At 45.5% G+C, this 144,179-nt stretch overlaps 1 protein-coding gene across 1 annotated transcript; it reads right to left on the bottom strand.

The window, feature by feature from the left end:
- Positions 1-68,966: 68,966 nt before the first annotated feature.
- Nceh1 (neutral cholesterol ester hydrolase 1) lies at positions 68,967-138,323 on the bottom strand. Its single transcript, XM_052730206.1, has 5 exons — positions 137,988-138,323; positions 91,192-91,420; positions 87,921-87,990; positions 74,008-74,179; positions 68,967-72,700 (listed from the first exon to the last, which is right to left on the bottom strand). Exons 1-5 carry the CDS (start codon positions 138,123-138,125, stop codon positions 72,083-72,085), a joined length of 1,227 nt encoding a protein of 408 aa, XP_052586166.1. The 5' UTR covers positions 138,126-138,323; the 3' UTR covers positions 68,967-72,082.
- Positions 138,324-144,179: the final 5,856 nt, after the last annotated feature.

The following is a 144,179-nucleotide window of genomic DNA, read 5'->3' as shown; positions in this document are numbered from 1 at the left end:
GAAGAAGAGCTGGGGATGATTTGTGACCCATGGAATTCATAGTGACTCAGGCACCAGGTGTGGACTGTCCCAGGCTTCTGCCCCACTCTGGTGATCTAGAAGCAGATGCAGAAATGGAGGCTCCAGGACCTCCTACCCCCATTCAGTGTAAGCCAGATAAGCCAGGAAGTCCACATGACTAGAAGGGATCCATTGCCTAATAGAACTCTTCTTCAGACTATAGACACTGTTCAGTCACAGGAGCACAAAGTTATAATTGTCAGGTTAAGTAACTCAGGGAACACTACTGCCTTTCTGTGCCAATTTTCCACAAATGTGCTTGTACACACTTCCAGAAAGTAATGTGGAAGAGGCACTAAGGCATAAGATATGCTTCCCGACTTGGAAGCATTGGTGGCCGAGCATCTCTTCTTTCTCCCTGAAATGCTTCCTATCCTAACACAGAGTTTGCAATTGTTGCAGACAGTACAGAGAAGACAATCCAGAATTTGAGCCCACGAGGACCCAAGGAAAGCTGGTCTGCCGGCTTAGCGAATACACAAGATGCTGAAGAATGTGCGAGAGCAGGACAAACATCCCAGCTTTTGAAAATAACTTCTAGTAAAGATCCCCAGAGGCACAGCCAAGCATGCTGTGTTCTTACTAGTGAGAGTGATCAAGGACTGGCATGGATGGCGTCGTCACTGATGATAAGGTGACCTCTGCTGACCTCTTCTCACAGATTTATACCAATGAAGTACTGGACTTGACTTGAAAGGCACAAACATTAGTAATTCAGTTTTGTTTGTTTGTTTTTGAAATAAACTAAAACACATGTTCTGTTAGAAGGAAAAGTAAGACCATTCATTTGAGAACACGAATCAAGTCTCACCGTGCAATTCGCTCTCTCACTGGATCCTCCCAGAGTCCACTAAACTTGTGGTTGGCATTTTTTTCCCTAAGGAATCCTCTCGAGACATTGCACTGTCTGTGAAAAGTACAAGGGGTAAGGAGACCTTTGAACTTTAGTGCTTGGCCATCTGTGTGCCCCTCAAACTGGATGTTATGTCCTTGATCCTTCAAGTTAAAGTAGAAATCAGCACAGACACTGTTTCCAATATTTAAAGATGTACTGCTATGAAAATTATTTTGCTTAAAGTTATGCATGTATTATGTGTCTACCTCAAATTCATGCTAACAGCTTTCGTTCGTGGTCTAAAGAAAAGCAAAGAACACGAAAATTAGAGACAACCTCCCCTATCATCCTGGTGTCACTGTGGACATGCACTGGTGTTAAGTGACCCTGTGTACCCCGTATCCTGTGTTGTCCTAGCCAGCCAACCCCTTCCAAAATCACTGAGCTGCTCTTAGGAAAAGGTGTGAGACTGTATATGTATTTCTGCTGCACAATTAACACATGGAAACACACAATGCATTATGGGATATCTGCCAGATGTTTTGGCTTCGGATCACTATTGGCAAAAGTACACAGTGGGTATCAGGCTATTGTTTTTTTTAGTCCTTACTCCATTTAGATCACAGAATAAATTTTTAGTCAATCACAAGAAAGTAGCGAGGAAAGTGATTTGCTCACATATGGGTCAAGGCATAAGGCAAGTGCTAGCCTGGGAATCCCATGCCATCTAGATACAGAGTCCAGTGTCCTTACACTCTTCTTCAGGCTGCTTACCTTAAAGTTATGCAACAGAAACTAGAAGTTGGGGCTGGTAGGGGGCGGGTCTGGGGCTGGCAGGGGGTGGGGCTGTGGCTGGCAGGGGGTGGGGCTGTGGTTGGCAGGGGATGGGGCTGTGGCTGGCAGGGGGTGGATCTGTGGCTGGCAGGGGGTGGGACTGGGGCTGGCAGGGGGTGGGGCTGGTAGGGGTGGGGCTGGCAGGGGGTAGGGCTCGGGTTGGCAAGGGGTGGGGCTGGGGCTGGCAGGGGGTGGATCTGGGGCTGGCAGGGGGTGGGGCTGAGGCTGGCAGGGGGTGGGGCTGGAGCTGGCAGGGGGTGGGGTGCTATGCGCTGGGAACCAAGCTCTTAACACATGGGCCTCTGGGGAGGGGTGTAGTCTCAATCCAAGCACAGGCAGGCAGCACCAAGCAGAGGAATGCATTTCTGAACTTGAGTCCTGGCCTTTATTTTACCTACTGAGGGGAAATGGGGTGGAATGAAAATGAGTGAAGAGAGCCTACACGACGCACAGGGCATTGATGGTGATGTCACTCTGCATGCTGTGAATGTGTGTTGCTCTCATTGGTTGATAAATAAAACGCTGATTGGCCAGTAGCCAGGCAGGAAGTATAGGCAGGATAAGCAGACAAGGAGAAATCTGGGAAGAGAAAGGCTGAGTTAGGGGTCGCTAGTCAGAAACAGAGGAAGTCAGATGTGAAGGCAGAACTGAGAAAAGGTACCAAGCCACGTGGCTAAACATAGATAAGAATTATGGGTTAATTTAAGTGTAAGAGCCTGAGCTAATGGCCATACAGTTTGTAAATAATATAAGCCTCTGGTTTACTTGGGTCCGAGAGGCTGCAGGACTGGTGGGTTGGACAGATTTGTCCTGACTGTGGGCCAAGTAGGACACAGGAAAACTTTAGCCACAGGGCATCAAGCAAATAGTACCTTTATATTAGTTCCAAGGGGAGAAGAAAAGGAGAGAGACATAGAAAGTATATTTAGCAAAATAGTATTTGAAAACTTCCCAAGTATCAGTACCAAGTATTGATAACCAGATCCATGAAAGTCTAAGGATCCCATTAAACTCAAGCCAAGACCCTTTCCAAAGCATGCTATAATCAAAGTGTCAAAGAGAAAATTCCAAATGTAGAAAGAAAAATGCCCAATCACATGTGACAGAATCTTCATTACAGTACCAACAGATTTCTCTGCAGGAAACTTAAAGGCCAAGAGATAATGGGGTGATCTAGTCAGGAGTGCAACAATAACAAAATCCCAGCCAAGGACACTGTGGCCCAGCAAGCTGTCCTTTAGGAATGAAGAGAAAATGAAGTAATTTTTAGAAAAGCAAAAACTGGGGCTGGAGAGATTGCTCCAAGCATCGGTACTGTACTGAAGACCCTCAGAATCCACGTGAATGCCAGCTTGGCACCTTGGCCCCCTGGAATTCCAGTCCCAGGAGATAAAGACAAGGGGGGTCCTCAGAGCAAGCTGGCTAGAAAGATCAGCCATATCAATGCACTCTGGTTTGATTGCAAGACCCTGCTTCAATGATCAACGTGGGAGAGTGATCAAGAATGATTCCTGACACCAGCCTAGAGCCTTCAGACACACACATGTGCACGTGCACACACACACACACACACACACACACACACACACACACACACACACACGCCCTCAATGCAAACATACACATATACACAGACATATCACACATGCTGGGAATGGGGAAAGCCAAGCAGAAAGCAGAGGGAGCCTGTCAACACTAGCCCTGCTGCTCTTGGCTGATTGCTTCACTAAGATTAGCTGTGGATGGGCACGGAGAGACAGATGTCTATGTGCGAGTCTGAGTACGTGGGTGGGACTGTCCCTGGTGAATACTGGGCAGGATCTGAATATGTGCCTAAATGCCTTAGGACAGCAAGAATGATGAAAAGAGGGCTCTCTGGGGGAATAAGTCAATGTCTGGCCAGCTGTCAGCCAGGTGCAGGTGCACAAATGTCCCTGGCTATGTGTCACCCTCAGTTCCGAGCAAGGCCACATGTGTTCTGGAGGATGAAGCCAGGGTTCTGAGCTCTCTGTTGAGTCATGGCGCTGCCACCAACACCATGAACATGGTGGAACTGGCAGTTATGCTGGCTAGCTCTGGGGAAGGATGCATTCTTACAGAATTCCAGTTTCAAGAGGGCATCACGCCATGGTAGCTTGGGTCTGCAGTAATGCAGATGTAAGAAATCCAGACCACTCTCCAAACTGTGCTCACGGCCTGTGAGGACTGAGTGAGTCTTCTCTGTAGTCATCTGCAGGAGTGACGTTAGAAATCGTTACCTTACTTGTTCCTAATAGGGAGTGTTGAAACCAGGCTGTGCTTGCTCGAAGCTACTCCAGATTGTATAAAACAGTGGTGAATTCATCTTATAAGCAGCATTTGGCTCCAGTTTGGGAAGAGGGCAGGATGACTCTGCTCCTTGTCATAAACATAACAGTGTCTTCTCTGCATCACCACAGACTGACAACTTATTTCTAAAATGGAAAAGGTGTTGCCTCTGAACTTCTCAAGATAGATTGGGACCAAGTGAGCACATGGGTACATTAAAACCATATCAGAAAGAAAATAACCTTGAGAACTTACCAAACATTGCAGTCCAAGGAACTAGGCAATACCCTCACTTGGACCCCAACACTGTGATGCCGAAAATCCCCTGCAACCTGTTACCTGGCCACCTGACATGTGGCACCCAACAGAGAACCCTGACTGTCTCTGAAGCATCAGCTCCTCTTGGTCCAGACTACTGACTCATCCTGATCAAGTGCAACCCATCTGTCATCTGTGGGCTTGTCTGGACCAGGTACTACAACCCTCCTCCATAGTTGCTGCTGGAAAGAGGAAATCCAGCTGAAAGTACCATCCAGCAGTTCAATTTTCTCTCTTGCTGAAGGGGAGCTAAGCAACCCTGCCTCTACTACGGAGCAGCCCTCACCTGTGGGATATTTTCCCCACAAGGAATGTGGGAACAAAATTATTCTGAAGGGCTGTTGTTCCACACACCTTGCTGACTGGTGCCTTTTTTAAAAGCTTTTAGCTCATTCCTAGTCCTGTCAGGGGGAAGTGGACCTGATTAATTGGCCAGGAAATAAAGGCACACAACCTGTTTGTGCCCCCATTATCTGGCTAATGGAGGTCACTGTGTCTGATTGGAATCAGGTTAATCATTCTGAGAGCTGTGTGAGGGAAACTCCAGATCAGTTGTTGTGTTCATCCTGTAATTACGCTTCTGTCACTGCAGGTAGGGTCACCATACTGTTATTATTGCACTATATGTGTCTTGCACTTTCTTTTCCCTCTTCTGGACTCTCTCTGGCTTTTCCTGTATTAAAGCTCTGCTGTAGAGAGAGCAACGCCAATGTCATGTGGCCAGGCTCTGTGACTGCTCATTATCCGCAGAGAATTTAGCTCAACAGAATCTCTAAGGAGGGCTGAGGATGGAGCTCAGCAGGTGGAATGCTTATCCACCGAGCCCAAAGCCCAGGCTTGATCTCCAGTGCTGCATAAGCCAGGAGCAGCGCTGCTCAACTGCAACCCCATCACTCAGGAGGCGAAGACAGAGGATCAAAACTTCAGAATCATCCTCAGGTCACAGTGGGTCTGAGGCCAGCCTGAGTTACACAAGATCCAGGCTCAATCAATCAATCAATAAATAGATTCTCTAAGACTTTATAAGATAAAAACAATTCTAGGGCTTAACAAAATCCATCCTGAGGGTGTGGTGATAGAGTACTTGCCTAGCATGGCTAAGTCCCTGAACTCAATTCCCAGCATGGAAAAAAATAAATGTATCAACTTTGCTTTTTCTCTCAAAGAAGACGTGTCCTTTGAGATAGTCTGGCTGTGCTGCAGTCACCTGCCGGACTGGCATTCCTGGTTGTCACTTCTGTTTTGTTGTCGTTCGCATTTTTAGCTGGGGAAGATGTTGGCATCATGTCTCTGGCCTGTCTGACTCGGGCTTCCTTTAGAACACATTGAACCATATGATAATGACTTTCTTAGGCTGCAGAGCTACCCTCCACTGAATGTGATTCTAGGCTCTGTTTAACATCCTCCATGACTTCATTAGTTTTCTCATCTTTGAACTAATATTGATATCGATGTCATACATTGTAGGAATGTTAATTATGACACTGAAGGAAACTGACTAAACATGATGCCTGACAGGGCTTAGGGTTTGCTCACTGTCCACTACTTTGTCAGGGCCAACCTACCCAGTTAGGCACAGTGAGCCAAGTATCTACGGCTCAGAAAACTTTCCGGGGTCCGTAGATATATTTTCCTTTTAATTTCTCTTAAATTTAGAGGAAAGTGGATGTGAAATGATATGCACACAACAATTATTTCAGCCCAAATTATACTTGTCATTTGGGCACTGCAAACATAAAATATAATTGTTCATTTTTATTTGAAATAAGGGGTCTCCATAGCAAAAGTGCTGGAAGCCTCAGAATGCTCCCACATGGCTCTGACTTTTAGCAGATGTAATTGAGGAAGCAGCAGGACCTTCAACAATATGAGGGAGGTGAAAACGAAATGTGAACTCTGTGACCCAGTCAATGCCTGACCCAGCTGTAGTCAATGTCTCCACGAAAGCAGTGGGAACAGGCTTCTGTAACAGATGAGTGCTGCTTCTCTTCCCAACCAGCCCCATCAAAAATAGAACACATGCCACCAGGCAGTGGCGGCACACACCTTCAATCCCAGCATTCAGGAGGCAGAGGCAGGTGGATCTCTGAGTTCAAGGCCAGACTGGTCTTCAGAGCAAGTTCCAGGACAGCCAGGGCTATACAGAGAAACCCTGTTTCAAAAACAGCAACAAAGAATGCATCCCTTTGAAAAGAATGTTTCTTTCTATCCTATTTATTATTTATTATTTTGTTTTTTTATTTCTATGTTTGTGTGTGTATGCTATACGTGTGTGGCTGGCCTTGGAGCCCTGAAGAGGGTATTGGATCCTCTGGAGGTGGAGTAACAGGTGATTGTGAACCACTCAACCTGGGTGCTGGGAGCCGACCTCCAATCCTCTAAAGAAGCAGTGAGTAACTGCTGAGCCATCTCTCCATCCCCTGCTATTTTAATACCACTGGAGTATAATGAACACATCACCCAAATAGATAGCACAATAGTTGAAAAAGCTAACTGTTTTTAGTGTGCAGTGGTGAGATAGACCTAGATATAGTAAAAGCCTTTCACAATGGAAAGACTACACCACACTGAAGAATGTTTTCTCTGGAGACAAAATGATCCATTTACCCCCCAAATTCAGTGGAAGAAAATCATGCTGCTTATAAAAGAGTACAGCATGCCAAGTTTTGGCTATGTGCTTTTTTAACTAAAGAATAGCTGGGACTGAGGGTGAAGATCAATGATAGAGTGCTTGTTTAGCATGATCAAGGCCCTAGACTCAACCCTTAGTACTATAAAAGAAGAGTGAGTGAATAAAGAGTATATTAATACTAATTTATTTTAGAATGACATGTGATATGGAGTAACTGTATTTTATGCATATTGCTTTTGGAATTGAATCCATTTGGGCAAATTTCTATGTAATTTAAAACCATGTATGTTATAAAACAAAACCAGTTCCTGCTAACCCAGCAGTAGGGTACAGATTTGTTTACAAAGCATGTTTCCGACTGTCCAGGGGATGGTGCTGCTCACAGTGGACAGGTCTTCCCACATCAACTGACATAATTTAGATAATCCCTCACAGACCTTCTCAAGGCCCTTCTCTCAGAAGATAGATCAAGGCAAGTTGGCAACTAAAGCTAACTGCCACACTCAGCCACACACAGGCTCTGAGGCCAACCTGGGCTACATATGTCCCTGCCTGAAGAAACAAAAAAGGGGGAGGAAGAGAGAGATAGGAAAAGGAGAAAGGAGAGGCGAGGGGGGGAAGGAGGGAGAGGCAGAAGCAGTGTCTACCTCCGCCACCATTCCACCAACGTTGGGTCAGGGATGGTGGTGGGTGCAGCATGTAATAATGTGATAGGTCCATAGGTTCCATCACCTTTTCATCTGCTCATTTCTTGTTGGGTGTCAGAGTCCCTTGGTCTGAGATAATGATCTGTGGAACCCCTTTTTGGTAGACTAGCTGTTGGCCAGTCATGGTGATTGACACAACAGGCTAAAAAGGCAAATCCTTACCCAGCAAGAACAGAACATTGCCTTTGCAGGCTGAAGGGATTTATTTCATCCATTCAGCTTGCCTGTGCAGTCACTGGTATACTCCTTCGAGGAATGGTGCCCTATCATTACCATCCTCATGGATATTTGTTTTGTTTTTTGTTGTTTTTTTTTTTGGCTCCCTACCATACAAATATTTTCCTTATTTGAGAAGATTCCAGCAACAGTGAGAGTTCCTGTTACAGAAGCCAGAGGAGGAGGGTGTTAGTCATTGGGGCTACAGCTATGGAGTCAAGATCCCAGAATCCAGTGTGGGAGAGTCCTGCAGCTTAGCAACAGCGAGAACACAGTTGGTTAGCTGTGGGTAACCACGGTGACAGCACCCCTGTTTGAAGCCTTGGCTTGCTGGTGCTTCCCTTGCTTCCTGCGGGGATTGCTGGTGATGTTTTTTTTTCGGGAGGGTGGTTTGCTTTTGTATTTGTTTGTTGTGTTTGAAGACAGGATCTTACTGTATAGCCCACACTCACAGCCCTGCTGCCTTAGCCTCCTAAATTCTGGGATTCCGGTTGTGCCCCATTCTTCTGATCTGGAGTTTAGATCCCTCGCCTTTTTTATTCTAACACTTCCATTGACTCTTTTTATCTTTCTAAGTTGTCCAGGGTCAGTGTTTGGTCACAACATTGGAGAATCTGGACAAATATGTACCATTTTCTCAACACTACTCAAGCAGTTAGCATGGTAGATAGTACCAGGCAATAGACAGAAAGCTATTATCATTGCCCTAGAAAGACAAATACCCAGGCAAAGCCGGAGTAGGCACTATGGAGAATATACTCACAGGGCAACATACACATAGTTTGACCAGTTGGGGAAGCTATTGGCTGAAGAGAGGCCCTTAAGGCCCACACAATCAACTAACCTGGGCTCTTAGGGGCTCACAGAGACTGAACTGACAACCAGGCAGCCTGCAGGACTGACCTAGTCACTCCGCATATATGTTACAGTTGTACAGCTTGGTCTTCTTGTGGGACTCCTAACAGCAGGAGCAGGGGCTGTGTCCAACTCTTATTGACTTTTGGGACTACTCCTCATACTGGGTTGCCTTGCCCATCCTTAATACATGGGGAGGTGCTTTAGTCTTACGGCAACTTGATATGCCATGTGTTCTTATTCCCAACACCCTCCTAGCTGCTTCTGGAGTCACATGACCATGCATGGGCTGTCAGCAGGCAAGCAAAATGCTTAGTCACTCCAGGGCCTTCCGTCCTACTAATCCCTGCGCAGCAGGGTCACGTAATCTATAGATACATAAACCCATATACACGTTCGCAAGGTGACCCATAAAAGCAGACTCACCTGTTCCCTCTCTCTCTGCTCATGTTCTCTTTGATAGGCCTACTCACGTCCATCTTTCTCCTTTCCCTAATAAAACTCTCAAGTGGGTTTGTTGTGCCTCATGGTTCGTTTCTCATGCCTGGTAAATAATGTCAGTAAATAAATAATGCCATGATACTCATGGGAGACCTGCCCTTTTCTGGATGGAGATGGAAGTGGGGGGAACTGAGGAGCAGGAGGGAGGAATAGAGGAGAGGGACTGGGAGGGGAGGGGGAAGCTGCAGCTGGGATGTAAAATAAATAGATGACTAAAAAGAGGAAAGAGGCCTTTGAACTGTGTCAGAGGCAGCTGGTGCGGTTATTGTGGTGAGCAAGCATCATGTTTGCCCTACTTACATTTGTTGGCCAACCCCAGTGAGCGAAGTCTACCTAGTGTGAGCGATTTCTGCTCATTCAGTCATATATATATAGATATATAGATATATAGATATCTTAGGGGAATTAATGAGACAGAGAAATGTAAAAGCCAGAAGCAATGATTATCAAGAACCATATTACATGAGATATTTTTAGTTTTGGGTATATTTCCCTCAAGAATTATTTTATACTCATTGAAGTCTATACTAACAAATGGACAGGGGGCTATACTTGTGTATTTGCATGCACATGTACAGCCTTTGTGCTATATACCCTGCTTACCCATTTAACATTTTATTTCCATTTTAGTTATTAAATTTCCTGAACATAACATCTTATGACAATCATATTCTATCAGCTAGCATCTTACCGTTCTTCTGACATTTACATTGTCCAAATGAAGCCACAATCAAAACAAAATTATGACAAATCTTTTCTCACATACCTAATTGCTCTTTTAGTTTAGTAGAATGACTAGGTTAAAAGACTAAAAAAAATTATTAGTCTATTAAAAGCACATTTGGGGACTGGCTGGTTTGCTCAGTGGTTATCAGCACTTGCTGCTCTTCCAAAGGACCAGTGTTGGGTGACTCACAACAACCAGTCATTAGCTCAGGGGATTGGACACCCTCTTCTGGCCTCAATGGGCACCTGCATACAAACACATACACATAAAAAAATTCATTTACAATTTTAAAATCTTTAAAAGCATGTTTGGAAGTTACTCTCAGAAAGGTTTTACTAACTCACACTTTCAATTTGAATTGAGCAGCTGTGCTAGCTTACACTCTCAGCAGTATTTGCACGGCCAACCTCACTATTACACTTGTAAGACATTGACCTAATGGTTATTATTTCCGTGTTGTTTAACATATTTAAGTCTAACTCCAGGCTGGAGAGATGGGTTGGTTGGTAACGTGCATACTGCGCAAGCATGAAGACCTGGCTTCAGTATCCTAGAACCCACATGTACTGGCTGGTGTTGTGTCAACTTAACACAAGCTTAGAGTTATCAGAGAGGAAGGAGCCTCAGCTGAGGAAATGCCGCCATGAGAGTCACCTGTAAAGCATTTTCTTAATTAGTGATCAGTGAGGAAGGGTCCAGCCCATTGTGGGTGGCGCCATCCCTGGGCTGGTGGTCCTGGGTTCTATAAGGAAGCATACTGAGCAAGCCATGAGAAGCAAGTCAGTAAGCATCACTCCTCCACGGCCTCTGCATCAGCTCCTGCCTCCAGGTTCCTGCCCTGTTTGAGTTCCTGTCCTGACTTCCTTTGATGATGAACAGCAATGTGGAAGTGTGAGCCAAACACTCTTTCCTCCCTAGCTTGCTTTTTAGTCATGGTGTTTTGTCAAAGCAAGGGAAACCCTAACAAAGACACCATGTGAAAAAACAGACAAAATGGTGTCTGCGATAGGAGTGCTGGGGAGGCAGAGACAAGCACTCTAGCCAATCAATGAGCTCTGATTTCAGTGAAAGGACCTGTCTCACAAATAAACTGAGAGCAGCTGAGGAAGCCACCCAATGCAGACCTCTGGCATCCACACACATGCCCACAAACATGAACACATCCGTACACACAAAACGATACCCTGTTCCTGCTCTGAGGATCATGCTGTCACTTACCTGTTGTTTTGCATTTACAAATGTACAACTTAGTAGAAGAAAGATACAGGGGCAACTTCATCAGAAAAGTAACTAGTATGAGCTAGACAGCTTATTCAAGGAAGGAGAAAGCCTGCCTTGATTGAAGTTTCTTAATATGGCCTACTCAAACAAAGAGCAATATCTGAATAATTCAATAAGGAGCATGTCTGCCATTGACTGTGCAGGCAAATTCTTTGTGTATATTTTCTACCCTGTGGTAAACCTATTTCTGCAGGAGTCTCGAAGTTCAGTGGTTTAATATCAGTCTAAAGATCATAGCAGCCTTGTCTTGTCACCACAAAGTAATTTCTTAAAAGCAATTGCAAGCTGTAAAACTAGCAATTCCTCGATAAGGTCTACTGGAAAAACAAGATGCTGGGGCTGACAAGTCACACAATTTATGGAGAAGGACTTCAGAAAGTGGTTATTTAAGTACCATTGACCCAGACAGTAGGGGGAGAGATTGCTGTTGGGTTTTCTTTCTTCTCAAGGATGTTGCTTCTACACTGTCTGGACAACCTCATAGTAAAAAAAATTTTGAATAACATTTTTCAAGTCAAGTACCACCATGGCACTTGCTTTAATTTCCAGTACAATGAGATTTAAAAGCAATCCTTACACCAGGTTTTTGTTGTTGTTTGTCTGTTTGTTTTTAATGAATTTATTTTTTATTATCTATTTATTTTACATCCAAGCCACAGCCTCCCCTCCCCTCCTCCCCTCCCAGTCCCTCTCTCCCATTCCCCCACCACCCTAATCTCTTCCATCTTCATCGAAGAAAGGGCAGGCCTCCTATGAGTATCAACAAAACATGGTATATCAAGTTGCAGTAAGACTGATCACCTCCCTATGTATTAAGGCTGGGAAAGGAAACCCAGTATGAGAAATAAGATTCCAAAAGCCAGGGAAAGAGTCAGAGACAGCCGTCAGCCCCTGTTCCTGCTGTTAGGGTCCCATAAGACCAAGGTACACAACTGTAACATACATGCAGAGTGCCTCGGTCGGTCTCCCTGGTTGTGGGCTCAGTCTCTGCCAGCCCCTATGAATCCAGGTTAGTTGATTGTCCTCCCCATAGACTTCTGGGAGATTTCCCTGTGTCAGGCTTCTGACTGCCCTGAAATGCTGCGCCCCCCAGCAGTTCCCCTCAGCGCTCCCCACCTCTGTGCACCCCCAACCTGATCGCTCATGTTTCCATCCCCACCTGCCCTCAGTCCACTCATGAAACCTCTTCTCTTTCCCCTTCCCAGGGAGATCTGGGTGTCCCTCCATGAACTCTCCTTGTTACCTAGTCTCTCTGTACACCCAGGTTTTTCCAACCAAGTTTATGACCCATTGTGGCTGATTCGTGTTATTTTTTAAAAATGCTTTTAGAACTTGGTGCTTTGGGAAGAATGCTATCTTTTTTGACATTCAGTCATTGCCTCTAGAAGAGTGGATTTCAGAACTCCCTCATGGCACACGCAGAGTCAGGCACACGTGCACCCACACTGTGTCTCCTCATGTTTCCTTTGCTGTGTCTCCCTCTCCGTGGTAACTCGATCACACTTTATCCTTGCACCTACATTAATTAAGGACTTAGTAAGGCTGTTCACATACAAAAACAATGCTTTAAGAAATATAAACTGAACACTTCACTAAGAAGGTAATAAAAGTCACATGATTTTTATGGCGTTAAAACTGATGTTAACTGAACAGAATAACTGAGCTAAGGTTAAAAGCTCACAAGTCAGTGTTATCCAGAGAGGAAATTGGCATCATGCATCAAAGCCATGAAAATGTCCATTCTTGTTGGACCAGCAGTTCTAACTACTAGGAATTCATCTCAAGAAAACAATTACTTTTGCAGAAAGATTTATGTGCAAAATATTCATTGTGTCTTTGTCTACAAAATTGAAAAATAGAAATAACTCAAGAACCCAGGAATAAAAAAATACCAGACTGAAGCACATAAAACTGATTACATTCAACTACTTCAGTGCCCATGAAGCCAATACATTACATAGATTGGACATAATTTATAAATCAGATTCATGGATAAAAGAATCATGGGGTGAAAGAATATTTAATGGAATGAAAAATCACAATGTATTGGTTAGAGAGAAAAAGAGGATATAACAGAACAGTGAATAAAATGTCCTTGCAGTGCTAATTGGATACATAATTGTGTGATAACTTGATTCACATTTATCACCTATGATGTGGAACTATGAATTTATATATATATGCATAGTTGTGTGTATATTGCTTTTAATTGCCTATGCTAATTTTTCACTGTTTCGCAATCATAAGACACAGACACACAAACACACACACACACACACACACACACACACACACACACACACACACACAAACGCTCTGCAAAAAAGTCACTTTGCTTCTGTCTGAGCCTTTCACAAACTTGTCATTGATCCTTCTTCATTGCAGCTAAAGATAGCTGGTTATGGAGGTCACACACCGTGTTGTCCACCCTGAGGTTGGCTCTGTGCCTGAACAGCTGAGTGAGAAGCTGGACCTGTAGGGAGGAGCATTCCTTGTGCTTCCTAGATGGCCAAAATATCTTCAGTGGAGGAAAAGTTTTCAAAGGGATGCTCTTCCGGGAGAGACATGATTCCCATCAGGCCTATCGGAATCTGGGAGGTAGCAAGCACAGGCCGACCAGTGAATGGGGCAAGGCAGCGAAGCCTCAGGAAAGGTTGTTGGCCTTCCTGCAAACCTGCTCAAGCTCATGACAGAGACATAAAAGAAAAACAAAGGCCACACGGTCTCTAAAGTTGCACTCACTGTGTTGTGGGGTGATGGGTTCTGATACCGTTTCCCAACAGGACTGTAGGGTGAACCAGAGGAAACTCTTGGTTTTACCCTGAGCATCAACATCCAGATCCAAACGCCCAGAAATGCAACTGGACTGACTCTACGCTCCACTCCAGAGGACAAGAACATGTCACAGAAATGGAGCAAATGGGATGAGAAAATCCAGACTTACTTCAACACACTGGACTTCTTCAAAATGCAAGTCCAGTTACCTCAGCACTTGTCATGTTTTCCTGACGAGCAGGAGGATTATAATTTTGAGACCGGCAAGGCTAGTTAAACAGCAAGATTGTGTTCCCAAAGAAAGAGGAGGGGTGCTGGGGTGCAGCTCACTGGCAGAATGCCCAGCATGCACGGTGCCTTGGGTTCAACTGCTACAGAGAGCGTGGACACTTCTGAGTTCTCAAGTCTTTCCGTCTCTTGAGCACATTTGTTCCTTTCTTCTGTAAACAAGTGTGCCAGTGTTATTTCAAAGGTTATGCTGAATTGTTGGGTCGTTTATCTCAGACGTTTAGCTCATTTAAGTTTTTATTTTGGGGCTGGAGAAATGGTGCAGCAGTTAAAGCGCATACTGAACCAGGGTCTTATAGCCCAGGCTGTTTGCGAAGTCTGACCCTGAGCTGACCCCCTTAGTTCCAATCTGCCAAGGGCTGGGACTGCAGGTGTGCCCCACTACACTTGGCCTGGGGAGGTGATTTTAAAAAATATTTAGTGTGTGTATATGTGTGTGTGTTTATGTATGTGTATATATGTGTATGTGTGTATATATATGTGTACATGTGTATATATGTGTATATGTGTGTATGTGTGAGTGTGTGTAGATGTGTGTGTTTATGTATGTGTGTGTGTGTGGTGTGAATGTCATGATGCATGTGTGGAAGTCAGAAGAAAATTTGGGGTGTTGGTTTTCTCTTTCTACCATGTGGGTGTTAAGAACTGAACTCAGGCTGTTAGACTTGGCAGCAAGCTCCTTTATCTGCTAAGCCATCTTGCCTGCCTAACATTAGAGTTTAAGAAGTCTTAAATCTGTGTGTCTAGGTTACCCATGAGCTAGTGGATGACCCTACATCATATGGGTAACACGGTATATATCCCCCAAATCTACTTAGTTTCATGGAACATGGTATTTTACAAATGAAAGACAGGTAATTCACTATAAAAACATGTTGATATTTCTAAATTACTTTCAAATAATGTCAACATAGACTCAGCCTTTGGCCCTAAAGGTAAAGGTAAGCTTAGATGGCCAGCAAGCAGCGTAAACTCCAGAAGTAGTAGATTTAAACACTTGTGTTATGAGTATCTCAAAAACCCCTACAATTTGAAGTACTTTTAATAAATATATGGAAGCCTTGAAAAAAATCCTACAGTTTTCTAATTGGCTTGGTATAAAATTAAGCATATTTTTTATTGGTGAAAATGCTGACTGACTAAGGAACAGGTGTACCATGGAGACAAGCTCTCTCTGGTAAAACTAAAAGCAGGACACCACCATTCTTTTATGAAGAAGGCCCATGTTCCAAGCATGTCCTGCCGCGCTGTACCTGCAGGAATGATGGCAAAGTCTTAGTCCGTTTCTTTCTGTGCATTCAGCTATTGGGTGTTTGTGTTAATCTTACTCTTAAGGGTAGGATTCCTGGTTGCCTGGTACCTGCTGTAGAAGAAATGGACCTTTCACCTAAGACAGAGGTTTGGGCTGGATGTGGTGACACACACCTGTAATCTCAGTCCTCAGGAGGGTTAAATCAGGATTGTCTCGAGTTCAAAACCAGCCTAGGCTACACAGTTAGTCCAAAAGCAGACCACTGAAATAGAGAAAATTCTGTCTCACTAAATAACAACAAAATATCTTTTAATGGAAAGCGTGGGCACTACCAGTCTTTCTAGAACAAAGCTATGCAAGCCATACTACATTCCCTACTTTCTATTGCTGTGACAGAATACTCCGACAACCAGAAACTTTGTGGAGAAAGAATTTATTTTAGCATACAATTCCAGAGGATACAAAGTCCATTAGTGGTGGGGAGGCCTGTCAGTGAAGCCCAAGGCCAGCCTGGCCATCAAGAAGTGGACAAGTCACCCGCACACAGGAAACACAGAGAGAAAAGAAATCCTCAAACCCACCCCCAGCGATGTGCTGCCTCCTGTGAGGCCCTGCCTCCTACAGGTCTGTACCCTTCCCAGCACTTCCTCCTGTGAGGCCCTGCCTCCTACAGGTCTATACCCTTCCCTGCTGGGTACGAAAAATTCAAGCACCGAGCCTGTGTGCCCTTCTCCTGTTCAAAGTGCAGCACATGTGTATATACACGCAGATGACCGAATGTATTAGATGTCGGCATGGGTACAGCTTGGACTGACATTTACGTCCATTATACCTTAAGAGCATGATGAGTAGGTGAACTTCACTCACATCAAACCTTTTAAGAGACTATTGCCTTAAAAACAGAGAGGCTGGGGTTGAGGATAAAGGTCAGGTGGAGATGCCAGCCTGGTTTACATGGAGCCCAGGATTTAATCTCCAGAACTACAAAATAACAAGAGAATAAAAACATTCCTCTACAAGAGCCAAGTGTTCTCAGGAGTTAGTTTGTGATAAAAATCACCTTTAAATATAGTAGACAGGTATGGTGATGCATGCCTTTAATCCCAACACCAGAGAGGCAGTGATGGGAATCTCTGTGAGTTCAAGACCAGCCTGGTCTTCAAAGCTAGTTATAGGTCAGTTAGGGCCACGCAGTGAGACTCTGTCTCAAAAAACAAAAAGCAAAACCAAAACCAAAACCAAATGCTTAGATAAGAAGGCTGGAGTTTATAGCTCATTGGTTGTGTTTGCCTAGCACTCAGGAGGTCCTGGGTTCAATCCTATTAGTGAAAAAAAAAAAGGAAAAGAAAAACATTAGGCAGTGTGCATTGGAGAACATAAGATCTATAAAAGGGGAAATAGCTGAAAAACAATTCCAGAAATTTAAGGGAGAGAATGGCTTCTCTTGAATGTATAGTCAATTGTGTATTTATTTCTCTGACTGTGGTACTTCCGGCAAGGGAGAATGATCAGAGGAACTGAACAAAGCTATTGAGAATGTGTCCAGTGTACCTGCCTGGGAATTAGTCACAGGTCTGTAAGTCCTGCGGTCTCTCAGTTCTGCCTAGAGCAAAATGATGAAAGAAAAAAATACCATCTCATTGTTATGTCAACGTAACTGTCTTTCACAGAGCCCACAAATCAAAACAAAAGGCGAAAAACGCTCAACCACTGAGTGTTTTAATGGGCATTCTGAGCTGAGAAACATAGCTGGAATAGTCTAGAAACTGAGCTCTTTTGGGTGGCCCCTGCCATTGAGACTGAATTGAGATAACACATTTCCTCTTCCTTCCTGTTCCCACAAACTGACTTCCTCCTGGCAATAAAGTTAAGGGTCAGGAAGAATTCTGCTACCAGAACAAACATTCACAGGTAAAGGTCACCTGTCATGTCAGCTTGACAAAGTCCAAGTTCTGTGGCTTCGTGTGCCCAACCTATCTTTCACAGAAATGTCCCTGAGGTAAACATAAAAATTTTAGCAGGAACAGTCAGTCAAACTCCCAGAATCAGTTAGTAAAATCCTTGTCAACAACCTGTCAACAAGAAGCATTTCTTAACCCTAATCTAAGGGGCCAAAACAAAAGTGTGGGCTAGTGGCTTCCTCTGGACTTCCACCATGCAGGACTAGTATAACATTCCCTCTGAGGGCTCAGCAGATAAGGATGCTCCCTGCCAAGGCTGACAACCTGAGTTGGATCCCAAGAGCCCACATGGTAGAGGGAGACAACTGACTCCCAGTTTACCTCTGACCTCCACATGCCCCCCCAACATGAACACACACATGTGAACACACACACACACACACACACACACAGAGAGAGAGAGAGAGAGAGAGAGAGAGAGAGAGAGAGAGAGAGAGAGAGAGAGAGAGAGAGAGAGAGAGAGAGAGAAGCACTTGTTCTGCAAATCACTACCCGGTCCAGCAGGCTTTGATTGACAGAGCTATGGATAAGGCAGATATGATACACGTGTACAGTGGACTATTATCCAGTCTTTAGAGGAGGGGCAGGCTTTGATTGACAGAGCTATGGATAAGGCAGATATGATACATGTGTACAGTGGACTATTATCCAGTCTTTAGAGGAGGGGCAGGCTTTGATTGACAGAGCTATGGATAAGGCAGATATGATACACGTGTACAGTGGACTATTATCCAGTCTTTAGAGGAGGGGCTTCAGAGACAGTTTAGGACTTAAGGGCACCTGCTGTCCTCCAGAGGACTGGAGTTTGGCTCTTGCACTGTCAGCTCACAGCTCCAGCTCCAGAGAACTGGACACCCTCTTCTAGCCCCCACAGACAAACACAGATAAAAATGATAAATCTTAAAAAGCAAACGAAGACAGGGAGGCAGCCCTGTCACACGTCCTGCATGGATGAAGGTTTGGGATGGGGCGGAATTAAGTGAAGGACAAAGGCCATGATCCTACTTAAAGGAAGGATTTAAAGCAGTTCGGCATACAGAGGAGGTTGCTGTGAGGAAGCAGGAGGAGAGGGCTGTCGGAGGAGTGTGTCCACCATCTTTCAGGATGGAAGACTCGGAAGGCTGGCTGCAGCCAGAGCCATGTGTGAGTTTACTGAACTCCACAAAGACACACAAGAGAGGGATGATGTCACCGCTGGCTTTTATGCCGCGGTTGTTTTGTGAAGATGGAACCTGGGGCAGACGTGGAGAGTGCCAGCAGAGATGGTTAGGAGGCTGTGATAATGCGGGTGGTCTAGGCTAGGGTGAGAGAGAGTAAGTCACAGGCTTTGACACAGTCAGCCCTCCCCTGCAACTGCCCTCTCTGGTCCCACTGAGATTTCCCACCCGTCCCAGTAATCCCGCTTCTGGTTTCATGCCGTGTGTGTGTGTGTGTGTGTGTGTGTGTGTGTGTGTGTGTGTGTGTGTGTGTGCATGTGTGTGTGTGTGTGCGTGTGTGTGTGCGTGCGCCCACGCGCGTGATTCCTATAAGACAGAAAATGCAATATTTATCTTCTAAAGTGCTTATTTTCCAAAACATGATAATCTCCAGATCCATCCATTTTCTACAGACAATATAATCTCATTTTTCTTCATGGCTGAAGAAAACCCCATTGTACCACAACTGTTTAAGAAAGGATTAGCTTTAGAAAGCAAACTAAGAACTTGAACAGTTGTTTTTTGTTGTTGTTTTGTTTTGTTTTAAATTTAGATTTCAGTTGCCGTTAAGCAGGCCTGCCAGTGTGAGTTATTGTGTGTGGGAAGTGCTGGAGGGTCTGCTGAGGAAGAGCCAAGCTTCCTGTTTTGCAGGCTTTCCCAGGACAGTCCTTGTACCTGACTTCCTCTTGGCAGTGAGTAAGTCACCTTTGGCCTTGACAAATCAACTGTAGCACACAGTGCAGGAAAAAACAGTTTGAGAAGAAACCAACACAGACTAAGAAATGTTAGGGCTGGAGGAGGTCTCACAGCCGAGTGAAGATGGGAAAAAGGAGCAGACTTCTAGCATCCAAAGCCTTAGTTCCACAGATATTCCCCACCGTTTCTCTAGAGACTTCCCTCTTATCTACCATTATTTTATCTTTCAGGATGCAAATAGTAAAATGTCTTGCTGCCCACATGTGCACATACACAAAGACACACACACACACACACACACACACACACACACTTACACACATAAGTAAAAATAAAAATAAAATCTTTTGAAAATGGGAACATGAGAGATGGCTTGTTAATTAAGCACATGTACTGCCTGTTGTTATTTGTTTTTTCTCTTTGGGGCCCACCACCGAGCTCCGAAATAAATCCCACACAGAGGCTTATTCTTAATTATGAATGCCCGGCCTTAGCTTGGCTTGTTTCTTGCCAGCTTTTCTTGACTTTAACTTAATCCATCTGTCTTTTGCCTCCGGGCTTTTTCCTTTCTCTGTTTTTGTACACCTTTCTTCCTTACTCTGTTGCTGGTTGTGTAGCTGGGTGGCTGGCCCCTGGAGTCCTCCTTCTTCTCTCCCTCTTAGATCTCTCCTCCCCAGATTTCTCCTTCTATTTATTCTCTCTGCCTCTCAGCCACACCTATCCTTTCTTCTGCCTCACTATTGGCTGTTCAGGTCTTTATTAGACCATCAGGTGTTTTACACAGGCACAGTAACATAGCTTCACAGAGTTAAACAAATGCAACATAAACAAAAGTAACACACCTTAAAATAATATTCCACAACAACTGCCCTTGGAAAGGACCTATATTCAGTTGCCAGAATGCATGTTGGGTGGTCCACAACTACCTATAATGTCAATTCCAGGGGATCTGACATCCTCTTCTGGTCTCCAAGGGCACTGCACTCATGTGTACATAACCACACATAGGCACACATATACGCGACATTGAAAATAATTTTTTTTTGAAAATAATTTTTAAAATTGATTATTTACTCTAAGCTATGCAAATATTCTGTTGAAAATAAGCAATTTATCTCATTAGCCTTTACTGTTGTTAATGTAAAGCAAGTACTTCCTAATTCCCTTTAATCTGTGAAGGTACAAGAACTGAAAAGTCAAGCCAATAACCACACATCAGAAGATTTACACATCCTATTTTAAATCATTCTGTTTACAAGTCATGGTGGTGCATGCCTTTGATCCCAGCACTTGTGAGGCAGAAGCAGGCAGATCTCTGTGAGTTTTAGGCCAGCCTGGTCTACAGAGTGAGTTCTAGGCCAGCCAGAGCTACATAGTGAGACTCTGTCTCAAAAATAAAGACAAACAATCACAACAACACAATTCTGCTTGTTGAACCCTTAAAATAACTTTATAGATCAATATATTGCTTCACATATTTATATTGGCATCTAAAAATATTTCCTAAGACATTTAAGTAAGTGCAAACTTGAAAATATATTAACATTTTAAGATAAAGTTGCTGGGCTGGAGAGATGGCTTGGTAGTTAATAGCAAGTGCTGTTCCTGCAAAGGGTGTGAGTTCAGTTCCCAGCACCTGCATCAGGTGGCCCACAGCAGCCTGACACTCCAGCTCCAGAGATCCAACGCCCTCTTCTGGCCTTCAGGTGGATCTGCACTCACAGGTACACATACTCACACACAGAAACACACATATAAACATAATTTACTTTTTAATTAAAATATAAAAAAGAAAATACATGGGCCCCCATACAGGATTTTAGTAACTTAAATGATTAAAATATAAAAAAGAAAAATGTATGGACCCCATACAGGTTTTTAGTAACTTAAATGACAGAAAAAATTCTCATCCAGCCACTGCAGTACCGTGTTTTCATCTGTTCAGCTCTGCTCTTGCCTCAGCAAGGTTCAGCCCTCTAACCTTTAGCTGCTCTTCTGCAATGTACATAATGCAGGTTTTACTCTGTATATGTGGTGCATTTGCTGAGACTTATTGTTAGTAATTGAGGTACCTAGGGGTGGCAATATGGTCCAGTGGGTAGAGGCATTTGCTGACACAGCTATTTAGAATCCACAGGGTAGAACTAAAGTTGTTCTATGACCTCCATGTGTGCCCTGGCATACATGTACACTCACACATGAATAAATAAACACAGTAATTAAGACTGTAATAAATAAAGCTATATTTGCTTCAGCCTGCTATCCAGGGAAATAAGGGCTACTTGGTAAATTGCTGCCAGAAAACTAACATAGCTTGTGAATGTACTGTTATTTAATAAATACTGCTATTGCCAAAAGACACGAACTTCTCGGTCATTTTTCTGGTATGCAATGCTGTGTTGGTTAGTTCACTGTCAGCTTAACACCAGCTGTGGTCATGTGTGGAAAGAGAACCTCAACTGGAAAAAAAAAAACCCACTTCTATCAGATTGGCCTGGAGGTAAGTCTTGGGGGGGGGGTGTCATTTCCCAATTCATGACTGATGTCAGATTGGCCTGGAGGTAAGTCTGGGGGGGGTGTCGTTTCTCGACAAATGGCTGGCATGGGAAGATCCAAACAACTGTAGCAATTCCATCCCTGGTCACATGGTTCCTGGGTTGTAAAGAAAGCAGCAGGCCATGAGGAGCAAGCAGGGAAGCAGCGCTCCTCAACACCAAAGAAAATTAATAAATTATTCTGCATATTGTGTGTGGTGTAGTGCGCGGGTGCGCCCGTGTGTGTGGGGGGGGTGTGTGTACAGGTGCTTTGTGTGTGGAGGCCACAGGTTGATATCACGTGTCTTCTTCTATTGACCCCCTTATTTTTTGATACAGGTTTTTGAGATAAGGACTCTCACTGACCATGGAGCTCAATGATTTGACTAGACTGACTGGCCAGCAAATCCCCAGAATTCACTCATCTCCTCATCCCCTACCCCTACCTGTTTTGAAAAATGTATTCAAAAGTTGAAGATATAGGAGCAGTCTGGGAAGGGTAAAGCTACAATTAGAAAACTGAGTGCCAGGGACTGGAGAGATGGCTCGGCGGGTAAGAACACTGGCTGCTCTTCCAGAGGTCCTGAGCTCAATTCCCAGCAACCACATGGTGGCTCACAGTGAGATCTGGTGCTCTCTTCTGGCATGTAGCCAGAACACTGTATCTATAATAAATAAATCCAAGAAAGAAAGGAAGGAAGGAAGGAAGGAAGGAAGGAAGAAAGGAAGGAAGGAAATGGAGTGCCCCAGAAGTGGCCCTTCTGGTCTCTCCAGGGGAGATTTCAGGGTCACACATTGTCAGTGGAATGAATCATGTACATGTTCATGGTTACCAATCAGAGTAAAGGTTGCTCTAGGTAAAAGAAATCTTTTGTATTCTCAGTGTGGCTGGCAGAAATGGCCCTGAATTAAGATGGGGGATGTTTATCAGCAGTGCCTCCAATAATGACTTATGACTTCGTTTTGTATTTCCGCTGGGGTCACCTTTTGTGCTGTTGAGAGATAAGAGAGCAGAGGAGTTGAGCTGATGTGAAGCCAGGCTATTATTGCCTTTCTCGCAGTCATCTGTGGATCTGAATGAGTCTCTGAGAAATGTAAACAACACTGTCGATACATTGAAATGGGAAGCACATCCTCCAAGCAGAATTCACAAACCTGGCGCTGTCATGAACTGCTAATCCAGTAACTGAGGGCAGCCTCACAGCAGCCTGACGTGTGAGATCTTGGAGGCAATTCCATCTGAAATGGAAACTATAAATACTCACCTTCCCTATATTTCCCCAGGACCCACAGACAGCAGCGATAAGAGGCGCTTCCACGGTCATTTGCTTTCCTGTCACAGGAGCCTTGATAAGCCTTATGCATAGCACATTTTATTTTAAATCTAATCTCAAGTAGTCTGCTACTGGGGACTCTGTGTCTCTCTGACAAATTAAAACTCGGGGATTCTAAGGAATTTACCCAAGGGGCAGAGCTGCAATTAATGCTCTGAGACCATCAGTCTGAGAAAAATGGTGGTTCTCTTCGTGATGCACTCTGGGAATTTTGGATCTGGACTTAAAGTACCTTAGGTGATTAACACACACACAATCCAGATGAAAAAAGAGTCTTCCTTTTTCACAGGAGGTGCTCATTTTTCCACTTTGGAGAACATTAAAGTTGTAGCCATTCTTGGAATGAGAATGGCAAGCCCTTCATTTCAATGTTTCCCCGGTGTACAGGAAACTTTCTCATCCTTAATCACTGCTGGAAAGGAATAGAGCGTAAAGAGAGGGCCAAAGGGGTGCTGGTGGAACTCAGGTGGTGTGCCTGCCTAGCGTGCACAGAGCATAAGTATGACCCCATCACTACATAAACCAGGCATGGGAGTACATGCCTGTCACCTAGCACTTAGAGGTAGAGGCAGGAGGATCAAAACTTCAGGTCATTCTTAGCTACATAACAAGTTCAAGGCCAGCACAGTATACAGTTGACCTTGTCTCATTTTTTAAAAAGTGTGTGTGTGTGTGTGTGTGTGTGTGTGTGTGTGTGTTTGTGTGTGTATGTGTGTGTGTGTGTTGGGAACTGGAGACATGGATCAGCAGTTAAGAGCACTGGCTGCTCTTCCAGAGGACCCAGGTTCAGTTCCCAACATGGTGGCTCACAACTCGAGTTCCCTATGATCCGTGTTTTCTTCTGGCCTCTGCTGATACTGAGAATGCACATGGTACATAGACATGCATACACATGTAAAATGAAACTAAATATTATTTTTTATAAAGAAGGGGAAGGATATCTAGAGATATAGCTCAATTGATAAAGTGATGAGGACCTGAGTTTAAATTCCCAGAACACACATGAAGTGGGTAACACTATTGGTAATACCAGTGCTTCTTTGGTGAAATAGTTTTTGGGGACAACTATCATAGCATATGCAATAAATCATAGGAGACCCTGTCTCAAACAAGGAAGATGAGAGCTGACACCAGAGGTTGTCCTCTGACCTCCACACATGTGCCATGGCATGCACTACACATCATAAGAACAATCATGCAAACCAAAGGTCCCAGGCTAGTTCCTGGATTCATGGGAGGGCTGTCTGTCTATGGTGATTACACAGGGCTCCACAATAGTAAGATTTTCCCACAACAGAGCTGAGTGAAGTTGAAATGCTCAGTCAGGTGCACTCAAGTAGCAGGAAGTTCCTTTGACTGGGATGATCTTGATGACAAGTCTCTGACCTCCACATCCCCACCAACATCCTAGGGGATACAAAGGTAAAGATGCATGCTACAATCAGAGAAAGGTCACCAGCGGAAAAACCAATTCCATCATTTTAGCCCCGCCCATCCTTTTTTAAGAAGACAGCCTAGGGGTAGACTGTTGTTTAGACCCCCACTGGAAACCAATGGCCTACACCTCAGTATAAATGGATAGCAATGAAACCTTCTCTAAAATTGACCGCATACTCAGTCACAAAGCAAATCTCAATAGATACAAAAAAAAAAAAGGAAAGAAAGAAAAGAAAAGAAAAAAGAAAAAGGAAAAAAAGAAATAACCCCCTGTATCTTATTGGATCACCATAGCTTAAAGTTAGATTTCAACAACAACACAAATTACAGAAAACCTACAAACTCATGGAAACTGAACAACACTCCACTGAATCACCACAGGGTCAAGGAAGAAATAAAGAAAGAAATTAAAGGCTTCCTAGAACTCAATGAAAATTAATGCACAACATACCCAAACTTATGGAACACTATGAAAGCAGTGCTAAGAGGAAAGTTTATAGCACTAAATGCCCACATAAAGAAGTTGGAGAAATCTCACACTAGTGACTTAACAGCACACATAAAGGTGCTAGAACAAGAAGAAGCAAACTCACCCAGGAGGAGTAGATGACAGGAAATAATCAAACTGAGAGCTGAAACCATTTAAATAGAAACAAAGAGAACAATTCAAAGAATCAAGGAAACAAAGAGTTGGTTCTTTGAGAAAATCACCAAGATAGACAAACTCTTATCCAAACTAACCAAAAGGGATAGAGAGAGAGCATCCAAATTAACAAAATCAAAAATGAAAAGGGAGACATAACAACAGATACTGAGGAAAACTAGAGAATCATCAGGTCAAACTTCAAAAACCTGTACTTCACAAAATTGGAAAATATAAAAGAAATGGACAATATTCTGGATAGGTACCATATACCAAAATTAAGTCAGACCAGATAAACAATTTAAATAGACCTATACCCCTAAGAAAACAGAAGCAGCCATTAAAAGCCTCCCAACCAGAAAAGGCCCAAGGCCAGATAGTTTCAACATGGAATTCTACCAGAATTTCAAAGAAGAGCTAATATCAATGCTCCTCAAATTGTTCCACACAATAGAAACAGAAGGAATATTGTCAAACTCTTTTTATGAGGCTACAGTTATCCTGATACCCAAACCAAACAAAGACACAACAAAGAGAATCATAGACTTTCATGGGCATTGATGCAAAAATACTCAATAAAATACTGGCAAGAACAAATAAAAAAAGTTATCTCCCATGATCAAGTAGGCTTCATTCCGTAGATGCAGGGGTAATTCAACATATGAAAATTAGTCAATGTAATCCACTATATAAACAAACTGAAAGAAAAAAACATATGATCATCTCATTAGATGCTGAAAAAGCCTTTGACAAAATCAAACACCCCTTCATAATAAAGGTCTTGGAGAGATTAGGGATACAAGAAGCATACCTAAACATGATAAAGGCAATTTACAAGCCGAAAGTCAACATCAAATTAAATGGAGAGAAACCCAAAGCGATTCCACTAAAATCAGGAACAAGACAAGGCTGTCCATTCTCCCCATATCTATTCAATGTAATACACAAAGTTCTAGTTAGAGCACTAAGACAACAAAAGGAGATCAAAGGAATAGAAATTGGAAAGAACTCAAACTTTCACTATTTGCAGATGCTATGATAGTACACATAAATGACTCCAAAAATTCTACCAGGGAACTCCTACAGCTGATAAACACCTTCAGTAATGTGGTGGGATCCAAGATTAACTCAAAAAAATCAGTAGCCATCATATATACAAACAGGCTGAGAAAGAAATCAGAGAAATATCACCCTTTACAATTGCCACAAATAATATAAAATATCTTGGGGTAACTCTAACTAAGCAAGTGAAGGACCTGTATGACAAGAACTTTAAGTCTCTGGAGAAAGAAATTGAAGGAGATATCAGAAAATGGAGAGATCTCCCATGCTCATGGATAGGTAGAACCAACATAATAAAAATAGTAGTCTTACCAAAAGCAATCTACAGATTCAGTGCAATCCCCATCAAAATCCCAACACAATTCTTCACAGACCTAGAAAGAACAATACTCAACTTTATATGGAAAAACAAAAAACTCAGAATAGCTAAAACAGTCCTGTACAATAAAGGAACCTCTGGAGGAATCACCATCCCTGACTTCAAGCTCTGCTATAGAGCTGCAGTAATAAAAACAGCTTGGTATTGGCATAAAAACCAACATGTGGATCAATGGAATCAAATTAAAGACCCTGAATAAATCCACACATCTATAAACACCTGATTTTTGAAAAAGAAGCCAAAATTGTACAATGGAAAAAAGAAATCATCTTCAACAAATGGTGTTGGCATAACTGGATGTCAACATGTAGAAGAATTAAAATAGATCCATATCTATTGCCATGCACAAAACTCAAGTCCAAATGGATCAAAGACCTCAACATAAATGCAGCTACACTGAACCTGATAGAAAAGAGAATTGGAAGTAGCCTTGAACACATTGGCACAGGAGACCACTTCCTAAATATAACACCAGTAGCACAGACACTGAGATCAACCATTAATAAATGGGACCTCCTCAAACTGAGAGGCTTCTGTAAAGCAAAGGACATGACCAATAAGACAAAATGACAACCTACAGAATGGGAAAAGTCTTTATCAACCCCACATGTGACAGAAAGCTGATCCACAAAATATATAAAGAATTCAAGAAACTAGGCATCAAAATACCAAATAATCCAATTAAAAAGTGGGATACAGAGCTAAACAGAATTCACAATGGAAGAACCTCAAATGGCCAAAAGGCATTTAAAGAATTGCTCAACATCCTTAGTCATCAGGGAAATGCAAATCAAAATGAATCTGAGATACTTACCATCTTACACCTGTCAGAATGGCTAAGATCAAGAACACTGATGACAGCTTATGTTGGAGAGGATGTGGAGTAAGGAGAATACTCCCCTGCTGGTGGGAGTGCAAATTTGTACAGCCACTTTGGAAATCAGTATGGTAGTTTCTCAGAAAATTGGGAATCAATCTACCTCAAGACTTAGCAATACCACTCTTCGGCATATACTCAAGGAATGTTCAATCTTACCACAAGGACACATGCTCAACTATGTTCATAGCAGCATTATTCGTAATAGCCAGAAACTGGAAACAATCTAGATGTCCCTCAACCAAAGAATGGATAAATAAAATGTGGTACATTTACACAATGAAGTATTACTCAGTGGTTAAAAAAAATGACATCAAATTTGCAGGCAAATGGGTAGAACTACACAAAAATCATCCTGAGTGAGGTAACCTAGACCTAGAAAGACAAACATGGTATGTACTCACCCATAAGTGGATATTAGCTGTAAAGTAAAGGATAACCAGGCTACAGTCTACAGCTCTACAGAGACTAGGTAACAAGGAGGACCCAAGAGGGACACATGGATCTCCCTGGGAAGGGGAAATAGATGAGATCTCCTGGGTAAACTGAGGTGGGGCGAAGGGATGGCAATGGGAATATGAAGGATCAGGATGGTCGAGTTGGGGAAGGGATGGAGAGGGAGAGCAACAAAAGAGATATCTTAAAAGAGGGGCCATTATGTGGTTAGGGAAAAACCTGGTGCCAGGGATGACCTGCTGTGGATGTTCTGTATGGCAAATGTGTTGCTGATTAGTCAATAAATAAAACACTGATTGGCCATTGGCTAGGCAGGAAGTGTAGGCGGGACAAGGAGGAGAATAAAGTTGGGAAGTGGAAGGCTGAGTCAGAGAGACACTGCCAGCCACCATGATGACAAACAGCATGGGAAGATGCCGGTAAGCCACGAGCCATGTGGAAAGGTATAGATTAATGGAAATGGATTAATTTAAGCTGTAAGAACAGTTAGCAAGAAGCCTGCCACGGCCATACAGTTTGTAACCAATATAAGTCTCTGTGTTTACTTGGTCGGGTTTGAGCTGCTGTGGGACTGGCGGGTGACAGAGATTTGTCCTGACTGTGGGCCAGGCAGGAAAACTCAAGCTACAATGACCCAAGCTAAGACTCCTAGTGTAGTGGAGAGAGTGCCTGAACTGGCCTTCTCCTGCAATCAGACTAGTAACTAATTGTCATTATACAACCTTGTAGTAGAATATTTTAAGGTGTGTTACTTTTGTTTATGTTGTATTTGTTTAACTCTGTAAAGCTGTGTTACTGTGCTTGTCTAAAACAGTTAATAAATAACTGGCCAATAGCAAAGCAAGAGAAAGGATAGGTGGGGCTGGCAGGCAGAAAGAATATACAAAAGGAGAAATCTGGAGAGGGGGAAAGAGCCAGAGAAGGGAAGGACATCAGGGGCCAGCCACCCAGCTACACAACCAGCAAGCCATGGAGTAAGAGTAAGATTTACAGAACTAAGGGAATGGGAAAAGCCCAGAGGCAAAAGGTATATGGGATAATTTAAAGTTAAGAAAAGCTGGCAAGAAACAAGCCAAGCTAAGGCCAGGCATTCATAAGTAAGAATAAGCCTCTGTGTATGATTTATTTGGAAGCTGGGTGGCAGGCCCCCCCCAAAAGAGTAAGAAACAAACAACAGAACCTTCATCCAGTAACTGATGGAAGCAGATGCAGAGATCTACAGCCAAGCACTGGGCAGAGCTCCAGTTCAGCTGAAAAGAGAGAGGAGGGATTATGCAAGCAAGGGGTTGGTCAACATCATGACAAGGAAACCCACAGAGACAGATGACCCTAGCTCTCATGGGAGCTCAGGGGTTCTAAACCAAAAGCTAGGGAGCCTGCATGGGACTGACCTAGGCCCTCCTTGTGTGTGTGACAGTTGTAGCTTGGTCTGTTTGTGGGGCCCCTAGTAGTGGGACCAGGATCTGTCCCTGGTGCATGAGCTGGCTTTTTGGAACCTATTCCCCATGGTGGGATGCCTCTCTCAGCCTTGATGCAGCGGGTAGGAGCTTGGTCTTGCTTAAACTTGATATGCCAGACTTTCTTGACTCCCATGGGAGGCCTTACCCTTTCTGAGGAGTGGATTGGGGTGGGGGGAGGTAGGAAGGAGGTGGGGAGAGGCAAGGGGAGGAGAGGAGGGAGGGGAAACTGTGGTTGGTATGTAAAATAAATTTTAAAAATTAATAAAAAAGGAATCTCTATATCTTAACTTAAAAAAAGGATTACTTTGCCTTCATGTGGCAGGGAAGCACATAGTGAGGCAACTGAGCTCCTCTCCATGGGCTGGACCAGCAGAAGAATGAGCTCCCAACCCAGGGAGCTATCTGAACTACATAAACAACGTCACTGTGATTGGCTCAAATACAGCCACGATTTGAGGGACAATGTGTTCCAGGCAATAACCTCAACTGGCCAGGTCATTAATTCTGATAAAAGTCAGGGCCAGCCCAACAAATAACTTTTGAAAGGAAGAATTTAGGTCAGAGTATGCTGAAACAAACCAAGCAAGATTAAGGAAAAATCCATGATCAACAGGCTCCTAAACTCTCAGATGAAAGTGCCTTCACCACAGAGCTATCTGGCCACTGACGATGGCACATTCCAGTGCTGGGCATTTCCTTCTTCCTCTGTTCCCCTTTCCACCCCTAAATGAAACTACAAAGGAAGACGTGCAAAGCTGTGTACGGTGCACAGCTGTGTGTGGTGGTGCACAGCTGTGTGTAGTGGTGCACAGCTGTGTGTGGTCATGTACAGCTGTGTGTGGTGGCACAGATGTTTGGTGGTGCACAGCTGTATAGGGTGGTACACACCTGTATGCAGTGCACAGCTGTGTGTGGTGGTGCACAGCTGTGTGTGGTGCACAGCTTGTGTGATGGTGCACAGCTATGTGTGCTGGCACAGATGTGTGTGTTGGTGCACAGCTGTGTGTGTTGGTGCACAGCTGTGTGTGGTGGTGCACAGCTGTGTGTGTTGGTGCACAGCTGTGTGTGGTGGTGCACAGCTGTGTGTGTGGTGCACAGATGTGTGTGGTGCACAGATGTGTGTGGTCATGTACAGCTGTGTGTGGTGGCACAGATGTTTGGTGGTGCACAGCTGTATATGGTGGTACACACCTGTGTGCAGTGCACAGCTGTGTGTGGTGGTGCACAGCTGTGTGTGGTGCACAGCTTGTGTGATGGTGCACAGCTATGTGTGCTGGCACAGATGTGTGTGTTGGCACAAATGTGTGTGTTGATGTACAGCTGTGTGTGGTGGTGCACAGCTGTGTGTGTTGATGCACAGCTGTGTGTGGTGGTGCACAGCTGTGTGTGGTGGTGCACAGCTGTGTGTGGTGCACAGATGTGTGTGGTGCACAGCTGTGTGTGGTGCACAGATGTGTGTGGTGCACAGATGTGTGTGGTCATGTACAGCTGTGTGTGGTGGCACAGATGTTTGGTGGTGCACAGCTGTATAGGGTGGTACACACCTGTATGCAGTGCACAGCTGTGTGTGGTGGTGCACAGCTGTGTGTGGTGCACAGCTTGTGTGATGGTGCACAGCTATGTGTGCTGGCACAGATGTGTGTGTTGGTGCACAGCTGTGTGTGTTGGTGCACAGCTGTGTGTGTTGGTGCACAGCTGTGTGTGGTGGTGTACAGCTGTGTGTGGTGGCACAGATGTTTGGTGGTGCACAGCTGTATATGGTGGTACACACCTGTGTGCAGTGCACAGCTGTGTGTGGTGGTGCACAGCTGTGTGTGGTGCACAGCTTGTGTGATGGTGCACAGCTATGTGTGCTGGCACAGATGTGTGTGTTGGCACAGATGTGTGTGTTGATGTACAGCTGTGTGTGGTGGTGCACAGCTGTGTGTGTTGATGCACAGCTGTGTGTGGTGGTGCACAGCTGTGTGTGGTGGTGCACAGCTGTGTGTGGTGCACAGATGTGTGTGGTGCACAGCTGTGTGTGGTGCACAGATGTGTGTGGTGCACAGATGTGTGTGGTGGCACACACTTGAAATCCTCAGCACTTAGGAGGTGGTGGTAGGAGTGTCAGGTGCCCAAGAGCACCATCCAAGGCATAGTGAGTTCAAGGCTAGCCCGGGCTACATGATCCCTGTCTCAACCCTGCTCAGCCCATATAAAGAAAGAAGAACCCTAGAAAAGGGATAACATCCTGCCAGTGCAGTTCTTTGAGGTCCTCGGTTTTATTCATTTCCGTTTGAGACAGAGCCTCATCTCATATGGCCCAGGCTGAACTCACATTCATCTGTAGCCAAGCATCTGCCACCATACCCAAGTTTGTTCAGTGCTGGGATTGGACCAAGACTTTACATCTGGTAGGCAACCACTCTGCTGCCTGTGCTGCATCCTCAGCCCTCCTTGGTTCTTTTAAAATGAAAATCTCACCAACTCTGGCTGATAACAGTGAGAGGGTACCACTGTCCCTGGGTAGGTGCCATTCCTTGTAGCACTAATCAAATGCCTGTCTTTAAACAGCAGTGATTGGCTGGCACTGGACATTAACAGGGATAGAAAACACTACCTGTGAGTTATCAGTGCTGTTGAGACCTAATCTGCCTCTTTTCAACTGGGTCAATTCAAACTGTCATTAAATCGACTCCTATCATTAAACAGAAACAGTACCCGGGACCATGCCTACTTGGGGCTCCAGAGTGTCACACACCTTAATGAGTCAGTAAGCACTTAGTTCACAGAAACCCCACAAGTAGAAGGTCTCTTACTACTACAAATTGAAGGCCTTTCCCAAAGGAGGATCCCCCATGGGACAGTCTGGATCACTGATAGGTCAACCCAAAGCCACACTCTGCTGGGTGACAGTACTCTCTGCTCTCTACGTGGTCAAATCATGACCCATGAAGTCTAAGACTCACCAACCTGATGGACAAAATCGGCAGCAATACGGCCAGTCACACAGGCTGCTACCAACTCCCCCTTCCACACACTATGCTGCATCTTCAGGTTTCTGGGCCATATCCATTGACCTCAGGAAAATTGTAAACAAACAAAACCAAATTAAATTAAGACGCCAATCTCAGCACAGGATCTACAGCAAAAACTAGCTCCATGCTAGCAAGGATGGAGGCACACACCTGTAACCTTAGCTCCCAGGAACGCAGGGCTGGAGGGTCATCTTGAGTTCTCCAGGACAGCCTGGAAGCAGACTGTATCTCAAAACAAAATAAGCAAACAAAAACCTAGCCTGGTCAAAAGACAAAATATTTGTCATTTGTATAAATAGGCATAAAATAAAGGCCCCTCTACCAAACCAATAACAACTAAAACAAACAGGTCAACACGGGCTACTCCAGACCATTAACCATGAAGTTTCCAGGGTTCATAAGCAAAACACCAAACACAACCTACTGCAAGGCTAGACACACACCTGTGACCTTTTGTTTGAGAAATGCTAAAGGTGCAGGTGGCACCTTGTCCCAGGCCTGGTGTGATGGATGACTAGTCTTAATTGTCATCTTGATGGGATCTGAAGTCACCGAGAAGGCAAACCTCCAGGCACAACTGTGGAGGAATGTCTAGCCTCTGGGTGTGTGAGGGATTGTATTGATTAGGTTAATTGAGGTAGGAAGACACAAGGTAAATGTAGATGGCACCATTCCCTGAATGTTGGCTCACTTATTTCTAAAATTATTTTAAAAAACAAACTGTGGAATTATGGAGCAAAATTACTACAATATGGATTGACTGTCCCTAATCCAAAACTCTGAAATCTTCACTACTTCCCAATCTGAAATCTTCACTGCTCCCCAATCTGAAACTGTTTGAGCACTGACAGTCCACCACAAGTGGGAAGTTCCGTACCTGATCCGACATAATGGGCTGCAGCTAACACAGTCACCAAACATCTGAATCGAATCTCCTTCAAACTGTGTAGAGGTATATGATCAGATAAGCAGATTTTACAGTTAGATGGATGTCTTGCCTCAAAGATGCCTCATTATGCATATGCAAATTCTCAGACATCAATCAATCAAAATCTGACTGCTTCTGGCTCCAAGTGTTTTGAGCAAGGGTTATTCAACACAATAGTTTTGAAACTGTACCTGCCATTTTTATTTTTTATTTACTGAGACAGGGTGTCGGTTTGAATGAGAACCACCCCTGCCCCCATAGGCTCATGTGTTTGACTGCTTGATCCCTGGTTGGTGGAACCGTTTGGGAAGACTTAGGAGATGTGGCCTTGTTGAAGGAGGTGTGACACTTTGAGGTTTCAAAAGCCCACACCATTCCCAGTTAGCTCTCTCTGCCTCACGCTTGTGGATCAAGATGTGAGCTCTCAGCTACTGTTCTAACACCATGGCAGCCTGCATGCTGCCATGCTCTCCAACAAGATGGTGATGGACTCTAACCCTCTAGAATCATGAGGCCAAAATTCTTTCTTTTATTAAGTTGCCTTGGTCATGATGTTTTGTCACAGCAATTGAAAAATAACTAAGACACAGGGTCTCTATGTGTAGCTCTGGCTGTCCTGGAACTACTTATGTAGATGAGGCTGGTCTTGAACTCACAGAGATCTGCCTGCTTCTGCCTCCTGGGTGCTAAGATCAAAAGACTGCAACACCTTATCTGCCCAGTTGGCATTTAGAAACAAAAAGTCTCTTGAATCATGAAAGCCAAACCACAGAGTTGCAAACCATTGCTATAGGAAGAGCAGGTTTTCTATTTAAAATTTTAAATTATTATTATATGTATATGAGTGTTTTGCCTGCATGTATGTCTATGCACCACTTACATGCCTGGTGCCTGAGAGGCCAGAAGAGAGCATTGGACTCCCTTGAACTGGGTGGTGTGAGCTGCCATGTGGGTGCTGGGAATCAAACTGAGGTCCCCTGCAAGAGCAGCCAGTGCTTACCCACTGGGCCGTCTCTCCAGCCCCAGGAGTTGCTTCTTTACTGGCTCCTGTTCTCACCTTTACTGAGACCTTCGTTTCTCTACACTTTATGTACTTGTCATTCGTCGCAGCCTGTAGCGTTTTCTCTAGCTTTTCTTTTAGGAAGGTTTTGTGATAACGAACTCCCTCATTGTTTGTGTTTAGGATGTCTTCGTCTCTTTCTGACCAGGTGGGTCTTGAACCCCTGAGCCTCTGGCCTCGGCTTCCCCAGTGGTGGAAAGACAAGCATGCTCCACCCCATCCTCTCCCTGACATTTAAAAAACAATGTTTTTGTTCACAGAAGTCTTGACACCTAAAAAAAGAAAAAATTTAAATATATCAATCTTCTAGACTTCAAAGTTTGTGGATTCATAAAATTAAAATGAAAACTCTGAGCCAGTAAGGTGGCTCACTGAGTAAAAGGACCTGCCTCAAACACCTGATGATCCGAGTTCAATCCCCAGACCCCACAATGGAGAGAGAACTGACTCCTGAAGGCTGGCCTCTAGCCTCTGCATGTGCGTGTGCGCGTGCGCGCGCGCGCACACACACACACACACACACACACACACACACAGAGAGAGAGAGAGAGAGAGAATAATATTAATAATAATAGATTAAAATTTAAAAAAAACTTAACTTGTGTTTGTTCCTGGCATAGAATCTGAAGCCAAAACAAGGAAAGAACCTCTTTCTTCTTAGAAACCAACAAGAGGAAATCATATCAATAAGAACAAAGGTTTGTTAATTAATTTTGGTTGGCAAAGAATTTGACTGTGAAGAAAATAAGTAATTAATTTTACTTAATAACAGAATAATAGTTTCTGTCTCAGAGTAGGGTAAACATTTTCAAAGTTAAAGACTTGTGTAGCCCAGTGGTTCAAATACCCTAGGTATTGCAAGGTTGACTATATGAATGGGTTTTACATTATACAGGGTTCATCTTTAAATTACCAACTATAATGAAAAAGATGAAGTCATCAAATACTGTTTATGGAACATTGCCCTTTTTATTCCAGATGCCTTGTAAGTTACCATGTGAAATAGATTTTTTTAGGGGGGAGTCCTCAACAAATTTAACCAAAATGGAAAAAATTTCCCTCAGTTTGTAAGTATCTGGATTTTCTGCTAATGTGACATTTTAGCTATATGGATCAGGGGAAAGTCTTAGAAGATGGTCAAGACTGGAGAAAATTCAAAAGACTTTTGACCACACCTGCTCACCATGCCTGAAACTCAGCCCAGCTGTGCAAACTTAATCCCACCTTCTGTACTGATTTGGCCTTCATTCTAAGCAAAAAAGAAATTTTGATGTACTAGTCTGTTAGCACACATGACATTTTACACTGAATTATATGCTCAACAACTGTATAATGGCGTGAGTCCTCGACTGTAACATCAGACAGAATAATTTTACAGTCCAAAATAACCTCTTTCTGCATATCTCCACCCATTCCCAATCTTAGCATTTATCGAGGTACGTCTTCCTTACTGCCCAGTCATTCTTGGAGCACCAGAGGCTTATAAGGAAAGTCTGAAAACAACAAAACGAGTCATGATAGCTGCTGGTAGTGACTAAGTAAGGCAATAACAGCTGGGCTTTTGCTGAGAAAGGAATGACCTAGAAATACTGATGTCACGTGAACACTACGTGAAGAGAGCCAGTGTGGGGATGTGGGTAGGAGAGGAAGGGTGGAATTTTTTTTAGACAAGGTCAAACGATGTAGCCCCAGCTGGTCTGAACTCACTGTGAGACCATGAGGTCCTCAACCTCACAGAGATCTGCCTGTCCCTGCTTCCCAAATGCTGGGTTGGGTTCAAGGGACCTTTTTTGCTTCAGTCTCCCAAGTAGCTGGGGATTATAGACAGGTGCCATTATGCTGGGCTTGTTAAGTCTTTTAGGTTTCCATTTTTTATCTATTTTTCATGGTTTGGTGTGTGGGAGACAGAAAAACAGCCCCCCCCCCCCCCCAGTATTTTCAATTCATTTGGTCAAGTGTTTACAGCTAGCCTCTCAGTCAAGAGCTTTGATGTCATTAAATATCTTAAACATTGAAAGACATTGGCTTAAGTTGCCCTTTGTTTTGCTATTATTTACATTTTTACATTTATTTTATTTATTTGTGTGTGTATTTGCACACACACACGTATGCATTCGCCCACATATGCATATCTGTGGGTGTGCTCAAGCCATCACATCATGTGTAGAGGTCAGAGGACAGCTTGTGGGAGTCACTTCTCTCCTTCTCCCATGCGCGTTCCGGGAATTGAACTCAGGTCCTCAGGTTTGGCAGCAAGGGCTTCACCTAAATTGCCTTTTGAATGATTTTTGTTGATGGATAATCATCTTACCGCAACTGACTTCAGAGTGCTTCAAACATAATTGTAACTGCAAGCTTTGACCAAATAATGGTGAAGGAGCTAGGCAGATGGTGCAACCCTGTAATCTCACTACTGAAAGGCTGAAGCAAGAGGACCCTTAGGCCAGCCTGGGCTATGCAGCCGGAACTCGATCTTCACAAAATGAAAACAAAAACGAAAAGGCAGTGGAATTTTACCTAACATTTACCCCGAAGTGGCTCGGGCCGCACACACCCACACACCTATAACCCAGTGTCAGGAAGGCTTATAGTCACATGTCCTCAGGCTTGGTCTGTGCAGTACCAAGGCTTGAACTGGAAGTCTGATGTGTGCTAAGCAAACACGTGAATAACTGAGCTACAAGCCAGTCCTTGTCCTAAGTTTCTGGATGTATCCCATGAGGAAGTGGGATCCTTCCATCTCTAAATGTCTGTGTCCCATTGAAAGGAGAAATGTGCCAATGCATTATGATGAAAATATCTCTTACATCCTGAGACTGAAACCTGCTGGACCCCACAGCCAGAGTTAATAATATAACCTGAGGTCACTTAAGACATAATATCCTTCTGTGCTCTCAAGCCTGTTTTTCTAAACTGCCTTTAAGAGAACAAAGTAACCATCAGTCGTACTTGCCTTGTATTTTCCAGGCAGTCAGCTTTTACAGCCTAAACTAATGCAGAACTGTAATCTTAAGTTATGTACTCTAGCCTAGATAATGCATGTGTATGCGTTGCTGAAAACTGCTAATACAGAGGTTGAAAGTAACTTCCTAAAATCCACCATAAAGGTTGAATGCAACATTTATGGGTCTTGGTAGATAAACAATGATGTTTATTGTCTGGATCAGTTGGAAACAGTGACTTAACCCCTTGTAAAACTGTGAAAGAATTCTGTAAAGTTCCCCATCCCTTCCTCATGTGACACTTTCTATGCTGTTCAGTAAATGAGAACACAAAGACCTCTGTTAGAGACAGACACCTTCAGACAGTCACACCTGGGCAGACACAGGGACAGAGTCTCCAGATGACTGCCTTCCCCAGGCAGCCAACAGTTCTGACTCACACCAGAGGACAGGAAACACAGGGAGCATGAAGTAGAGAAATCAAACCTGTACTTGCTTTGGTTCAGTGACTCCAAGGGGAAATTTCTTCCCTTCACGTGGTACCGATTCATGCTGGGTGATTTGGAGTTAATCACTAACTGCTTTTAATCCATGCAGAGAAAAAAAAGTGAAACTTTCACAGAACTGAAACTTAAGGATGCCTGGAAACGAGACTGGTTCCGGGACGTGGCACAAAGCTGGAATTCAGCAAGGAAGTTAGAGTGCATAAACACGCACCGCAGGCACCGCAGGCATACCCCAGTGAAAAACAACCCTCCTGAGGGTGGCTGTTTTGTAGAAACCAGAGAGGCATGGTAAGGTCAGCTCTGAGAACTGTTGCCAGCTTCTCTTGGTTATTTAGACACTGACCCTTCTCAGACCAAAGGGGAACTACCCAAGACAGCCATACTGGCTGGTGGAGGCACGCCCATATTTCAGTGTTCTTTTTCCTTACTCTGATAAGAATATTCTAGAAATGCTTACACACGTTGTCAGTACATGCTTAATTTGCATCTTTTTTCTTAATGGGCCATCTTTTTTCTTCTATCATCAGGAAAACAGAGATGAAACAGGACAGAAACAGGATGTTTTTGTGAACTTGGATGTCTCTCCCAAGTGCAAAGTAGCAACACCCCTTGGAAAGACTGTGCCATTCTGGAGAGAGGAGTGGAAGAGAGAAGAAATGACAAAACAATATATATATAATCTCAATATTTGGCTGGCCCAGGAGAATTGCCACCGGTTCAAGAACAGACAAGGCTACAAAGTAATTCCCCCATGTCCCTGCAAAAAACAGACAGGAGGAGGAAGGAGAGGAAAAGGAAGAAAAGAAGAAAAGTGAAAGAAAGGAGTTGTTTTCCATGCATGAGATACGTGCCCATAATCCCAGAGACTGAGTCGTGGAGGAAGAGGCTAGCCTGGGCTATGTAATGAACCTCTGGCTCAAGTCACACCGGCCAGACTGCAGACGTAGGCACGAAGAGGGAAAGAGTTAAGTCCGAACAAGAGAAGGCACTCCACTGTGTTTGCCAGAAGAAATGCTGATTAAAGAAAGGCTGGACTGGGCTAAGGGCTTTTTGTAGGAGAGGGGTGGGAGGCCGTGACATGCTTGATAAGGTATTGGAATATTGTCTGGGTTTGGAGGCCCAGTAGGTGTGTTCCGAGTCCAGTGGCCACATTGGAATCTGGAACTAAGTGTCCTCTCTGTCCAGTGTTTTGCGCGGGCTTTTGTAAGCGCGGGCTTCTGGCAGGAATCTCTTTGTTAGCAGACTCTGCAAGTGCCAGCTTCGGGCTGGAAGTGGAGGCGGGTGGAGGGAGGGGATGGGGATGGGGGCGTCTGATGGGGGTGGCATCCTGAAGCCTCCAGCCTAACACTGTCAAGGCGGATAGAGCATTCAATTAGAAGAAGACTGTTTCCAGTGGCTGCAGAGGGACAAGGAAAGGGTCCATCCTCCTTCCCAGTCCAGCTGCCGCCTGCCCCTGGGGAAGGAGCAGGCTCTCTGCCTGGACACCTCCACTACAGAAGGCAGGCTGGCGGCAGGCTGGGCATCAGCAGCTACTCAGGGCTTCCTCCACTGAAGAGAAGTTCTGGAGAAGTGAACTCGGAATATGAAAGGAACCTGAAGACAGAGACGGGTGGTGGAGACAGTATTACTCAGGTCCAGGCTTTGGCGCTAAGGATTCCGCTCTTTCAAAAGGAAGTGGGCCAGCTGGATGGCTCAGTGGCCAAACCTGACAACCTGGATAAATAATACATAAATAAATAATAAAAATAATAAATAAATAAGTAAACATTTCGTATATTTTTTAATGAGAAGTTTTATGGGGTCTCAGTTTCTTTTCCTGTCACTGAGGTAAAATTTGACAAAGGCAGCCTAAGGGTAAGGATTTCTTGTGGCTCACAGTTCCGGGCTGTAGTCCATCATGAAGGGGAAGTCACAGCAGCTGTAGCATAAGGTCACATTGCATGTGCGGTCAAGGAGCAGGGAGGGACAAATGTATGCTCTAGTGCCGGCCTTGACTTTCCCGTTCTACACAGTCTAGAAGCCCCGGGAATGGTCGTGCCCACAGTTAAGACGAGCCCTCTTATCCCATTAATGTAATCAAGAGACTCTCTAGAAGCCCCGGGAGTGGTCGTGCTCACAGTTAAGATGGGCCCTCTTATCCCATTAATGTAATCAAGAGACTCTCTAGCTGGTGGTCTCAGAGGCTAACCTTAACCTAGACGATGCCTCACAGGTGTGCACAGAAGCTTCCTTTCCTCTCAGATGATTCTAGACTCCGTCACACAGATCACCGCACGGGGTGAAGGGGGTGGAACATTTGATGCTTGAAGTTGGTTGTTCTCCAATAAATATATCCTTTTGACGGCCTTGCAGGCAGAGCTTTGCTATATCTTTTTCTTTAAGAAATTTCAGGCTGACCTCCTATCTCCCTGTTAACACACGGGCCAGTGAGATGCCAAGCCAGGAACATGAGCTGTATTTGATATGAATTCACAACACGCCTCCACGGTTGGGCATGGTCGCGCATGCCCGGCGAGACCTAGTCACTTTCCGGGTCAAATGTCTCGCGTGACCCAGGACCAAGGCTTTGCGGGTTGCATAAAGCGTGCAACACGACCACGTGATCTATGCGCATGCGGTCGCCATGATTCCCAGGCCCCCTTCACTCACGTGTCTTTCCGCAGGCCTGTGCACATCTGTCCCTCTCCTTTATCTTAATAAAACTCTTGTTAGTGGATTCCGTAGTGTTTCATGAGTTTTCCTATAAAGGTAAGAACGCCACAAACATCAACAGTATTCCTGAGGCCTGCACAGGAAGGAGAACCTGTTACTGAGTTCTGTCCCTGAGAAGAACCTGGTCCTGAGTTCCTTCCCTGAGGAGAACCTGGTCCTGAGTCCTATCCCTGAGGTCTACTCAGGAAGGAGAACTTATCACACATACATTTTCAAGTGAGAGAGGAGTAACCCTGAGCAGCGTCTCTGCTTAGAAAGCAGCGTGTGGGAAGGCTGCTGCAGACACAGAGACAGCGCCAAGGCAGGAAGGGGAGCTTGGCAGGCTTTCTCTGCAGGGCTTATGCAAACTCAGCACAGGGAGGGAGCTGGGGAGATGGCTCAGCGGTTGGCCTGGCCCTGCTGCCTTGCAGAGAACCCGAGTTTGATGCCAGCAGCCACATCAGGTGGCTTACAACTGTCTGTAGCTCCAGAGTAGTTTGACATCTCTGGCCTCTGTGGGCACGCTCTCCCACGTGCGCATGCCCACACACAAACATCTCCTCAGTTCAAAATAAAACTGTCCAAGGAATGGGTCTCTCCCTTCCTGGTGCAGTCCTGCTCCTTTGTAAAGTTACTTTTATCTCTAATTTTGAGTCTGTTCTGCTCTAACTCTGGGGCCTGAAGGGACACTCTTTTTAAAGCCTTTGTTGCAGGGCGTCTCTGGTGTCGCAACTCTGTCCTGCTCTCCACTCCAGAAGGGTGCACTGAGAAGAGCAGGCTGATGGCAGAGACACTGCGCACACCTCCTGGTGATAGAATGATGGCAGTAGCCTTGCTCTGAGCACAAGTGAAGACAAAGGATTTGATTCTTGGTTTCCCTTTTAGCTTCCGGAAATTCCAGGACTCAGCCCAGGAAATCTCCTCTGTGTGATATGAAGCCTGTTTGTGGTAACATTTGTGCTCCAAATTGAAAAGAGGTAGGTGTGGCTTTCCAAGGCAGACCAGACTGCCGCCAAGTAACCTTAACTAAACTTGCTTCTGCTCCTTCTTGTTCTTCTGCTCCTCTTCTTCCAGCTGCTCCCACAAAGACGAAGCAGGACAAAGAAATGGCTTGTCCTGAGGAATGGAGCTTAACAGCTAGCTGTCATGATAACACCACGCTGTATATGCGTTTGTGTATGTTGTAGACTATTTTGTATATCTGCATTCTTTGAAGGGCCAGAGTTGAGTAGGGGTCTCACGCAGCCTAAGCTGTTCTCAAAACCACTGCGTAGCTGAGGATGACCTTGAACTCCTGATTTTCCTGAGTGCTAGGATTACTAGTGTATGACACCATATGTAGCTTGCACACCTGTGCTCTTAAACACTGAATACTTTTGTCAGCCCACTGTTCTCCCAGGTAGAACTCGCCCTTCTCTATTTCTTCTCCAGGTGATGAAGTGTTACAAATTCTTCAGGACTTGTGGTCAGCACTGCAGATCTAGTCCCTTAGAAACCGCTCCTTAGTGATTAATGCATTTTTTTAAAAAATCTTTTAAAAAATAGATAAGATGTGTGTGTGTGTGTGTGTGTGTGTGTGTGTGTGTGTGTGTGTGTGCGCGTGTATGTCTGGGTGAGTACATACCTTGTGTGTATATGCATGCATGCATGCTTGAAGGGGCCAGAAAAGCAGCAAATGCTCTTAACTGTTGAGCTATTTTTCTAGCCCTGAGATTAATATTTTAGATGGCAGGAAATTAGCTTGCTTACAATTTTTGGAAACTGGGTGGAGTGTGTTGTAGATAAATTCTGAATTTAGTCCAAAATAATAAGCAAGTGTATTCTTTGTTGTGTGTATTGTTTTGTTGTGTGTATATTGTTAGGGTCATGTCCTTTCCCAGTACCACATGCAGTGAGCTGTACTCCAAGCTCTAAGTATATTATTATATTCAGCTAATTAAGTGAGCTAAAGCTTAATTAATGTAAAAGGAAAAAATTCAAACTCTTCCCTTGCACAGAAAGACATTCTAAATTGGTTTATTTATTCATAAAGAAGAGCAAAGCAATTGGAAACAAAAACAAAAAGACTGATTTTCAGATGGTGACCCTGTCACTGAAGGAGATAGAAAACTGAGCTGGACTTGCCCTGTAAACTTCCTCCCTGCCGACTAGCTTCCATAGTGCTGAAAGACACTGTGCGGGCTGTGCCTACTGGACCAGGACTGTCACTGGGGTGTCTAACTAGTTCCTAGTTGAATGTGAGACTTGTTTCACAGGAGGGAATTCATGCCAGGCTCTGTAAACCTGATCAAAACCCCAAAGCTGGCAAGGTCATGGAATGCCCTCGTAGGCTCGTATATTTGAATGTTTGATCATTAGGGAGTGGTGCTACTTGATGTGGATTAAGAGGTGTGGCCTTCCTGGAAGAACTGTGTCACTGGTGGTGGGCTTTTGGATTTCAAGTGCTCAACCCAGGCCCAGTGTCTCTCTCTTCCTGTTGCCTGCTGATCCAGATGTAGGACTCTCAGTTACTCTCAGGCACCATGTCTTCCTGCATGCTGCCTTGCTTCCCACCATGATGATAATGGACTAAACCTCTGAACTGTAGTAAGCCAGCCCCAAATAAATGCTTTCCTTTACAAAGGGAGTCGCCGTGCTCATAATGTCTCATCACAGCAATAGAACAGTGACTAAGACATAGGTCCTAACATGAGGATACTATTCTTATTTTTGCTGTATGGACATGTTGTTAAACTGCCTTCCAAATATTTAATGTTTATACTTGTGACCAGTGCTTACCCTTTGCAGTGGGTAAGTCAGTGCAGAGACTCCGAACTGGCCAAAGTGCTGAGGATAAGTTAACTGTTGAGTGCTCATCCCTAAACAGAACATTTACATGAACCCCACCAAAGCTCAGGAAACAACACTAAAGAGGCCACAGAAAGATTGTAAGAGCTGTAACATGGGAGGAGCACTGGGAAACGTCTTCTGGACATGGCAGGGTCACGGCACCATGAACTCTTAGCAGCTACGGTCATCTTCACTCGAGCAATCGAGTCAACATCCCAGCATAACTGGGTGAGGCTGCTGTGGCTCACCACCTAGATGAGGAGCTATTGGCAACGGATAGGTGCTTGGGGTGATTTTTCTTCAGGGGTGTGGCCACTGGAGGTAGATACCTGTACCCTTGGTTACAAAGGTAGCTTTAATTGGACCCAGTTGATTTTTGAGAAAGAAGAAGAGGAAGATGTAAACATGGAAAGGGGCAGTATGGGGAGTCTAGGTGGAGTAGGGGGTGGTTGGGTTGGATATGATCATAATGCATTGTTTACATTTATGAAGTTATAAAAAACAATTAAAACCGAAAGCTTTGGATACAGCTAGGTCAGACTTGGCATTCCTGAATGTAAAGTGGTTTGTTTGCACTTCCAGTTGCTGTTTTCCCGCAGTAGATATGGAGCACAGTTCTTTATGCTTCTTCTTACCCTGTAATTACTGGATCGTTAAGAATGTTGCTCTTTGTTATCATCAGCAACACCAAGCCTGTGTGCTAGTGAAAGAAGCGTGGTATGGAAGGAAGGACTGAACTGAATCTAACTGGTCTCAGGGATAATTACAGAGAGCATACAATGGGGAGGTGCCTACAGCTCTTTGGGACACAGGCCAGCAGACTTCCGAAGTCTTATGGAGGCAGGATAAGAAGATAGCTGTATTCATTACTCTTTTGCTGGGTGAGAAAATTCCGTGACCAAAGGCAGCTTAAGGAAGAGTTTATTTTGGTTTATGCTTACAAAGGATTAGCTGTCCATAATGGCAGCAAGAATATGAAGTGGGGAGATTTTATCTCAACCCTGGAAATGGAGTGAGGCTATAAACTCCCCAAGGCCACCCCTGGCAATGTGCTCCCCCCACCCCACCCCCCGCAAGCCTGCACCTTCTAAAGGTTGCACAACTTCCATGAACAGCGCCACTGATTCGGGTCCAAGTGTTCCAATGGGTGAGCCTACCAGGAATTTACCATTCAAACCACAACAAAAGAGAAAATGAATGGGAGAGTGAAGGGGTGGTGTTCAAAGAGGCTCTCCATTCTGGAGATGAGAGTGCAGAATTCAAATATAATTAAAACAATTGCTCTTCAGGTTGCCTACATGGAGACAATATTGCTTTTATGGATATATATTTTCAAATAAGAATATTAAAATAGGGCTGGAGAAATGGCTCAAAGGTTAAGAGCACAGGCTGCTCTTCCAGAGGTCCTGAGTTCAATTCCCAGCAACCACATGGTGGCTCACAGTCATCAGTAACAAGATCTGGTACCCTCTTCTGGTGTACAGACGTAATACATGCAGGCAGAACACTGTATACATAATAAGTAAATAAATCTTTAAAAAAAGAATATTAAAATAGCAATGAACCATTCTGAAGGCTGTAAGCCTGTTGCTTTCTAAGAATCTCACAAGAATCCCCATGTACAGTAAAAGACCCCCATGTTCAGCTTTTCTGACCCATACTTTTATCTTACTACAGTCCCTAGGTGGCTTGCCACATTATAATCTTATTTATTTAAAAAGAGAAAGGGGGCTGGAGAAATGCACTGCCAAAAAGGGCACTCACTGTTCTTCCAGAGGACTGTGCCTAGGTTCCCAGCACCCACACGGTGGCTCATGACCAACTGTAACTCCAGAGATCTAACGCCTCTTCTGACCAGCTGTTCCAAGTGAGCCAACCGCTCTCATGGGCTTCTGTATGTACACCATATACTTACAGGCACATGCACCGAAAATGAAGTAAAATTTAAAAATAAAAAAGAGGGAAAAGAAAACCAAAGGTTCTTAGCAATCCTTTGAGAAATAACTTGAGAACCACTGTGGTAGTTTGAATGTAATTGGCCCCCATAATCCCAAACAGAGTGGTACTATTAGGAGGTGTGGCCTTGTTGGAGGAAGTGTGTCACTGTAGGGGTAGGCTTTGAGGTCTCTTTTGCTCAAGCTTTGCTCAGTGTGACAGACACTCAGTCTACTTTCTGTTGCATGCACACATGTAGCAGCTACCTCACCAGCACCCATGTCTGTCAACACACCACCATGTCACGCCATGATGATAGCAGACTGAACCTCTGAACTGTAAGCAAGCCACCACAATTAAATGTTTTGTTTGTAAGAGTTGCCATGGTCATGGTGTCTCTTCACAGCAATAGAAATCCTAACTAAGACAGGCACCAAGCTTAAGTAGAAGCTCCTTGAGAAGCACCCCCTCCTAATACACACTTTTTCTAACCCTGAGTTCTCTTCTGTTAACTACTGTGCTTGAATCTATGTTTAAAAAAAATCTTCTAATAAACTAGAACTCTGCTTCTTAGTGGCTCTTCCTGAAATTCTTTTCTGCTGTGAAGTCCAGAATCCTGGCTTCACCTGGGTGGGGATATCCGAGAAGACAGGAGGAAGCAGCTTTGTGAAGCTGTATCTCTGTCCCATGTCCCCGCTGTCACTCTCTGTATTGTTGCTGTGGTTTTAACCTTCCCCTGACATAGATGACAGTGAGAGTGAGGAGTTAAATTGTTCCACACAATAGAAACAGAAGGAATGTTAACAAACTCCTTCTATGAGGCTACAGTTACTCTGATTCCCAAGACAAACAAAGATGCAGCAAAGAAAGAGAATTACAAACCAATCTCCCTCATGAACATTGATGCAAAAATACTCAATAAAATACTGGCAAACAGACTCCAAGAACATATCAAAACAATTATCCACCATGATCAAGTAGGCTTCATCCCAGAGATGCAAGGGTGGTTCAACATATGAAAGTCCGTCAGTGTAATACACCATATAAACAAACTGAAAGAAAAACACACACACATACACACATGATCATTTCATTAGATGCTGAAAAAGCCTTTGACAAAATCCAACACCTCTTCATAATAAAGGTCTTGGAGAGATCAGGAATACAGGGAACATACCTAAACATAATAAAGGCAATTTACAGCAAGCCAACAGCTAACATCAAAGTAAATGGAGAGAAACTCAAAGCGATTCCATTAAAATCAGGAACAAGACAAGGCTGTCCACTCTCCCCATATTTATTCAATATAGTACTGGAAGTCCTAGCTAGAGCAATAAGACAACAAAAGGAGATCAAGGGATAGAAACTGGAAAGGAAGAAGTCAAACTTTCCCTATTTGAAGATGATATGATAGTATACGTAAGTGACCCCAAAAATTCTACCAGGGAACTTCTACAGCTGATAAACACCTTCTGTAATGTGGCAGGATACAAGATTAACTAAAAAAAATCAGTATCCCTCCTATATACAATTGACAAACAGGTAGCCACAAATAATATGAAACATCTTGGGGTAACTCTAACTAAGCAAGTGAAGGACCTGTATGACAAGAACTTTAAGTCTCTGAAGAAAGAAATTGAAGATGTCAGAAAATGGAAAGATCTCCCATGCTCATGGATAGGTAGGATTAACATAGTAAAAATGACAATCTTACCAAAATCAATCTATAGATTCAATGCAATCCCCATCAAAATCCCAACACAATTCTTCACAGACTTGGAAAGAATAATACTCAAATTGATATGGAAAAACAAAAAACCCAGATAGCCATAAGAATCCTGTACAATAAAACAACCTCTGGAGGCATCATAACCCCTGACTTCAAGCTGTACTATAGAGCTACAGTAACAAAAACAGCTTGGTACTGTCATAAAAACCGACATGTGAACCAATGGAATCTAATTGAAGACCCTGACATTAATCCGCACATGTATAAACACCTAATTTTTGACAAAGAAGCCAAAACTGTACAATAGAAAAAAGAAAGCATCTTCAACAAATGGTGCTGACATAACTGGATGTCAACATGTAGAAGATTGCAAATAGATTCATATCTGTCACCGTGCACAAAACTTAAGTCCAAGTGGATCAAAGACTTCAACATAAATCCAGCTACTCTGAACCTGATAGAAGAGAAAGTAGGAAGTAGTCTTGAATGCATTGGTACTGGAGATCACTTCTTAAATATAACACCAGTAGTACAGACACTGAGAGTAACAATTAATAAATGGGACCTCTTGAAACTGAGAAGCTTTTGTAGGGCAAAAGACTCAGTCAATAAGACAAAATGACAGCCTGCAGAATGGGAAAAGATCTTCACCAACCCCACATCTGACAGAGGGTTGATATACAGAATATATAAAGAACTCAAGAAACTAGACATTGTGGATATCGTTCTGTATAAATAAAACACTGATTGGCCAGTGGCCAGGCAGGAAGTATAGGTGGGACAAGGAGAGAGGAGAATTCTGGGAAGCGGAAGGCTGAAGGAGACACTGCCAGCCGCCATGATGAGAAACAGCATGTGAAGATGCCGGTAAGCCACGAGCCATGTGGCAAGGTATAGATTAATGGAAATGAATTAATTTAAGCTGTAAGGACAGTTAGCAAGAAGCCTGCCACGGCCATACAATTTGTAATCAATATAAGTCTCTGTGTTTACTTGGTCGGGTTTGAGCGGCTGTGGGACTGGCGGGTGACAGAGATTTGTCCTGACTGTGGGCCAGGCAGGAAAACTCTAGCTACAAGACATCAAAATACCTAACAGTCCAATTTAAAAAATGGGCTAAAGAGCTACACAGAGAATTCTCAAAGGAAGAATCACAAATGGCTGAAAGACATTTAAGGAATTGCTCAACATCCTTAGTCATCAGGGAAATGCAAATCAAAAGGACTCTGAGTTACCATCTTACACCTATTAGAATGGCTAAGATCAAAAACACTGAAGACAGCTTATGCTGGAGAGGATGTGGAGCAAGGGGAACACTCCTACACTGTTGGTGGGAATGCAAACTTGTACAGCCACTTTGGTAATCAGTATGGCAGTTTCTCAGAAAATTGGGAATCAATCTCCCCCAAGACCCAGCTATACCACTCTTGGGCATATACCCAAGGAATGCTCAATCATACCACAAGGACACATGTTCAACTATGTTCATAGCAGCATTATTTGTAGTAGTCAGAACCGGGAAACAACCTAGATGCCCTTCAACTGAAGAATGGATAAAGAAAATGTGGTACATATACACAATGGAGTACTACTCAGCAGAGAAAAACAATGACATGATGAGGTTTGCAGGCAAATGGATGGATTTAGAAAAATATCACCCTAAGTGAGGTATCCCAAACTCAGAAAGACAAACATGGTATGTACTCACTCATAAATGGATACTAGATGTAAAGCAAAGATAACCAGACTGCAGCTCAGCTCCAGGGAGGCTAGCTAGTAAAGAGGACCCTAGGAAAGACACAGGGATCACCCAGATATGGAGAAATGAATGAGATCTACATGAGCAAACCGGGGGTCAGGGAAGGTAATGGAGGGCAAGGGTCGGGGGGAAAGAGAGCTTAGGGGAGGAGGAGGTCCTAGCTGGATCAGGAACAGAATAGGAGAACAAGGAAAGAGATACCATGATGAATGAAGACTCCAGGGGAATAGGAAGAAGCAGAGTGCTGGAGAGGTCCCCAGGAATCCACAAAGATGACTCCACTACAGACTACTGGCAATGGTTGAGAGGGTCCCTGAACTGACCTACTCTGGTGATAAGATGGCCGAACACCATAACTGCCATAATAGAACCCTCATCCAGTGACTGAGGGAAGCAGATGCAGAGATCCATGGCCAAGCCCCAGGTGGAGCTCCAGGAGTCCAATCGACGAGAGAGAGAGGAGGGATTATATGAGCAAGAGATATTGAGACCATGATTGGAAAAAGTACAGAGACAACTAGCCAAACTAGTGGAAACACATGAACTGTGGACCAATAGCTGAGGAGCCCCCATGGAAATGGACTAGGCCCTCTGGATAAGTGAGACAGTTGTTTAGCTTGAACTGTTTAGGGGCCCCCCAGGCAGTGGGATCGGGACCTGTCCTTAGTGCATGAGCCAGCTTTTTGGAGCCTGGGGCCTATGCATGGACACTTTGCTCAGCCTGGGTGAAGGAAGGAGGGGCTTGGACCTGCCTCTCCTGAATGTACCAGGCTCTGCTGACTCCCCATGGGAGACCTTGCCTTGGAGGAGGTAGGAATGGGGGATGGGTTGGGGGGAAGGCTGAGGGGTGGGAGGAGGGAGGACAGGGGAATCCATGGTTGATATGTAAAACGAATAGAAAATGTCTTAATATAAAAAAAAAAAGGCCAGGCGGTAGTGGCACACGCCTTTAATCCCATTACTCGGGAGGCAGAGGCAGGTGGATCTCTGTGAGTTCAAGGCCAGCCTGGTCTACACAGCGAGTTCCAGGACAGGCTCCAAAGCTACACAGAGAAACCCTGTCTTGAAAAAAAAAACTCCACAAAACAGAAGTAAAAGCAGCAATGCCAATTGAAAGGAAATAACCCGTCCATAGTTGATTTTTACCGGCTGTGTTCCCACAGCCATTCACCAGCAATCCTGACTATAGCACGCTGGGTGAGAAAAGAGAATCCTGAGGGATAGTTTTGCTGCTTTTCTTAGTGAAGCAGAGTCTTTGAGCCAAACTTCCTTCAGTCTCCACGGTGAGGAGAATTTTGACATCACAGCATCCTCTGGTGCTATGAGATCCGCTTTCAGGCCGGGGCACCAGTGTGACTCGCCTGGATGAACTGCTGGGCAGCAGACCACGGCAGGCACCTGGGCACATGCTGGCACACAGCCTGCACACCAGTAGGCAGAGGCACACGTGCCGAAGGCTGGCACACGTGCCTCACGTGAGTCTACAGACAGACACACAGACGTGGCTGCCAAAGGGGAAAGGGGAGAGGAAAGGCTGTGACCTGAACGCCAGATTTATCACAGTCTGCCAAAGTAGTTACGTAGTAGATTATATCAGTGTTTTCTCTTGACGTCCTGAACAGCTTTTTTTTTTTTTTTTTGGCTCATACCCTCGCTCTCATCCTCGTGTCCATCACTAGCCATCTTGGCCTATGCTGGTAGCTGTGTCAGTGCAGAGCTGTGTAAACAAAAACTGGCCCTTATGGCTCTGTTTCCCACAATGAATCCCAGGCACAGCACTGCGGCTTATGAGCACTGAGTCCTTGGAAAGGCCATTTCAGCTTTTTGAGCCTCAGCTTCTCCACCCGAGTCTAGTGTGGTACAGAGTGAGGCAAGAGAACAGTGTGGGAGGGCCATACAAAGGCTGGGAGATTGCCATATGAGAAAAGCAGTTGGCTGAGGCTGGAAACCCCCACTGATGCAGAGACACCCCAGAGTTTGTGAAGCAATCTGTGGTTCACTATAGTATTAAAACGCTCACTCACAGGCTCAGTGGTGAAGAGCACTTACAGAGTACCTAGGTTAGGTTCCTGGCGCCTACATCAGGTAGCTCAAAACTGTCCATTTCTGCTCCAGAAAATTCCCACGCCCTCTTCTGGCCTCTATAGGCATTTGGAATGAATATGGTGCGCACCTACACACACTACACAATTACACTTTTGATGGAGATTTAAGGCGCTAACAAGCTCTGGAAGGTATAAACTTGAAATATAAACTCTGTGTAACAAATAGGGCAGTCCCAGAAAAGTCATAACATGTAAATGCCAAAAAGCCTGCACTGTGCACAACCATACATTGGATGACATAAAGTCGTCATCGTTTTCGTATGATGGGGAGGTCTGAGCTACTAAATTCTTGCTTTGCTCTTAACTGCTTCCTCCGCTGAAGGTGCACCTTATCTTATTAAACTGACCCACTTCTATTGCAATTTGCTCATGGACATGAGAACGTAGGACCATTTTGGAAGTACCGTCGGAAATCTGAGAGGTTCTGATATCAGAGAGGTCCACGCAAAATGTGTGTGAAGGATCTTTGCCACGGTGTTCTGTGCAGACATGAGGCTGCTACCAATACAGTGCTTACTTCCTCAGGGACAGAGACCATGACGATGCCAGGGTCTCGTTCAAAGGGCATGGGTGCAGAGTTTAAGAAATCATCTTGGCTTTGAGGTCCTGGGAGGCATTCTGACCTGAAAATCACAGACTGTGGAGGCAGACAGAGTGGATTTAGCAGAGCCACCGTGACCTTTCAGATCTCTTAGCTGTTCTGTGTGATGTTACCCTCTTTTCTAAGTGAGGAGCCTGAGATGGAGTGTGGATACAATGAATAATTCCATCTCTACAGACCTGCTAGGAGCCAAGGATAAATGGAACCACCACGGGGCTGAAGTTAGTTAATCCTTTTATAATTAGGACCATATTTCAAGGTCAATAATGAAAATACCTTAGAATTAAATTCTACATGATGAATTGCATGAGGCACTCGTCCTTTCTTTTTCTTTTGCATGTGTGTGCACACGAGTATATGTGTGCATGAGTATGCATACGTGCAGGTGCCTCTCCTGCTCCGAGAGAGAAGCTAAGTGACTCACAACCAGCTGCACTACAGTTCCAGGGATCTGAAGCCCTTTTCTAGCCTTGAGGGCCCCTGAACATACATAGTATACTTTCATACAAACACACACATTCACGAGAATAAAAATATTCAACATAAATATGTAAGAATAAGGTGGAGAGTGATAGAAAAACACCTGATGTTGACCACTCCTGATGTTGACCACTGGCCTCTTGCATGTGTCCACAGAAAACTATACACACAATTGTTCTACTTTACCATTGTCAGGCCCCTGTTATGCCCAACTCACGAACTAAACTCTACTATAAATACGTATTATAGGAAAAATTATGTATGTGGGGTTTCAGGCGGCCATGTTGGGTTTTGGAATATGTCCCTTTGCACAAGGACCTAGTACTACACGTACTTATGCCCACCCAAACAGAAGTACAAGAATGCTCCTAAGACGTGTTTGTTTTTATCGAAAAGTAACACATGGCCCTGTAGGACTTAAACAATAGATGAAAGTCGAGAGACTCATGAAGACCAGAAGGCTTCTGATCTGCTAGGTAAAAACATCAAGCCTCTCCACAGACGCTGAGGCAAAGGTTGAACACCGACCTTTCCAGAGCAGAAAGGAAACACGCGTCAGAAACAGTGGCAAGCAGGCTGCAGCTGGAGCTCCGTCGGCAGAATGCTTGCCCAGCACACCAGGAGCACTGTGGCCGATCCCCAGCCCTGCATAACTGGAGGAGGAGGAGGAGGAGGAGGAGGAGGAGGAGGAGGAGGAGGAGGAGGAGTTCGAGGATGGATAAATTACAGAGGAGTACACAATAGAATCCCCCATGGTAGTAAAAGAACAAACTCCTGGTATGTACCAGGTGGTAAAGAAACCAGACACTGGAAATACATAATACACGACTTGTACAATATTTAAGAGCAGACAACCAGGTATCACACCAGTTGTTCTAGGTGGGGCGTATGGGACGAGCCATCTGGGGTGTTAGAGACATTCCGTAGGCTTACTCTTAGGATTCATAAACTTCTATATTATTACACATATGAATGCATGATGCAAAAAATTAATGAGTTACATTACAGAGTACATGTAAATGTATATAACAAAATATAAAAAGCTAACACTGAAAATTCTCTTGCCAAGCAATGTAAAACTTCAAATGTAAACATTTATTCTTTTGGTGGGGAGGGGGAGGGGGCTGAAGATAGGGTCTTACTATGGAGCCCAAGCTGGCCTCAAACTCTGCATCCTCCTGCCTCAGGCTGTGCAGAGATTATAGGGGTCTGGGGAAATGATTAACGATTCATGTACTGTGGAAGGTGCCACCAGCCCTGGGCAGGTGGTCTTGGGTGGTATAAAAAAGCAAGCTGAGCAGGCCATGGGAGCAAGCCAATAAGCCATGTTCCTCCATGGTCTCTGCTTCAGTTTCTTCTTCCAGATTCCTGTCCTGCTTGAGTTCCTGCCCTGACTTCCCTCAGTGATGGACTGTCATCAGGAGGTGTAAGTCAAATAACCCTTTCCTCCCCAAGTTACTTCGATCCTGGTGTCTTTATCATAGCAACAGAAATCAAACTAAGACAGTGGATCTTCCTATGTCAATTAACTCAATTTAGAAACTCCCTCACAAATATACTCAGAGATATCTTCTTTAAATGTTTGTAGATCCTGTAAAAGTGATAGTCAATATTATCATCACCCATACTAAACTGGCTGGGCCATGGCATGCTGTGCTGGTTTGAACAGGAATGACCCCCATTAGCTCATAGATTTAAATGCCAGGGAGTGGCACTATTAGGAGGTATGGTCTTTTTGGAGGAAGCATGTCACTGGGGGTGGACATTGAGGTTTCAAATGTTCAAGCTAGGCCTGGTGTCTCTTTCTCTTCCTGCTGCCTGCCAATTTGATGGAGAACTCTTGGATCCCTCTCCAGCACCATGTCTGACTATGCACTGCCATGATTCCCACCATGATGATAATGGACTAAACCTCTGAACCTGTAAACTGGCCCCAATTTAATGTTTTCCTTCATAGGAGTTGTTGTAGTCATGGTATCTCTTTACTGTAACATAAACACTAAGTCACATGCCCAGGTGTTTGGTCAAACATTATTGTAGATGTGTCTAGGAGGAGCTTTTGGACAAGATTAACATTTGATTCTTCAGACAGAACAAACCAGATTGCCTTCCCTAGACGTGGGGGCCTCATTTCATCTCTTGAAGTCCTGACCAGAACAAAATGCAAAGAGAGAATTCACTCTCTTGATTTGAGTGTCTTTGAGCTGTGACCTTGGTGTTCTACCCACAGGCTCAGATGCATGAGGGCATCAGTGCTCCTGGGACTCTGGACCATCAATTGCAGGCCTTGGAGCTTCTCAGATCTATCACAGTATGAGCCAGTTCTTCATGATATCTTTTTATTAATCAGGCACGGTGGAAAACACCTGTAACCCTAGAACTTGGGAGGCAGAAGCAGGAGGATCGCTGCAAGTTTGATGGCAGTCTGGATAACAGTGCTGGGCCAACTTAAGCTACAGTATGTGAAACCCTGTTTCCCCACACCACATTTTTAGTTCTTTTTATTATATTCTGTTACTTAATATACTATACTATAGTGCATATATTCTTCTGTAAATTTTAAATTTTCATTTATGGTGTGTGTGTGTGTGTGTGTGTGTGTGTGTGTGTGTGTGTGTGCATGTGTATGCCTGTCACTGTGCACCGATAGAGATCAGAGAACATGTAGGAGATAGTACCTGCTTGAATTTTAGGGATCAACATCAGGCTATCAAACCCATCAGCAAGCATATTACATCACCAGCCCCACATGTATAATGTGTGGCTTTAGGGGCTGGAGAAGTGTTTCAGGGTCAAAGTACTTGCTGCTGTTCCAGAGGTACCTGAGCTCACATCCCAGTACCCACACCAGATGGGTTACAACCACCACCAGCTCCAATACCAAGTGATCTGATGCCCTCTTCCGGCCTCTCTGGGAACCCAAACACAAGTGACATATGCTTACATAGACACTTAAACACAGGATGGATAAAATAACAAATTTAAAACAAATATATATATATCTTAAAATACATTTATACAGGAAAATGCATATATTCTATTTTCTCTGAAGAATCAAGATCAAAACATATGAAATCTTGAATAAACTAATTAACTTATCAACTTCCTGACTCATAAAGCACAAAGGATTAGAGATTATTAGAGAAAATACTATCCTGTTTTTTATCATTAGTGTTTCCCTCTGGATTTTATGTAGTATTTTTCCCAAAAAAAAGAATATTTTGCACTTAGAATTTGAGGTAACATAGAAAACAGTTTATAAATAGGAAATGATTCAGAGTAGCTGACGTGTCCCTTTGTTTCATTTGGTTTTGTTTTTGCGACAGGGTCTGGCTGTGCTTGAACTCCACCCGCAGTAGAGAGGGACCTTGGACCCATGCTCCTCCTGCTTCTGCTTTCAGCGTGTTGGGACTGTGAGTGCAACATCGCCCCCAGTGTAAGTGTGCAAGTCTAGTAGTTCTTGACATCACTGAAGTGTGTCTACCATTTTAAATGAAAGGTGAACCACGCTGTGACACTGGTGTTTCACGTGCCCATATCCCTCCATCCTATGCTTGAAACTGAGGCATCCCACACCTTCATTGCATTTTTTCTGCACCAAACACGGCAATCAAGCCAAGGAAGACACAGAGCACACTACTCCATCAATGGTGACCCTGTTCCCTCTGGTTTACAGCAATCTCTCTCTATTAGGTCATGCCAATTTCAGAACTGGAAAAAATAAAAATAAAAGCAACCATTTCATTAGGGCTTGGAGGTCACTTTAATTTGGTGACATAGAACTTCATGTGCTGTTTGGGACACAAATTTATTACGGCCCCAGTGAAAAGAACAAATGTTGACCATGAGGGCAGATAGAACATTGTTCATTACATTATTTTGTTATTTGACTCCTACTCAGCAGAACTGGAACAAATAATTCAAGCTTGACTATAACTGACCTGTCTGTGGTCTCAATCCTAGAAATGAATCTTGGGGCAGAATCATAGAACCATGTGGGTGACGGGACCAAACCCAAGGGGAGTCTCAAAGTAGGGCATGCTGCCTGATGGTAAACCCCATCTCCTGCTTTTACTCCACTTCCCTCCCTCCCAGGAACCCTCTTTCTGTGTTCTCTCAACAACAAGCTCTATTCTTGTCCTTCTTAAACCTTGGCTTGCTTTTCTTCTGGCAAAATCAGCTTAAGGAAGGATGGTTTATCTCGGCTCGCAGTCTGAGGGTTCAGCCCAGCCTGGGGGACTCACGGCAGCAGAAGCGCGAGGCAGCTGCTTACATCTCCTTGCAGTCAGGAAGCAGAGAGGGATGAACGTGGTGCTCAGCTCACCTTCTCATTTGTATTCAGCTGGGGACCCCGGACCAGGGGATGGTGCTTGCTGCCTGCACACAAGATTAGTCTTCCTACTCAGTTAACCTGATCAAAAAGACACCCAGACAGAGCCCTGAGTTTGTCCTTGAGGTGATCTAGATTCTGTCCAGTTGACAATGTTAACCATCATTTTGCAGCTCACAGCCTGTCACTGAGGGAAATCAGGGCAAGAGCTGGAGGAAAGCTGAGCACTGACTTGTTCCCTCTGGCTTGCTCAGTGTGCTTCCTTGTCCATCCCAGGGCCACCTGCCCGGATGGCACTGCCCACAGTGGGCTGGGTCCTCCAGGGCCACCTGCCTGGATGGCACTGCCCACAGTGGGCTGGGTCCTCCCATATTCATCATTAATCAAAAACTGTATCACAGACTTGCCTGCAGGCCAGTCTGATGGAGGCGCTGTCTCAACTGAGTTTCCTTCCCCCCAGAGGACTCCGGCTTGTGTTGAGTTGACAAACAGAACAAAATCATCACAGCAGTCCTTCTTCCAGTCTCTGATCTGGAGTGAATGTGGGAGTTGTCACTTTCTACTGTGAGGTGAAGAAGAGGAACAAGATTTAAAGTCAACTAGTTCAGGCCCCAGGATGCTTTAGTAAGCAAAGGCACTTGCCACGGTAACCTGCTGACCTGAGCTCAATCCCTGGAACCCACATAAAGGTTGAGGAGAGAATCAACTTCACAGTATTGCCCTCTGACCTACACACACCCACACACACACACACACACACACACACACACACACACACACACACACACAGTGTCGTGCTGGGTTTAGTAGTCACAGGGAATTCGCATACAGGCCTAGCAAGCAGGGAAAGAACAGCTCCTCATTCCTGACGTCAACAGTGTCCCTCGATGGCTGGCATTGGACAACAGGGATGTTTTCTCTTCACCTTATCCTTCTGCCTCTGCCTCCCACCCAGGGAACTAGAATCAGGTGAGACCTTCATGCCATCTGCATGGGTCAGACTTTCTGGTCCATAGCCCCCTGGAGAAGGGTTGTGGGTGATCTGGAAGGAAGACATTGAATGTGTAGGGTCTAGTGGCTAAATCTTGTGCCTGGTACTTTATTAGGACAGATAATGAAAGCAAGTAGATGTTGTTCTATTTCACAGAGGCAAACTAGCTCACTTATGGTTCAGGACCTCCTAAATAATAAAAGTGTTGTTCAGTTTTAATGGCACTTCGCAGAAATAATAGCTGTAGTTCTAGTACAATATCTATGTCCATTATCTTGGCTCAGATGGACAAAAACAGAAACTAAAAATGTCCTACTAGCCTGTTTGTTTCTGAGGCAGGATCTCACATAGGCAAGGCTGGTGCCAAACTCATTGTGCGGCTGAGTGCAACCCCGGACTTCCGATCCTCCTGTCTCCACTCCCCCAAGCACTGGGATAACAGGTGACCACCACCACCACACCTGGTCCATGGGGTGCTGGGGATCCAACGAACTCAGGCATCATGTGTGTTGGAGAAGCTCTCCATCAGCCGAGCAACACTACACTTTGTTGTTGTGCTGGTCTCACACCAAAACCACTTTAGTTTATTGTCATTTGTGTTTTAAACTTTGTTTGGACATCCAGAGAAAATCTGCTATGGCACAATTTGCTTCAAATCCATTCTGACTTGTACATTTGTTTTTCTACTTTAAAAGAAAATTACAGCCAGATGGTGGTGGCACACGCCTTTAATCCCAGCACTTGGAAGGCAGAGCCAGGCAGATCTCTGTGAGTTCAAAGCCAGCCTTGTCTACAGAACGAGATCCAGGACAGGCACCAAAACTACACAGAGGAACCCTGTCTCGAAGGAAGGAAGGAAGAAAGGAAGGAAGGAAGGAAGGAAGGAAGGAAGGAAGAAAGAAAGAAAGGAAGGAAGGAAGGAAGGAAGGAAGGAAGGAAGGAAGGAAGGAAGGAAGAAAGGAAGGAAGGAAGAAAGAAAGGAAGAAAGAAAGAAAGAAAAGTACAATTTATTCCTCTTTCCCCATCAAAAATGTTAACAAGTGACTGGTAATTTCTTTGAAAATTGCTTCCTATTATTTGCCACTTTCTCCTGAACGTCAGTTGTATACACATGTGAAGATGAGAACCAAAGAGGCTAAAGATGCGTTATCAGCCCCCATGCTCAGTGTTTTCTCTGCTGGTCCTCGGCATCAGGCTTGACTCGCTAGAGGAGACAATCTCTACCTTGACCTTCTGAACAGGAATCTGCATCCTACAAAGATCCTGGAACAGCTCACATATGCAGAGTGACATTTAAGAAATACTGGCTGGGAGGGGGGGGGTGTGCGTGGAGAAGTGATTCACTTGTTGAGAGCACTGGCTGCTCTCCCAGAGGACCCCATTTTGTTCCCAGAACCCACGTGGTTGCTCATAGTATGGGTGCTGGGACTCAAACCTGGGTCCTCTGGAAGAGGACCGGTATTCCTGAATTCTGAGCCATCTCGCTAGCCCCTAGCCTGGCTTCCTCAAGCTTTTTGCACCAAACTGTCTAAGGACAGCTCTCTGGCATCTTGTTGTTGTCCCACATATTTGCTCTTGGATGTGTGGGTTTCACCTGTGCCTGGCAAGTCCCCTCCTCGCCTTGTCAGCCAAGTGTCTGTTCCTTGCAAGGGTTATCTTTTGAAAGGGCACTATGACATAATTAAAGGAAAATAAAAGTGAGTATTTTGAGTCATTTTGCTAATCCTATATAGAGTATTACCTATGAATAACTTAGCCTTACTTTCTCATTTTAAAAAATGTTAAATAATATGCAGCAACTTATTAAAATATTTTAGAAGAAAGCAAAGTGCATGTCCGGTGGGGGTAATTCCCAGGGCTCTCTTTCAGGGTATCCAGAAGAAGCTGGCTGCCAATTTCTTACTAGTTTGTGAGTGTGTGTGTGTGAGTGTGTGTGAGTGTGTGTGTGTGTGAGTGTGTGTGTGTGTGTGTGTGAGTGTGTGTGAGTGTGTGTGTGTGAGTGTATTTGTGTGTGTGTGAGTGTGCGTGTGTGTGTGTGTGAGTGTGCGTGTGTGAGTGTGAGTGTGTGTGTGTGAGTGTGCACTCATGTATGTGTCCCAGCACGTGTGTGGAAGTCAGAGGACAACCTGCAGGAGTCGATCCTCTCTTTCCACCACACTGATTCTGGAGATTGAGCTCATTATCAGGCTTGATGACAGTGCCTTTCCCTGCTGAGCCATCTTGCTGGCCTGTCACTAATTTCTTATATAAGCTTTAATAATTTTCCGTGTGCCTTTGATGTCTCCTTGTTCACCTCACCAACACTACAATAACAGAGCAGAAAATAAATTACCTTATAACTAATATACCTAGAGATACATGGAATGGTGTGTGGCACTTTCTGAGTGGCCAGCTTGTTGCAGTGCCTTTCCCCGCCTTTGTCTTTAATAGTCTCTCAGGCAGGCAGTAAGATAAGCGCTGTTATGTTCGTTGATTTAACATATGGATACACAGAAGTCTAAACCACACCCTCAGTTCTCAGGGAAGCTCACTAAACAAACAGTTATGGGACACTTCCTATTATTTATGCTTTAAGATAACTGAGCTTCGTTGAGTCAATGTAGGAAGGTTTGTGTTGTTTGTTTCTTGGTTGGTTGGTTTGGGTTTTTGTTTCTAAGTGAGTGTCACATAGAAACACCAGCACTGGGGAAAAGAAATGGCTCCTTTAGCAAAGTACTTACTGTGCAAGCATGAAGCCCTGAGTTCAGGTACCTAGCACCCATAGAAACAGCCAGACAAGGCAGCATGTGTTTGTAAGCCCGTTGCTGGGAAACAGAGACAGGTGCATCCCTGGAAGGGAGCTTGCCAGCCAGGCTAGCCTGTTGGTGAGCACTGGATTCTGTGGAAGACCTTGTCTCAAAAAGTATGATGGAGAGTGAGAGAGGAAGACACGTGATATCAACCTTTGGCTTGTACGCGCACACACACACACACACACATGAACATGCTCCCCAAAGTGCATACATATGATAACCATGACCAGCATTATTCCAGAGAAGCTGGAAGATGTTTTTCCTTGAAATGAAGGCTAGTGTGAGGTGTGGTAGCACATGTCCACAATTTCAGCTGCTTGTGAGTCTGAGGCAGGAGGATCATGAGTTCTTGCCAAGTCTGGGCTACAAAGCAGGACTCTCTCTCTCTCTCAAACAAACAAAATTTAAATTGAAGACTTAATCACTGTTGATTTTTGTCTTTTGATTTGGCTGTCAGAGGCCAACTGCAAGTTGAACTACAAAGACTGACTTCACTGACTGGCATGTCCACCCTCACCTTGCCTGTGACCTGCTGCTCATGTTCCACCACTTATTTCACTGCAGCATTTTGGTTTCATTGTCAGGGACCAAACATGGACCATGGAAAAGTACTAGCTAGGCCAGAGAACAAGCCCCTGCTCTAAACCAGATGCCCCCAAAGATAAAGAACAGGTCAGGTAGGTCAGGTAGCATAGCAACAGAACAATGGGCCCTGACCAGTGACCTTACCACCTAGCACAACATCCTGTAGCCTCACGACTTGCACGCCTCCCTTTACCTGCACGTTAGGCACATCGTGCACCCCTTCCCTCCTTCCTGGCCCCTCCCCCTCCCATGATATATAAGCCTTGCTGAGGAGAATAAAATTTGCAACTTGATCAGAACACTTCTTTCTGTCTTCTTTCGTGTCTCCCCATCCCTTTCATTCTCTCCCGCAGGTGGGTCACCCCTGTTGACACCCCACTGGCCGGGGCAGTTTCATGACACTGAGGATGGAACCCAGCAGTATGTGCATGCTAGGCAAGTCCCTGTGGGAGTTTGTTTGTTTGTTTCACACTGCTTTTTCTACGGTGTATGAGGCAAAGATAAATATAACTTTAAGAATAATTTTTATGATTTTGTTTGGCAATTTCCTATGTTTATAATACATTCTGATTACCCCCCCCCAGAGTTTTCCCCCTCCCATCCCACCAACCCTCCACCTGCCCTACCCTACCAGTTACTTTTCAAAGCTCATGGTTTTTGGTTCTGTTTTGTCCACCTAGGGCCATTGATGTGGCTATTGGATTGGAAGTGTCCCCTGGAGTCTAGTGAGGCCACCAGTGGGCACAAGCTGATGATGCCCATCTCTCAGGAGTAGGTAGTTCCACAGTGAGGGGGAGAGCCCTTCCATCCTTGCCCGACAGTTGAAAGGCCTACTCTTTTGCAGAGCCAGTGCAAGCATCTGCTGCTGCTGAGTTCACAGTTGCAATGACTGTGTCCTGCCTGGCAAGGGACAGATAAGCCTGGGGCTAATGACCCAAACTGACAGACGCCAGCAGAGCTGGAACTAAGATCTGTTCCCCACATGTTAGTTCATGTCATGTCTGCCATTCCATGTGAGCCAAGGGCCAAGCTTTTCTCCTTAACCCTGGAACATGCTATATCTATTTTTTAAAAACTATGGCTATCTCACAGATATCCCTGCTGAGTTTCGCTGGAACTAACCTGGTGTTTTGCTTCTCAAAGGCTACACACAGCCTCACCTCAACCTCTTATTTTCAGAAGGGGTTTCTTCACATCTGAGAAACCAGAATGTGGTGCGTGGGGCCTGCCAACAACACAATAAAACTGAAATGAATAGGCCATGAAAACACAGATCTCTATTTTTCTCCAAGAGGATAGCAAATAGATCGACCTTGAATAGAAACATGGAAATAATAAAAATAAAATTTGAAAAGATGAGACCCTTTGATGAACAGAGATGAGTCATGTTCTAACAAAGGCTTAGCATGAGTCCTTTTTTTTGTTTGGAAAACTCATTCTCTTTCAGGCACTCAGGAGAATTTAAAATTTTCTCTACTGCAAAAACATACCTAATTTATTTATTTGGTGACAAAATATGACATGGTTTCTTATTCATCTTTAATAAGTAAAAGAAAACTACTGGGAAATGTCTTCTTTTCAATTTTAAGAACAATAGTGTATGTTTGAGTGACTAATATCACTGACTTTCATGGGCGCCCTCTGCTGGGCATCTCGTGGACATGTTTATTTTATTTTATTATTTATTTTGTTTTTTTTTTTTTAATTTCTACTGTGGGCTTCAGTATTTTTTTCACAGAATAAGATTCAGAGCATGAGTAGAAGAAGACATCTGGGAGAAAAAGTCTCATGAACCAAGCATGATAAAGCTTGCCTATAGCTCCAGCCCTTGGAGGCACACGTGGGAGGCTTACAGCGAGTTCTAGGCTAGCCTGAGCAACAGCATGGGACATCTGAGTTAGGATGGGCACTAAGCGAAACCCTGTCTTAAACAACAACAAAAGGGAGAAGAGGGACTTGGGTCCATGCTTGAGCACTTACCCAGCACGCAACAAGCCCCTGCACAGGATAAACTTGGCAAGGTGGCACACATCTGTAATCCCAGCCCTCGGGAGGTAGAGGCAGGAGGATCAGAAGTTCAGGGTGATGTACACAAGGAGTCTGAGACCAGCCTAGGATATATGAACACATATTTTTAAAAAATTTTTATTGTTTTTGTTTTTTAAGACAGGGTTTCCGTTGTAGAATATTATTTTAAGATGTGTTACATTTATTTATGCTGTGGAACATTTGATGCAAAGGTGTGTTGCATTCATTCTTTTATGTTGCATTTGTTTAACTCTGTGAAGCTGTGCTACTTTGCCTGTCTAAAACATCTGATGGTCTAATAAAGAACTGAACGGCCAATAGAGAGGCAGAAGAAAGGATAGATGGGGCTGGCAGACAGAAAGAACAAATAGAAGGAGAAATCTGGGAGGAAAGAAGAAAGAATGAGAGAGGAAGCAGAAAGATCAGGGAACAAGAGAGGAAGGAGGAGGACTCCAGGGGCCAGCCACCCAGCCACCCAGCCACCCAGCCACCCAGCCACCCAGCCACCCAGCCACCCAGCCACCCAGTCACCCAGCCACCCAGCCACCCAGCCACCCAGCCACCCAGTCACCCAGCCACCCAGCCACCCAGCCGTCACCCAGCCACCCAGCCACCCAGTCACCCAGCCACCCAGCCACCCAACCACTCAGCCACCCAACCACCCAGCCAGACACAGACTAAGAAGGAAAGGTATACAGGAATAGAGAAAGGTAAAAGCCCCAAGGCCAAAGGTAATTTAAGAAAAGCTGACAAGAAACAAGCCGAGATAAGGTCAGGCATTTATAAGAATGAATAAGCCTCCGTGTGTGTTTATTTGGGAGCTGGGTGGTGGGCTCCCCAAAAGAGCAAAAACAACCAACAACAAGTTTCTTTGTGGAGCCTTTGGCTGTCATGGAACTCGCTCTGTAGACCAGGCTGGCCTTGAACTCACTAAGATCTGCCTGCTTCTGCCTCCTGAGTGATGAGATTAAAGGTGTGTGCCACTGCTGCAAGCCGCAGGAAAACATAATGGAATTCAGTTACTACCACAAAAGCTTCTACTTGGAAAAGTCAAGGACTTCTCCAAAGGTCAAGCCATGGCTTAAGAAGTCTTGGTGATAGTTTAGTTTTTATATGTATATTAGCTGGTTCCTAAAATGATTTTCTTGCATGCTTCCAAGAACTCCTAACTGTATTTATCTAAATGCCTATCAAGCATCCAAGGCCAAACAAAAAAACACCTGTCTCCTAGGTTAGGTGATAGCTTTATTTCTTGTGCAATTTAGGGTGAGACCCTCCTTTCTTATACAACCTTACTAATAGACCCCTAACTTCTTACCTAGCCACTTCTAGGAATGTAGACTGAGCACATGGACCCCCTTTTTGATGTACTAACTGGTCATTAGCACTCAGGTGACCTCCTCTTTTACCACCCCCATTTTGGGTTGTAAAAGAAAGCCTGGTGGTCACTGCCTGAGGAAAATTCTTACCTGCCTTTATGACCCCCATAAGAATTCAAACCTGGTGACCTTGCGAGGATTGCAATTGCTTGGGTTTATAACTGGATTGCAGAAAAACTTAGGGAGAACTGAGAGAATAAGGAGACAGAGAAGAATAAAGGGAATGGAAGAACTCGATGGGTAAGAACTTGAGAGGAGCAAACTGAGATGGGGAAGAACTAGATTGAAGGGCCAGAAGAGAGGACTAGAGGGACGAGATGGAAGATGAGGAAGAGCCAGATGGGGAAGAACAGGATGAGGAAGAACAAGATGAGAGAGAAGGAGATGGGAGAGGAGCTAAGACAGGAAAGAACTAGATGGATGAGAACATAGATGGGGCAGAACTAGATGAAAAAATTAAGATAGAACTTAGAGGGGACAGCAGATAAATGTAGAGAGAAATCAGGCAAGAAAGGAGCTAGGCACAAGAACAGAATAGAAGCTTGTAGAGAGAGAACTGACACAGAATAATAAAGTGTATGAACTAAGGAGTTTCGTGTACATAGATTCATTTCTTTTCATCAGATTGATTATCAGCTGGTTGTAGATTCTTCCTGGACCCTGGGAGGGGACTATTGAGGGGCTGGACCCCCATATGCCACCACTGCCTGGCTTACCTTTTCAAATTTTTAAGGAATTAATTTTTAAATGGGAAGGAGCAGCAAGATGGCCCACTGGGTAAATGTACTTGATGCCAAACTTGCCGACCTCAGTTCAATACCGAGGACCCACATTTTGTTTTGAGACAGGGTCTCATCTCACTGTGTAGTCCTGGTTGGTCTGGAACTTGCTGTGTAGACCAGGTTTGGCCTTGGATTCACAGAGATTCACTTGCCTCTACCTCCTGAGTGCTGGGGTTGAAAGTGTGTGTGCCATCATGCCCATCACAATTTTTTTAAGGAAACTTTTAAAAAGTCCGGTTTGGGTAAGTGGTGAAGTGGTCATAGGCGAAACAGGACTGTGTAAGACAAGTGAAGGAGGAAGAGGAAAACAGACAGCATGGCGCTGTGGAGACAGACTGGCCCTGCAGAGGAGGGGGCGCATCAGCCTAAACTTCGTGTGGTGGGGGAGCTACCACAAAACCTGAGCTTACATCCCTCATGCTCAGGAAGTCTTTTCAAGGAACTCTGTCAGCTCATTCACAGACCACAAGATTAACATTCTGAGGGACTGTGGATGCAGCTCAGGGACTGGTACTTGCCTGGGATGCATGAGGCCCTGAGACTGACCCCAACACTGTGAAGGGGGAAAGGCTGATTTGTTTTAAGTACATAAAAGTCAACATTTGTATTTTCTATAAAATATTTTTGTTTTGTAGATAAAGCTCTTCCTTTTCTTTCTTTTTCTGGAACAGGACCTCCTGTGGCCCAAGCTGGCTTTGCACTTGTTTTGTGACCAAGGATGACCTTCTTTGTCTGATGTCACATCACCTTAACTGCATTCGACACTAACTTGTTACTTCTAGGAGAAACACAGAAAATAATAATAATAAATAATAATACAGTACTTGCAAGATGAATTTTTCTTGGGGAGGATTTCCTTATGACAAACCTTTGTTTTTGAGAGTCTGTTGTGTTAAGCTGGGTGTGATGCCACTCAACAGTGATCCCAGCCTTTGGGAGGAGGAGGAAGAAGAAGGACTACGAAATTCAAGGTCATCCGCGGGTACAAAGCAAGACTGAGGCCAGCCTGGACTCGTGAGACCTGTCTCAAAGAACAAAGAGCCTGCTCTGTGCTCTAAGCGTTGATGACATAGAAATGACAGAAAAGGTCCGTGCTCACACAGAACCCAGACAGGGAAAACAGAAAATGAGCACACGAATGAACAGTTGATTTCAGACGGAAGTGTGAGAGAAGACAGCAAAGAACACCACCCTGGAACAAGAAGGCCCCAGCTGAAGGTAGGGGTGAGAGGGAACTGGACTGCACAGTCTGGCTGAGAAGGGGCTTCTCAGAGGAGGGAAAGTTTCATCTGAAGTGATCACAGTGAGCCAGCCACAAAAACCCACCCAAATAGGCAGCTGATGTCATCAACCCTCTCACTGTCCAATGAGACAGAATTATGTGTTGAGTGACGTGGCTGGATGTGCTGTGGGTGATTACTGAAAATAACGTTTTCAGTCTTTGGAACTGGGAAACCTGATTCTAAAAGCAATATCCGAGATGACTAAACAGTGGCTCCATCAGAAAACATACGGCACTGCGAAGGTGGGGGCCCTGAAAGAGAAGGAAAACAGGATGGGGGCCAGCAAGATGGCTCAAATCCATGCCTTACCCCTGCACAGTGAGTGCTAGTACTACAGGCATGTGTTAAGTGGTATGTGACCATTTGATACCAATACAAACAACTCAGTTCAGACAAAAAAAGCTTTCTAAATTCCTATATTTGTTGTTTGAATAAGAATGGCCCCCGGAGGCTCATATATTTGGTTACCAGGGAGTGGCACTATTTGAATGGATTAGAAGGATTAATAGGTGTGACCTTGTTGGAGGATGTGTGTCTCTGGGGGTGGGCCTTGAGGTTTCAAAAGCCCATGCCAAACCCAAAGTCTCTCTCTGCCTATGGATCAAAACATAGCTCTCGGCCACTGCTCCAGCACCTGCCTGCACGCAGCCATACTCCCCACCATGATGATAGAGAACCAAACCTCTGAAACTATAAGCAAGCCTCAGTTAAATACTTTCTCTTGTGAGAGTTGCCGTGGTCGTGGTGTTTCCTCATAGCACTAGAACAGTGTATAAGACAGAACTTGGTACCAGAAGTGGGGTATTGCTGTCCCAGGACTGACCATGCTGTTTGTTCTAGGAATAAGAGGACTTTGGGACTTTGCACTAGAAAAGCGCTTGAACACTTTAGGTGGGGCTTATTGGACCATCCTAGTGGGAGCAGGGAAGACAGTGGTGCTGAGAGAAATGCAGATTATGCTGGCCCAGCTCAAGAGGTTTCAGAGGGGAAGAATATTAGTAATTGGCTTTCTGCCCTTGTCCAAAAAAAATCTGCCTGAGGTTAAACTGGAATGTTTTGGATTAATGGCATTGGCAGAGGAGATTTCAAGACACCCTAGTATTGACCATGTCATGTGGTTACTAGTGGTTACTCTTATGCAGATCAATAATGAAAAGGAGCAAGCTGGACAAAGAAAAAAAGAAAATGCAGTTTGAGAAAAGGAGCACCAAGGAGTGTAATGGCACAAAGAGACAAAAAGTTTAAAGAAAAACCTGATGCTAAATGCAATAAAGGGAGTGGTGACCTCAGAGAAAGACCCCCACCCAGCTAAGCCTCCAACTTGTGAAAGGAATTAAAGAAGAGCTTAAGTAGTGAAAGAAACCATGGACAGCAAAATGCTGGTACAAAGGTAACTGAATGAGGGGTCCAGGTCCCAGCCCCAGCAAGCAGCAGTACTTACTTGGCAGCTTCAGCCATGTGGCTCTGGCTTTAGAGTCACGAATACAGGGAAGGGGTCATGGAATTCTCCTCTGTGACTAAGAAAAGCAGCTGAGGCCAGTTTATGTGTCGGGGTGTCCCTGCATGGAGGCCTAGTGAGGCCATTGCATGAAGTTATGACGGTGAAGCATGGATTGCCTTGGAGACCCCAAGATGTTGGGTTGCCAGGGTTACCCGGGAAGGCAAGCTGCTAACAGGGTATGAAACCAGCCGAAGAGAGAGAAGTGTGTTGCAGTCAACATAGCTGAAAGGCATTGGAGATCTGAAGAATGCTTGACATTTGACATGGAGTTGCAGAGTTTGGAGTTTGCCCAGTTGGTTTCGAGTCTTGCTTTGGTTCAGTATTTCCTCTTTTTGGTTCAGTATTTTGGAATGTGATGTATATTCTGTGCCACTGTATGTTGGAAGCATGTGCTTTGCTTTTTGCTTTTGCTTTTCTATGGGGTTACAGTTAAGAGATTGCCTTGAGTCTCAGAAGAGACTTTGGACTTTGAAACAGTCTTAAGACTGAAACACTAGGGGACTCTTGAAGTTGGACTGAATGCATTTTCACATTATAATATAGCTACAAGCCTATGGTGGATAGGAAGTGGAATGTGGTGCTTCCTGGCATGATAATGCACTAAGCTCTGAAACTGTAAGCAAGCCCCCAGGTACATATTTTGTCTTATAACAGTTGCCATGGACATGGTGTCTCTTCACAGCAATAGAATAGTGATTAAGACAATACTGGTATGAATAAGCATAATATTCAAGTCTGAAATGGGATAACAGAGTCAGCTTGAGAACTTGTTTTCACTACTGATACTTCTCTGGCTGAGATGGTTCAAACCCACACTCATCTTTTCTAATATCAGCACTGAGGACAGACAAGGGGCTTTACAGACAGACAAGGGTCAGTCCACGGCAGGTTTCATGTGGACAGGGGAAAATACAGTGTATCCATACAGGAAATTAGTATCATCTGGGAGGTCACAGAACCACCTGTTTGTGACACAAAGACAGCTAGAGTTAATCTAGGGGCAGAAGGTTTGGACTGGACCTGGATACAAAGAAAAGGGTCAGTGACTCCAGTCAGAACCAGAAAGTATAGGCAGGGCAAGGGACAGAGGCATGCTTCCAGATGGACCCGTTTTATTTCCAAACAAGATTCCAAACATAAATAAACTTTCCCAGTTCCATAATGGATTTTCAGTCCATAAAATGTATTTGTTCCTAAAACTTTTCATAAAATCTGCCTTCCCCTTTGCAGAGGGAAATTGGCAAAAAGTCAAAAGTTAAAAGGTCTTGCACAAAACATTCCATTCACCATCATTGTGCAAGTCTTCCAGTGCTCACAAATGAACATGAAAACACCAAGATAAATCGTACTTCATTACACTCTGCAGCACCTCGAGATTTCCTTCATTTGTTAATGTTCTGATTTCAAAGATCTTAGTATTCCAAAGTGTAACCTTTTCATAAAACAGGAGAACAAAACCAAGCTATCTTATACTGAAAAGAGATCAGCTTGTGGAGCACAACATACTTGTAAGAATAAAACCCCAGGTAGTCCATCAGATACAGTGGGTGGTCCCTTTGTCCTTCATTCCCTTTTCATCTTTGAGAGCTCTTCAGACATCTGCCAACACTTATTGTGTGATTTCTGCAGGATTTGGCTCATAGTTTGGGTAGGAAATGCCATTTTAAGAAACTCTGTGAACATATCACATTTTCCTCTTTCTTACAGGTAAAGTCAAAATATATTTCACACTTTTAAATGATGTAGAAGAAAACAGTAATAGCTCAGGGGTAAAGCACTTGCCAAGCATGTAAGGCCCTGGGTTCCGTGCCCAGCACCTTGAGAAGATGGCTATCACTCAAATAATAACTAAAATCTCAGGTTTCAAAAACACCCTGTGATTTCCCCCCATAACCTCAGTTAAAGATGGGCATCAATTTATATCCTAAATACAAACCATAGTAACCCTGTGGAGGCATTAATGCTATGTAGCCAATTTTTAAAAATCTGTTTTGTAAGTAAAATCAGTGTTTAGAGATGAGTATGTTGGCATATTCAGAATATGACCTATCAAAAATTACCGTAGAAAAGACTGATGTTAGAAGTGATCTCAAAGATCAGGCAACTCTGCTCTCAGATTTTAGACAAAAGAAACCAGTGACAGTAACTTGAGCAAATTCAGCAAGGTCGTCTATACGACCTTTTCATACACACACAGAACACACAAATGCACACACACTGTTACATTTGTTTTACTATAAAGATGCCAGTAGCTTTGACGATAATTGAGAAGTCAGTGTGGAAGTTTCCATTTGTGATCTCGTTGCTGGAAACAGGAAACATCCATTCCTCATGGAGTGGAAAGGCTCTCTTTTCATGATGCACTGGATCATGACTTGGTTGGGTGTTCTCTGTACAGTCCCTAACTGTAACATGGATTGCGAGCAGAAGCTGGGTTGACAGGAAGCAGGGTGTTCAACTTAGATCTAACCTGGGATCCCTTACTCTGCCCAAGATGTGCACACTGGCAGTGAAGACTGTTTCGAAGGCAAGGCTGGGCAGTTGGAACTCCTAGACCTAACTGCAGAAACTCAGGAGGGGGCAGTGCGGCGTCTGCCCTTCACCTGAAGGGACTCCCAAGAGGGTTCCCTTGACCATCATGGGCAGAGAGAAGCATGTGTGTCTGTCTTATCTAAGCAATTAAATCACAAGTTGGGTATCCCTCATCTGAAAAGCTTGGGGCTAGAGTGTTTCCAGAGTTTTAATTTTTTTAGACTGTGGGATATTTGCATATATATAAAACAAAATATCTTGAGAATGGGACCCAAATCTCACTGAGACATTCATTTGTGCTTTTTATACACCTTATCTGCATAGCCTGAGGGTAACTTCACACAATAGGTTTAATCATTTTTATACACAAAATAAACTTCCATGGTCTGGAATTTTCCATTTGTGCCATCAGACCAGACTCAAAATTCTGGATTTTGGGATAGTTCAGATTTTGGATTAGGATGGTCAGCCAGCATTACTTGGATGTCTATACTAGGTAAAAAGTTTCTAATTATTTTAATTTACATATACACATAAATATCGAAGTATTTGATCCTTACTACTATTACTGTCTAGCTCCTCACAAAATTACATGTGGATATAACTCTATGGTAGTTTTCTTTTAAAAAATACCTTTTATCTTAAATTTTTTATAATAGATGTCTTTCAGAAAAATCCTGTTTAGCTATATATATTAACATTAAATAACTTAAAAAATAAACAATACACTATACCAAAATTGTCTAATTTTTAGCTAAAAGTGAAAAATTGAGTTTTCAAGAATGGACTAGCCCTTCTTCCAAAAATGGACTAGACCTTCTAAAGATACTTCTCATAATTTTAAGGTATTATTAAGCATAATTTATTTCCTCACTATCCCAAATATATACACACCAGTCTTAGTAATTTATGCCAGGAGTATTCCTAAGTAACAATAGGCTGTTTCATTTTTCTATCTTTACTTATTTCATAGTATGAAACTTACTCTACATTTAAATAAGTTTGTTTACAAAAGATGTTCCCAGGGAAATATTAGAACATGCAGCCTCTCATTTTCTTAGAATAGGAGTAGAAAGTAACTTTCAAGTCTTCTTTTAGCCCACCCTTATTTACAGCATCTTGCTCATAAAATCAACACTCTTAGGGAAGAAAAGCTTTTGAGAAGAAGTCTGTTTTGCTAGAAATCCTGTCAAAATTCCCACAGTAAACACAACCACTGTTGGAGGCAGAGGACATGCAGTCCCCGGTGCTGGCCTCAGAGTGTCCCCTAGACCCTGCTCTGCATGCCAAGTCAAGTGAGGGAACTGAAGAAAAGCCCACGTTTTTCAGTTCCTCAGAAGTTACTACCTCACCCACTGCTGGAAAGACTTCTTGTGGAAAGAATACAATAGAGGCCGGACCTAGGGCTACTTCTAGCTCCTCAAATTGTGACCATTCATACCACGTGGGCTACAAGAAAGAACAGAGGAAATGGCCCACTGGGGGCACCAAGTTCAGATGTTTTTAAACTAGTCAGTTAGAATCACTTTCAAAATGTAGATTATCAGGTCTGCAGGGTACAGATTCCAATATTCATGAGAAACAGGAGAAAGGCTCGGATGATTGAAAAGAGCGGGTCTTTCCAAAGCAAACGGAGGCGGTCAAGAGCTTCGTGCACGTGTGGAGTCCACTCTGTCACAGGTTCTCATCCAGCCATTTGATGTAACTATTCCTAGTCCGGATTCCCACGGAGAAGTTGGTCGGCCAGCTTGTGAAAATCATACACCCATGAAAGCCATCCTCAAAGTGGTCCAAGGTCACATTCACGCCCGCACTCTCCAAGCGCTTGGCATACATGATGCCGTCATCCCGCAGGACGTCATGCTCGCAGGTGAGGATGTAGGTCTTGGGGAGCGCCTGAAGCACTTCCTGCTCTGCGATGAGCGGGGAAGAAGCAGCATCCAGCAGTTGAGGGATCTCCTGGACGATCCTGGCGTCACCTGTGGTCTGCATGACAGGCTTGTAGCTCTTTTTGATGGATGAGGGTAACAGGGACGTCCAGTTGAGACGGGCCCTGAGGGCTGCGGCCCCTTCCACATCCAGCGAAGTGTGATTGTTCACAATCATCCCCTGCACAAAGTCATAGTTGCCTTTGAAGTAGTCCAGCCAGTACTTCACCATGACATGGCGCGGCAGGATTGGAGTGTTCATGTTCTGCTGGTAAGAGGGTGTGTTGAAATCCAAAGCCTGGAGGACTGGGTAGATTAAAGCCTGCAGTTTGAGCTTATTTTTTAGGTTGGCCACATATGTAAACTAGAATAGAAAAAAAAAATTTCATTTGCATAGATCCTTTTATAGAAAGCAGTTTATAGAGTGTTTTAAATAAATGAGTGGGTTCTTTTAGAATTAAATAAAGCATTCCACATCACCATGCCCTGCCAAACCGCTGGACAATCCCTAAGGAAGGTATACTGCTTGTGACTCATAGTTCAGAATGAATTCCCTGTTACGTGGCCCCTGAGGCCTCTAACCCCCCTACTTGTGTCTGTCTATCTTCTGGTACCTCTATGCCTTGGTGCGTATATGTATGAGTGAACTGTGAGCCTTACTTAACTTCTTACTCCCTACAAGATGACAAGTGGATTAGGGGAAGAAACACAAGTCCTCCTCTTTCAGAGAAGGACAGACAGTGACGCAGGGACAGCAGGACTCCAGGACTCCAGGTGCTCGGTGACGAGCTGCCGGTCTCCATGCTGGAACAGTGAGTTCATACAGGCAAGCACGGAGCACATGCCCGAGTGAGCGAGCTTGAAGTGGAAGGGATGCATCCGACTTCCCATCCCAGCAACCTCAGCTCGCCTGCGACTCTCCACATGAGAACTGTGTGCACCTGGTCGGTAAGATGCACGTGAGAACTGTGTGCACGTGGTCGGTAAGATGCACGTGAGAACTGTGTGCACGTGGTCGGTAAGATGCACGTGAGAACTGTGTGCACGTGGTCGGGAGTGGTGGTACAGGCCTGTAATCTCAACACTTGGGAGGTAGAGGCAGAAAGACATCCTAAATTACATAGAAAATTTGAGACTAACCAGTATAACTAAAATCATACTCTATCTCAAAAAAGAAAAAAAAACCAAACAATAATAATAATACATAAAACTTTGGAAAACATTAGCATTTTAATTTCTCTTAAAACTCTAAGAAAATAACCATAGGAACTGAAATTTAAGCCAAAATATCCATTTTGCAAGTCACACAGTAGCAGGTAGGTAGGGCTATTTCATGTCCACGCATCTTCACGAGCCCAATCAGAGACACTCCTCAGTGCCCACTTCCAAAAGCCTTGTGAGAAATCTCCCAGGGCAGTCACATGAGGGCGCTAGCCACATGGTGAGCAGCGAGAGTCAACAGGCACACTCACCCCTCCCTCACCCTGCGGTGGGTCACCAGCAGCGCCCCGAGGCAGGGCTGTTACCTGCTGTCCAAGGGAAGCCGCCAACAGGCACGCTCACCCCTCCCTCGCCCTGCGGTGGGTCACCAGCGCCCCGAGGCAGGGCTGTTACCTGCTGTCCAAGCGCGGCCGCCAAGTTCCCGCCAGCACCCCGAGGCAGGGCTGTTACCTGCTGTCCAAGGGCGGCCGCCAAGTTCCCGCCAGCGCTGTCTCCAGAGACACCGACTCTCCCAGGGTCCACCTTGTACTTGTCTAAGACTTCTGGCTGCAGGAAGTATCTTGTGGCACGGATGACGTCGTAAATTTGCTCAGGAAAGTAGACCTGTGGAACGAGCCTGTATCTGAGAAGACAAAAGCAGTGTGCATTTTGGGATGTAGCCACGCTTTGAAGGTCACTCAACATTTACAGAGAAAAATGGAATTTTCAAAATCCAGAAATAGACAAGAAAGCAAAATAAATATAAAATAAAAAAAATCATTTATTTTCTCATAAAGCAGGTGGAGTTAGCAGCCTGGTACTAACAAGAGTCCTTAAAATATGCTCAAGCTGGCCGCTCCTGGTTAGATTCAGCTGTTAACTTGGCACAGCCGAGTTATCTGAGGGAGTCTCAATTGGGGATTGCCTCCATCAGATTGGCCTGTGAGCGCCTCCACATCTGTGGGGATTTTCATGCTTGTTGACGTATGTGAGAAGGTCCAGCACACTGTGGGTGTTGCCACCCTGGGCAGTTGTTAGGAGAGCAAGCTGAGCACTATCCAGAGAGAGCAAGACCCTAAGCAGCATGGTCTGTGGCTTCTGCTTCATTTCCTCCCCAGGTCTCCACCCTGACTGGAACCAGGATGTGTGAGCCAGATAACCTGCCCCCATGTTGTTTTTAGTCATGTTTTATCACAGCAGCAGCATACACTAGGGCGCCTGCCATGGTGGGTAGACACCTGGAATCCAGGGAGGCTGATGCAGGAGGATTGGGAGTTTGATGGGGGGGGGGGGGGGGGGCGGGGCGCGGGTGTGTGTGTGTGTGTGTGTGTGTGTGTGTGTGTGTGTGTGTGTGTGTGTGTGGTGTGGTGTCTCTGTGACCACAAAGGTCAGCAGAGTGTCGAACTGTGTGAGGCAAGAAGGAAGTCTCATTCAACACGACTCAGTAGCTGTTGCTGGTTCAAACTCCAAGAGCAGCTTATTTTAGGCATATTTAAGTACAGCACAATTTGGAAAAAAGCTTCCTGGTGATAATTAACTCAATACCATGTGCACAATAAAGCTTAAGGGATGACTGTATTGAAACTGTGTAACTACTTAAAGCACATGTGACCTCTTCCATGAAGATGGGGTCTATAGATTGACTTCGGGCAACACGTTAAGGGCCTGGAAGAGGACGTGGTGTGGTCTCAGTCATACAGATTGAACAAAGCTCACCAGGCTAGGAACTACATTCATTCTCAGCCTTTTGGGAGGAAATCAGGTTATGTATCTCCTTTGAAGAGACAGCCCTGTGTGTCTAACATTCCCGGTTCTCCTAGTACCTGTCTGTAAACACAAGGACCTCTGTGGCCCCTACAGGTTGAGGCCAGCCTGAGTTACACAGCAAGACCCTGTCTCAAAAACAAGCAAAACAAAACAAAAACAGCTTTGGACATCAAACTTACCACCTGTTGTAATGTCGGTTGCTCCTCATTAAGACAGGGTGCCTCCATAATGAATTTGGGGGGTATTTATGGAGGTCTACATACCACTCATGGCAGCTCCAGGTTAAACACTAACTAAACAGCATTAACCAATCACTAGCCTAACATTTACCACAACTCTTTTGATAAACACAATAAATAAATACGTCTGTCTTTACTGAAGAGGTCTATGCCAGCCTGCCATTAAACCCAAGGAACGCATGTACTTGCTGGAACACTGGTAAAATGTCATTTTTAACCGGAAAAGGAAAGCTTTGTTAGCACAGAGCATCATCCGGACCCTCTGGGACATTTCTGGTGCTCCTCCAAGGGCACACTTTGCAAGGGCAGAGCTGTTCTTCGTCTTATTCTGTAAAACGTGTCAGGACCCTGATCTTGACAAGGGCCACGCGCAACATCGATACCGTGTGTATCTACAGTTCAGTCTTCACACCTGTCAGTCTCCAGCCCCTCCTGTGCTGATTCTCCTTATCCTCTGAGCCTTAACTGGGACGTTTGACTGTAATTCCACTTGCTTCCGGGGCCACTCAAGCAGTGCCTTGGGCTGGGCACATTGTGATCTCAACCACTGAGGAGGCTGAAGCAGAATCCCACGGAGAGTTCAAGTCCAGCCTGGGAGACTCGGGGAGACCTTGTCATGAAATAAAAATAGAAACAAGGCCTGGGAATACAGTCCTACTAACATGCACTGCTCCTCCACGGACATGAGTGGGGTTACACCACTTATTCCACTAGGTGGCGACATCTCTCAAGGTTGTATTTATCCCTGCTCTTCCATGTAATTTCTGATTTGAAAAACAAAAACCAAAAAACAAAAAAGAGATGCACTTCGGGAGTCAAGACATGAAAATAATGTGGTGGGTTTTTATTCCATTCCATAGCCATCTTAGTTAGTTAGGGTTTCTATCTGTTGCAGTGACAAAACACCATGATCAACAAGCAAGTTGGGGAGGAAAGTGTTTACTCAATCAGGGCAGGACCCTGGAGGCAGGAGCTGATGCAGAGGCCATGGAGGGGAGCTGCTTACTGGCTTGCTCCACATGGCTTGTTCAGTCTGCTTTTTTATAGAACCCAGGACCACCAGCCCAGGGATGGCACCCCTCAATGGGCTGGGTCCTCCCCCATCGATCACTAATTAAGAAAATGCCTTCCAGTTGCGTCTTAAGGAGGCATTTCTCAACTAAGGTTCCCTCCTTTCAGATGACTGTACTTTGTCGGGCTGACATAAGACCAGTCTGCACGGTCACTGTATCATGATAAACAGTATTGCTAGTTGCACAGGAGGTCAGCACACACCAGATATACACATGCATTAGCTGAGTTTCCAGCACTGTTTTATAAGAGTCTCAGAGTCTTTGGATGGCAAGAAATACAATCTGGGAAAACTGGTGCCTATTGATTAATCCTGTCAGTTAATAACTTGCTGAGCTAACATGGCAAGCAATCCTGAAAACAAGCAGATCATCAAGCTAACATCTATGGCACCATTGAAGATCCATAGTCTAGTACAGCCCGGTGGTACTGGCCTGTGATCCTACTACCAGAGGCCAGGGGAGGAAGACTGAAAGATCAAGAATGGGCTATAAAGTGACCAAGACCAGACTGGGCAACTTATTAAAACCCCCTTTCAGTGGAAGAGCAGTCACCTAGCATGTGTGGGACTAAATCACCAGTCCCCTGTCCCCACACAAGTCCATACTCTAGCCTCTCATTTGATCTCTGTGAATCTTTTTCTTAAAGACAAGGGCTCACTGTGTAGCTCTGGGTGGCCTGGAACTCACAGAGATCACTGCCTATCTATCTCTGCCCCCCAAGCACTGGGATCAAGTGTGGACCATCATGCCTGGGCATCGTTGCTCAAGCTGAAAGCATCCATTAGTTTTACCCAGTAAGAAAAGATACTACTTTTATAGACCAGAGAAAGAATATACTGAAAGCAGTGTTACTTTGGTCAGTTCCAAGTAGCTAAAATTTACCTGAGAAATTAAACAAAGTTGAGAATGCATTTATAGACATGGAAAACTTACAGAACCAGGAGGAAACTCATGGGTAGTTTATCTAAAGAAAGGAGACAGCCTGGCCTAGTGGCAGACTAATAACACCACCTACTTGGGACTGGAGTGAGTCCCAAGAGTGAGTTCAAAGCCAACTTGGGTAATTGCGGAAGATCCTATCTCAAGATATAAAATAGAATAAAAGCCTGGCTATACAGCTCAGTGGTATATGTGGGAGACCCAAGAGAGGTAGGGAAGGATGGAGGGAGAGAAGTGCCTGCTGCCTGCAGCTCAAGCTCCCAATTATGTCCCTGGAAAGTACCAGAAAAGTAGTTTTACATTATAGATAAAAGGCCCGGAATTAACACAGTCAATACACACACCATTACACTGAAATTAACCAGACCAGAAGTCCAGACATCTAGCCTTTCTGAATTCACATTTAATTTACACTTTCAGTATTAAGTATACTTTTATGCACTTACCTACCACCAAAATGAAAAAAAAAAGTCCATGACAGTTACAACTAGGAAAATAATTAGCCTTTATACCCTCTTTATGACTCCTGTCCATCACCCGCACTCGGTGCTTCTTCACCTCTTATATTTATCCTTTCTTACTCTCTTTTCTACATATTTTACTCTCCCCGCACTCTACATTTGGTTACACATTTACATATGTTATTGGCTAGTTCTCCCCCCTCTCTGCACCCTCCCCCTTTTGGAGACAAGGTTTCATGTAACCCAGACAAACTGGTATTAAATTTGCTAAGACTGACTGGGAACTCCTGATTTTACTGAGATTATGGGCGTGCATGCCTCTGTGTGTGTGTGTGTGTGTGTGTGTGTGTGTGTGTGTGTGTGTGTGTGTGTTTGAGCGTGTATTACTGAGTAATACACCCCATTCTAAAATACATCTGCAGTCTTCCAGGGACACAGCATTGAAACTTCATATTACCCCATTTAAGCAGTAAATCCTCAAACTAGGTTTTTGGTATCTCAGAACATTTGTCATGATTTTGGTGGATTAGCAATATTTCCAGTACAAAATTACTACCCATTAACAATATTCTTTTCCTTGTCAGGAGAGGGGCACACACCTGTGATCTTAGCACTCAGGCTATAGAGGCAAGAAGATCAGAAATTCAAGGTCACCCTTAGCTACGAACATGAGCTGCATGTCATAAACAAACAAAAATCCTTACCCAATAAAACCTATTATCTTCCTCACCAGATGTGGTACTCTGCACACATGTAACCCCAGCACTGTGGTTATCTGCACACATATGTAATTCCAGTACCAAGGAGACTCGGGAGGAGGAATGCCAAAACCAGCCGAGCTCCGTAACGAGTACAGGTCAGCCAGAGCTATATATGAGGACAGTGTCTCAAAACACAAACAAACAAAAGCCCAAACATGATAAATACATCACACACACACACACACACACACACACACACACACACACACACACACACACTTTCCTTCTAAATTCTGCCTGCACTTCACCTAATTCTATTTTTTAAAAACACTGAGGTGTGAGCCCTGCCCCCAAATTCCAATTTCATTGCTGTGGGCAGAAACCCTGCATCTATCTTGGAGATAAATCCCCAAGAAATCCCAGTGTTGCACCAGGCCAGAAACACCAGAACCCCAATCACATGCTCCCCCATTCTCAGGCCGCTTCCTGTTTCCACAGCAGGTCCCCTCTCCATCCCCAAGAGCGTCCCCCCCCCCCATTCTCCCATCAAAAGTACCCTGCCTTTCATTTTAAATACCATTTCTTTCAATAATTTTCTGAGTCCCTCTCCTTTCTTGGAGTCAAGGTCTGACAACAAACTGTAACCCAGACACCTCAAATTTCTCGAGAAGAGAAGGATTCAGAATGATATGTCACAGAGTTCTCCGCAGCACTGGCCCTGTGAGCTCATGCTTTGTTTGTTTTGCTGAGGCAATGTCTCATGTAGGCCAGACCGGCTTCAACCTATGCAGCTGAGGATGACCTGGACTGCCCAATCCTCCTGCCTGAGTGCCAGAATTACAGACATGGTCTAAGTGGCGCTAATTTGGAAACTAGAAGTTCATGGGCTGCCGGCACTCCGCCTCCAGACCCATCACGTACTTTGATGTTTATTACAGACACCAGGAGAGGAGGCAATGCCGACAGACTGATAATCTGGACTATCACTAGTGGCCAACGAGGCCGGAACAGCACTGTCCTCAGAAAAGCCTAAGCTGGAAGCCTTGCGTCCAGCTGTCTGCAGGACACAATGTTTGCCTCAGGTCGTTCCAGGTAGGTGAAAGGTTGTGTGATAGGGGAGGATGAAATCATCTTCCTCTTGACTCAGTCAACAGAGAGAGGGCTCACAGCCTTTCCAGCTACCCCGCCCCGAACGTTCCCCTCTCCCAAGAAAAATTCAGTAGCTTCATCTTGGGAACCTTAAAAGGCTTATCACCCTCCAAGTCTGGAGAACCTATATCTTCAGTAGGGGGAATCCAAAATAAATTAAATAATTACATCCAGCTTATGCCCTCCACTGGATAGAGACGACCCCAGAGGAACAATCTATGTATTCCTTTAACAAAGTTCTTTTTTATTAAAGGAACATACAGTGGAGTCTGGGACAGAACTTGGTTGGTAGAGTGTTTGCCACTCTACCACTATACAGGAAGCCGAGGGTTCCATCCCCAGCACCGCATAAACCCAGGCATGGTGGGACATGCCTATAAACCCAGCAACTCAGGAAGTCAGGGCAGGGGCATCAAAAGACAAGATCATCCTTAAGTACATCGCAAGTTCAAAGCCAGCTTTGGCTACATGAAAGCCTGCTTTAAAAAAAAAAAAAAAAAAGAGGCAGGAGGAGGAGGAAAAGGTGAGCCAGCAGGACTGAGGATCAGCAGCTGTTCACCCTCTCCTTCTTCAAGTATGGTTCATGTATGAACGTCGGAGACAGAAACGTGCTGTTTCTGCTTTCAGCATTTGCCTCGAGAACAAGAAGCATTCGCACTACCCTGACCACCAATCCTTTAGCAAGGGGGGCAGGAGGCGGGGTGGAGATTAGAGCAAAGGCTTCACTGCCTGGATAAGCACAGCATTCAATAACGCAGGTGTGGAGGCTCCTATCTGTGAGCCCAGCACTTTGGTGGCTGAGACAGGAAGACTGCCGTGGGGACGAGGCCAGCTTCGTCTAGATGGTGAGCTACAGGCCAACCTTGGCTACAGGATGTGATCCTGTCTCACAAAGGTGGGGGAAGGCAGAGAGCTCAGTGGGAAAAGCACTTGCTGTGAATGCACGAGGCGGCCCTGATTTTGATCCTCAGAACCCACATAACAAGCCAGGCATGGTGGTGTGCCTCTAATCCAAGTGTAGGAAGGGCAGAGACTGGTAGATTCCTTGGGCTTCCTGGCCAGCCAGCCAGCGTAGCCTACTTGGTGAGTTCTAGGCCAGTGACAGACCTGTTCTCAGGAGAAAGAGGACAGCTCCTGAGGAAGGGCACTGAGGTTGTCCTTTGACTTCTATATCCATGTGCACATGCACCCTCAAACACACAAATACACACAGGGTTGGGGGTTCAAAAGATTAGGTAGATATTGGAAGCTCCACCAAAATCTTAGAGATCGAATGCCAGGGCCCAGAAGTGAAGTCTTCAAACACCGTGAACCTCCCAAAGTGCTGGTCCCGGCTTAAGACGTCACAGGGCTCCCGGGGGGCTCAGTGGTGGAACACTTGCCTCGAATGCATCAGGTCTTAAGTTTGGTCCCAAAGGCAGGGAGAAGGAAATGTCTTCATGAGACATATCTGTAAAGGTGGAGAGACTCCAGTTCCAGGTGCTTATCTCAACTGCCTTCCCCTGCCCTTACCCTTAACCAAGATACTCAGCCACTGAGTATCAGCCACTCAGTACTAAAGGAGCCAGGCAATCCAGGAAACCGTGTGCTTCTAGCTGCCTCTCTTGGTGTGGTTCCAGAGGCTGAAGAGGGAGCCACAGGCTCAGTGTGAAGCAATGGGGCCAGGCATAGGTTGACTACGGATGCATCACAGAGCTGTGTGTGTGTGTACATGTGTGTCCTGGACAAGTATGTGTGTGCATACGTATGTAGAGGCGAGGGTCAATCTTGGCTGGCATTCCTCAAGATGCCACCCACTTTACTTTTGAGACAGCTTCTCACTGGCCTGGTTCTCACCCAGTAGCCGAGGCTGGCAGGCCAGTGAGCGGGGGTGGGGGGGGTGGGGGTGGGGTGGGGGGGTGTCTATTTTCTCCACCTCCCTTGTACAGGAATTAGAAATTTGCACCAACAACAACACATTTGGCTTTTTTCATGTTTAAGTGTGTTCTGGGGATGGAACTTAGGCCTTCATTCTTGCAAAAGAAACACTTAACCAAATGAGCTATCCCTCTGAACCACTCCCTCCCACCTAAAATTCTAAAGGATCGAATGTGTAAGACGAAGGTCTGGGCATTCTTTCCCCTTTGGATTTTGATTTAAGAAGTGATCAGAAACAACATACACTAATTAATGTTTGAAAAGAGTGGTTTGTTACTTAGCTCCAGCAAAGAAAACCAATCAAGCTCTTTTCTAGAAACACCCACAGGGTCTTCTCTCTGTAGAATTAAAGTTTGTGATGCTGTCTGAGCTGGCCGGGGCAGACGTGGCTGAGTGGGCATGTGTGGAGCTGAGCTTCCCATCTGTGCTGTTGTTTTGTGTGTGTGTGTGTGTGTGGAGGGGGTGGGATTGGGGGCCTCACACATAGAGCATTCTATCCCTCCATGGCTTCCACGAGGAAGAGAACAAAGAAGGAATATGTAAGAGTAAGGTTGTTGTCTGAATTTAGATGGTCTTTTAATAAAAAACTCAGAGCCAGATATCAGGGTAAAAGCTGAAAGATCAGAGAAGCAGAGCAGCAGCCACTAGTTCTTACCTCCATGAAATCCTCAGTCTAAAGAGTGAGTTCCTGTTTCCTCACGCCTTATATACCATTCTCTGCCCTGCCATATTACTTCCTTGGATTAAAGGTGTGTGTGCTTCCCAAGCAAAGGCATGAGATCTCAAGTGCTGGGATTAAAGTGTGTGCCACAACTGCCTGACCTCTATGTCTAATCTAGTGGCTGGCTCTGTCCTCTGATCCTCAGGCAAGTTTATTAAAGTCCACAGTATATCACTACAGAGGTTACCATGTGGTTTTCAGGTCATGTATACCTAAAACTACTTAAGCACATAGGCACCATACGTTGGCCCATCAAAGCACTGTGCCTTTGGAAGTCTGGAGCCCAAAACTTTATGACAGTAAAAACAAGGGCCTGACGTCTTCAGGGCTTTTACCCTGGTGACCATCAGCATCTTGTGTGACCACATTTGCAACAGGAACCTACAGCTCTGCCAAGTTTCAAGTTCCTCACCTGACATCAGGTGGAATGTGATGTGGTTTAAGGCCGCTTTGTAAAACAGTGCATAAATGTACAAAAAATTTAATTATAAGCAAAAACTTGAAAGTTTTCCACATCAAAAAAGGATGGCATTATAAATCCCTTGTAGAATTTAATTTATCCAACATCCTATGTGGATTGACAACCAAGAATAGCCATTACACTATTCTTTATTATTGTGATGGCTAACTTTGTTTGAGACGGCCACTATTGGCCTACCCAAATCACAGCCTATAAGCCACTCTAATAAATCCTCTTTACATATACACTTATACACATACATATGTACATACGTACATATCCATTCTATCCACCTGTTCCTGTAGAGAACACCGACTAACGAAATTTTCTCATACTGCTTCTTTAAAAGAAAGGTATGAATCTCTCTTGTCCCTTATACCTTATGGTCTTCGTATTATGTTTGACTAAACAAAACAGAGGTTAAAAGGCAGTGTGTTGAAAATATCCTACTTTATTAATGTAATATCAGATGGTCCTGGGTTTTATAAATAAGAATACAACCATGCAAATCAGATATAAGACACCTTTTCATTTACCAGATACATAATGTACAATTGATATGTGAGAACTGCAAAGTGCCACAGAAGGCAATAAGAAATAGGTCCTGGCTTTACTCACTTTTTAAAATTAAAGGCCTTTATGTAAGTCAGCCATCAGGCAGGTCCCCTGCCCCTGCTGACCAGTACAGGCAACGTATTTGTAGGAATCCCAACCTTTGGTGCTTATATCACACAAGGTGGTTCCATTTCCAGGCTGCCCCAGTCCTTGCCTACCAGCTTCCAGAGGCACACTCTTCACCAAACCACAGTCCACAGGAAGCAAAGCCATGATTCCACTCCCCAGCCCTGGGACTGACGGTGAAGATAAGGGCCAGCTGCTGCGCGTCTCTGTGCCAGGGAACCGGAGGCTCTGGGAGAACCCAGCATCCAGCACGTTGCTGGAGACTCACAGGATCCTCCACCCTCATTCTTCTTTCCCCTGGTGGGACCAGGGTCCCTAACATTCTTTCTCTCACCCTCTCTGAAAAAGCCCTCTCATCCCGTCACTGTGGACCTCCATAGCCATGGCAAAGCCATGGCTTTTTGTCTAGCCAAGTCCCATTTTTCCTTAAGGGGCTCTGTTCTGGCATCACTTTTTTTAAAGTTTGTTTGTTTTGTTCTTTGGTTTCTTGAAGCCAGGGTCTTATATAACCTAGGCTGACCTCAGACACACTGTGTAGACAAGAATGAACTTCTGATCCTTCTGCTTCCAACCCTCCAGTGCTGGGATCACAGGTATGCACCACCATGGGGAACAGAGCCAGGCTCCATGCAAGCTGCGCTGAGCTACACCACCAGCCCCAAATATCACTTTCTTCTTTTTTCTTTTTTATTTTTTTGAGACAGGGTATCTCTGTGTAGCTTTGGAGCCTGTCCTGGAACTCAATCTGTAGACCAGGCTGGTCTTGAACTGACAGAGATCTGCCTGCCTCTGCCTCCCAAGTGCTGGAATTAAAGGTGCAGCATCATATATCACTTTCTTAAAGGTGCCTTTTCTGACCCTTCAAACAGTATACAGTCTTGCCCCCAGGTGCCTCAGTCACTGCTCACTACCTGCTTCTCACCACTCATCACACTTAAATTATTGGGTCAAGGTTTCTTTTTCAGACTGTGATGTGGCGTTAACTCTTACCCTGCTCTAGCACCAGGACTTAACATTGCAATTGGCCTAAGAGAGATGTTAAACCAATATTCATGGACTAAAAGGAAAAGGAAAGGAATGAGCTTCTGTCAGACTTCTGGACATTCTCTTCGGGTAGAACACAAGGGTCACATGATGCTGGCCATCGTTCCACTAAAGTCCAAGATACCAGGCTTTCTGTGGCTAGCCTGGCCCTCACCACCTTCTCTCACTATTTCTGTCTACAGTAAGTGTGCTCGGAGTCCAGGTGTAAGCTGACCTTTTGTCACATGACTATGGCATTACTCCTGCAGGCTTGCTCAGAGCTTTAGGAGGAGGTGTCCAACATGATGGAGGAGGAGCTGTGACGTGATGCCGTCACCTATAAATATAATGGACTATATTCCTAACTATCCCGGGGCACATGTAACCCAAGGGCCACAGGTTGGGCAGACCTACCAGAACATCAGAAGCCCTTTTATTCCAGTTGTAAACTGGTCCCTAGACAGGTCTGTGTGGTCCTTATCCTGTGTTAGCATGAATCTACTTCGTGTTCACACCTAACCTTACACAGGGTGCTGGAACCCAGGGGAAGGGCTCTTGTTTTCTGCTCCCAGAAGGATTCCTAACCCATTCTGCTTATGAGCTTTAGTGAGTTTCCAGAAGGTGCCCCTGCTCTGTGTCATCGTCGCCCCCAACCACACGGATGAACGTCTGGATGCCCTTTACGTGGACTCAGTGTACAATGGGAAAGTAAGAAGAAAGCAATTGTGTCTCAGGTTTAACTTTCTAAAGTTAATCTTGACTACGTCTTATCTTATACCCTTCTGTGTTCTACGATAAGCCTAGACTCAAAAGTAACGCCCATGTCACTGGAGTCAAGAGGCTTTGAGGCAGAGAAGGGCATGGAGGAAGAGCTTAGGGCATGCTGCCCATTGTTGATATTGAAGTCCTGAGGGCAAGTGAGAAGATTCTGCAGTGAACAAGATCCTCACGGTGCCAAGTGAAGCAAGCCCGACTTCCTTCCTTCCTTCCTTCCTTCTTTAGGCCTTTGAGTAAGTCTAGGTAGCCGAAACTACTGAAGGGCCCCTTAGGCTTCTTCAATACCACATCCTAGGGCCTGGCTCTAAGGACCTGGCTCCTTCAGTGTTCTTCTAGCCCCTGGCCAGTGGCCCAGGCCTGAAGACACGGTTTATTGGATGATTCCTGCATTGTTGAACTTCACCAGGAGTCCTTAGGGATCTGGAAGGCCTGGCTGCAGGTTCAGAAAAGCCTCAGAGATGTACAAAGCAACTGCAGCTAATCTGAGGTGGCAGCCTCCTCACCTCCACTGTGTGGCCCCAGGCTTCTGTTCACAGGGTGGAGCTGCCTGGTGCCTCAGGAGAGCAGCTCTTCATACAGACTCAGGTCTGCAGTGGGCAAGAGAGAGGTGAGCCATCACTGGGAAGATGGCAGGGGGAAGGGAGAATCGGATGAGCCCAGGTCACATAAGAGATGGTGTCTTCACTGTCTGGTCATTTGGCAACTTCCTCCAGTCCTGCCTTGGTAATCAGTAAGGCATGGGTCCTCTACAGCTTCACATCTGGAGTCAGCACCCCACACGGCCTATGTGTCTACTTAGACATCTGACCTCAGGAGATGATTCAGTTTCCCTCCTGTGTGTGTGTGTGTGTGTGTGTGTGTGTGTGTGTGTGTGTGTGTGTTATACGTGTGCGCTGGTTCATGCTCCTGTGAATGTGGATGGTATGAGGAGGCCAGAGTTAACACTGGCTGTTTTCTCTATTGTTCTCTATTTTTTTTTTTTTTTTTAAGACAAGGTCTCTCAGTGAACCTGGAGCTCAGCAATCCAGCTAGCCTGGCTTACTAGCGAGCCTCCTGTCTCCTCCTTAGCGCTGGAATTTTAGCACGCACTACCACCCCTGGGCTTTTCGTTTGGTTTTGCTGTTGTTGTTGTGGGTGCCGGGGATATGAAACAGGTCCTCATGCTTGCACAGAAAACACTATCTGCTGGGCCAGCTTCCCAACCCCGTTTTTTTTTTAAGACAAAGGGCCTTACTGTACAGCCCAGATTGGCCTAGAAATGATTACATAGCCTTGAACTCATAGCAACTGTCCTGTCTCTAGCCAAATGCTAGGATTACATAATAAACCACCATGCCATATTTCCCTGCATGATTTATATGAGAATTTAGAAATTTAGACTCTTCATGCACCCATCATACAGCCAATAACTGAATTCCCTGTTTATGCTGGGATGTTTTTGAGCACAACTGATTCCACAGTGAACATCATGCATTAATTCCTATTGCACACATGGAAGATGGCTTCAGAGACGTAATAAAGCAGAGGACAGTGGCTGGAGTTTTCCACGGGGCTGTCGAGGAAGGGGCAACCTGAAGGAAGATTAAGTGAGGAGATAAGGGACTGGACGCATTGAGAAAATGCTGGCGTGAGACAGAGATGCGACATGTCGTTACCATGGCAACAGCTGTCCAACTACTCAGGTACTTCATAGTTGCTCAAGAAAACAGCTTATAAAAGAGTCAGCAGAGACGATTCTACCACAAGGTCTACACGGCTAAGATTTGTGGAGCACAGTGCTAGGTACAGAACCTTACTCAAAGAAAACAGTGCTGGTTGTAAACAAGATTCTCTTTAAAATCCCAACTGTTTTTAGTTTTCAAAAGTTACTATCAAACTTACAGGTGGCTAGTTCTAGTTAACCTCTTTTCCAAAAGTTTGTAAAACTACATAAAAAGACGCCTGGGAATACAGCTCAGTTGGAAGGTGCCTACTAAGCATATGGGAAGTACTGGGTGGAGTGTCCCCTGGGTGGAGTGCCCCACCACCACCACGGCAGAGACAAAGAGCAAATGCATAGATAGTTAACACAAAGTAACTCAGTGTGTTATTAAACCCAGTTCAAAAAATATTAATAAGATAGACAAAGTGACACGCATCTGTAATCCCGACATGGGACACTGTATTTTAATTACCAAGTTCCTGGATGGTTACTTAGAATTTCTTCTTAATAAAAATATGACTCCTGGAGAGTGGGGAAACAGCTCGGCAGCTAAGAGTGCTGATGCTCCTACAAAGGCCCGGAGTTTTGTACCCAGCACACACATTGGGCAGCTCACAAACACCTGTAACTCTAGCTCCAGGGGATCTGACACACTCTTCTGGCTTCTGCGGGCACCAGCACTCGAGTGCACATACCCACACACAGACATGGACAAATACACGTAAATAAACTATAGACATCTCAGTAAGCACTGTGACTGCTGTGACTACTCACTCGATGGAAACGATGACGGCGTTCAGCTCCTCCGCCAGTGTTGCGCACAGCTGGTCGTAGTAGCTGATTTCTAAGAGAAAAGAAAAATCACTCCAAAAGTGGCCGCTCCAGGTTGTCCACACTTACATATCTCTCAGTACAGACTGTTTGTAGACTAAGATAAAAATAGCAGCAAACACTGAAAAATGCACGTGCGCCAGGTATCTGAGAGGTAGAGGCAGGAGGATCAGGAGTTCAAGGCTAGCATGGAGATTACCCAGGGTTACATGAGACGATGTCAAAAAACCAAAAGAGAAGAAGGGAGAAGGGGAAGGAAGGAAGGGAGGGAGGAAGGAGGGAGGAGGAGGGAAGGAAGGAGGGAGGAAGAAGGAGGGAAGGGACTGAGAGAGGAAGGAGGGAGGGAGGAGGGAAGAAGGAGGAGGGAAGGGAGGAAGGAGGAGAGAAGGGAGGAGGAAAGAAATAGAATTAGAAACTGAGGGAAAGAAAGAATGAAAGGTAAGCATTCAAATGCAAAATTTAAATCTATTTTCTGATAAATGTAATTACTATAACGAAATCGGTATAAGGTTAGTTTCAAATATGTTTTTAACTTATTAAGCATTTATTTTCAAACAGGCTATATGAAATACACCACATGGATTCTGATTTTGAAGCTCTTCAAATACACCCTTTCACAGCAATCACAGCAAATTAGCAGTTTCCTTCTTTGAATTACAAGATTTTGCACTTTTAACATCCTCATTTGCTGTGATTCAGGAAAACCAGCAACGTGAAGAATAAGGTAGTCTCTTTAAGCCAACACAAAAGAAGTGGAATTTTAGGTGGTTTTAGCATTTCCAAGAAAGGGGACTCAAATGTCCTCAGGAGCAAAAGTAATTTAAACGGGTAAGAATTGATTCCTTTGTTGTTCTTTCAGTATTTTAAATCCCATCAGACAGGGATGTAGCTCAGTTGGTAGAGCACTTCCCTAGCACACATGAAGCCTTGGTTTGACCCTGCCACCCCCCACCCCCCCCCACACACACATACCTGGGGGAGGAGGCACACACCTGTACTCCCTGCACTTAGAGGTGAAGGCAGGAGAGGTGGAAGTTTAAGGTCATTCTGGGCCACATAGGGAACCTAGCCTAGAGTACACGAGACCCTGTCTCAAAAAAACAAGTAAACAACAAAAAAGACTTACTGTCTCAGCAGAGCACCTAATACTCCCTTCCTTGTGGACTTCCTTCCTGAGAACCAGAAGGCTAAGGAGAACATGCCCACCTGTACACTCACCAGCCCCCAGCTCCCCCTTTGGTACACCAGCCGAAATCAAGGAGCAATGGCCAGACTGACTCTTACGACCACAGCTTCTGCCATCCATGCCTCCTGTCTCGGACATGACGTCCCCTGACCAGTGCCCATCGCCACAGACTCCCTCTTTCTAAGGCAGACACCCTATTTTACTCACTTTTGGATCTTGGTCTCTAGTACACACAAGAGTGACTGTAACAGTTAACAATGGCTGTCAGCGTGGCAGGGTGTAGACCTCTGAGCATGTCTGCAACAAACATCTAGACTTTTTAACTGGGGAAGGAAGCCCCATCCTGCCTGTGGTGGCATTATTCCACGGGCCCGGCTCCTGGACTGAAAGAAACGACTAACTGTTGATGCAATGGAACAGTCCACCTCACAGGCCTGCCCAGGGCCTTCCTGTCTCGATGGACTGTGCCTCAGAACGCGGGCTGTAACAAGTCCTTCCTTCTTTCCTTAAGTTACTTCTTGTTCGGTGTTTTGTCATAGCAACGAAAAAGGAACCGATCCAGTGACCCACGGTCCAGGGCCGCTCGACTGTGAGTATCTGCATAAAAGTCACAGTATTGGACAAACTCACACACTCAGTGAGCATGTGCTGAGATCGGGAACAAACCAGTGAGGAACAGAACAAACGGTGGAGCTGTGAGACAAAGTTGTACATTCTCATGTTTTCTGCAATAAAAACTGATACAATAATATAATAAAGGAAGAGGCCAAGTTTGAACTGCTTTTCCTCCTATTTTGTTAAAATTACACTTTCATTTGCGTGTGTCTGTGTGTGGGGTGCACATGTGCCATGATGCCGTGTAGAGGTCAGAGGACAATCTCTGGAGGTCAGTTCTCTCTCTTCACCATGGGGGTCCCACGGATGGAACTCCGTCGCCAGGCTTGGTGGCCAGCATTTGTGTCTGCTGGGCCATCTCACCAGCCTATCACTCCTTTTCAGCACAGAGAATTCCCAAAGCCCTGGCCTGAGGATGAGGAAGGAGGTCACCAGAGGCAGAAGCCCTGATCTTCCAAGACAGGCTGTGCTAGGCAGCCTTCTTCCAGCCTGCTCTGTTCATGAGAGATGTCCATCTCCATAGGAAATACCCCTGCACTTGGAAATGCTGTTTTCTTTTAGTGGTTGCATACTTTTGGCATTTTAATCTTTGGTTTCATAAGCTGATGTTGATGAATTAATGTGTATTAAGCAGCATCTGCTCTATTTCATTAAAAAAAAAGCCTTCAAAATAAAGTTAATAAGAGTTACAGATAATTACCTCATATTCTGGCCCAATGAAAGTTTACCTTATTTTGACACAGAAAGCTAGTATCAATGGATCACAATATGTCTATGATTTAGGTCACAGAATTTTTATTTATTTTTGGAGACAGGGTCTCTAGCCTAGGCTGACCTCAAACTTACTATACAACCAAGGAAGAACCAGATTCTCCTGCCTCTGACCCCTTAGTACTGAGATTACAATTGTGTGATAGCACATCAGGTTTATGTATGCTGAGGACCAAATTAAACGCTTCTGGGATTCAAACCAAGGAGTTCGCGCATGCCAGACAACACTCTGCACCTGAGCTACCGGGCTAGCTCAGGAAATATTCACAAAGCAACCTGCAGGCACTAAAAAGTAAAGCAAGGGCTGGGGCTGTAGCTCAGCGGTGGACCATCGTCTCACACCACGAGACACTACTTTCAATCCCCAGTACTGCACACAGGAAGGGCGGGAGGGAGAGAAGAAGGGCGGGACCGAGGGAGGCAGAAGAAAAAAGACAGGCGCAAAGACAGGAAGGAGAAGGGGAGGGACCAATAAGCAAAACCTTTCTACACCATAACCCTATAAATGAAAGAGGCGCTGCTGACGTGGCCAGAGCGACAGGGGAAACCAGGATGGTCCAGGAGAACAGTCCCATTCTTAAACAGTGGTCTCTCCGCTCCGGAGCCAAGCGCCCGACCCACCTGGAGGGGACAGGCACTTACTTGCACTCGCCAGGGCCCAGCCTCCTCCGTGGATATAGACCACGCTTCGCCGCAGCTGCTCGTCGGGTTTTGGAGAGCCTTCAAACACTCTGACTTCCACCCCATCAAAGTCAGTGTCGGTCACCTTCACTTTGGGGGAAGACCTTGCGCTTTTCTTCCCAAAAGAAACGATGATGAAATTGAGCGCGACCAGGTGGTGGCTCAGCCCCAGGGAGTGGATCAGGTTACTCTGCAGGTTGTGGGGAAGAAGAGGGATGCTGTTAACTGTCGCACCGGACTGACGCCCGCCTGCGGGGATACTCACCAACTCCACATTTGGGGTTGGATTTTTTTGTTTTGAGAGCTAATGAGAGGCAGGAATGGGGAGCAAGAGGGAGAACAATCTCACTACGTGGCCCTGGAGGCCTGAAACTTGCTATGGTAGACCAGGTAGATCTGCCTGCTTTTACCACCTGATTAAAGGCGTGCGCCACCAACCCGGGCCACTTCGCTGCTTTGATTTACCCCTTATGCCAGGCTAAGTGACTGGCAACCGTTCCTACAAACAACTGCTCCTGGACTGGAGAGGTCACTGAACACTGAGAACACGACAGCAAATTGTATTCACCTTTGGGTCTTAGAGCTAACAGCATTTTCTCTCTTTCCCTCCCCCACCCCTCTCCTGTCTCCTCCCCATACCCTCCCCCACACCCTCTCCTGTCTCCCCCCACACCCTTTCCTGTCTTCCCCCATACCTCCCCCACATCCTCTCCTGTCTCCCCCCCATAGCCACCCCCACACCCTCTTCTGTTTTAAAGGTAGTGTTTACATAGAGCCTATGCATATGTTCCCAGATTTTATCATTTATTTTAGCCGTGCTGGGGATCAAAACCAGGGCCTTGAGAATGCTAGACAAGTGCTCTACCACCAAGCCACAGCCACAGTCCTGACAGCACATTTTCAGTCCTTTTTAAAACTCTTTTTTGGACCCAAAGTCCTGCCCGACCTTCAGACCTGGGTTGCCACCACGATAAACAAATATGTGATGGAGAAGGTGGGAAAGAGAAAAAATGGAGCAGTGTGTCTGCTAGGGAGAGAGGCAGACCTGGAGACGGGTGAGAGAGAGGGCCGGTGGACATGCTGTCACTGACTAGGGGGTCAGCACGATGGTGTACAATAGCCTGGAGCTTATGCAGATGCAGACTGGGCCACATGGAGTTGCTGGCTAGCCTGAGCTATATGGTCAAACCTTGTCTCAAACAAACAAAAAGACATAGAAAGTACAGTTAGAGAAGAGCCCAAATCACCCACCAGCAATGACCTTTGGGGTTACTCTTCTCTTTCCACTTCTACAAGATCCTTAGCAAAGGGGGTTGGAGAGATGGCTCAATCATGAAGACCAGAGTTCAAACCCCAGAACTCACTTTAACAAGCCAGGCATAGTATAAATTCCCATAACCCTCATTCTGAGTGATCAGATGCCCTCTTCTGGAATGCACCTTCCCCATACTCTCCTCCCCGCAACATGCACACATACACACACAGAAACACAAATAAATAAATAGAAGACTTTTGGCAAAGGGCACGGCTGGGCAGTACTGTGCTTTATTGCAGACCATAAAGCCAGGATCTGACAAGAGCGATAAGCAAGTCACCATTGCCACGGTAGCCACACTTGCCCCTCCGCCTCTGGACACCAGGCTCCTGAGTCACTGAGCCCAGGGAAGTGTCTTTACAGATGAGATGGTTTATTTGACAAGCAAACTCCCTCTGGAGTGTGTGCTGAGTCACAATCACTTGACTCAGTTTACCCAGTCTGCCCAGGAAATGCTGGAAAGCATTGCATCATAAATCCCCCAGTGGTATTCATGAGAAATAAGAGCAGGCGGTGACTGAGCTAACAATAAACAGCATTTTAGGAATATCCATTTTCTATAAGCAACAGGGAAATGAATATTGATAAGATAATTCAATTTCTATACTTGCTCTGACATTTTGTCTGGAAATCTGTCCAATTTACTGACAACTTAAAGTAACTGTTACTATCCATCATATTAAATAAATGGAAGGCCAGCAAGGTAGTTATGGTGCTTGCTGAAATCCTGACAATCCGAGTTCAATTCCTGGAACCCACATGAAAAGGAGGAACTGATTCCTGCAAGCTGCCCTTTGACCCCCCACGTGCCTGTCATAGCACATGTGCGCACAAATAAATAAATAAATAAGGAAATCAATATTTGAGCATGGAGGGAGTGGTGTGTGTGTGCAAAATCCTAAATTTAAATTCTTTGGCAAATTAGAAAATGGCATTTGACTTGCACAGTGAAAACTGCCGGTCTGGCCAGGTCCACTGACACTGTATTCACGGAGACTAGAGTGAGCACAACACGCTCCTCCCCCACGTGACTCAGTTTCCCCAGGCCTTTTGGAACACTTCTGCCTCTTACTTTGCATTCACTCCATTAGCTGAGTTTCTGAAAGGCGGACAGTGTCCTTTGTTTACAACGCAGCTGGGGCTAGGGGGTGGGGTGGCTCTGAGCAGAGACTGAAGGAAAAGAGGAAAGAGGGGGAAAGTAGGTGGTAGAGAAGGAACCCGGAAAGCTTCTAAAGAACTGTGATGTTTGGAATTACTGACAACTAGAAAAGAAAAAAAGTAGTTACCCTAACACCAGGTGTGAGAGTGCCAGCCTGGCGGGTAGAGCGGGCTCCTGAAGGGGTTCAAAGTCACGCTCAGCTACACAGTGAGGTCAAGATCAGTCTGGGATATATAAGTTCCTGCCTCAACAAAATAATCAGCTATCCTGTAGTCCGTGAAAACTGGGTCTGGGGATGTAGCTCAGTTAGGGTAGTGTTTGCCTATCATGTGCAAGGCCCTGGGTTCAATCCTCAGCACCATATAAACCAGGTGTGGAGGTGCCCATCTGTAATCCAGTAGTGATGGATGGAGGGAGGAGTCTCACAGCTCAAGGTCATCCTTGGCTAAGTAGTAGGCTTGAGGCTAGCCTGTGCTATTTGCGATCCTAAGTCAAAATGTGTCTCCCTCTCCAGGTCTGACGGCCAAAGAGCAAACGACAGGATACAATCAGAAACGGTACTCTGCTTGTTAGTATGTAAATTGCTTTGGTTTTTAACTGGACCAATCTCTGGTGGTCAATTTAATGTAGAATTATGGACAATTCTATGATATGGAGAGCTTTGAGGGAAGGAAAAGGCAGTCTTCTGAAACTAAAAATAATAGAGGAAGCCGGGCAGTGGTGGCGCACAGCTTTAATCACAGCACTTGGGAGGCACAGACAGGTGGATCTCTGAGTTCAAGGCCTGCTGTGGGATGGTCTGTATGTCAAATGTGTTGCTGATTGGTCAATGAATAAATCACTGATTGGCAGTGGCCAGGCAGGAAGTATAGGCGGGACTAACAGAGGAAAATTGAGAGAACAGGAAGCTGGAGGGGGAGACACTGCCAGCCGCCATCAGGACAAGGAAGATGTAAAGTACCGGTAAGCCACAAGCCACGTGGCAAGGTATAGATTAATAGAAATGGATTAATTTAAGCTGTAAGAACAGTTAGCAAGAAGCCTGCCACGGCCATACAGTTTGTAACCAATATAAGTCTCTGTGTTTACTTGATCGGGTTTGAGCGGCTTGGGACTGGCGGGTGAGAGAGATTTGTCCTGACTGTGGGCCAGGCAGGAAAACTCCAGCTACAAATGGCGTCCAACGTGGTGGCAAGAGTTTCCACCTAAAACCTGAGAAAAAAGATTCTAAAACGGAGCTAAAAACAGTTCCTAATTGTCTCTCTCAAATGAGCGGCAGCTGCCGGTTTGAGCTACTGGCGGGTTGCTGGCGTGCGCGCTCGACCTGCAGTATGGCGGGAATGAAGTCTCTGCAAATGGCACATTAAGCTGCATTGTGGATTTAGCCTTTGCTAGTACAAAACAAAAAAAGAGGTTTCTGAGCTACATGCTGCTTGGATAAAAGCATAGACCCACGATAGCTCCCAGAGCTGGCGGAAAACTACAGTACTACCGCCGCCATGTTGGGAAGCTGAGGTGGGCGGAGCCAGCAGCCACAGCTGCTACAGCTTAAAGCAACAGATTCATAATAAGACAGATTCAGATGTAATAGTTTAAAATGTGTGTAAAATATACATAGGCTTAAAAGAGACAAAAAAAAGGTGATATATACAGTATAGAAACAAATACATGGTTTTAAAAAAAATAAAGTCTTTAAAGAGACAGTAAAATTAATATAAAAAATAAGCCACGTAGAGATGACTATTACACAGAGAGTCTGGATTGTGTTGTCTTTGGGATTCTTAACTACAGAGAGATGTTTGATTGTAAAGGAAGCTGAGTTAAACCAGTACGTATATTTTAAAGATACTTTGACTTCAAAATTTGGATGTAAGGATATGTTGCTTTGGAAAAGAGTCTCTTTTGTTTCCACAGAAAGCAAGAGGCTATGGATTTGTTCCAGATTAAGACACATCAGGTTTGACCAGCCAAGACCACCTGAAAGGTCTCCGATGACACCATGGCCCAGATGATCCAACATCCAGAACCGTTTCAAGGCAACTGGCTCAGACGATACAGCCTCACGGACTACTCCATGATCCTAAAATTTTCTTTGTTTCCCCAGAAGAAACAGCGCCCCCCTCCAGCAGGAAGTAGTAAGAGAAGCTACGCCCAAATTCCCAAATATACCAAGCTGACTTTGGAGATGTGTAAAGGTTAAAACCTTCCTTTTTAAGAAAAGAAAAGGGGAGGTGCTGTGGGATGGTCTGTATGTCAAATGTGTTGCTGATTGGTCAATGAATAAATCACTGATTGGCAGTGGCCAGGCAGGAAGTATAGGCGGGACTAACAGAGGAAAATTGAGAGAACAGGAAGCTGGAGGGGGAGACACTGCCAGCCGCCATCAGGACAAGGAAGATGTAAAGTACCGGTAAGCCACAAGCCACGTGGCAAGGTATAGATTAATAGAAATGGATTAATTTAAGCTGTAAGAACAGTTAGCAAGAAGCCTGCCACGGCCATACAGTTTGTAACCAATATAAGTCTCTGTGTTTACTTGATCGGGTTTGAGCGGCTTGGGACTGGCGGGTGAGAGAGATTTGTCCTGACTGTGGGCCAGGCAGGAAAACTCCAGCTACAAAGGCCAGCCTGGTTTACAGAGTGAGTTCCAGGACAGACAGTCAAGGTTAAACAGAGAAACCCTGTCTGAAAAACAAAACAAAACAAAAAACAAACGAACAAAGTAACAAAGGAAGCTGGATGAGATAGTACATGCCTGTACTCAGAGGCTGAGGCTGGAAGACCACCAAGAGTGTGAGGTGAGACTGGGCTATACAATAAATGTGGGGCCAGCCATTCAGAGGTTGGAACCAGAGGATTACAACAAGTTTTAATCTAGCCTGAGCTACACAGTAAGTTCCAGGCCAGCCTGAGCTACAGAGAAAGAACTAGCTTTAAGAAAATTAAAATATCCTGTCTCAAACCCCTCCCGCTCAAAGAAAGAAAATTGAAATGAGAAAAGCCATCAAGATCACTAGAGGAGACCCACCCTGGTCAGTCAGTGCTGTAGTAAGAGCAGAGGAGAGAGCTCCACACACCATGACTCCAACAGGAGCTTCAAATACAGCCCAACACCGAACTGCAAATGAACTTAAAACATTAGGAGATTTTAGTGTGGGATTTTTAACTCCATTGCGTAGTTCTCAAGCGTAATCTTTATAGATGATAGGGCCGTGTCACCATGTCAAAAGGGTGGACACCCCTGGGCCCAAAGGTTTCCACAGCTCAGAGTGACAGACTTGCTCCTCTGGAGGAATGAAATCCAGCCAGGGCATCCAGCCTGAACTGAACTGGGTCAACGATGAGATATGGGCAACTAGGAAAAGTGATGAAGTCAAGTTCACGGGGTTGGGCAGGAGTCTTAATCAAACGCCTACCCGGAGAAAGGGCAGAGCAGCAAAAAGGAGGGGACACGAGGGGACGGGGCATGCCAGGAACCCCTCAACCTGGTGCTCAGCCCTAAATTAGGAACATCTCCGCCGTGCTGCCCGATCCCACCCTGCACCTCCCCACCCCCCAGAAAGGCTTAAGGCGCATCACAGAAGAGAGGGCAGAAAGTATTTACAAACTGTGGACAGGGAGCTGTGGACAGGGAGCAAGGCTATGAAATGCTGTCTTCAGGACATGGTGTGGCCACTGTACCCACAAACTCATCGCGGCTATGATTATCCACACACCATCAGCCAGTATCCCAACAGGCAGAACTAACTAGACTCAGGAAGTTTATAACAAAAAAAGGGCATGAGGGGGAAGGGGGCGTGTTGGAAGTGCCTCAAGGGAGTGGGAAGGGGGTTTGGGGTAGGTATGATCAAAATACATTGTGCATATATAATAAATTGCTAGTAATAAGTTAATACATATATTTACATATGGTCGATCTGAAAGACGCAAGGACAGTGTACAGAGGCCAACAGTGTCAACTCCAGAGCCACTCACTGTGCCTGGGTCAAAATCCCGGCTCCTCTCTTATCAGAACTGGATGAGTCAGTTACTAAACCCCTCTGTGACATAACTTCCTATCTATAAAGTGAGAACACTAGCATGTCAAAAGATTGGTGGTGGCCACGTGTAATTCCAGCACTTGGGAGGTGGGACTGGGGATCAGCAGTTCAAGGTGACCCTCTGTCACAGTCTGAGGCCAACCTGGGCTACATGAGACTGTCTCCAAAGGAAAATAAAATGCAAAACAAAAAGACTGATAACCATGTTCTAAAACTGCTGGCTGAAAGTTGTAAACGAACTACTACCAGAAAACTTTTTTTGTTTTTTTTTCGAGACAGGGTTTCTCTGCATAGTTTGGGTGCCTGTCCTGGATCTCGCACTGTAGACCAGGCTGGCCTCGAACTCACAGAGATCTGCCTGCCTCTGCCTCCCCAGTGCTGGGATTAAAGGCGTGCACCACCGCCGCCCGGCCCAGAAAACTTTTATATATGTGTGCTGGCTAGTTTCTATATTACCTTGATAAAAACTAGAATCACTTCAGAAGTGACAACATCAATTGAGAAAACTTCCCCCACCAGATTGTCCTGTGGTCCATTTCTTGATTGATGATTGATGTGGGAGGTCCCAGCTCACTATGGGCAGTGCTATCCTGAGCAGTGGTCCTGGGTGCTGTAAGAAAGTGGGTTGATCAAGCGAAGAGGAGCAAGCCGTAGCCGCCTTCCTCCGTGGCCGCTGCATCAGTTCCTGCCTTGAGTTCCTGCCCTTACTTCCCTGGATGATGGACCACAAGCTGTACGCTGAAACGAATCTTTTCTTTCTCAAGTTGTACTTGGTCATAGTGTTTTATCACAGCAATAGAAACTGAATAAGGCCGTAAGTATTCTTGGATCGGGGAGGGGAGCTCGGGAGAGCCTGCTGTCTGATGCTCCAGCCACATGAGTAGCTCAGTAACTTGCAACATGAGTCCGCTGCTCTCAAGACGCCACTGCAGCTCATGGCCTGCTTCACTCCTCAAGCCTGACGGTCTGGGTTCTGTGTCAGTGGTTTTTCAGTTTTTCCAGTGTGGTCCTTTCTGTCTAGAATCTTTTTATTCCCCATATTCTGCTCTTCTGTACCAATTATAGCAAAATACATACTTGGACGAAAGAATGGTTTTTCTGCATCAAAATCTGGCCATGCTTCATAAGGTTTGAGTGGGCTTTTACTAGGGCTATTATTCAGGGCAGGTTTGTTTTGAGGGTGTCGTGTCTAAGTATACTTTTAAGTGCAGATTTGAGGAGAGAGTGGGTTGAGACAGGGTTTCTCTATGCAGCCCTGGCTGTCCTGGAACTTGCTACGTACAACAAGCTAATCTTGAACTTACAGAGATCTCCCTGCCTCTACCTCTGCCTCCCAAGGGCTGGGATTAAGGCACATGTTATCATGATCAGCTTGAAGTACAGATTTAATTTTGGTTTTTGTTAGCACCCAACTTCTATAACTCCACTGTAGGCTAGAGAAGGAGGGGAGAAGGTGGCGTAGGGGTGTTTCTGACTGTGGGCAGGGGTCCCAGTTTTAACCCCTTGCACACTGTCGTTACGCAGCAAGGACAGGAACAGAATGTGAAGGCATCAAAGTCTTGTAAAAGACCCCATCTGTGAAAGGATGGAGCCTCATCTCCACCCACCCATCCGTCCCTGTCCTCAGGACAGCTACAAACCTCCCTTGCTGGAACTGTCCCATCTTGAGTTCCAATTCAGAAAATGGCCCTTGCTTCCCCTTTCCATCTCCTTCACCGCAGCAGCCCTGAGAGTTCCAGCTTGTTGCCCTCATGCTGCCTCTCTCCAGTACACCATGGTCCAATTCTCTCCTGTGTCCATTTTTTATTCTTTTATATGCAATACGAAGAACCCGCAAAAGGGATTCTGTGTCCATGGTAACACAAGCATTCAGGGTGCTGAGGCAGGAGGCTCACACACGAGTTTGGAATACACAGTGAACCCTATGTCAAAATAAAATGAAACAGAACCCTGGAGAATAACGTAATTTAAATGGCCAGCTGACATGAGACAAATAGAAGATAGATGATAGATAGATAGGGGGGGGGGGAGAGAGAGAGAGAGAGAGAGAGAGAGAGAGAGAGAGAGAGAGAGAGAGAGAGAGAGAGAACAGGTAGATAGGTAGATAGGTAGATGGATGACAGATGAATGACAGGTAGACAGATGATAGGTAGATGGATGATAGATAGATAGACAGACAGACAGACAGATAGACAGATAATGCTGCCTGTTAGCAATCCTTTCTCTTGTCCCTTTCTCGGTCAGGTAAAGAATCGCAAGATGAGGTGGTCGCAATCCATAGCATACAGCCAAGACTTATTGAAGCAAACATAGTCCTCACATGCTATTTTTTACAATGTGTAACAGGGCCAGATCCCCTTTTTCATCTTAAATTGGATGGGCAAGATGCATTTTGTTGGTTCAGTCACTTTAAGTATAGCAGAAACCAGATGGGAGGGGGGCAGACTTCTGAAATACCCATAGAGAAAAAAGCCTGTGCCCAGAATAGGAATAAACCCCACCAAAAGAGGAATTCTTTCAGACAAGAACTGGGAATTAGGCCATCTTGGATTAAATGGAAAGTATTCAGAGATCAGCATGATCCAGTCCAGGGCCTCTTTCCCTAGCTATCTACCTATTCAAGAATTAACTATCTCCTGTCTTCCCTCAGATAGATGGATAGATACATGCATGCATGAATGAGTGTTTGGATGGATGGATGGATGGATGGATGGATGGATGGATGGATGGATGGGTGGGTGGATGGATGGATGGGTGGGTGGGTGGGTGGATGGATGGATGGATGCATGCATGCATGCATGCATGCATGCATGGATGGGTGTTTGGATGGATGGGTGGGTGGATGGATGGATGGATGGATGGATGGATGGATGGATGGATGGGTGGGTGGGTGGGTGGGTACATGCATGGATGGATGGATGGATGGATGGATGGATGGATGGATGAGCTACAGTGTGTGTGTGTGGTGGGGTGGCTTCAAAGAGGGCAGTCTGAAAATGTACTGCCTTCTTTGAGATAAAGGCAGAACTTGACTGGGCCTAGTGATTCAAGACTGTAACCACAGTCTGTAGGAGTCAAGGGCAAAAAGATCACCAGTTTCAGACCAGTGTGGACTGAAAGATAAAAGGAAAGAGGCAGAGGCAAGGGAACTGGGAAGACAAAAGAGGACTAAGGTAGAGCTGCCCCGAGGAAAAGGGTTGAGGGTCACCTCCCACCAGCTCCTATAAACTCACTCGTGTGAACTCTCCACCCCTCATTGCTTTCCAGGTCCTGTTTCTTCTTTTGGGATCACAACTCACACCATTCTTTTCTGTGATCTTCTGTCACAAGCTTTCTCAAGCTGCACACCCAAGTCATTCTATGCTTATGTTCTTTGCTTTCTCTCTCTTCTGGCCCACTGCCCTCTTTATCTCTGTGAAGTTGTCTGTCCACATTAACAGTCCTATTTCTTTTCTTTTCTTTCTTTTTTTTTTTTGCTTTTTGAGACAGGGTTTCTCTGTGTAGCTTTGCGCCTTTCCTGGATCTTGCTCTGTAGACCAGGCTGGCCTCGAACTCACAAAGATTCACCTGTCTCTGCCTCCCGAGTGCTAGGATTAAAGGCGTGAGCCACCACCGCCCAGCTCAGTCCTATTTCTTTAGCTCCCCTTACAATGATACCTACAGCATTTTGACTCCCAGCGCTGCATCTCGAAACTAAGTTCACCAATGGCCTACTCAGTCAAGCATCTACCAACCCGCTCCTCAGTTTTCCCCTTTAACTTCTCCAGGCTCTGATCTATTGTGCCACAACCCCCCATTTATTTATTTATTTATCACTTGGGGGTTCTTTTGAGACAGGGTCTCATGTAGCTCAGGCTGACCTCAAATTCACCATGTAGCAAAAGATAACCTTGAACTTCTGATTCTCCTGCCTCTACCACCTAAGTGCTAGGATGCCTGGTTTTTAAAGTGCCAGGAATCCCATGGCCTCTTATATGCTATGTAATGTGGCTACCAACTGAGCCACATTTCCAGACCTCATTTTGTTTTTTGAAGCCTAAGCTGGCCTCAAACTCGGGATCTTCCTGTCTCAGTCTCCCAAGTGTTGGGATTACATGTGTGGCCAACATAACCAACTCTTGCCTTTGTGTGTATGTATGTAGCTTATAGACTGGTTCTTCATCTCCAGCCCAGAGGGTTTTTGGTTTTGTTTTTTTCAGGACAGGGTTTCTCTGTGTAGCCCTGGCTGGCCTGGAACTCACTCTGTAGACCAGGCTGGCCTGGAACTCAGAGATTCACCTGCCTCTGCCCCCAAAGTGCTGGTATTAAAGGCATGTGCCACCATGGCCCAGCTCAGAGTTAATAATGGTGTTTCCAAAGTTCTATTTTTTATTCTGTTTTATCTTGTTGTGGTACTAGAGGTTGATTCTAGGGCTTCTCAAACACTAGGTAAGCGCTATACCATGGAGCAACCCCGTGAGCCACCTCCCTCTAATCTATTCTGTTTTGAAGCAGGGGCTCACTAAGTTTCCTAGAGGAGTCTTAAACTTTGAAAACTTTTATTTTAAATTATGTATATACAGGAGCATGTATATGTGTTTATGGGTATGTGCACACGTGAGTGCAGCTGTCCTCGGACTCCAGAAAAGAACAGTGGATCTTCAAGAACTAGAGTTATAGGCAGTGGTGAGCTGCCCAACTTGAATGCTGGAACAGAACCCAGTCCTCTGCAAGAAGAGCAAGTACTCTTTAACCACTAAACCACCTCTAACCCTGAACTTTTTTATTTTAACCTATGTGCTAGATAGTTTTATGTCAACTTGACACAAACTAATGTCATTTGAGAGGGGGGAACCTCAATTAAGAAAATTCATCCAGGGCTGGAGAGATGGCTCAGTGGTTAAGAGCACTTGACTGCTTCTGCAGAGGTTCTGAGTTCAATTCCCAGCAACTACATGGTGTCTCAGTACCATCTGTAATGGGATCAGATTCCTTCTTCTGGTAGGCATGAAGACAGAGCACTCATATACATAAAATACATGAATAAATAAATCTTTAAAAGAAAATGCCTCTGTAAGATCAGGCTGCAGGCAAGCCTGTATTTTCTTAATTAGTGATTGATGAGGGAGGGCCCAACCCATTGTGGGTGATGCCACCCTTGAGCTGGTGGTCCTGGGTCTTTAAGGAAGCAGACTGAGGGGCTGGAGAAATGGCCCAGTGGTTGAGAACACTGACTGCTCTTTCAGAAGACCCAATTTTAATTCCCAGCACCCACATGGCAGCTCATAACTACCTATACTCCAGTTTCAGGGGATCCAACACCTTCACACACACACACACACACACACACACACACACACACACACACACACACACACACGGGCAAAACACAAATGTACATGAAATAAAAAAAAATTAAAGAAAGAAAGAAAGCAGGCTAAGCAGCCATGAGAAGCAAGCCAGTAAGCGGCATCCTTCCATGGCCTCTGCATCAGCTCCTGCCTCCAGGTTCCTGCCCTGGAGTGTAAGCTAAATAAACCCTTTCCTGCCCAGCTTGCTTTTGGTGGTGGTGTTTCATCACAGCAATAATAACTCTGATAAGACAAGGTCAGAGGACAACTTTCAGGAATCAGTTCTTTCCTTCCATGGGTTCCAGGAGTTGAGCTCAGGTCATCGGGCTTGTGTAGGAAGTCTTTTGAACCTGTTGAAGCCATCTTGCTAACCCAGCTTGAGCTTTCAGTCCCCAGACCTCAAGTCTCCTGAGCAGCTGGAGCTACAAGCCTGCATTAGACACAGCTCAAAGTTTAATGTTTATTTGACTCAACTTCACAATTCCTGCTTTCCTTGCAAGACAGTGAACCATAGTGGCACAGTGCCAGACACACAGGAACAGCTCACCTGCTGCTCACTAAATTGAGTTGGTAACTGTTCTCATTTGTCCTTTTCAAACTCCAGATCCACATTTCCAACTATCTCCAGGATTATCATGGACAGGGCAGGGAATGTACAGTGCCGTGCATCCTGTGATGGTTAATCTTTATTGCCAACCTGACTGGATTTCCAACTACCTAGAGACCACCTCTGGTGAACTGCTGAGGTCATTTACAGAGAGGCACAACTGACGACAGAAGACCCGCTCTGATTAGGGGCAGCAACTCCCGTGGGCTGAGTTCCCAAACAGACCAGAAAAGGGAAAAGAGAAAGCGAGCTGAGCTCCAGCGCTCATCTGGCTGGGCTTCCGGACTACAATCCAGCGTGAGCAGATGCCTCATGCTCCTGCCATGGTGCTGTCCCCCACCCAGAAAACTGTGTCCTCAAACCACAGACAACAAAAACAACAAGACCATGGGCCAAAACAAATCCTCAATTAAACTGCTTTTCTTCAGGTATATTTTGATAATATTGAGATAAGCAACTAACACAGGTTTAATCCCAGGCACCACAAAAATTATCACTGGGTCAGGTGTTAGTGTAACAGTCCTAAATCTGGGGTTGAATGACCCTTTCACAGGGCTTCGCCTGAGGCCACCAGAAAACACAGATATCTACATTACGATTCATAACAGTAGCAAAATTACAGTTATGAAGCAGCAACAACATAATTTTATGGTTGCAGGTCACTACCACAAGACGGACTGTATTAAAGGGTCGAAGCATTAAGAATGGTGAGAACCAATGTGTTAATGGCTCACATCTTTAATCCTAGCACTTGGAAGGCAGAGGCAGGTGGATCACAATAAATTAAAGACCAGGCTGGTCTACACAGCAAGTTCCAGGGCAGCCAGGGTTGCATAAGGAGACCCTGTGTCAAATAACTAACTAAAATTAGCATTGTCTACTCTTCCTCTGCACCCTACAGCAGTTAATTCACTACATTCTTGGCAAGTTACCTGGCCATACATAATCAGACACACCTTGATTCTTTGCTCAGCTCCTTCCTTGTTTCTCATGATTTCCAAGCAACCATCAACTCATCTCTTGTTGTGGAATATTATTTTAAGGTGTGTTACATTTGTTTATGCCGTGGAACATTTGTTTAATGATGCAAAGCTATGTTATATTCTTTTATGTTGCATTTGTTTAACTCTGTGAAGCTGTGTTACTGTGCCAGTCTAAAACACCTTATGGTCTAATAAAGAGCTGAATGGTCAATAGCAAGGCAGGAGAAAGGATAGGTGGGGCTGGCAGGCAGAGAGAATAAATAGAAGGAGAAATCGAGGAGGAAAGAAGAAAGACCAAGAGAACAAGGAGTGGAGGACACTAGGGACCAGTCACACAGCCACACAGCCAGCCACCAAATAAGAGTGAAAGTAAGATATACAGAAGGAAAAAGCCCATAGGCAAACGGTAGATGGGATAATTTAAAGTTAAGAAAAGCTGGCAAGAAACAAGCCAAGCTAAAGACTGGGCATTTATACTTAAGAATAAGCCTCCATGTGTGGTTTATTTGGGAGCTGGGTGGTGGGCCCCTCAAAAGAGCAAAAACAACCAATAACAATCTCTATTCGACCTGCCAACACTTTCTGAATGTAGCTGTAAGAGGGATCCCATTGTCATGATAACCCGGCAAGAAGGAGCTATTCCACAGAGAACACTTGTTGCTCTCTGTTCAGCTATGAGACTACTGAAACACATACCCTCAAACCATGGTCCCCAGAGATTACCCCAGGTTGGGGAAAAGAAAATCCTAAAAAGCCCTGATGTCAGAGGACAGCCGGAGGAAGAGCTTGCCCAGCAGGAAGTGATCTCACACTGTCCCAACATATGTGGTTAAATCGCCACACTTTATTTCTGGGCCTTGGTCTTATCTTTTCTATAAAACTGTAACATTGCTGCTGAGATCAGGCTGTGCCCTGCCTACAGTTCCTCTATACTCTGCAGAACAGTGGCCTGTCAGACTGTCTTGCCCTGAGACTACATTTACAAGTAGCATTTGAGTCTGTTTTAAGGAGAGAGGATGACTGTGCACCTTGGTGGGCACATGAACGGCACTATCTGTCTGGCATCTCCATGTGGCACAGACTGATAAAGGACTTATGTCTGGGAGAGGAGTGATTCTTTATAAATGTATAGGTATGAGCTGACGGTAAAGGATCACAAGGGCATATTTAAATTATGTGAGGTACACCAGGCCTGACGACTTCCCAGACATTAGCTTGAGGAAAGGATGTAACTGGACCCTCTAAAGTGGAAGACACCGAACGCAATGGTCATGGCTTCCACCCTCTGACCAGCCAATGTGCATATTAATGAGCCAACAAGCAGAGAACTCTTGACTATCCCAGGGGCTTCAACTCAGCTCAGTCTCTACCCCTGATATGGCCTACTTAGAACTGTCTGTCATCTGTCCCTGTATGTCCTGCTCTCTGGGCCTGGTCTCCATCCATTACCACATATGTTCATCTGGACCTGGTCCTACCCTTTGCCTTTACAGCTCAACTCTTGACACTGAAGACTGTATCCAACAGGTTTCATTATCTTACAAGTGTTTTGCACACCCTCAAATGCTCTTTGCATTCCTATCCGCTCCTCCACTCTGTCTCTGCTAGGCCTCCTTGAAACTCCTGAATTCTGCTGAAACCACTTTAACCCTCTGTAGCCATTCTGTAACCGAATTATACACCCAAGTGTATTACACATACGGACAGAGATAACGTCCAGTTACTGCACTTATATTACCATGCTTTGTGAGGTGTGTTTGCCTGAGCCAGCTGTCAAGGAAAGCAGGGCTACTGGCACCTGTTGCTAAGGAAACCACTGTACCTTGTGAGTTTATTGTTATCCAATCCGTTCTGACACTGAGGAAAGACCCAATGCGCCGTCTGTTTCCACATTGAGTGCTCACTGCAGCTGCTATGGGGAAGGTGGAGAGAAACTGGTAGTCTTTCTCCCCAGCTTGGCCGAACTATAAATACACGAACTATAAATACATGTTCCTTTAATCAATTTCTGTTTCCTTTTAAACAAGTCAGTGGCTTCATCGACCCGTGCACCTGGCGACACCACCACAAGGTGTCACCACCTGATGACAAACCCCAAGCTGCCTAGGTGAAGACTCCCAGCATTCCCAGAGCTTGCCTACTAACCTGAACTGTAGATAACACTCTCCCTAGTAACCTGTTATCCACTGCTGTCAGGGTTCCCACCCTGAATGCTGACATCATTCTGGCTGCTAAGAATCCTGTTGAACTTCCTGTTTCCTGGGGCAGGGGTTACGTATGTGTTCTAAGCATTCCAGTTTGGTCCCATTCTACACAGCAATTTCACTTCTCGGCACCCCGCCCTCTGCATTCACGCATAGCTTGTATAACTTATCTTCTACCTGCTATTTTACTTGGCAGTGCCCTCTGGACGCAAGCAGGCTCCACATCTGCAAGCACAAAAAGCAGCTGATAATTTTACAGAGACTGCACATCAGTTGACAGTAGTCAGGAATTTGAGCCTGGTTGTAGTGTGGATGATTTGATCATGGGAATTAGCACCCACTACAAATGATGGTAGACCTACTCAGACTCCTGACCTTTAGTAGAGCCTTCATCTGGTTTCAAACCATCCCTACATCTTTCCTTGCTCTGTTCTTTTGTCCAGTATTAATTTGTTGAATACACCGGGAGTATGCTGGACGCAGAGTTCTGTAAGGGGCGCAGCCGCACAGATGCCACAGAGCAGCAGTGGAGAACAGCCCTAAGCCACCCTGGGGCTGGGGCTGGGGCTGCTCCTCAGCTGGTAAAGTGCATCCCTAACAAAACTGGGCTTGATCCACAGCCGCAGCGCTGCAGAAACACGGTGTGGTTGTGCATGCCTGTAATCCTGGCAGTTGGAAGGGAGAGGCAGGAAGAACACAAGTTCAAGCTTTCCTCAGCTACACAGCAAGTTCAAGGCCAGCTTGTGACACATGAGACTTTGTCTCCAAAACTAAACAAATAAACAAAGCCACCCTCTAACACTATAGCTTTATAAAACCAAGGTCTCATGAGGCCACTCTATTACAGAGCTGTTCAATTCATTTCATATTGTTAATCTGCACATCCAAGAATTCCATTACAGGCTTCAAAGCAAACCTGAGAAGCTTACCTAACTCCCCAAGAGACTCTAAGCCAAAGAAAGAGGGATCCAACACACCCACACTTTTCCCTCGAAATGCTGTCTCTTGTCCCTCCCAGAACACCTCTAGTGCTGTGGCTTCACCTCCGGGAGAGCTAAGATGTGCTGGCCTCTTCAGTTCCTTAACTGTTGACTTTTCACTATCACCAGAAGTTAGGCAGTTTCTATATGGCTAAGGTACTAGCTAAATTCCAAAAGCCTCCCGTATTCTAAAAGACCATCCGACGGAACAGATGGCGTGAGCTGCCACTGTCTGCCCATCACTGTTCTGACTATGGAGAAAGCTTAGGCAAAAGTGACCACAGGTGATAACTCGGGAACCGAATTTGCCCAAGCATCCTGACTCCAGAATGTAGAGTCATTACTATCTACTGCACAAGTGCATCCATTCTCAAAAACCAACAAAGACATTTAAAAGCAGAGCTGCATCATCAGCTGTCTGGAACACTCAGCCTCTCATAGTCGTACACAATGAAACTGAGATCGCAACGGATATTTAAACATCTTGGAAAGGATACCGGACTCTCCCAGGCTCAGCAATGATGGAAGAAGAACAGCTCCAGACCGGACTGGTCAGGACCAAGAAGTCAGCATCACCCCTCCAGCCTTTCTCCCTCCCCATGACACTATCAGCTCTGTGCGTGTCTCGCTTTCCTTGCCTTCCAAGCACAGAGATGTGAAAATCAGAACAAAAAGGCAGACTTCTGGCTGGGCGTGCACTTGATGGAGGCCCAGCACCACCAAAAACAAACAAACAAAAACAATAATAAAGCTCTTTTCTACCATATTGTAAACATCCTGGCAGGAATGAAGCTGTTCTAAAGGCACACTTGTATCACTCCCTGGGCTATCAAACTATTGGTACAACATTGTACCAACATCCCCAAGGAAATGGAATTTCTTCAAGAACATTACTTTGGGAGAAGGAAAAGGCTGAAGCCTGATGCCAGCCAGAGGAAGAACCTGTCTCTCTGGAAGAGATTTCACAGTCTGGAGTTGCCAGGGGCCCAGCAGGAGAGCTACCACACTGTGACCTCACTGCAGAGCTGTGCAGACCTCTCGCCCTCTTGTAAAGCGGAACCCTCCTGTCAAGACCCTGAAGATGGGCACGGAGGTCACTGGGCCTCCTTATTTATCCCTCTTCCCAGTTTGGCTCCACTAATTCAATCTCCTTTTTTCCACCATGACTTGTTTGTTTAAACTGTCTACTGTGGACAGATGGCTGAGTCAAGGTTGAGAGGGTAGTCAGGGCCAGTCTCAGACCTTATCAACTCTGGAAACCACCTCCCTGCTACTTTTCCCAGTGCTAAGTAGATCAAGAACCAGTTGGACAAGGTCCGGGTCCGAGGCCCAGCTTCTTTCCTGGGTCTGGGACTGCAGCTCAGCAGTAGCAGAACAGAGCCTAGCATGTGGGAGGCCCTAGGCTCAGTTCCTAGTGTCAACAGCTAATGTGATCAACCTTTTGTGTGTGATTATTAGTGAGTTTTAAGAGTTCTTTATATACTCTGAATATAAGCCCCTTTCCAAACACATTATTGGGAAATATTTTCTTCAATTTTGGGGGTTTATATTCAGCCTTTGTTTCTTTCTGTATAGGTGTGTGTGTGGTACGGCACACGCAGGAACATGCTGCCATGCCCAGCTTGTTAAACAACAACAAAACCAAAAACCAAATGTGAGTTCTGGCAATCTAACCTCAAGTTCTCATGCTTGCCTGACAGACGTTTAAACCATGAGTCCTCATTTTCACCTTCTGTACACTGATTAGCTTTTAATATCCATTCAATTTTTTTCTTGCTCCCCACCCCCCAAATAAAAATTTAAGAAATGTTTTCTACTGCCTTGGGAACTGATCCTAAACAAAAGCCCTCCTGGAGGCTGCACCCTGTCGCTGAGGCGAGCCCTCCATGAGGCTGTACCTGCCACTGAGGCACCTCTCTGATGGCCAGGACAGGTAGGTTTTGTTTTGACTTCATTGTTCAAACAGCTGACTCAACCTCCAGCACAAAGACTAAAACTTCCAAACCAAACCTTCCCAACTCCCTTCTGGAGCACAGCAATCCATGCTTGCCCACTCATGCCTCTTCCTGGCTCCACACACCAGCTCCACAGAGCGCTGCACAGACTGGATTCACCTTCTGCTGTTTGCAAAGTTTGGGAAGCAGAAAATCAGATGAGGTCTTTGACAAATGATTTTCTCTTTTTATGTCTAGGGCTCTCTATATTTTTAAAAACTGACTAGCAAACTCTAAACATGCAAGGCAAGAGATGTTTACAGATATTTACGAACGTCTGAGAGTCAGAGAATGGAGACAGTCTGTTCGTGTATATCCACAATGATGACTATCAACTAGTGCATTCCATATAAAATATTTTTTTAAACGCATTATGAACCCTTTGTATACTTTACAGCCATTTGAACTTTCACTCTCTGGATTCTCTGAAAGTCATATGAACAGGAAAGGTGAATAGTCCACTTATGTGATGCTCATTTGAGGCTAAAATGTTAACTGCCGGGGTTGGGGATTTAGCTCAGTGGTAGAGCGCTTGCCTAGCAAGCACAAGGCCCTGGGTTCGGTCCTCACTCTGAAAAAAAAAAAAAATGTTAACTGCCTTGCCTAGACCTCACAGCACCAGATTACAGCAGGAGTATCTGACTCAACAGTTCACCTGATTGTGACTCATCATGGAATATTATCGCGCGGAGCTGGAAGGCAGCCACTACCCAAACCAGCGCTCCAAGGCACACCTCTTCCATTACACATGCCTTGCAACATTAGATTGGGCAAAATTTAAAATCAAGATGGAGAAGGAAGTGGATTGTGAAATGTCCCCCAAACTCTGTCCCCCGGGGCAGCATATTCTTTCTGCCTGCAGCTCCGCTCAGTGTGAGCAGGACCAGGATGTCCCTAACAGGGGAGCCTGATAAAATCAGCATCACAACAAAAGCCCAAGCCTTTGCAGCAGGAAGCTCTCCACAGCCACGACTTGGCTGGAAGCCTCAGGAGGCAGGCTGGCCTGCAGGCCCAGCCTACAAGAAGTGCAGAGGCGCAGGTGCCAACTGCCCCGTGTAGGACAGAGTTTGGATCACTCCTAAGCACTGCGGTGTTTACAGTATACCAGAAACTGAGGGCTGGACAGACTGAGGTCACTGAAACAAGGACTCACTCTTGGAGAACATGTAGTCTAGGGGCTGGAGCAAGAACTCAGCAGTTAAGAGAGCTGACTGCTCTTCCTGAGGACTCATGTTTTGTTTGTTCCCTGCACCCATGTCATGTGACTCACAGCCACCTGCAACTCATATTCTAGGGGATCCAATGCCCTCTTCTCGCCTCCATGGGCATGTATGCTCACATGCACACACCCTCACATACATGCACATAAATAAAAAGAAAGCTTTAAGAAAGAATTTATTCTACACCCACAATCACAACAATGTAAGCTGTGTAATACTGGGCATATCCAGTCAACAACAAAACATCTACACATCAAATGGGATGACAACATATTAATCGTCCCTTCTGAAGGGAATTTATGGGCTAATTATAAGCAAACAGTTCCATGTGTTTGTCATCCACTCTTTTTGTTTTGCTGGTTTTGGAGATTAGGTCTCACCCTGTACTGGAGAGATGGATGGGGAGCCAGGAGGATCCCAGGGACTCGGGAAGCTCCAGGTTCAGTGAGATGAATGTCGTGACTCTGAAGGCAATCTGGCCTGCACAAAAAGCACACACTAGAGTACACCCACACACATGCACACAATGAATAAAGGAATAAATGTTTTGTTTTGAAGCTGGGTCCTCATCCATACAAGTCATAAGGAAAACTACAAGGTACCTTTTCACTACTTCACCCTAACACTAAACTACAACATGCAGTCAACAAACAGTGGAATAAGTAAGTGTCCAGGTAACACCTGGAGGTAAATACTTAAAACTGGCTCATTTCACTAACATTTGCCAGAGGTTAGGGCTTTGCTCTCTTTCAGGGCTACACAATGTTTTTTCTGGGAAACTTTGGGGCAAGTTCTTTTTTGATTATTTGGGTTCTGTTTGTCTGTCTTTGACATGGGGTATCACAGACTATTTCAAACTGACCAGCCTGAGCTACAGTTATTGCTGGAATTACAGGAGTGCACCACACATGGCTTATGTGTGCTGAGGACTGAAGCCAGGCTTCACGCATACTGTGCAAGTACCCTACCAACTGAGCTACCCAGTCCTGGGGCAAAACTTGTATGCTTCCGCACACTGCCAACAGACTCAACACAAATACTGAATCCAGACTTTTTAGATGTCCCTGAAAGATTCAGTGAGCTCTAACCTAGTCTGTGCGGAAATGTTAATGAAAGGTCTTTATGCCAGGCATGATGACGTATACCTGTCATTGATGAACTTGGGAGTGGAGGCAAGAGAAGGAGGTTTTCAAGCCTCGATTCAACTCTTCAAGTTTGAGACCAGCATGAACTACATGAGACCTTTTTTTCAATGCACAAAGATAGATTTTTATTTATTTTCTATTTAATTATGTGTGTATACGTGCCTGTGAATTTGAGCACCTGAGTACGGTGCCAGTGGAGGCCAGAAGACAAGGTCAGATTCCCTAGAAAGTAGCGATTGTGAGCCTCCCAATGTGGGTGCTGGAAACACAATTCCAGACCTCTACAAGAGCAGTATACAATCTTAACCACTGAGCCATCTCTCCAACCTGATGGATACACAGATGATAGAAGATAGATCCAAAGACAACAAGTAACGACCTCCATATGTTCCTTCCCAGCCTCAGTACCAAGTCCCCATTCTGCTACCAGAAGTAACCATGCCCTAAGAATTACCCCAACCGTTTACCCCTCAAGCAGTAAGGACGTCTTCAGACCATCTTGCTAGATTGGGAGCTGAGAAAATGATGGGTGAGACAATACCCTGACCAGGACTGTTTAATTAGGATATCTTCTGCCCAATGCCCCGATTCTTCCATCCTAACCCGTAAGATTACATCAGCACCCATAAGATGGACTCGGGGGTCACTGGGCCCCTTCATGGAGTCGTTCCTCCCAATCTGGTCACGTCAATCAAACCTCCTCCTCTCTTTGCCTTTCACCATTGCTCTCTCCTTAATGGGCATCCTAGCCTGCTGGGGATAAACGGCCATGCCTAGCCTGCTGGGGATAAACGGCCATGCCTAGCCTGCTGGGGATAAACGGCCATGCCTAGCCTGCTGGGGCTGCCTGTGTCCAGACTTCTGGCCTAAAAGCTCCATCACGGTAACTGTGTCTGATATCAAAGGATGAAGAAGCCCATGACCTATAACACAGAGATCAGTTCTTCTCTCAGATTCACAGCAGCTCAGCCTTTTAAAGATATCGAAAAATCCTAGTGGTTAAAAAAAAAAAAAAAAAAAAAAGACTTTATTAAACTCTGTTTAATCGTTTCCCACTTACTCCCTTAAAACTAGTTGAGGGGGTGGACTGAAGCAATGGCTCAGTAATTTGGAGCACTTGTTGCTCTTGCAGAGGGCCCAGGCTCAATTCTCAGCACCCACATGACTCACAACCATTGATAACTCCAATTCCAAAATATCCCTCTGCAGGTACCAGGCACACATGTGATGCAGATACATACATGTAGGGCAAAACACTCACACATATAAAATGAAATCTAAAAGTTTTAAAGAGTAGTTTGGATAAGCCTTGCCTAGTCCAGCACCTTTGTTTTACAAATGAGGCCCAATTCCTACGGGACAGGACCAAGGCTCTAGCACAGCAGAGCTCAGAACTGGACCTGCTTTTGAAGCACAGTAGTTCCTCTGCAGTATCCCGCCCATCTACCAAACACTGACACCCCACCTCTCACCTGGAAAGACATAAATATTCACGGAAACTGCCTGTTGAGAGCAGGAACAGGGTAGATGTTCACACTTGTTGCAGGTGATCCTAAACCCAAAGGGCTGTGCTGCTGGTGCCAACTTGTACAAGTTCTATGCATCACTAACGCTGTACCACAGACCCGCAAAGCCACCTGAAGACACTTCTCACAGATGCATGAACAAGAGGAAAGAGACTCGAGAAGATGTGCACTCACACAGCCAATGAGCTGGGGTGAGTGTGCAGCCCTCTACAGTGGGTACCACATGCATAACAGCCTGCCCTCCTCTCCACCTTCTCCGACCACACAGGGAGCCTGCCCACGCTCCTTTCCCTACTCTTACACCAAAGTTTTCCAGTTGACTCTAGAAACCTTAATATGAGAGAAATGAAAGTATTTTTTAATTCTCACCTACCCCCACCTCTTAGGGTAGAGGCAAGAAAAAGTAACATAAAGAAGGGGCTTTAAAGATGCAGAGATTCACAGCCAAGCACCAGGCCGAGCTCCAGGAGTCCAGTTGAAGAGAGAGAAGAGGGATTCTATGAGCAAGGGACATCAAGATCATGATGGGGAAACCTACAGAGACAACCAAACCAAGCTAGTGGGAACTCACGAACTTTATACCAGCGGCTGTGGAGTCTCCATGGGACTGGACTGGGCCGTCTACATAGGCGAGACAGTTGTGTAGCTTGGTCTGCTTAAGGGGCCCCTGGCAGAGGGATCAGGATCCATCCCTGGTGCATGAGCTGGCTTTCTAGATCCCATTACCTATGGTGGGACACCTTGAACAGCTTTGATGCAGGGGGAGGGGCTTGGGCTTGCCTCAACTGAATGTACCAGGCTCTGCTGACTCCTCATGGGAGGCCTTACCTTTTTGGAGGAAATAGGGGGTGAGTTGGAGGGGAAGACTGGGGGTGCTAGCAGGAGGAGGGAAGAGAGGAATCTGTTGTCGGTATGTAAAATGAAAAAAAAAATTCTTAATAAAGAAAAAAAGGGGGGAGCTTTAATGGAAAATGGGAAGGCATGCACTACATGCTGCTTCCCTGTGACCCAGTTAAGGAAAGAGCCAGTATAAAAAAGAACAGGCTATTCCAAACAGAGAAAGAGAAGAGCTTTGGGTACTGGTCACCACTCCAGTTGGCGGCATGAACCTGGGAGAGCGAGGCCTAAAAATGAGGGAGACTAAAGTCTTACACAATAGCCAACTTTATTCAGAACATCAGACAATTTATACTCTGAAGGTTAAGAAGAACCACATGAGTAAGGTGTTCAGTCACAAGGACAGGCCACACGTGGCAAAAACATGTTTCTCCATAGAGGCACATGAATAACAGCAGCTGAAGTCAACTCACTCCATCCACCACACCTGGGAGGGGCACAGAAACACATTCCAAGGACAGTTCCATGTTTTGACAAGACTGAGGTCACAAGACCCTTGTCTTGTTTGCTTGGAGTTTTCTCACAAGCACACAGAGTTCTCACATGAGTCCATTCTTGCCAGGCTCCTGTTCAGCTGCCTTTCTTATACCTCCCAGGACCACAGTGGGCTGGGCCCTTCCACATCAATCATTCATCAAGGAAATGCCCCCACAGACTTGGCCACAGGCATTCTGATGATACCCCTCTTCCCAGATAGGTTTGTCTACAGCTGACGGAAGTTAGCCAGCAAGTAGCGACAGAAAAGCTAGAAAGTGTGGTGAAAACCAAAGGGGACTGTGCTGAAGAGCCAAGTCGAACCGCCCCAGGCCTGTGGCTCCAGGGTGGGCAACAGGCAGGCAGTCCTGGAGGAGGGACTGGCAGTCTTCCCCTCAGGACAAACAGCAGCTTTCACAGTCTCAAACCAACCCAGGCGCAGGTCTCGGGAGACAGTGATTCCTCTGGTGGACAGGGCGGCAGTGGAGAAGAACCCCATCTGTCACTCAACAGCTCAGAAGGCAGGGTGGCAGTGGAGAAGAACCCCATCTGTCACTCAACGGCTCAGAAGGCAGGGCGGCTGTGGAGAAGAACCCCGTCTGTCACTCAACGGCTCAGAAGGCAGGGCGGCTGTGGAGAAGAACCCCGTCTGTCACTCAACGGCTCAGAAGGCAGGGTGGCAGTGGAGAAGAACCCCATCTGTCACTCAACGGCTCAGAAGGCAGGGCGGCTGTGGAGAAGAACCCCGTCTGTCACTCAACGGCTCAGAAGGCAGGGTGGCAGTGGAGAAGAACCCCATTTGTCACTCAACGGCTCAGAAGGCAGGGTGGCAGTGGAGAAGAACCCCATCTGTCACTCAACGGCTCTGAAGGCAGTGCTGGGGGTCATCTTGAGAGAGAGCCTGTTGTTTAAAACTGAGTGACACTGGGGACCTGAGAGCAGGGAACAATTACAAATTAGCTACTTACAGTCCCAGGGTGAGAAAACAAGCCTGGGAAGCAGCTGTGGAGAGCAGGCAGCCAGTGGCTAGCCGGCCTCTGGCCAGCTGACAAGCACAGGTTGTGGGAAGTTCAGCTCAGGCAGGAAAGTACACGGGGTTTCCCTAACTTTTAACTCCATCCGGGGTGGCATGGCCAGCAGCAGATCTCAAATGAGAATAACCTGAGCCAGAGGTCAACAGGAGGGCTGGCCTTGGGAGCCAGCCATCTGCAGAGATACAGAAGTCTGAAGGCCAGTGGTCACTTTGACATCCACAGCTGTGTCCCTCCAGAGAGGCGACTGCTACTGAGGAGGTCTTGAAAACACAGAGACAGGTCTGTGCAGACCTTGGTATGCTCCCCACACTCCCAGTGGGCATGATGTCTGAGGAGGCTGAGAGGACCCTGAGCACACACTCTCTAAGTGTGGCCCTGGCTATGTGAAGGGAAGAGAGCAGCGTGAACATAGCTTTGACACACAGCAGACACTTGCCCAATACAGGTTCAACCCAGCAGAAGCCAAAGAAATGGCCGAAGAGCCCACTGATGCAGCTAAGCCCCATCCTGCACGACATGGAGAACAGAAGCCCTGTTCTACAAATGGTGGGGGCAACTGGATACACACATAATAAATGGAACTAGAGCTGAATCTTTCTTTCACTGTGTACAAAAATCCAGGCAAACTGCATCACAGGCCTTAAAGTAAGTTCTAAACTCCGAGAATGCCAGAGGAAAAGGTAGGAAAAGCATTCTAAGACACAGGCAGAAGCAATGGTTCTCTGAAAAGGACTCCAGCAGCACAGGAACTAATTCCAGGGACTGACAAGAGTATGAAATTAAAAAGTTTCTGAGCCAGGTGGTGGTGGCGCATGCCTTTAATCCCAGCACTGGGGAGGCAGAGGCAGGCGGATCTCTGTGAGTTCGATGCCAGCCTGGTCTACAGAATGAGTTCCAGGACAGGCGCAAAGCTACACAGAGAAACACTGTCTCAAAAAAACCAAAACTAATAATAAAGTAATAATAAAAACTACAAAATTAATCACTCAAACCCATATCATGCTTAGACTAATGAACCAAAAAGGCAGTTCTCTTTTTTCTTTTATTTTTGAGATTATAATAATTTTTCCAATCCTTTCCTTTTCTTCCTGGTTGTTAAAATAAGCCACTTTTTGTTGTTGATGTTTTAATTTTTGAGATTGTAATACGTTTTTTTTTTGTTTGTTTGTTTTTTGGTTTTTGGTTTTTCAAAATAGGCAGTTCTCAAAAGAAATAGCCATGGGCAATAAGTATCTGAAGAAAAGTTCAGCATCCTTAGCCATGGGGAAGTGAAAATTAAAACTGTGTCACAGCTCTATCTTGCCCACTCAACATGGGCGTCATCAAAGCAATGAAAACAAATGTGGCCGACAGAGAGAAGGATGAGCCCCTCCACCCTGCGGGTAGGACTAGAACCTTGCGTAGTCACCAGGGAAATTATCATTGAGCTCCCACAAAAACTAAAACCAGAACCGCGACGACCAGATACCTAGCTGTTCACTTCTGGCGCTTTACCAAGAGGATCTGAAGTTAACAGAGATACTGCATGTCCACATTTACCACTGCAGTATTCACAGTGGGTAAGAAACAGAACCAGCGCGAGTGTCCATCGACAGATGAACGGATAAGGAAGAGACAGTACATGTACACAATGGAATCTAATTAGCTATTAAAAACATGAAATCATGGGCTGGGGATACAGCTCAGTGGCAGAGTGTTTGTCTAGCACGGGCAAGTTCCTGAGTTCAATCTTCAGCTGTGTGCCTGTGTGTCTGTGTGTCTCTCTGTCATGAAAGTAGGAAGGGGGTGACCATTAGCAGAGAGGAAGAGATCTTAAGGAAAACAGACTGTAAAAGAACACACGGGACATGAGAGCAGAGAGGGAATGGTTTGGGTGCAGGAGGATCAGCGAGCAGCCAGCACGGCAGGCCGGGGAGGGCAACGGGATGGAGGAAGAGACAGCAATGCTGGCGGTTATGTATGAAAACGCCGTAATGAAACACATTACTTTGTACTTAATAAAAAGCTGGGCATGGGGATACACAAATTTAATCCCTGCACTCAGCAGGCAGAAGCAGCGGGACATCACTGTGAGTTCAGGGCTAACCTGGTCTACATAGTCAGTTTAAGACCAGCCAGGGCTACAATGAAATCCTATCTCAAGCAAATTAATTAATTAGTTAATTACTTTTTTAAAAAAGTCAGATGTGGTAGACTGAACTTTGGAATCCCAGCACCCAGGAGGGGAGACAGGAAAACTAGTCATGATTTCAAAGTCAGCCTGGATTAAATAAGAAATTAAATAAATTAAATAAGAAAACTGTTTCATAAAAAAAGTAGAAAGTGAAAGTTATTAAGGATACATGTCACTGGCAGAATGCTTGCCTTGCATGTTAAGAGGCTACGGGTTCATTCCCCACACGGCAGAAATCAGAAAATATTGGAAGATGATAGAAAAGGGGAAATGAGAAAAAAAGAGGGGAAAAGACAAACTACACAGGTATTCTCATAAGCAGACTCCAGATACACACCCACCCACAAACAAATAAATGTAAGAGTTGTTTAAAGGAAATGGCACTGGCCAGTATAGAAACCCCAGGCTGCCTATGGTGTCTCCTCAGCACCCGCCCTGGATGCTGCTGTCATATCACTGAACACTAGGAGGAAGGCTATTTACAACACGGTGCTGTAATGAGTGATGCCCAAAACTGTGCTGAGGTATTTCCTCTGACCCTTGTCCGTGAGGTGGGCAAATGGCTGTAGACCACGAGGTGGCCCAGAAGTGCCCTGGACATACCAACCAAGCTGTACACCCAGTCACGGGTGGAAGCTGGCAGGGAGGCCAACCGAAAACCAGAGCGACGTCCAGAGCAGGTAGTGTCTCCTCCCTTGCAAAGTTTGTGCAAGTCCGCGTGTGGTCCGACACGGCTATCCGCATTAATTACTTCTCTGTCGTGATAAGAGGCTATGGCCAAGGCAGCTTCCGGAAGAAAGTGTTTGTTTGGGCTCAAGGTTCCAGAGGGGCACGGTCCGTCACACGGGGGAGCGGCAGAAGGCGCCAGGCAGAATTCGGAGTGCGAGCGCCATCTTCCAACACACGCAGGAAGTCGAAAGAGAAAGCCGGAAGCAGGGGGAGGCTCTCCAATGCCACACTTCCTTCAGCATGTCACACCCCTGGAACCTCCCCAAACCGCCACCATACAAGTACGGCAGCCACTGGGGGCTATTTCTCATTTTGGCCTCCACATTACCACTTACCTCCCCAAATGGCTACCAACTGGAGACCAAGTACGGCAACCAGTGGGGGCCATTTCTCATAATTTTACAACTTTGTGCAGACATAGGCTCACTCCTTGAATATAAAGACCTGGGATCAAAGGGTTTCTACTAAGTTGGCGGTGAACTTGTCTAGCATGCATAAACCCTTGAGTTCTACCCCAGTAATTCTACCACTCTAGAAGCAGGGGTCAAGGTTCAATTTGCATCCGGGAAAGCAAAAGTTCTACAATAAGCTGTGATACAACTAAAGGTTTAACCTTGTTCATGAGTAGAGGAAATTTTATGAGGCTAATGTTCACATGGACTGTTTACAGACACAGTTTAGCAGTGTCCTGAGTACTAGCAATGGTGCCCACGACAGCACATGCGCCTTACAGCAGCATCCCTGAAGAAGGCACCTGACAAGCCCCCACATCTGTCTTCCTACAGCACCACGTGGACTGCAGACGTTGCAGAACTGAAACTAGCCAATTTGCAGTCTCCCTCTTAGCTACTGACCACCTGCATGAGTTTGAGCAAAGAGTTGTTTTCAAAGTTTTCTTCTTCCTGCTTGGCTGGTCTGTTGTATTTGCCAGTACTGGGGACTTTGACCCATGTACTAAACAAGCTCTGTCACTAAGCTATATTCCCTAGATCTCTTTTTCTGCCTTTTGTTTTGAGACAGAGATTCACAAAGTTGCCCAGGCTAGCTCTGAGGTCTTTCTGTAGCTCAGGCAGACCTTGAACTTGAAATCCTTCTGACCCAGTCTCGTGAGTAGCTGGGTTTGCAGGCTTGTACACCAGGCCTAACTGAAGATGTCGGTTAAATAAATGGACACAGGGTGTTACCGTTTATGTTGCTCTTTCCTGTCACCTCTGGGTTTACATTTTCTGAAGCAGTGGACAATTTACCCTGTCCACTTCCTACATAGGTTCTTCGTGGAAAGGAAACAGATAAGAAGGGCAGAAGCAAACAGTCTGGCCAGCTGGTCCTGCAGGATTCGGCCTCGACAGAGAAAAGGGATGTAACCTCCAGTGCTGGGTCGCCACCACTGCCCTCTGTGGGCACAGCTCTGTGGAGCTCCAGGCCTCTCACCCACTTGTTCATTTAGGAAATTCACAAGCCTCTGCTTTGTGCCAGGGACTTTTCAAAGTGAGGTACATAGCATGGGGGAACCCACAGGCATGTCCCTGCCCTCTAAACTTCTAGCCAGGCAGAGGAAGACAGATTTAGCTGGGGAAACAAATTACTTAAAGGTGTCTGAGCAATGCTGGGGACAGTGGCTCACACCTGTGATCCAAGCACTTTGGAGGCCAAGACAGAAGGATAGCCCTAAGTTTAAGGCCAGCCGACCTATAGAGTGAGATACTATGGACCCACTACCACAGGAGGAGGAGGAACAAGATCATCAAATGCACGGTTATCGATGGTGGTGTCAACAAACTAAAAAAGACGGGAAAGGAAGAGGGGGCGGGGAGAGAGGACGGTGGGATGCGGGCATTAGGCTGGTAGTTCAAATATGAGTGCCAGCTCTCTGTCCACATCCTTTTGATGAACACACAGAAGCTCCTGTCTCAAGCAAGACACCATGTCACTAACTCTAGGGGCACAAAAGGGCAGGTTTGTATGGTTCCTTGTTTTGTTTTGTTTTGTTGGAGGGGGGTTGGTGGATTTTTGTTTGTTTGTTTTTTGAGACAGGGTTTCTCTGTATAACAGCCTCGGCTGTCCTGGAACTCTCTCTATAGAGCAGGCTGGCCTCAAACTCACAGACATCTACCTGCCTCTGCCTCCTGAGTGCTGGGATTAAAGATGTGCACCACCACAGCCAGGGTTTGTATGATGTTTTTGTTGAAAATAAAAATCAACTAAGCTAAATAGAAAAGCACATTGTTTTGTGTCAAATAAAACTTACATGCTATTGTACAGGTGTGCAATAGTTTTTAGTTGTTTGTTTTAAATGCTAACTATTTAACCTGGGGTCTCACACACCAGGTAAGAGCTCTACCAGATGTTGCTGGATCCTAACAGCTCCCTTGCGGGAGGGAGACAGAAGGCTCAGTATCAACAACACAGACACTGGGAGTCAGGTGAAGGCAAACAGCAACTCATTTATTCAATAATGGGTTAGGCCTTATATACCCTCCTCCCAGGACTCAGGCTGTGTCCTGATTTGGTGACTGCTGTGGGGTGGTCTGTATGTCAAATTGCTCTGATTGGTCAATAAATAAAACACTGATTGGCCAGTGGCTAGGCAGGAAGTATAGGTGGGACTAACAGAGAGGAGAATTAAGGGAACAGGAAGGGAAAGGGAGTCACTGCCAGCCGCCGCCATGACAAACAGCATGTGAAGATGCCGGTAAGCCACGGGCCACGTGGCAAGATATAGATTTATAGAAATGGATTAATTTAAGCTGTAAGAACAGTTATCAAGAAGCCTGCCATGGATTAATTTAAGCTGTAAGAATAGTTATCAAGAAGCCTGCCACGGCCATACAGTTTGTAACCAATATAAGTCTCTGTGTTTGCTTGGTTGGGTCTGAGCTGCTGTGGGACTGGCGGGTGAGAGAGATTTGTTCTGACTGTGGGCCAGGCAGGAAAACTCTAGCTACAGGTGACATTGTATGATCACCTCTCATTGGCTGGGCATAATCAGGAGCTCTGACAACACCTGTTGCTAGGCCCTCAGGCAGACTCCTGGTTGGCTCATAAGGAAGTATGTTACGTGCATGCCTTGGCAAATGGTCTGAGCCAATTTCCTCAACCTTATGGGCCTGTCCTACTACACCAAATTTATTACTTGAAATATTATTTATTTACTATGTGTGTGTGTGTCTGTGTCTGTCTGTCTGTCTGTCTGCATGGAGGCCAGAAGAGGGCATTCAGTATCTTCCTCTCAAGTTCTCGGCCTGGTCCTTTGAGGCAGAGTTTCTCCCTGAACCTGGAGTTTCCATTTCTCCTGGCTAGGCTGGAAGCCAGCAAGCCCTCTTCTTGATCCTCTTCTCTCTGCCTTCCTTGGAGCAGAATGTTCTCATCCTCAAGAAATGGTAAATGTCTGAGATGATGGGCAACTAAAATATCCTAAGTTGATAATAAACAATGTATTATATATCTACTGAAATATACTGCACCCCACATGTTTATATAATTACCTGACAGTTAATAAGTTAGTTAGAGGGGCTGGAGAGATGGCTCAGTGGTTAAAAGCATTGGCTGCTCTTGCAGAGGACCTGGGTTTGATTCCCAGCACCTACATAGTAGCTCACAAGCATCTTGCAGAGGACCTGGGTTTGGTTCCCAGCACCTACATAGTAGCTCACAAGCATCTTGCAGAGGACCTGGGTTTGATTCCCAGCACCTACATAGTAGCTCACAAGCATCTTGCAGAGGACCTGGGTTTGATTCCCAGCACCTACATAGTAGCTCACAAGTTATGAATGTATTTACTTTTCAATTTGTTTTAGAGACAAGGTCTCACTATGAAGTTCTGGCTGGCTTAGAACTCTCTATATAGACCAGGCTGGCCTGAAATTCACAGAGATGTGCCTGCCTCTGCCTCCCAAGTACTGAGATTAAAGGTGGGTACCACCACACTCAGCTTGGAAAAAAAAGTTTTTTTAAGGGAATCCAGATTGTAAAATATACTTTCACACAAACTGTCTATAGTGTTTCTCATTCTTATCTAACCATGAAACTTTGCAACATGTAGCATACTATGAAGGCAAATAAAAAGGCTATCGGCCTCAGGCTGTCCCTGGAGCCAGACTTTCTGCCTTCAACAAACCAATGTGAACAGGAAAAGGAAACTTAGGGTTACCCAATCAGAAGCCACCGACTAACCTCTAACCAGAACTTTCCACTGACTCATCCCAGCAAGGCCGAGCCCCAGCAGCTGATTGTCCTGCTTCCCTTACCCTTCCTGTGTTCCTTAGTTCAGACCGCCCCGCACCCAGCTCTGTTTTCTCGTCCTTCGATGCTCCTTAGGAGTTCCGTTCAGTCACACCCTGTAGTGTTTGCTTTTAATTTGGATACCTCTGTGGCTTAACAAAAAAAAAAGTATGGTTTTTAATCAACTGTCTTCAAAATAATCTCCTGTTGCGCAGGGAGTATCGGTCTTCCCATTCTGGTTTCAGGAGCTGCTTCTCTAACTCCAGAGGCTTCTCATTTGCTTGTAACCCTGCGAGCAGCTGTGCACTTTCTCCCACATAAGTAAGGCTGTTCATCAACAATGCAGCCGTGCATTTTTGTGAATGAGAGTTGGTGTGTCAAACGCATCTTACAGGAAACAGTGGAATAATCTTATTTTCTTTTATTTTGGTTTTTCCAGACAGGGTTTCCCTATGTAGCCCTGGCTATTCTGAAACTCACTCTGTAGATCACAGAGATCCACCTGCCTCTGCCTCCTAAGTGCTGCGATTAATAGTGTGTGCCACCGCCACCTGGCTGGAATAATCTTAGTAATTGTTATATCCTGGGTTATTTTGTGAATATCCTGATGTCAGGATCTTTTTCTCAAAATAAACAAGTCCTTATTAAGCCAGGAAGGAAAAAACAAACAAACAAAAACCTACCTTTGCCGATGAAATAATTTGTTTTATTTTTTGATGCGTACCTCTTGATGACCTGAAACTGGCTGTGTAGCCCAGGCTCTCTGTGAGTCTTTCTGCCTCAGCCTCCAGAGCAGTGGGATGACAGATGCAAGCCCCACCCCAGGCTGGGATTGTGGAGCTCCGAACCTCTGCTGATTCTGTACTACCTGACCCTCCAGCTGTTCTTTACTCAAATAAACTGTTCAATTTACTTTGTCTCAAGCTTTTAACAATATTCATATTCTCCAAGACAAAATGGATCCACTTACGTATTTAAAACTTTTTTGAAACAGGGTTTCATGTAGCCCAGACTGGCCTCAAACTCATTACATTGTGAGACTAGCCTCAAACTTCTGATCCTAACCTTCCTATACCTCCCTAGTGCTAGGATTAGAGGTATGCATTACCGCATCAGGCGTAAAAGCTATAATAGGCTCATCCGTGGGTAATGCATCCACAAGATATGAAAGAGTTTAGAGTTGTGGCGGCAGCGGCGGCGGCGGCGGCAGTGGGGGAGGGGTAGGAAAACCTGAACTGGAGGCTTCTGAAAACAAGTGAAAGGGGGTGGAGGCCGGTGGACATTGCTCACTGCTAAGCAGTCAGTGCCTACAAATAAGTTCATGAACTTTTCTCACACACAGCACAGGGTTAGGGTTGAACCCAGGACCCCACGCAAGTTAACAAGTCTCTGCCGCTGCACGCCACCGCAGCCCTCTCTTTTCTCTCTTGTAGAGTGAAGACATTACAACTTTACAAAGTGGTTATATTTATAATTCACTGCATAGATTTGTTACTATGCAGAATCCTTATGACAAACACCCGCCCTAAAACCAGCACACATACAAGAAGTAGCAAGCGAAACACCTCACCAAGATGGACTCTAAAACATAAAAAAGGGTCAACATGGTAAAAAGGCTCAGCTGGTAAAATCACCTGCTGCTGAGCCTGACACTTGTGGTCCATCCCGGGCTGATGCAGAAGGAGGGAACTGACTCCTAAAGCTTGACCTTTGACCTCCACATGTGTGCTCTGACAGACCTGTGCCCACACACTCACACACAGAAAATAAATAAAAATAAATGTAAGCATTCAAAGAAAAAAAATTCAAGCAGCCTGTGGTGGCTCAAGCCTGTAATCAGGGCACTTGAGAGGCTGAGGCAGAGGAGGTCAAGTTCAGGGCCATTTGGGGATGTATAGTGAGATCCTGTCTCATTACACAGGAAAGGAAGGAGGAGAGGAACTCAGAATATCAACCCAGAGGGTGGTCACCAGCTACCATCAGAGAGAGAAGGCCAAGACACTCCCACGCAATGATGGAAGTTTGCCAGCCATCTTTGAAGAAGATGGCCTAGAATTACAGCTTGTTATTTAGTAAAAAACCTGTAGTTAATTCATTCCCAATTCAAAAACAAGCATAAATCTTTAACAACATTATGGGGAAGTTGGAAACTCAGAAAACAGCAAGGCTTGCAAAAAGAAAAGAAAAAGAAAAAAAAGCCTGCAAAGGAAACAAAGGCCGCTTTTATCCAAGTTCAGAGTCAGAGCACGTGAATGCTGAGGTCAGATCCTGACTCAGTCAGGGCCACAGACTGCAGGAAATCAGAACCCGAAACTCTCTCCAGTTTCTCTGTCCTAAATGACTGTCAAACCCAAAAACAGACGGAGGGAAAAGGTGTCTGGCAGATGAGAATGCTGGGGACTCGGTGTAGACGAATTTAAATTGATGTTGAAAGACAGACGTGTGGGCTATTGGGCAAGGCGAGAGGGTAGGAGGGCCTCTGAGGCACAGGAAACAGGGAAGATGTCAGGCACACAAATGCACACAGTTCACAGCCAGGCTGGAGTGGGACTCTAACAAAAGGGACAGGTAGAGGAGTGGTGGCTGGCGGTTAAGCTGGAGCATAAGGGACACTTACATCTATCTAGCTTCGTCTAGGATGATCATATTTAAAATGTCCTCGGGGACAGCAAGACGGCTCAGCTGGCAAAGATGCTTGCCGAGCCTGACAACCGGGGCCCCATACCCAGGACCTACATGATGGAAGGGAGAACCAGTTCCTACAGCTGGCCCCTCTACTCCCCCACTTACATAAACTCAGTGGCACACACACAAAATAATTAATAAGTGGTTTTGTTCGTTTTTCAATTTAGGTGTCCTCGGAGCTGGGGAGGGAGCTCATTGGTAGCTTGTCTAGCATGCAAGAAGTACTGGGTTCAACACCCAGCACTGCAAAAGCTGGGATGAAGATGATGCTTGCAATCCTAGCATGGCTGATGGGAGCAGGGGGAGCAGGAGTTCAAAGCCAAGGCCATCCTTAGCTAGGTGGCCAGTTAAAAAAAGGCAGGACGTAAAGACCGCCATAGCAGCGAAGCAGCATACACAGCACCCCAGCCGGGAGCCAGCCGGGAGCCAGCACCCTTCACTGCAGCTCATCAGCTGACAAAAGAAATAACAATACCAACCAGTGAACAGTTTTGTTTTAATCTATTAAATGAAGCATTTATAGTATCTATATTAAGTGAAATCTTGCACAAATCCTAGAGTGCTACACAAAGTATGTAAAAGCCATGTTTGTTCACCTGGTTGGCGGTTTCTCATTTTCTGAGACAAAGTCTCTGTATATGGCCCAAGCTAGCCTCAGACTATGTAGCTCAGGCTGGCTTGAGCTCTCAATCCTCCTGCCGTGGCTTCATGTGTGTTGAGATGATAGGTGTGTGCCATAAACACAGTGGAGTCCTAGCCCTGTGTATCCCAGAAATACCCTGGACAGTTTCACTCAAACTCCGTACACAACCCCCCATTTGCAGTGACCTTTCAAATCCACACGTGCAGCCAGGTCACCTTCCAGTGAGCCAGCATACCCAGCTGCATGCTAACAGTTGTCTGGACTGACCCCAGCAATGTTCCTCAGGTCCCAGCCCTACCTCATCCACCAGCAGACCCTCTAAGTTAGAGTCACTGTCACATTTGTGCAGCTGTTCACGGCCGTCCCAGGGCTCACCGAGGTCGTCCCAGGGCTCACCCGAGCTCCTTTCTCTCATCCACAGTGGCTGTCCTGGTCAGTTGCCCTCCTGACCACTCCTAATCCATTTCTTTATGCTGTCTGCTGGGTAACAACCCTTACCATGGAGTCTGCTTGAATTGCAGTTCCTACACTACCAATGGGGACTCTTCTAGGGGCATAGCTCGGTAATGCAGTCCTTGCTTAGTATGTATGAGCCGCCCTGCCCCCCACCGGCAACAGACCAGAACCAGGAAACAAACAAGCAAACACATTTCTGAGCACTGGAGGTATACTTGGGAAAGTGCTTGCCTAGCATGGTGGAGCCCCAGGTGCCAGCACCTCATCAACAGGGCAGGATGGTGCATGCATGCACTCTCAGCACTTCGGGGAGAAGCAGGAGGATCAGAAGTTCAGGGTCATCAGTGGTTATATGGAGTTCTTGGCCAGCCTGGGCTATGAGAGTCTAAAAAAATGCTGAGGATTACTCTAAAACACAGACTTGACCACGTGACTTCCTGCCTTCCCTCTTGACCATGGATAAAAAGCCACTCCTTACCCAGATCATGCTTCCCTCTGACCCCACTCTCGTCTTAAAACGTTTAAGGCTCTAGCTGGTCTAAGCCATTTTTAGGTTCCCAGCCTATCCTCATTTCCCCCCAGGCCCCTCATTCATCCACTGTTGCTCCAGCTACATGCCCTTTCACCCCTCTCCTGTAAGTGCCCGACTTCCCCTTTCTCAGCTGGTCCCTGTGCAAAGTCAGTCAGCACTGTGGTCAAGCTCCTGAGCACAAGAGCAAGGCAGCCCCACCTCCTCATCTGTCATCCCGAGCAAGTTACTTGTCTTCGTTTTGGTGTGTTCCTGGAGTAGCCCAATGAATCCCGTGCAAATCACAGGGCACAGGATCTGAGAGAGCAGGCGCTTACTGCACTTAAAGATGGTAAACGTACGGACAACACTCAGCCTTGCTAACAGACTGGATACCAAAGGACAGGAGAGAAGCCCCAGTTACAGGGCCACTGTCAGTTGTTTGGTCTCAGAGCCTTAGCTCCTGATCCTCCTGCGTCCCTCTGTCCACTGCTGGGATTACAGGTGTACAGCACCCTGCCCTCACCCTAGGACTGTGTTCTTTTCAAAGATATTGCAGAAGCCAATAGAAGCCCCATCTATAACTTATGTTCTATCATTGAGTCCTGTGACAGTCACATCTTATTCAACCAGCAACTCAAGTTTGTTGGGTAGCTATATCACGTTAATTGAAATACCCAGGAAGGAAGCTTCTAAGAACCCAGGAAGTAAAGACAATTCACAGGGCCCAGGAAGCTCATGAATGTTACAAAATTCACACTCCCACCCCAAGAGAATACAAGCAAACAATTGCTGGGGAAGGGTGACTTTCTCTGGGAGCTACAGGGCACCATCATCCATGCTGGGGCAGGCTTTTCCATGATACGGCTGCCTTTGAATTACCCATACTCCTGTAACATACTCCTAGACCCATTAGTTCAGTAGGCAAGGCGTGGAATGGTTTCTTTGACTTGTCATTGATGGCTGTCTTAGTTAGGGTTTTACTGCTGTGAAGAGACATCTTGACCACGGCAACTCTTATGAAGGAAAACATTTAACTGGGGCTGGCTTACAGTTTAGAGGTTCCGTCCATTGTCGTCATGGTGGGGAGCATGACAGCATGCAGGCAGACATGGTGCCTGAGAGTTCTACATCTGGATCAGCAGGTGGCAGGAAAAGAGAGACACTGAGCCTGGCTTGGGCTTCTGAGACCCCAAAGCCCACCCCTAGTGACACACTTCCTCCAACAAGGCCACACCTCCCAACAGTGCCAGTTCCTATGAGCTCATGGGGGCCATTTTCATTCAAACTACCACAGTACTTTATCCTGGATGAATAGATATTTGTTTGCACCTCACCAAGAAAAGTCATACAATTAGATCAGTTCATTCTGCCATTTATTCTGCCATGCCTAGCACTGGTGCTCAGTTAATATTTATTAAGGGTTGGGGAGGTGGCTCAGTGGCTTAAGCCCCTGCTGTGTAAGCAAGAGGACCTGAGTTTAGAGCCCAGAACTCAAGTAAATGCCGGGTGAGCACAGTGGCTCACCAGTGATACCAGTCTTGGAAGGCAGGGACAGAGAATCCCTGGAACAAGCCCTGGAACAAGCTGGCTAGAGCAAGCAGCCTTAGCAGAGCTCTGGGTTTGACCTAGAGACCCTGCCGCCTCAAAGAATAAGGTGGAAGATTTGATTGCAGAAAATTCTGGGCTGGGGACAGTGAGATATCTGAGTGAGTTAAGATACCTGCCGTCAAGCCTGAGGACTGGAGTTTGACCCTCAGATCCCCCACAGTGGATGGAGAGAACTGAGTCCTGTAAGTTGTCCTCTGACCTCCACATGCATGCCTATACATATCACATATACATATATACAATACATACAAAATCAAGAATATTTAAAAAAATCCCTAACATCAACCTCTAGCCTCCTCACGTAGGCACACATCTATCTGTACATGTGTGCCCAAACACATGTGAATACACACACACACACACACACACACACACACACACACACACACACACATGCATTCACCACAAACATACACTGAAAAGAAGAAATAAACATTTCTTTATTGAACAGGCCTAGGAGTGTGTGGCTCAATGATAAAGGACACACTTAGCATGCATGAGGTTCTGGGTTCAATCCCTAGCACTCACATGTGCGCGCGCGCACGCACACACACACACACACACACACACACTATATACAAATGATATATAATACATATACATTATATATAAATACATATAAGAGATGATGATGCCAGGTGGTAGGATTTTAACTTTATTCTAGAAACACTAAAAAATATATTGCAACCATTTCATAATATGACATATCTTAGATTGTCCTGGGAATGTTGCCAAGTTTGTCACTCGGCAACTCAATGAGATTCTTTTCCCTTTTTGTGACGCTGGAGAATGAACCAAGAAACTCATGCATTGTAGACCAGAACTCTACCACTGAGCCACATTCCCAGGTCCCACATCTTCATCCTTTCATCGGTTTGTTTTTGAGACAGGGCCTTCCTATGCAGCTCAGGCTGACCCTGGAACTCTTAATCCTGCTGCTTCAGATTCCCAAGTTTGGGTCTATAGACATGTGCCACCCCATACCAGGTCTTGTCTTCATTCTATAAGCATAAAATGGAGGAAATAAATAAGCAAATATTTCAACGTAGCCTCACTGGAGGCCAAGATAAACACATGCCAGTTATTCATTTATTCATTATTGGGAACTATGCTTGAAGCCAAGGCCTTGTGTTTGTTAGGTACACTCTACCCCTGTCTCTCCCTGACCACCCTCACTTCAAGTTTTTATTTTGAGGTGTCTTACTGAGTTACCCAGGTTAGCCTTGAACTTGTCTTCTCCTGTGTCAGCTTTTCTAGTTCACGGGATTATACAAGTATACCATCATACCTAGCTAAAACCAGACCTCTCTCTCCTTCCCTCTCCCTCCTTCTCCTTCCCTCCTTCTCTCCCTCCCTCCCTCCCTCACTCTTCACTTCCTCTGGTATGCTAGGAATAAAATCCGGATCTTACCCATGCTAGGAAAGCACTCTACTGCTCAGCTACATCCAAGCCTCATGCTCATTATTTTTAGAGTAAACTGCATAGAAAGAACATTTCAGAATGAATGATTACCCACACTTCCACACTCTACAGAAATGTAGAGCAAGCTCAGGCTGCCTGTAAGAAATAGGATAGGCTGTCTCACAAAAGATCACATAAGAAAGAAGCTTCTCTGTGTCGGGGCTATATTTGCAGAAGTGATAAAAAAAAATTAAGAGGAGTCTATTAATTAGCCGTTGTGTTACACATCTGTTAAGTGAATCAATTTGACCTTAATATTTCCTATGTGTTGTCTGCAGATCACAACTCCACCTGCTCACCTGTCAGAACTAGTTCCGATCCAACACCTCCCTGAAGGTAAAGCCCTTCCACTGCCCTGTTTGTAGAAAATTCAACGGAATCAGCTACACATCACTATGGTTACTGAACCCTCCAACTTCCATAAAGCGGTATTCTTCATCACAAGTCTGAAGGCGGCATGCCAAACTTGTTTCCTACCAAGCATGGTGGCCCACAAGTACAGTCCCCATGTTCCAGAGGCTGGCAGAGAGTTATCACGAGTTCAAACACAGCCTACACTAAGGACAGAGTAGGCTTCAGGCCAGCCCAGTGTGAGACAATGTTTCCAAAGAGAAAATCATTAAAATTTATTTACTAATATTTTAAAGTCCATCTCTTCTTCCAGACTGCAGATGCAGTGTGAGCAGCTGCCTCGGGCTCCCATCCCACCCCAGACTACAGATGCAGTGTGAGCAGCTGCCTCAGGCTCCCATCCCATCCCAGACTACACATGCAGTGTGAGCAGCTGCCTTGGGTTCCCATCCCATCCCAGACTACAGATGCAGTGTGAGCAGCTGCCTCAGGCTCCCATCCCATCCCAGACTACAGATGCAGTGTGAGCAGCTGTCTCGGGCTCGGGCTCCCATCCCTTCCCCATGGACTGTATCCCCTCAAATCAGGAGCCACAATAAACACTTCCTGTACTTACAGCTAAAATTTACCTGAGATCAGTAGAATTTCCAGTTCAAAACTCAAGACAAAGGCCAGTATACTGGAGCTCTGCAGTTTCCAGCTAGTCTGTAATTTCAGTCACCCCCACAATACGGGAGCACAGCAAGGCCTGCAGAGAGCTCAGGTGGGGTCACATTACAGCTCTAAGTGTGAGCAGACAGCTAACAACTTTGCTCAACTAGTCCAAACGCTTGGTCATCCATAGAAAGGAAGACACAGCCTGGTGGTGTGGCTCCACACTCAAAAATAAGAGGAAATCAGCATAAACTCCATTTCTGTAACCTTTCTTTACATTATGTCATAAGAAGATTCATATGACTGACACACCGTGGGTCTCTCCCACAGAACCTTGAAATAACAGACACAGCTAGAGTCGATGGCCAGAAAGCCCTAGGGATCCTCCTGTCTCTGCCTCTACAGTGCTGTGAATACAGCCGTGTGTGGGGAACATAGGCATGAGCTAGGAATATGGACATGCACACTGAGGATGCAAACTCGGGTCCTCATACTTACGTAAAAAGCATTTTGCTCTGCTGACTGAGTCATCTCCCCAGCATTCACTAAACGTTATTTTACAATATAAACATTCTAGCTGCATAGTACTCAAAAATATGAGCAGACCACAGTTTAATTTCTTGTAGTTTAGGGATCAAACTCCAGGTCTCACAAATGCTAGGCAAGCACTCACCACTGAGCTACACCCCACCTCCCGCTTCTACTGTTCCTGAATTTCCATTTAAATGATTACAGGGTGCGGGGGGGGGGGGGGGGGGGGGGGGGGGGGGGGGGGGGGGGGGGGGAGTGAAGTACTAGTGCATGCACTACAAGCACCCTACCAGTGAGCTGTGTCTCCAACCCTTCCCTTTAACACAGAATGCTTCCTCTTTCTTTTTTTTTTTCTTCTCTGCCCCCACCCCCCCACAGGGTTTCTCTGCCTAGCTTGGCTGTCCTGGAACTCACTCTGTAGACCAGGCTGGCCTTGAACTCAGAGATCCGCCTGCCTGTCTCCCGAGTGCTGGGATTAAAGGCGTGCCCCACCGCCCGGCTCCTCTATTTCTTACAAAGGACCATGTACTTGGACTAGCAGGTTCTCAATCCCGTAACATCTGCATCTCTAGCTACAGCTTTGCCTCTATCCACCATGACACAACAAATTCTACCCAAAGGGTCTGGTGGCCAAGAATAAACATGCTTCAGAGGTTTCTGACGGGACTACTGCCAACCACAGAGGACGTGGTCCTGCACATTCTCCCCAGCAGAGCTCACCTCTGAACGTCTGACCATCTTTTCACCAGCACAACTTTTTCCTTTTTTTCCCTGTATCCCAGGCTGGCCTCAGACATCCTTTGTAGATAAGGATGCTGAAATTACACAAATGTGTTGGTTTATGTGGTGCTAAGGATTGAACCCTGGACCTCATTCATGCATGGCCAACTCTACCAACTGAGCTACAACCCCAGGTCACTTACATACATAACCTTTGAAACTTCCTGTCCTCAGGTCTCCAGCTGCACCGTCTTCATCTGCCTGCTTCCTGCCCTTCACAAACACACTGCCGCTGTGCTTTCTGCTGTCAAGTCTGAGGGCTCTGCTATCACACTGAATCTGCCTCATTAGCATTTTATTCCCTAGACCAGTGGCTCTCAACCTTCCCAATGCCGCGACCCTTTAACAGTTTCTCATGTTGTGCTGACCCCCAGCCATAAAATTATTTCATTGATACTTTATAACAGCAATTTTGCTACTGTTATGAACTGTAATGTAAATATCTGATATGCAGTCATGACCCACAGCTTTAGACTATTGAAGATCATCCAGCTAATCTGATAAACTAATCATGCATTCTAGATTACCTGGATAGGTTAATAAGCAAAATATATATCATCCATAGTATATCCAAATAATATCCAAAATAAATATTATCCATAACAGTATTTTGTCTTATTTATATCATAGTACAATTTGAGAGGATTTCTTTCTTTTTGGACAGAAGCTATCAGAATGTACCCCAGGTTGGCCTTGAACTTAAAGTAATCATCTTGCCCCACCACCTGAGTGCTGGAAGGACCATGGTTTTCAAGCTTGCTACAACTGAAATCACCTGGGGACTTCTTAAAGAACAGGCCGCTTGCCGGGCGGTGGTGGCGCACGCCTTTAATCCCAGCACTCGGGAGGCAGAGCCAGGCGGATCTCTGTGAGTTCGAGGCCAGCCTGGTCTCCAAAGCGAGTTCCAGGAAAGGCGCAAAGCTACACAGAGAAACCCTGTCTCGAAAAACCAAAAAAAAAAAAATAAAAATAAAATAAAAAAAAAGAACAGGCCGCTTACCTGGCTGGAAATACAGCTTGGCGGCGGCACCATGCCTGCCTGGCAGGACTGGAACCCCGGTGTCTACAACTACAGGGAAAAGAACTGCTAAGAACACTGGAAACCCCCAGAACTCTGAGTGAGTGTGGCCTGGGGGTGCGACCTAGGCAGGAGAAGTGTTCAGGCAGTGCTGGCACTGGGGAGCTGGAGACAGGAAGATAAGGGGCTCAAGGCCAGTCCCTGCTACAAGAAGCACAAAGGACAAAAAGCAAAAGGGAGCGAGTGAGTGAGCTGAACAGCTTCCAGGACCCCACGGAAGGAACGCTCAATAAACATGATCTGACAGCGGGCACCAGATAAAAGAAAAAGTGAGGAAATGGTGGAGGCCAAGGACAAGAACAAGGAAGGACCTACAGGAATTAGTATTAGGCAGGGTCTCACTACGTAGCCCTGGTTAGCCTGAAGCTCACCAGGAAATCTACCGGAATATCAAAGACGAGCTAATACCAATTCTCCTGAAATTGTTCTGAACCATAGAAACAGAGGGAACATTGCTAAACTCTTTTTACGAGGCTGCAGCTACCCTGATACCCAAACCGCACAAAGACAGAACTAGGAAAGAGAACTACAGGCTAATGCCCTCATAAACAAAAAACCCACCGAGATCTGCCCGCCTCTGCCTCCCCAGTACTGCAGATAAAGTAAGTGTGCACCACCACACCACGCTGCACTCAAACTTCCTGATGTTAGAAAGTAGGCCCAGCTTAATCTCTCAAACAACTTCAACTGCTTTTTTAATTGAGCCAACCCATCTCAACCAAAATTATTTGGCAAACAAGGTTGTGCCAAATCATGACAGCTGTCTAGGTTTTCTGTTTGTTTGTTTGTTTGGATTTTGGTTTTTCGAGACAGGGTTTCTTTCTCTGTGTAGCCTGACTGTCCTGGATCTCACTCTGTAGAGCAGGCTGGCCTCAAACTCACAGAGATCCTCCTGCCTCTGCCTCTCTAGCGCTGGGATTAAAGGTGTGCGTCATCACCACCACCCTGTATCAATAAATCAGCTTATCTTGTATTTGAACAAAACGGACAAGTCTACAGATTTTCCCTACAATCTATGGTGGAGCTCTGCACACCATAGAAGCCCAACACAGCCTTGCCCTGGTGGTTTGGAAGGCATGCTGGAGAAGAAAAGCTTCCCTCCACCACACAGGCCACAGGCTTTTAAACAGACTCTTGGGACACTGAGGAGGTGAGGCAGGAAGATCAGGAGCTGAAGGCCAGCTTGAACTACGTGACAAGTTTGAGGCCAGCCTGTGACAAGTAGCAAGATCTAGATACGGAAAACCAAAAATAAGAAAAGAACAATTTATAAGCCGACACTAGGGATGTGAAAACAGAAGAATTGTGAGTTTAAAGTCAGCCTTGACTACAAAGCCAGCCTCAACTACATGACACACTTTATCAAACAACAACACATGTGCACACACATACGCAGCACATAGTGGGACAGGTCTGCAATCTCCACATGGAGAGCTTCCAGGAATCTGAAGCCTGCTTGGCCCACACAGTAAATTCCAGGTCAGTCTGTCCTACATACAGTGAGAGATCCAACCAACCAATCAAATAAAAATTATAACAACAGTTGAGGGGCGTGGTGGTACACACTTTTAATCCCAGCACTTGGGAGGCAGAGGCAGGAAGATCTCTGTGAGTTCAAGGCCAGTCCAGTCTGATCTACATAGTGAGGTCCAAGCCAGCTTGCACAGAGAGAGAGAGAGAGAGAGAGAGAGAGAGACCCACAAACATAACTGGGCCAGGGTGAGGGTGTAGCTCACTTGTCCACTGTTTGCCCAGCACATACAGAACCCTGAGTCTAATCCCTGTTTGGGGGGAAACTCAGGGACATTGCTTTCCAGGTAAAATATGCTTTCATCTGGTCTGAATGGTCTTGCTAATATTTTCAGTTTAGCAGGAAGGTGACCAGAGCCACTCTCTGATTGAAAACCCACTGGCAAGCCAGCACCAGATGAGAACACTCATTACCTCCTCGGCTGCTGGGAGTATGTTGGAGCATGCTAGAAGGCCAGCACAGCCTTGCCCTGTGATCTGAAGGGCAAGCTGGGAAAGAAAACCTTCCCTCCAAACCTGGGCTCTTCCTAAATTACTATAAGGAAGAGTCCTTCAGTGACCTAAAACAAGAAAAGATGAAGCACGTTGGTGCCAATACAGCATTCTTTCCTTATTCTGACTTACTAAAGATGGCCAACCCAGCCCAGTAAACACCCTTTATTCTCCAGAATCTTTGAAAGGTGTTACTTGTAAGGTGCACACTCACTTCATGAGGGCTTCTAGGAAAGACTGACTTTCTTGTATGCCTGTAGAGAAGAGAACACCATTGTTCCAACAGGTCAACACTCTGTTAAAGTCTAGATGGTGGTCCAGGCCCAGAATTCCAGCATTTAGGAGCTAGAGGCAGGATCAAGAGTTCACGAACACACTCAGCTACTCAGTGTGTTCCAGGCCAGACAGAGCTGCATACTGAGACCCTGTCTACAAAACAAGCAAAAACCAAAAACCATCTGGAGCTTATGGGTTAAGAGCACTGGCCCTGGGTTCATTCCCAGAACCCACATGGAGGTTCACAACCCTCTGTAAATACAGTCCCAAGTAATCCAACACCCTCTTCTGGCCTCCTTGGGCACGGCACCCACGTGGTACACAGACATACATGCAGGCAAAACACCCCTACGTAGAATAAAAAATAATAAAATGTAATGCATGTTCACATACTTTAAAAAATAAACAAAAACAAAAACAGAGCTGGGTGGTTGTGGCTCACGCCTTTAGTCCCAGCACTAAGGAGGTAGAGGCAGGTGGATATCTGATTTCTAAGCCAGCCTGGTCTACAGAATTGAGTTCCAGGACAGCCAGGATTACACAGCGAAATCTTGTCTCTAAATAAATAAATAAATAAATAACCAAACAAACAAACAAACCAAAAAACCGCCAGTATTAAGGCTCAGTATCGGGCAGAGGTAGAGGGTGACTTGGGTGTGGAGGAGTGTTGGGAACCTGGATAATGTAGATTACTCAAAAATACTATCCACTCATGGGGTTCAGCCTTGGCTGCAGACAGCTTCTGATAATAAAAACAATCCTCCTACCACGAAATAAACCAAACAGTTACACTGTCCTGCCCATGGGGGGAAGCAACCTACACGGGCAGGGTACAGTGGAGAGAAATGCCACCCTATCAGGTTAAAGAAGGCCACATCGCCTTAGCTCAGGCCAAGGTTATCTCCCCGACATCGAAGGACACAAAACAAATGCTGCCGGGCAAACAGAAAGCACAGCCTGCAAAGGAGGACCTTGACAGCCCTCCGGGCCTCCCAGCCTCCTTTTCTTGGGCTGAGCTGAGAGGTGCCAGGGAGCGAACCGAAGGTCAGAACGGTTCCTCCTGGCCCCAGAACGGAGCGCTAGGGCCTGGGGACATTGGGAAGCTGCCCGCGCCTGCTTTTGCTCTTCGGGGAATCACAATCCCTTTCGCTAAAAATATTTAACTCCTCCTCTGCCTGCGGGTGGGACGACGAGGGTGGGGGCGGGGTGGTTTTTTAAATGCTGTAGGCTTTGACTCAAGACACTGAAAACCAAGAAAGCAGGGGCGCTATTTAGGACCTAGGAAAGGTTAAACAGCTGTCACCGAGAGGCCAGGCGAGAACTTCACCTGTTTCCGGGCGCATATCTGCCCTCAGACTTTAAGGATGCGAACACCTCCGGGCTAGGGGTCCTGGGGAAGCGCGCACTCGGGGAAGCATGGGTGACACTGAGTGTCCCCACTGAACTGCAAAGATGCAAACGCGACACCCCCAGCGCCCGGGGATCGGAAGAAGCGAAGGGGAGGGGAGATGCGCGTTCACGGGAACACGGGCGACCTGAGGTATCCCTACTGCAGTGCAAGGATGTAAATGAGATACCCGCAATGGGCCCACGGGCAACCTGGACAAGCGATGGGGGTTTCGTTCGGGGGAGCAGGGGCGACACGGAGCATCCCCTTCGCTCTGCTCACCACTTGCTGCGCGCCGCGGAAAGTGGCGTCCAGCAGCATCAGTTTCCAAGGGTCGGACACCGCGCCGGGCAGTGGGATGTACACGTAGTAGGCGGCCAGCGCCAGCAGCGCGGCCAGTAGGACGCACGACGACCTCATTGTCCCCAGGCCGGGCTGTCCGGAGATGACCGCGGTACGGTGCGATGCTACCCGGAGACGGCCGGTAAGTTTCTGCCGGCCTCAGCTGCTGCTTCACGTGTTCCTCTTAAGGCTGCGAGCCAATCACAGGCTGTGTCGGGAGGAAGTGGGAGCGCGGATGTGCCCCCTCCGCGGTGTCCTTGCGAAGGGCTGCGGGCTCGCCAGGTTGCAGGAAGCGAGATGGTGCTGCCGCGCCCGGAGGACGCACAGCAACCCCTGGCGGGCACTGTGAGTATGACCGCCTGTGATGCCAAGGGGCCTTTCTGAAGGTTCGCAAAGGGGTTCCAGGCCAGCCTGAGCTGCTTGAAGCAGTCTCAGAAGAAAAAAACTAACAGTAACAAAAAAACAAACAAACAATAAGCTGAGTTTAGCACACATACCTGTTTTGAAAGGTAGGAGCATGAGGACGAAGGTCAAGGTCATCCTGAACTACATGACAAGTTTGAGGCCATCCTGGGCTAGCCTGTCTCAAGAAAACCAAAATATTAAACAAACAAATAGAAAACTCAAGTAATTGCATTGTGCAACTTCCAGAGCATATAAATCATCTGATCCAAAACGGAGATACTATTGCCAAAGATAACAAAAATCCTCTCTCTAGAGGAAAACTTGGAATGGAATATACATTCAGTAAGTGGTTCAAAAAGAGAGTTGCTGTGCAAGGCGGTGGCACGTCTTTAATCCCAGCACTTAATGGGGCAGAGGCAGGCAGAGTTCTGTGAACCTGAGACCAGACTGGTCCACATAGCCAGCCAGGGCTACAGGGCTACATGAGAACCTATCTCAGGGTATGGCAGGCAGGGGGTGGCTATAACACAGACAGACAGACAGACAGACAGACAGACAGAGACTATGATTTCTCATAGCTCAAACAAGACCAGTATAGCTAGCCTCATGTCTTAGCTTCCAAATCCCATTCTCACTGGGCATGGTGATGGCGTTGGTAATTACAGAACTGGGGAGATAGAAACAGGAGGACCAGGGTTTGAGACCAGCCTGGGTGAAAACTTGCTGGGGAAAAATAATGAAAAAGGAGGGCCGATGATAGAGTGCTTGTCCAGCATGCACAAACCTGGGTTTAGTCTTCAGCACTATGTAATAAGTAAAGCAAAGATTTTATTTTAAAATATTTATTTGTAGGCTAGAAAGATGGCTCAGAGGTTGGGAGCACTGGCTGTTCTTCCACAGGTCCTAAGTTCAATTCCCAGCAACCACATGTGACTCACAACCATCTGTAATGAGATCTGATGCCCTCTTCTGGCATGCAGACATGCATGCAGACAGAACACAGTATATATAATAAATAAATAAATCTTTTAAAATATTTGTCTTTAATTATGTGTTGTGTGTATCTGTGTGTGGAAATGTGCACATAAGAGCAAGTATCCGTGGAGGCCAGGAGAGAACATCAGATCCCCTGGAGCTGGAGTTACTTGACATGTGTGATGGGAACTGAAGTCTGGTCTGTAGACGAATTTCAAAATGGTCTTATTAAATAAAAGACACAGAGTCAGAAATTTGGGTTAAAGCCTTAGAGAGATCAGGGAAATATGAAAAGCCACCAGCTAACCTCACCTCACCAACTCCACAGCTTCCAAAGAGCGTGACTTCCTGTCTACCCAGGCTTACATGCCTTGCTTTTCTGCCCTCTCATTGGCTCTTAGCCCAGCTACCTCACTTCCTCTTCCTACACAGCTCTGTCGCTGTCTTTACAGACCTCCAGGTCTCTATGGTTGGTACTGGGATTAAAGGCGTGTGTCACTACGTTTGGGTTGGTTCCCTAGTGTAGCCTTGAACACACAGAGACCCTGCCTGCTAAGGGATTAAGGGCATGTGCTGCCTGACTTCTTTGTTTACTTAAAATGGCTGGCCTTTCCCCCTCCATCTCCAGGCAAGCTTTATTATTATTACATATTAACGCACAAATAAAATATCACCACACTTCAGCACAAATAAAATACTACCACACTGGTCCTTTGCAAGACCCTTGTAAAAGTGAGCTCTTAACTACCATCTCTCCAGCCCTAAATGGTTTGTTGTTATTGTTTTAAGAAATTGCTATAATTCTTCATGCTTCCTTCATAGCTTGGAAAGGGGTTTTGTTGTTTTATTTTTTTCTTTTTGATAGTTTTTATGACACTAATTAAGATAAACTAAAGCCCTTTTTTTCATCACTCATTTCTATTACTTATTCACTCCACAAATAACACCTAGCCCACACCAAGAACTAGAAGAGCTGGAGAACAAGACCACAAAGTCTGTTTTATTCCGCGCTGGTGACTGAATCCAGGGCTTTGCATGTCAGACAAGCACTTTACAGCTGAGCTGCATCCTAACCCTCGGATTTTTCTGAGACGGGATCGCAGGCTAGCATAAAACCATCCTCCTGCCTCAGACTCTACAACACTGAGTTTACAGGCATTTGCCACTACCTGTAGCAAGTAAGACACACACGCACACGCACACACACACACACACACATACACACACACACACACACACACATTTTGGATCTCTGAGACAGGCTTCCGTGGAGGCCGGACCAGCCCATTCCTGTAGCTGGGACTGTCTAACCTCCTACCTACCTGAATTTCCCAAGGACGGTTACTGTCATTTGTTAACAGGTGACACTTGCTCTGTTTAATTTTTGGTGTCTCATAGTTGGGGGGTGATTGTGAAGTGCATGGAAAACACACAAGGGAAGCCAAATAATAGCAACAATAGCTGATATACAGAGTGCTTATTGTGAGCTACATTCTAGGGTAAGCACTCCAAAAGGATCAATTTGTTTAGTTTCATAACAGTTCTGGGAAGCACTACTGTTGCTCTGAAAGCAGAGGCATTGAAAGAAGTAGACAGGCATAGTGGCACACACTTTCAATCCCAGAACTTGAGAAGCTGAGGCAGGAGAATGTCTGAGTTTGAGGACAGCCTGGTCTACATAGTGAGTCCCAGACCAGCCAGGGCTACATAGTGAGATCTTGTCAAAGAAAGGGGAGAAAAGGAAGGGAGGAAGGGAGGAAGGAAGGAAGGAAGGAAGGAAGGAAGGAAGGAAGGAAGGAAGGCAGGCAGGCAGAGTTACTCCTAGCCATCCATCTGGTGATCGCTGGGATTTAAGCTGAATCCATATCCAGGGCTCATGATGTTTTATCGCTCACAGCTACTGCTGAGAAATGAGAGTACAACCCGAGGATAAAGCTCTCTTGATGCAATACTTGTCCAGCATGCAAAACCCGCTGGCTTTGCTCCTCCCAATGACAAGGACGGGGTGTGTCGGCACGTGCTTGTAAGCCCAGCACTCAGCAAGTAGGCAGATCAGAATTTCAAGGTCATTTTTGGCTCTGTCAGTACCATGTAAAGAAAGGAGACTGACTCCTGAGTAGACTATCCGAGAGTGAGCCTGGTCCCCCTAACAAATGAGCTTCCTCTCTATTTATTGAATAGCAGATCAAATACGGCATGGGAAAGGATGGAGGAACTTTGTCTTAATCTATTGCAGGAGTTTTACTTCTTGAAGAAATTTGATTTTCTGAATTTCCTGACGACCCAGAGCAGCAAGCAAAGCCACAAATAGATATTATCAAAGTTTATACTTCCCACATTTTCTGTGGGTCATTCATTGCTTTCAAGTCATTATTTTCAGTGGTGGTCTCGGGCCTAAGTACCACCCCTTACACACTTCCATTGCTCTGATTCAGAGACATGGAGAAGTTATGCAGGAGAAATAGGGAACAAGGTTTAAGATTAAAGGTACCGCTCAGCTTGTAAAAGCTGATTGCACGGGGAGCTCCAAGGTATGGTACGATTGATTGCATCGTCTTCTTACAGGTAAGTTAAGTCCAACAATCCAGGCACATGGTACATAGTTTGAAATGATCTTAAAGCATATGATTAACTTGGCTACAATATTGTATTGGATGCTCAGGAGGCTTTCTGAGCAAATACCATTTGATTATTTTATAAACTGAATCCAAGGGGAAAAAAGCCACAAGTACATCAAAGTTTCTTTAATGCTGCTTAACTCATTAGAACTTGGTTGTGGGGGCCTGGAATGGTGCAGATATGGAGCCAGACTATCTTGGGCTGTCTTTAGTTCCAGCCTCCCTTAACAGTAAGTAGGAGCCTCTGTAATACCACAGACACATTTGTATCCCTCAACTGTTCTCAAAGGCCTCTTTTTTCACCAAGAAGTCTTCTGTGTTCAGTAGCAGCCCATCAGTCATTTGTGAGATTTAAACTCTGTATCTTTAGTATGTATTCGCCTCAGGATTAGGAATGATGTACTTATTAATATACTGCTGGATATTCTGTATCTTCCCTTCAGACATGCCTTTCCCCGTTTTCATCAGGTTGGTTGTCCTTCACCTTAGGTATATTCTGGACATTTACCTCTTGTCACATGTATGGGTTTGAAACACAACCTTAGATTCTCTGCCTTACGTGTGCACTCTGGAGATTATTTGCTATATGGAAGCTCTTTGGCTTTATGGAATCTTGTTTTTATATTTCTGCGCCTTTTGGTTCATGTCACAGTATTTGTTTCCCAAACAGATGTCATGACACTCTCTCTTATGTTCTCATCAACTATGTAAAGAGTTCAGTTGTCATATTTAGTCCATTTGAATTGAATGTGTATGAGTTGTAAGATGAGAATCTAATTGCACTCTACTTTTTATAAACAAACTTTATTACAAAAAACCTGCAAATGAAAAAAAATCCTTTTTTTTTTCTTTAAAAAAAAAAAAAACAGCCAGGAAGTGGAGAGAAGGATCAGTGGGTAAGAATGCAGTGCAGACTTGAAGACCTGAGTTTGAGTCCACCGCCCCCAAGTAGAAAGCCACGGTGCACCCCCACGTACCTGTAACCTTGGTCCTGTAGGAGGTAGAGACAAAAAGATGGCTGGGGCTTGCTGGCTGTCAGGCTGGCTCCAGGTTCAGTTAGAAGCTTTCTCAGAAAGAGCAATAGAGCAGGACACCGATGTCCTCAGCTTCCATGTGCACACCGATGCTGAGGTCACCGATGCTGAGTTTACAGGCTTGCACCACAATGCCTAGTGGATCAGTTTCTTTATAGATGTAGCTTTTTGTAAATGGAAATTTTCACTAACTTGAGGAACGTAACCTGGCAGATGTAAAGTTACCATTTGTTCCAAGGTATTCACATGGGATGGCTATTCTTGGTTGTCAACTTGACTATATCTAGAATAAAAACTAAAAAAACACAAGCATCTGGACACACCCACGAAGGAGTTTTGGTTAATTGGATCATTTGAGGTAGGAAGACCCACATTAAATCCAGATCATTTGAGGTCAGAAGACCTACCCAAAATCTAGGCCACACCTCCTGTTACTCATTGTCATTGGCAAGTTCATAGATCATGCTCCCGAGGCATTCCTTCACCGTTATTAGAGCCTACTTCTTCGGGATCTTGACATATACTGAAGACCTGCTGAGACATCCAGCCTCATAGACTGAACAACTACTGGATTCTTGGATGTTCTGTTGGGATACAGCCATTGTTGGACTAGTTGGACCATAGCCTGTAAGCCACTCTAATAAATCATATGTGTGATGTGTAATTTATTATATATATAAGTATACACACATCCATATATATGTATATATATATTCATTTTATCTATCAGTTCTATTCTTCTAGAAAACCCTGATTAATACAGCACACTTGAATTTCCTCCGTTGGAAAGCAGTTCCTTCCTGCCCTCTGATGCCCAATGAACTCAGGGCAGAGCTTTTGCCTTTGCCACAGGAGCAGTTAGACATCTAGATGGTGAGGAGAGAGAGCCTTGCTTGCCAAGCTCTGCAGATTAAGTTGTCTTGAGGGCTAGAGACTGGGTACTGCCTTCAGATTTGCGTTTTCCAAGATGTAACTCTCTTACTGAGTGGCTGCTAGTTGGCAGGAAGAAAGGATGGTAGCCTGAAGAAGGGCTGGAAAATGTGAGGTTTATTTTGTCTTGATTTAGTTTGTTTTAGATTCTAGAGACACTGTCTTGCCTT

Source organism: Peromyscus californicus, unplaced genomic scaffold, assembly GCF_007827085.1.
Source record: "Peromyscus californicus insignis strain IS unplaced genomic scaffold, ASM782708v3 Scaffold_9__1_contigs__length_137607984, whole genome shotgun sequence".
Lineage (NCBI taxonomy): Eukaryota > Metazoa > Chordata > Mammalia > Rodentia > Cricetidae > Peromyscus > Peromyscus californicus.
Note: the sequence above shows the minus strand (reverse complement) of the source record. Positions and strands in the feature narration are given on the sequence as shown.

Bases quoted from the DNA above. Each gene is read 5' to 3' on its own strand.
- Nceh1 (XM_052730206.1), bottom strand. From the start codon at position 138,125: ATGAGGTCGTCGTGCGTCCTACTGGCCGCGCTGCTGGCGCTGGCCGCC. The intron at 74,180-87,920 runs GTGAGTAGTCAC...TTGTCTTCTCAG, and splicing joins GCCGTCATCGTTTCCATCGA to ATACAGGCTCGTTCCACAGG. The intron at 72,701-74,007 runs GTAACAGCCCTG...TTTCTATTCTAG, and splicing joins CGGCCGCCCTTGGACAGCAG to TTTACATATGTGGCCAACCT.